We start from the raw sequence: 143,176 nt of genomic DNA, 5'->3' as shown, positions 1-143,176 counted from the left end.
TCGGATTTCAAGAGAGTCACTCTATCATTCGTCCTCCTATGTTCAACGGGATGGACTACATATATTAGAAAACTCGAATGAGAGTTTTCTTGTTTTTCATGAATTTCGATTTATGGAACATCATTGAAAATAGATTTTAAAAGTCTTTTCTTCTGATGAACGATTGGAATGATTTAGAGAAGAAGACTTTCTCTTTGAATGTCAAAGCTATGAATGTTTTGTTTTGTGCTTTGGATAAAATGAATTCAATTGAGTTTATATTTACGAAATAGCTTATGAGATTTGGCACACTCTTGAAATCACACACGAAGGCACAAATCGAGTTAAAGAGTCTAAAATGCATAATTTTGAATTGTTTCAAATGAAGTCCAACGAAACTATTGTTGACATGTATACCTATTTTACAGATATCATCAATAGTTTGAAAGCTCTTGACAAATGTTTTTTGAATTTTGAACTTGTTAACAAGATATTAAGATCTCTTCTAATGAGTTAGATCCAAAAGTAACTGTAATACAAGAAGCAAAGAACTTAAATAATTTTTCACTAGAAGAACTTATTGGTTCATTAATGACATGAAATGACGTGCAAGATATATGATAAACATGATAAACTTGAGAACAACCTTCCAAAGAATAGGAAGGACTTGGCACTTAGAACAAAAGAAGACCACTTGAGCGAAAGTTTAAGTGATGATGACATAGAACTCCTCATAAATAAATTTATAAAATTTATAAAATATGAGACTAAGAATAAAAATGAATTTAAAAAGAAGAAGAAAGTATTCAAGGTGGCTTGGGACGAATCGAGCTCATCGAAGACGAGAAGCAAACCAATAAAGACAAGATGGCGAACAATACCTTAATGGCTTTCGATGATGAGGTAACCAAAACCCCCTTAGTTTACTATAAAATTACTTGATGTATTTTATAAATTATTTTTAAATGAGTATATAAAATATAAAATAAAATAAAAGGGGGTCATGCTTTTCTTTCTAGTGTTTTTAAAAAATTAAAAAAATTGATTATGACAGTTGCATTTCTTTATGATAAAGGAATAAAATATTATATTTAAATCTAATGCTTGTACACCTAGTAATATTAATCCTATATATATTTTTAAGAAGCAATAATATGTATCTTGATGATTTCTGTATTGCTTTTTTATTTTGATTGAAGATGCTTTATGTTCAATGAAACCATACTTGATGATTTAATGATATAATAATGTAATGAAGATTTGAAGTAATGATGATTTGAAATCATGCTTAATGAGCTTATATTTTGAAATTATGTATGATGATTTTTATGATTTATGGCTTATTGATCTTTGTCGTAATGAAAGTTATATTTTGTTCCTTAATGAGCTTATATCATGGCTTATTGATCTTTGGCAAAAAAGACAAAAGCATGTTTGTATGAAATCAAATTACTTAAATTGAAACAAAAAGGGGAGAATGCATGTTTCTTAAAAATATCTCTAAAGCTTTTCTATTTTTTCAACAAGTGGTGTTTAGTGATTAATCTATTATGTTATCTCTTGAATTAAGAAAAGTGATTTTGATGATAAGTTTGGAGTTAACAAATTGAATTTGAATGAAAATTTTCCAACTAAATCATGGACTTTCTTTTGATTTCTCTACTTGAGGTATCATTTATGAGAATCAAAATATTTTCTATCTTTGATGATTCCTTCTTACCATTTACTAAAGAAGAGACTTATGCAAACAAACTATGACCTTAATAATGGTTTGAAATTATGCATGTTATACCTTGAAGACTTGAAACCATGTTTTGGTATCATGCATACCCAAGTAATGATGATTTGAAAATTTATTGATTTAGTATCAAACCCAAAGTGATAATGACGATGACTTAGCATTTCTTACAAGAAAATTTTATGGATTGAGATTTATTTTTTATCCAAATCATGATCTTGATTTCTCGATATTTGATACATAAGATTTTTCTATGAATCAAGATCTTATTTTTGAACTCCCATATTGTTTTTTGCTAACTAATAAAAGAATAATTATTTAAATAAATCATGATTTTTCTTTTGAATTCTTAGAATTATAACATGAGATTTTTTTTATGAATCAAGATCATTTACTATGATTCTTTTTTTCATTATTTGAGTCATCCAAAAAGAATCATAATTTTTCTCTTAATTTTTTGATATTCATAACTTCAAATTTGTATTCATGAAGTGTATATCTCATCACCCAATTAATTTTTCTTGATATTATTCATGTGATGATATGAAATTATACATAAAATATTTATGTTATTGTTGATGTATACAAATGAGAAGTTATGATCATGCGTGATAGGATGTAATGTAGTTTGACATTTTGAGACCATCATGATTTGAAATATTTATGATTTGGAATGATGCATGTAATACTTATGATTTTATAATGAAATGATGTGAAAGTCAATAATTATCATTTTTTGAAATGATACCTTATTTCAATATGTCATATTGAATTAAGAATGATACTTTATCTTTGTCATGATATGAAAATTGATATAAAGGGAAAAGAATCATAAAATTGTATTCTTCCCTTCTTTTTGACAATCACAAAGGGGAGATAAAATTGCTAGTTTGTATGTTCTAAAATATTATAAAATTTGTTAGCTTGCATATTCGAAAATGATGTAAAAATTGCTAAATTTGCTAGCTTGCACATTGCAAAAGTAAGAAAAACTTACTAGCTTGCTCATCTCAAAAAATACAAAATTTTTGCCAACTTTCATACGTGAAAAACTTGCTAACTTGCATGTTCTAAACTTGTTATTTACTATCTCACATTCTCTTTCAAAAACTTGATAGTTTGAACATCGTAAAGAAAAGAAAACATGCTAACTTACACATCTAGCAAAATTTACAAACTTGCAAAACTCAAAATTGTTGCTAGCTTATGTTTTGTAAAGGAAGCAAAAATTACTAGCTCGAACATTACAAAGGAAGCAAAAATTACTAGATTGCACTTCTCAAAAGAGAAGAAAGAACTCACTAGTTTGCATGTTCTAAAGTGATGAGAAATTTACTAATTGTTAAGCTTATACCTCTAAAATATTGATAGTTACATTTCTCCTTTTTGTTGATGACAAAAGTAGAGAAGGTATAATGATGATCAAGTATGGTATAATATTATAAATGATGATTTGGAATCATGCATGTAATGATAATTTTATATTTTGAAAATATACATGATGATTTGGTATTATGCATTCAATATTTCAACTTATGATAATGAAGCATTCAATGATGAAATATTTATGATTAAATTTACTTTGACTTAAATTTAATTTTAATTCAAGGTTCATCTTATTTATGTCATATTGATAGGGAGAGTTTAGTTAAACTCCGTCATCAATTGATTGTCATCATAAAAAAGGGAGAGATTATTGAATCTCGGATTTTGATGATGAAATCAATTGATAATGTTATGATCTAATCTACGTTTTGAGTAACACTAGACTAGCTTCGATCAAGAGAGACAAATTAATTAAAGCAAGGGGAATCAGATGTTGGGTCAAAGTTGAACATGTCAGGAGATTGGACGTCGAGCCGGAGGATCGGTCGATTTGTCGACAGAAGGCTTCAATCCGTGAATTCGGGCATCAGGCCAAGAAGATCGGACATTGCGCCAAGGAGATTGGATATTACGAAAAGACAATATGCTGATTGAGCAATACGTCGAAGGAGAGAATGATGCGTCGAAGGATCGGACGAAGCGTTGGAAGAACCAATGACATGCCGGACAACAAATGATTCATGCTTCAAAATAATTTGTTTAGATCGAGTTAGCTGAGGTCATAATTGGGTTGGTTTAGAATGTAATTAAGCTAACTCAATTAGGGGCCAACTGGACCCGAATTGGGACTGTTTTGGGGCAAGAGAAAAGTTCATTCAATGACCCAAAAGTTTAGTCAGGCGGTAGTACCAACGGTCTAGGCGATGGCACCGCTAGTGGCTCAGTCTCCAAGATTGTGTTAGGCAATAGTATCGTCAGACTAGGTTGTGGTAACGCCAATCTAAGCGATGGTACCACCTAGACATAGTCTCCCAAGTGACCGTTTATTTTAACATTCATCACCCCACTTTACTCTATTTAGAGATATTGGTACTTAGTTTGGTTAGATAATTATGAATATTATAAAAAATAAAGTATGAAGGTTTAGGTTGCTCTAAGCCTCTAAGGTCAAGATTCTAAGGTCAAGATAGTTGATCTAATATGATTCAAAGTTAAAAGATCTGATTGGTTTAGAATACGGAGAAATGTTGATATGGATCAATAAGGGGTAGTGATCAGAAAACAAGCAATTGAGATAAAAAAATATATATTACTAGAAGGGTATAATTTCAGTCTGAAATCATTAGCAAGAGCTTATCAAGCCTAGTTAAAACTCTAGAAGGACTACACTTCTAGAGGTGATTCATTTCCAATCACAATTGAGCTTATAGATGTACCTATGATTAGTCTCCAAGTTAAGATGAGTTTTCGATAGTATAACAATGCTAATGTAAATAGTTCTAATTGAATATAATAAATGATTGAGACAATCACGATTGTGTGCACTTCTACAGTTCTAACTTAATAGTTTCACGAGGGAAAGAAAGGATGAGTTGTATGCTATTTACTAAAAAAAAAAGAGTATTTATGGAGTCTAATATTTCTTTTCTACTTATGTATTTGGAAATAAAGGAGAGAGAAAGAGATACTCTCTTAGGAGATACTAATCTAGTCTTATGTCCTTACTTTTGAGGAAAATGAGACCATTCTATAGGTCATCATCATCTAGGAGGATGCTCTCGTGTTTTTTAGTTATTTGGTTAGTAGTCTTATAGAATCCCTATTCCACCTTATCTACTAGGAGTTGAAAATATTCATTTTTATGAAGGTTCAAGGGAGAGAGAATTTTAGATCAAGGACTCAGCAAGATATGTTTACTATGTTCTTGCAAAAATAGATTATATGTAGATGAAACTGATAAAGAGGAAATAGAGAACAAGGGAAGATGAGTTGTGTTATACATCAAGGTAGTGTTTGAGAAGGTAAATGATGTAAGGGAGTCTTTTGGTTAGAAAAATATATTATCTTTTGTAATTAAAGAGATTTAAGTGTCTAAGGATGATATTAGTTCAATCTTCATCGTAATTGATGAGAGAGCAGACTTCGGAGGCGAGACATTAGATATAACAAATACTATACTAGATGAATCGGTCAAGGGAATGATGTTGGCATATGTTAAGATTGTATAGGAATTGAAATCAACTTTACTACCTACCAACCCTTCCCTTTTCCAAGCAATGCCCCAAAATCTAGGGTGACATCATGTTCCCAACCTTTCCCTTCTCCGATGAATAGTTAGTTTAATGTGATTAGTGGTTTGGGAAGGAGCACTATACCCTTGTGTGATTTATCAAGGTTGATAAGTATTTTAAGAGTTCTAATTATATTCCAACAAGTCCTAATTATATCCAAACTCATTGGTGGTTTATGATTTAGATTATGGATTCAAGTAGGAAGAGTCTTTAAAGAATAGAATTTATTCTTATAAATATACCTTGAGTCTTGGTGATGCGGAGATATAAGATACTTTCATTACTTCTAAGAGTTAGTCTAGTAGATCTAGAAAGGATTGAAAGAATAATTTTTCATATTTGAATGAGAGGATATATAAAAAAAGTTGTGCTTGAGAGAACTCAAGGGCCTTGTAATTGATCTCATATACATGAGAGAATTTGATTTTCTCTTTGGATGTAGGTAGGGAGTTACTGAACTATGTTATATCTTGGATATTCTTTTTTTTTATCTTGATTTTCAAGTGTTTTTCTTTTCCTCCCTAACATAGTTGAATTGAGTTTTAAGGTTGAACTTAACTATGTAGATTAGGGATTGTTTAGGATTCATGATAGGGATGTGGTTAGTGTAGGTTGATTTGGTTTGGGTTGGGTCCTTCTTGGGTCTAGGTCAATGTTGGACATCCATGGGTCATACATTTGGCCTTCTATGGTAGAGAGGATGATCTATATGCTGAGAATATCGTCAGGTCGATTTTTCTGATGATTTCATAGACATACATTGAGCTATCTTATGACCCAATAGCCATAGGAGTAATTGATTTTTAGGGGATTTTCATATGCTATGGTTTGAACAAAGTTCATCTTTCCTATTTTCACCTAGATAAATTACGGAAGTGGAAGATGTTGAATCTCGGATTTTGATGATGAAGTCAATTGACAATTGTTTGACTAATCAGTGTGTTGAGATAAGTGTGCAGGATTAACTACGATGAAAGTAAGACATGCAGCAGGAGTTGCACGGGAGTCATGACAATGATCACGTTGGGAGTTCGAGAGCTCGACGGAAGTTCGGACAGTCGTCGGAGGTTCTGCGGGAACAAATCTGAGAAGTCCAGAATCTTGCCAAAGGAGCTCGTCGGAACTTGTCAAATGGATCGTCGCAGTCCACGAGTTTGCCGGAAGTCCGCAGGAGAATCACCAAGGGTTCATCGGATGATCGACGGAAGTTCGCCGGAAACTCGCCGGAAGAAGCGAGTGACGCACCAAAGCAAGCTGCAGAATATGTCTTAGGAAATAATCATAGTTAGCACTTTGATTAAATTAGAAATGGGAGGTGATCCCATTAGCTTAATCTTGGGGCAATTGGGCCCCTGAAGAACTCAAATTGGGTCGAATGGTTCAACCCATTCGGACCCAGGTTGCTGTGGGAGGTGCAACCGCCCAGGCTATGTCTCCCAGCGAGATTGGGCGGTACAACTGCCCCAGCCAAGAGGTGCAACCGCCCAGGGCTCAGTCTCCGAGCGAGACTGGGCGGTGCAACCTCCTCTGTCAGGAGGTAGCACCGCCAGAGCTCAAGTTTCGAGCTCTGTCAGGCGGTGCAACCTCCCCAGTCAGGAGGTGCAACTGCCTGAGCTAGGTCTTCGAGCTCTGGCAGAGAGGTGCAACCGCCCCTGACAGAGGTGGCACCGCCCAGAGGCTCAGTCTTCGAGCTCTGCCAGGTGGTGCAACCTCTCCAGTCAGGAGGTGCAACCGCCTGATCCCGGATTCCGGGATTTGATCGTTTTGAGCTCCAAATTTGAACTGGGTTGGGGCCTATAAATACCCCACCCATTCAGCATTGAAAAGATATAGAACTACACCGAATTCTTGATCTTTTCTGTGATTCTAAGAGCTCAAATTTGTGTTAAGTCCAAAAGTTCTCCTCTTTCTGTTCTTCAAGTCTTGAGTTGTAAAGAGAGGAGAGAAAGGTTCTGTAAGGGTTGTCTCCTGAGCCCGTCAAAAGGAGTGAAACTGTAAAAGGGCAGTTGGCCTTCGCCTATTGAAGGAAGGCCTCTAGTTGACGTCGGTGACCTCGTCGATGGAGGAAGCCAAAAGTGGAGTAGGTCAAGACTGACCGAACCACTCTAAATCTCTGGTTTGCTTTCATTTTGAGCACTTTATCATTACTGCAAACCTCCTACATAGCTACTGCTCTCTGCGCTTTTACGAACAAGTTTCTAAGTTCTATTTTTTCCGAATCTGCATTCAGACGTAAATCGGTGTTTTCGTACGATCTCTACATTGCGGTTTACACTTACATTTCGATTCTATTTATAACTGCAAACTATCTTATGCGCTTTTACGAACGAGTTTCTTTGCAGTTTACGTTTATGTCTTGATTCTGTTTATAACTGTAAACTGATTTCTGCGCTTTTACAAACGAGCTTCTCTGCAGTTTACGTTTACATTCCATTTATAACTGCAAACTGACTTCTGCGCTTTTACGAACGAGTGTCTAAGTTCAAATCTTTCCGAATCTACGTTTTGACGTAAAACTGTGTTTAGACGCAAACTGCGCTTAGACGCAATCTGCGCTTAAGATGCAAACTGCGCTTAAACGCCAACTGCGCTTAGACGCAATCTAAGCTTCGACGCAATCTGCGCTTAGACGCAAACTGCACAAACTGCCCTTAGACGCAATCTGAGCCTAAGACGCAAACTGCACTTAGATGCAAACTACGCTTAGTCGCAATCTGCATTTAGACGCAAACTGCATTTAGACACAAACTGCATTTAGACGCAAACTGCGTAAACTGCGCTTAGACGCAAACTGTGGTTAGACGTAAACTGTACTCAATCATAAGTAATCTTAAAATCGGCTTTTACATCAAAATAGTTTCTATCAAACAAACGCAGCTTTCGTTTTTAATCGCTGAAAGATTTCCGCTGCACTAATTCATGCCCCCCTCTTAGTGCTCTCGATCCTAACAGAAGAGAGAAATTAAGAAGAATATTGACCTTTGCAAATTTTGCTCATGCCCTAAAGATAGTGATGTCATCAACCCTAAGAGGGATACCTACTTTGGTAGCAATTTGGAAGATTGATTCGAGGGACAAAGGATTTTATGGGTGGGTTTGGCGTATAGATTTACATGGGGATAATGGTAATACATTCTTTGAGAGTTTAAAAATTCTCATTCCATAGGAATAAGTAGAGGTCATTACTCATGTGGATATTCATCGATTAGCCCGATGCTAAGCATGCAGTGGTCTCCTGTTCCCTCTTCCTCCTCTTGGATATCTTTGTCCCCATCGTCTCCCACTTTGTCCTCTCTTATATCCCCACCCACTATGCCTATGATGTGGTGATCCAACTCTTCCTCATCTCTACCTCATGTCTATCCTACCTTTGCCTCTCCACTTTGTTCATTGTTACGGCTTTTGTCGCTTCCTATTCTTCAATAATATTGACATAATCAAGAGAAGAAACACCACTAAAAGAAAGAGCATTATTGGAATGGGACAAAGTGGGTAAGACATCGGAGAGAAGAGAAGGATTGGGATTAGAGTTTCAAGCAAAAACTAAAGAAAATTCAACATACATCTTGGTATATGGTGGAACTTGAACTCATAGAAGCTCCAACACGTTAGAGGCATCTCATGGCCTCTACGGTAAACTCTTTGGTCCTGCTCTCCTTGATATCATTCGATCTTCTCTTTCAAAATTTTAAAAACTCTTAAAGAGTTTTTAAGTTATTAATCTTGTTATAGGTTATCTTTGCTTTCACTTCTAATCCAAATAAGATATAATAAATACCCTAGAATATGGCTCTTGATTCTCGTAAGATTGGAAGCTCTTGAGCACATCTCAACGTGGGAGTGGTTGCGTGTGTACGATGCCTTGCGTAGTAGTGGCTCAGTGCTACCGTTGGTGGTCACTTCCATGACAACACTTCCTTCGGTCATTGATGGTGGTCTCAGTTTTTTTTTTTGAACTTAAACTACATATGTCATTATATTAATGATTTATTATGAGTCAGAATAGTACGTAAACAAACTTTAATGTCTATTAACTCAAATTTGATGAGAGAGTCTTATATGCTACGTCTTTGAAAAGATAGAAGTTATTTTAAACATGAATAAGTCATAAGAGCTTAAGTGATGAATGACCAAGTCCATATGGGCTAAAATGGATTTTAATATTTTTTTAAAACTTAAATTATATATAATTATATTAATAATTTATTATAAATCATGCTAAGCATACTATAATGTTTATTAATAAAGATTTGACGGAAGGGATTTATATGCTATATTTTTTTAAAATGTATGAGTTATTTTAGACATGAGTAAACCATAAATCATAACGACTCAAATAGTTCGTGATCAAAATTTATTCTTATTTGGTTCTCCGGATTTTTGTTCTTAACTTATTTATGGAGTGACGTGATTCATATTTTTAGAAAAGATAATTATTATGCTTAGTCTCGTATGTGCGAAGGGTTGTAAGTGGAGGACTAGCATCGCTATACCTGGATGAGGGTTTTGAAGTAATATATTATCTTTTGTTGCTTGGAAAAAACAAATCTTCTAATTTGACTTACTTATCTTCTGGAGCTGGCCAAGTTGGGTCGGATGGGTTCGGGATGGATCCGACCCAAATTTGACGACAGGGCTTCTTCTTCAAGCTTCAACGTCGCCTAGCTATGAATAAAATCTCGATCTCGATTCTTCGAATCTTAAAGCTTCTATTTAGATACCAAACATAAATCTTGGGATCGACGGCTGAGGAAAACCGAAGCGACGCCCATGATGATGACAGTGGCTTCTCCACGCCCTCCCCGAATCTCCCCGTCGTCGACCTTTCCAAAACCTGCTAGCTCTTCTGAACATCCCAGCGTCCTCCCGTGCGTTTCAATCCCATTTCGCGGTTTCCAATCCAGGGTGCGCACGAGATCTTTCTTTAGGTGCTTCTGCGCCGAGAAGGATAGCGCAGATGATCTGTTCGAGGCAATGCCTATTCCATCTCCTTTTCCTGGAATCAGCTGTTTGCCTTTCCTGTCGTTCCTCCTTTACTTCAGTATCATCAGCGCCAGATTGGTTCGGTGACGTGGATAATTTGATTTAATTTTCTCCTGGAAAACAGGGGTTTTCAGTGCTTCCATCCGACGTACCATGGGAAAATAGTGACGTATGGTCCATATGTGCGGCCTATTTCTTCGTCTTGCACGTTCCTTTGAGCTTTGGAGGGCTCTCAGTCATCGCTCAAATTCTTCATGAACCTAACCTTGATCCGCTGACAATGGTGAACGAGCTATTCCAGATAGCAAATGTTGTAGAAACACGTGATTCACATACTTTAAAAAAGCTGTTCTTTGTTGATTAAACAATCACCACTTCTGTTCAATGCAGGTTGTGTCCATCACTGTGCTACAAGTTACAGAGTATGTTGGAGTTTCAACACTGTTGCATTTTAATGCAAAGCCGCAATATGATGTTTGCAGATTCTTCCATCCAAAGTGGTTTTGGGGAGGAAGAAGCTGCATCACAGCATCTATTGTGGGGATTGGTACTTTGATTGGGCTAGTGTTTCTCACATCCATAGTTGCTGACATGCTGGTTGGACCTAAGGTAAGCTAAACTGCTATGTTTAATGCCTAGAATTTCCTCTATTGACTTCGTAGCGGGATTTTAGTTTATTTTGATTGCAAAGGAGGCTTTTTTTTTTTACCTTCTAGAAGTCTAAATACTCATGTTATCAAGCTATGGCAAGTTGAACTGTTATTTGCTGAAGAAGTGTTGAATTTACATATTAAATACAACTGCGACAAAAGATTCTTAATTCCGAAAATACGATTGATGAAACAAACCTTTCAAAGAACATATTGAACATCTATGGTATCACTATTCTGGTAGGTAGGTTTTACTGGTAAGTAGATATATCCGCTATGTAATAATAAACAACTGTATTCATGGTATCACTATTCTGGTAGGTTTACTGGGACAGAAAGAAGAAAAAGTAAAACCATGTCGAGCAAGTTTTCTTCTGCTTATGTGTGGTAAACTAGTTCTTTTACATCCTAGCACTTGCTAAAGTGTATGTTATGGTGAGAATCAATTTGAATGTGGAATGAACTTGCAGGTATTTGATGTAGTGATAGTTATGAGCATTTAAACTACTTTATGCTTCTTTTCTGACTAAATTAGTTCTTCTGTGGTTGCTTGCAGGATGTGAATGATCCGATCTTGAAAAAGATTCTTTCGGATAGCCCTTTGTCTATGATGTCATGCTTTTTTCTGTATTGCCTCGTTAGTCCTTTGTTGGAGGAAACTGTTTATCGGGGGTTCCTTCTATCATCTCTATCCTCCACAATGAAATGGTGGCAAGCTGTTATTATTAGTTCATTTGTTTTCAGCATTGGCCACTTCTCTGGTGAGAATTCTCTGCAACTCTTCCTCATTGGTTGTGTTGTTGGTTCTGCATATTGTTGGACTGGCCAATTGACTCCTTGCTTTGCCATTCATTCTGTATATAACGCAATGATATTACTAATAACTATGATGTCGTAAATTCATATCAAGGATGTACACTAAGAACGCTTTCATTTAGTTTTTTTTTTTTTTTTTTTTGATTAGTGCTTTCATTTATTTGCATGTTCACTTTTCTTTTGTTTCTTAGAGAGATTTATACTCTTTGGTTGAATCATGAAATTAATCACCTTGAGTAAATCTGATTTTTTGTAGCTGAAAGAGGAAAGCAACTAATAAATCAAACGGACTATCTTGTCAAATGCATATGCTGACTAAAATGTGTTCTTCCTTTGGGTAAAGGAGAAAGATACTAAAGGTTTCCTAGGAAAGTTCAAAATTGATTGCAGGTGGCATCGCCGACTTTCTTATGGAGTATGTTACTGTTTTCATTGACATGTATTCACCAGCTGCATTCCTTTTAAGCTGAGGTTTTGCCCCTTCGATGCCAGCAAACCATTTTGTGGGTCATAATTGATCTGTCTTCATTTGAGAATATATCTTATACTCGTATGGCTAACAAAGATTAAAATGGCTACACCATTATAAACTGTTGGTGTCTTTTTTGGAACGTTGGTTGGATTAATGATGTCAAAGTTTTTATATTAAAAGTGAGTAAAAATTAAGATTAACTAATAAAGATTTGATGAATATATGAATTTAAATTTAAATATTTTGATCCATTAAATCATAATAATTAATCTATATAGAAAAAACATCAAATAACATGCAAATCGCATATAATCTTGATGAGACGAGAGGGATCTAATTTTATTGTAATAATAATAATAATAATAATAATAATAATAATAATAATATATTTGAACTTTGAGATGAAGATTCGATCCAAATTTAAAACTGAAATATAAGAGTTGGGACAAAAAGGACCTGCACCCCACCTGATCAATTTTAGGTCGGACGTATTATTGTCACCCCCACCGTTTGCGTGGATCCGCGGGATCTGTACGAAGCAATCTTGCATTCATGTGAGCGTTGCAGAGCTGGTGCCCACAACCTTGTCACAGGATGATGCAGTGACAGCCACCGAGTCCGGGGTTGTGGTCCATTCTACGTTTATGTCGCATGTTTTGCTAGGATTATAACGTGTTTCGATGGTATTTGTTTTACCTTCATCATCTCTGTCTCGTCTCTGTAAAAGAGCCTTTGCTTTACACCCTGTTCTTATCTGCAATCTTTTTCAAAAGCCCGGAAATCGTGCAAACCATGATCATCCCAACGGTGCATGGCACGTATCACGGCATATTTCAAATCCCACCACTGGATACGTATACATTACAAAAAATAAAAATAAAAAATAAAAAAAGTATGGAGAGGGAGAGAGCGATGCACACATAGATATCCCTATTAAAGAAGTGGAATCTGGGTGGGAAGGAACACAGCGTGAGAGGTCGCCATGGCCGGAGGCTTCGAGGAGCAGGTGAAGGAGCGAGCCAAGGAGTTGAAGCACCTGGTGAAGAAGGGGATGAAGGTGGTGGGGGAGACCTGCAAGAAGACCTGGCACAAGGTTCGCCACATCAGGGGTTGACTCGTGGCTGCTGACTTCTTCTTCTTCCTCCCCTCGTCCATGTAGATCTGCTGCTGCTGGCTTTGTTTCGATTAGGTTTGCTACGGTTAGATCGTATTCGTTGCTTTTGTTGCTTGCTGCTTTTGTTGGTGTTGGAGTTGGGAGTTGTTGTCGACGATGCTATCGTGTTAGCTGCGTTCTCCGAGTTGTATAACCACACTGAGATGTATATCCTTTGGTGTGTGAGATGAAATAGTTGTTCCTGTTGCTGCTGCTACTCGATCCCTTGTGCTTGTCTTTCTAATCCGAACGATTAAATTAGTTTTCGTTATTTCTTTTCTGCATCCAATGGAGGAACGGGAAGAAGAAGAAGAAGAAACAGTGGAGACTCGTCACATCATTACTTCTCGACACACTGATCAGATGTCGTTTACGTAATTTGTTTGTATTGATTTTGGTAATTTACTGACGATCGCTACCATCCAATAACTAAAACAACAATCTGTTTTTCGGTGTGTATTTATAAATAATAAATAAATGCCGATCGGCATGTACTGATATTGATATGATGACTGCTCCAACATATTTTATTAAGATTTTTCTATGCAAATCTCAAAAAAACAAAAGAAAAACCGAGATATTGATTGTGAATGAATGTTCTTTTTATGCTCCTCCTAATCTCTAATATTCACAATCTTCAACCTATGTAAATTCGATATAATATATATATATATATATGTGAAAAATACTTACTAAATCTATAAGTCTATTTTGCTTATTGCAACTTCAGTCATCCCTTGGAATGATTATGAGACTGACTATATTGCACGGCACAATCGATATGGAAGTTGAGAGTAGAAAATAAATATCCATTTAAATTCAATTTTGAAGCATCCGAAGACGGTAGCATATATCTGCCATGGATCGATCGAGTCTATTTCAAGAACATCAGTTCCGATTGCTTCTGCTTTGACCAAGTCCTTGTTAGCCGACCAAAGCCTAATTCCGAGCCACATTAAACGAATCCATGAATGAACCCTCAAAATGCTACAGCCGAAAGATACGACATTTTTTACGCTTCACGAGACAAGGAAAAGAGGGATCGAGTAAGCATCCTTTTTCCGACCCTTTTTATCTCATCTCCGTTGTAGTGAGGAAATGGATTACGAGTGGTGACTAGATTGTTTCATCTGTGCTTTTTAATTGAACGTTTGCCTGCCTGGCAATCTTTTTTGTTTTGTTTTGTTATATATGTTTCAAAACAATCTAGTCATGTTCTCTCTCGTTATGTCTGCCAAGTGAATGACATATTGTCTAGCCGAAAAGAAACTCTGTCCGATTTGGCCAATGTGTGATTATTGGGGTATTCCTATAGTCTGCACTCGACTCCCTCCCATTGTTTTCGGCATACCACCACGGACTGCTAATTCCTTGTGTTGAATTCTTTGTGGGATTAAACCAAAATAAGCCCTGGGGGTGGGGGTGGGGTTGGGGTTGTCACACCCTTTGCAAGCAAATCCGCTGTATCTCTGTCGAAGCACCACACACAAGGTGCCTAAATCCTTCTGTATTAAGTCTAAACCCAGATGGTTCCTCAGCAGATTTATACTGGGATTGAACCCTGAGATGTGTTTGCTTACACAACCAAATCATTTACGAGCTCTATTTCTCGTGAAAGAGTGCTCTTGTTAACATGGCCAATAGTTTGCAGCAACTCTAAATGTTAATGTCCCCGATCGTGGTAGTTTGCTCTGGCCATGGGCTTTCTTAATTCCTTGTAGCTCCTGCATAATGTGTAGCTAAGTTTTATTGCTCAATTCAATTGTCAACGAAGAAAATGGTAAGACCCTAGGTCTTATCATCGAAGAAAAAGGGAGAAAACGAAATGATCACTTCGAGGAGATTGGCCTCTTTGATCACTTCGAGGGGATCGATCTCTTAATGTTTTGTCAAAAGATTGAATAATAATATTTTATTATCTCCAAGAGAAATGATTATATCATTATTTATAGAATTCCACCCAAAGTTCATCGTAACTTGGACTCTAATAATAAATAAATATTAAATAAACCTTTACATGATTCTAACTGAATTAAACAGACTCAATAAACATGATTCAAAAGCTCAGGATCCTAACAAAAAATTATATAAATTACAAGGTTCCAGAATAAGTGTTTCGGCATGTATAAGCTTTGAGTTGATAGACCCATCCTATTGTATGTTAGGAGAAGTACCACTATACGAAAACTCGAGAAGCTAATGAAAATTCTACAGCAATGCTAAGTTGAACAATGATCAGTTCTTATCTTACCCTTTGTTGGGTATTAGATTACTTGTCGCGGTTATTGAACAATGGTCAGTTCTTGTCTTACCCTTTGTTGGGTATTAGATTATACTCACATCTATCAACTATGATTTTCTAAAAACAAGCCTTTGGATGTATACATTATTAATGTGTTCTTTAATTATGGGTATCTTTCTAATTTATGTCTTATGAAATTATAAGAATGTTTATATCTTGATGCATGGTCATATAGACTATGTACACAGTAGATCTCAATTCAATATATTTTATAAAATATTTATTATCATGCTTAAAAATGTTTTATTCTTAATATTATCATATATCATGAAAGTAACTTGAAGCAATTTTGGTAACCTCATCATTCGTGACTAGTAAAAATAATTTTATTTGACCAGTAACTATCATCAAGTATATATCCACATGATGGACTTCATCATGACAATAATATTATTGAAGCTACTAATAAATATATGGCTTATATTAAGTGGAGTATGGGATTCCAATAACTTATAAAAAATTTAACATTCTTCTAATTGGTCCACGTGTCATAACCTCTTAAAAATTAGCAAGGAGTGATAATATCTTTATACGATGAAGAAAATAAATCTGGTCATATATTACAACTCATACTCTTGGAAAAGGATGCAACACTTAAATCATAGAAGCTGTATTTAGTTAATATAATACTTGTATGTATTACAACATATAACACCCTCCAGATAAGTACTTTACGAGTTAATTAATTTATGAATGACTATTAGTCATTCAACATCCAACAAATTTTATCCATGCATACTACTTTATGCATACAAAAGTCGGATACTTTTTATTTATAAAAAATATTAAAGCAATATATTATATCAAATATTGCATAAACTAATAATCCTCATATGCTCCACATGACTCTTATAGTATATTGTCGATAAACCTTTGACTATGAGATCTGTAATTATTAGTTGGATGCGAGCGTAATAAATATCTACTTCATTCTTTTTTATGTGATTCTCAATAGCAGGATAGCTTATATCATCAATATGCTTAGTGAGAATTCTACTTATCGTTCGTTCACAAAAATAAAATAAAAAAATAAAAATAAAAATAAAAAATTGACGATTGAGTTGTCACAATAGAATTTTATAGGTCAAGTAACTAAATTGATAACTTTTAGCTATGAGATAAATGTTCCATAACCGCCTAAGCAGTGGCAAACTCTTCTATAGTGGGATAAAGCAACAAACAGTTTGTATGTTACTTCTCCAAAATACTACATATTCAACTGATAGAAAAAATATATTCATAGACTTTTGAATATCCACACGTCCACCAAAATCTGAATATAAATTATCTCAAGTCGATTAGATTGTCTATAAACTAATATATTATTATTATTATTATTATTATTATTATTATTATTATTATTATTATTATTATTATTATTATTATCTACTACGCATTTCTACTATAATTATTCATACATTAAGCATTCAACAATAGACACATAGGACGTATTTTTCATCTGCTCCTTTCTCAAATCATTTTATTAATATTGATTCTGACTAATTTAATCTCCTTTCGCAACATGCACTATTGAAGAAAAGAATTGTCTTGTATTCTAAATATTTTTAATTTTTTTATAATGATATTTTAGGATAATCCTAATGATATTTTATAATTATCTCTATAAATCTCTATACCAATAGCATAAGAGGCTTTACCTAGTTTCTTCATATCAAGAATTTAAGAAAGAAAATGCTTTGTTTTATGTAGCACAATAAAGTTATTACTTGCAAATAAGATATCATCAATATGTAGTACTAACAAAATTATTTTGGTACCACTAATCTTAACATACACATATTGATCTATAGTGTTTCTAGTAAAGCCAAAAGAGGTAATCTAGTATGCCACTTCATATATTAATTTCTTTAACTTATAATTTAAATAACTTTTATTAGAAAAACTCTTATCTTCCCATCCATTTGATATAATTTTAAATCAAAATGAGTTACTTGAGTGAGTCTTTCTTAGAAATAGGAATGTAGCTATGATGATAATCAATGTCTTCTTTCTAACTCAAAATTTTAACTATAAGTCAAACTTTATATTTTTATATTATCATAGATATCTCATTTTAGTCTTATTGACTCATTTATAATAGTTGTAGCCTCTCTTAGTAATTTGATAAGATCTTAAACTTCATTTTTAAACGTAGACTTTAATTCTTCTATCGTGACATCACTAAAGTTTAGAGTCAGCTTCAATTTGTGACATCAATCGATTATCATAATTAGGTCCAACATAAAAATAAAAAAAAATTATAAATATATAATAAAATCATTACGAATGATTGACCAAAATCTTCTTGATGTCATAATATTCCCTTCAGTTTATAAATTATAAGTATTAGACACCGTATATGTTGAATCTCGAATTTTGATGATGAAGTCAATTGTCATTTGTTATCTACTCTATATGTTGAGATAAGTGTACAGGATTAACTACGATGAAAATAAGATATGCAGCAGGAGTTGCGCCGGAGTTAAGACAATGATCACGTTGGGAGTTCGAGAATTCGATGGAAGTTCGGACAGTCGTCGAAGGTTCTGCGGGAACAAATCCGAGAAGTCCATGAGCTTGCCAAAGAAGCTCGTCGGAACTCACCAAGTGGATCGTCGCAAGTCCAGGAGTTTGCCGGAAGTCCGCAGGAGCATCACCGAGGGTTCATCGGATGATCGACGGAAGTTCGCCGGAAGAAGCGATTGACGCACCGGAGCAAGTTGCAGTAAATGTCTTAGGAAATATCGTAGTTAGCACAATGATTAAGTTGGAAATGGGAGGTGATCCCATTAACTTAATCTTGGGACAATTGGGCCCCTAAAAAACCCAAATTGGGCCGAATGGATCAACCCATTCGGACCTTGATTTCTGCCAGGCGGTGGCACCGCCTGGGCTCAGTCTCCGAGCGAGACTAGGCGGTGCAACCTCCCTTGACAGGAGGTGGCACCGCTTGGGCTCGGTCTCTGAGCTCTAGCTGAGCGGTGCAACCGCTAGATCCCAGAATTCCGGGAATTGGCAATTTTGAGTTCCAAATTCAAACTGGGTTAGGGCCTATAAATACCCCACTCTTTCAGGACTGAAAGGGCACCCAAAAACCACCAAAATTTTGATTTTACTTTGTGATTTTTAGAGCTCAAAAGTGTTGTATGAGTTGAAAGTTCTTCTTCCTCTTTTCTTCAAGTTCTAATCTGTTAAGAGAGGAAAGGAAATTCTGTAAGGGTTGTCTCCTAAGCCCGTCAAAAGGAGTGAAACTATAAAAGGGTGGTTGGCCTTCGCCTATCGAAGGAAGGCCTCTAGTTGACATCGATGACCTTGTCGGTGGAGGAAGCCAAAAGTGGAGTAGGTCAAGATTGACCGAACCACTCTAAATCTCAGTTTGCATTTACTTTGAGCATATTATCTTTACTGCAAACCTCCTCAAAAACTTATTGCTTTCTGCGCATATACGATTGGGTTTCAAGCTTTGCACTTTCCAAATCGACGTTTAGACGTAAATCAGTTTTATCGTACGATTATCATATTTCAATTTGCGCTTATGTTTTGATTTCTATCATAACTGCAAACTGCCTTTATATCCTTACTTTAACTGCATCTCACTTAATCAAGTGATTTACGAATCTGCATTTAGACGTAAATCAGTTTTTTCATACAAATATCATATTTCAGTTTGCGCCTACTATCTAATTTGAACCATAATTACAAACTCCATTTATATCTTTGCTGCATCTCGCTTAATCAAAAGTTAAAGTGATTTATGAATCGGCTTTCTTACTGAAATCACTTTAATCGTAGAAGGTTTTCCGCTGCACTAATTCACCCCCCCCCCTCTTAATGCTCTTGATCCTAACAATATGAACTTATTATGCTTGAAGTGATCTCATGATAAAAATTGGCTAATTAATGTTAATTAAATCAACATCACTATTTGATTACTTATGTCGAGTCTTCATTTCCTCAAATTCTATATGAGAAAAATGACTCCGATTGAATTCAAGATTCTTAAGAAATTGGGTATTCCTCGCTTTAACAATTTTAGGTATACGAGAGACATAATAAAATTTATATCTTTTAAATTTAAAAGCATAACTAATGAAAAAAATCACTTACAATTCAAAAGGGTCCAATTTCTTTATATAAGGATTATAAATTCTCACTCTAATTAGACAACCCCAAACATAAAAATGACCTAAAATTGATTTTCACTATTTCATAACTCAAAAGAAGTTTTAGGAATAATTTTAGATAAAACTCTATTTAAGATATATAAAATAGTCTTTAGTATTTTACTTCAAAGAATAAAAGCAAATTAGAATTATTTATCATACTTCTTACTATATTCATAAGTGTAATATCATTCATTTCTTAATTGTTTATGATATCCAGAATTTGTTTGATAATTTTAATGTACGACTTTTTTAATTAATGCCTTGAATTATATAATTTTATATTAAAAGCTTAATTAAATGGACTTAATTGTGAATCCTAGAATTTGATAGTGATTTCCATGTCCATAAGTGAATCCTAAAATTTGATACATATCATATTTCTTACCATGTCCATAAGTGTAATATCCTTCGTTTATTAATTATTTATGATATCGATATTTTTTATTATTTTAATATAAAAATTTATTTAATAATACCTTTAAATATATAATTTTATGTTGAAAGCTTAAAGATAGGGACTTAACTGTGAATCCTAAAATTTGATACTAATTTTAAAAAAAAAATCATAATAAATCAATCGAGAAAAAAAAGAAAAATGGCGATAATACAAGTGCCACTAGGTGACACCTCGTGCTTGTTACATGTTGATAGTCAATGCAATTTTGATGCATGATTGCCACCAAGAGAAGAAGAAGAAGACACATGGTTTAGGAATTTGGATTAATTTAAGATCTTAGAAAATTAGTTCTTTAAGATGAGTGTTTAATCTAATCCTATAGTAAATCTGATCTTTTATGAGTAAATAGTAAAGCTTTGTCCCTTTATAAGTGTAAAACTTCAATTTAGTTATCGAATTATAATTATGAAATTATGATAATCTTGACTTGTATGTCCTATTTCAACTATAATATTTTATACGAAACTCTAAATTGAAAAAAAATCTCTTTTGTTAAAAATTAAATTTTTTGATTTTTTTTTCAACACTTTATTTGAATGATTTGAAGTACAAATACCTATCCAAACACTTATTTTAATTGGCCACTTATTTCTATTAATCAGAGACAAAATGATATGATCTATCTGCATTAAATTATTTATAACTTTTTTAGACTACTTTAATTTACATAAAACTTATCTTATTAGAAATTAAACTCACATATCTTTCTAACCACGCTTTACATGAATAATTTAGAGCACAACTATCTATCTTGATAACAACTATAATTTTCCCTATAGATTCTTCCAGAATGAATTGTTCTCTAACTTATGCAACTATTGCTTCTATCCTTTACGATTTGATTTCATCCAAAAATCCTCCCATAAATGAGCCTCGTATTCCACCTCTTTTTTCTCTTACTCATTGGTTTTTTGTTATAATTGAATGAGTTATGTATATGTTTATATTAGCTTTGGTATTCCTTCATACATTCACATGTATATCTTTGTTGTTTCATTTCTTATTTCACATATGCTTCTGATACATTTATCCTTTCTTACTTGAGAGGTCTTTATTTGTATATTGATATTTGTGGGATATTTTGTTTCTTTTATCGAAAAATATATATATTATGTTATAGAGCCTATGATGCTCATGTTGGCCTATGACTTCATCTAGATATGGGTGGGGTTGAACTTCTAGACATTAGAGACATATTATATTCATAAAAAATAGATAAAAGTTATATTATGTTATGATCCCCACTATATCTATGTTGTTTTGATATGATTCCAAAGGACATGCTCATGCCTAATTATTTACTCTTTTGTTATAAATGAATTGAATGAAATGATAAATATGACTCTTAAGATCATATCTTATATTTTGATCTTCATTTGTTTATATGTTGTTCCTTACTTTTTTTTATTATGGATGAATTATATGAAACACTAAGTATGATTCTTGAATTCATATCTTGTATCTTTCTTGATCCTTATGCTATATAATTTGACCTCTCTTATATTATATTTTATATATATATATATATATATATATATATATATATATATATATATATGATAGTTATTTGCCAAACTTTTGTAGCTCACCTTATTGCTATACAGATTTTTCAGATTAGCTTATCTTTATACTCATGTTAAGTTGGGCTAGGGTGGTACTCCAGTAGTAGTGTAGTAGAAATTATTTTTCTTGTTTTGTGATTTTTCATTGTAAAGGAACATTTTGGTTGTGAGGTTGTTCAAAATCCTAAGTTGGTGTTTGTTTTTGTAAATGTTAAAAGAAATATGGGAAGTTTAGAGATTTTAAATATGATATTTTTATGCTTTGATGTGAACTTAAGATAAATTATTAGCATATGAATATGGTGTTTTATTGATCTTATGAGTTTATAAGTGATTGTTAAGAATCTGAGTTAACTTTAAATTTAATGAAATTATCAAGTGACGTTGAATAATTATAAAATATACAGATTTTATAATGTATGTGAATGAGAACCAAATACTTTTGATGTCTTCAATTCTATGTTATAGATGTTGAGATTTGATTTGGATGGTTGAAAATTTTTCTTATTTAAGATAGATTCAATCTTCTTTATCTGGTGTGATTATAAATGTGTTGTTCCTTCCTACAGAAACCTCATTTTGTTGAGGTGTGCTAAGAATTAATTATATATTGTGTCTTTTCTTTAAGAAATCTAACAAATAAATCCATCATTTGTTTTTGTTTTGTATGTACCTTTCTATAATATTCTTCATCTGATCTAAAATCTTGATTTTATTTTATTATTATTAATTTTATTTTCCGTTTGATTCTCTACATTTTGCTTGATAAGAATTAAAAGCATCAAAAGCCTTAGTTTTCTCAAATAGAAGATAGAGATGTATATATTTTATATGATCATCAAGATAAAATAGGTCTAAGCATAGGGCATATAGTAAAATATTCACATGTATGATTTTTAAAGTTTCAAAACTTACTTATCTTGTTGAATAACTTTTACCCTTTATTCAATCCACGCACTAATTTCAAAATCAGTAAAATCAAGAATTTTTATAACTATATTATTTACTAATATCATCTAATCTATTGCTTACTTATAATACGATACTTAATTCTGACATTTTGATTATGCATAGAAAAATTGTTAAAAGTTCAAATTTTGAATCTAGATTAAATTTAATTAAACCATCAACTAATTATTCAGTTCTTTTATTTTTTGTAAAATACTAAGCATAGAGCTTTCAAGATGAAAAGAAAAGAAAATTATTCTTGCACCAACTAAATTTGTATAGAATGATGAAACATAAATGATATTTTAAATATGCAAAATAAATTCACTGTCCATAAACTTTCCACATTAGGGGGGTATTTTTTGGCTATTAAAATAAAATTTTATTTATTTTATTTTAACTTTTCCTAGATTTTAAAATCTTTGTATAGTATTTATTATTCATAATATGAATTGATAAATCAAGAATGAATCCATCGAGTATGATTACAAATGTCAACAAAAAAATAACAGTGATTCACTAAGGTCTTTATACAACTCAGGTACGTGATTCCTGAGGTCTTTATACAAAGACATTTCGAAGGTTGCCCCCCCGAGGCTAACCTAACCTAACCTAACCTAACCTAGCTTGCTTCTGACACATCCACAGAGATGATAATTTACTGACTACATATGAATGTCTAGCCGTGGGTTGGTACATGGCTTTCTAGTAATTACCACCAAGTGTAATCGCATGTTGAAGAAGTAGGTAAGTAGAATCTCGTGGCTTAATAATGTCGGTATGCCAAGGAGAGGGCAAGCATGATACTGTCTTCTTTTTTCCAGCAAAGCATGTTGCATTGGACTTTGGAATCTCTTTTCCATCACCCCAAAGTTCATTGGGATGAAGTGGACATGTTATATAACTTTTGTTTTGTTGCTCGAGGCCGCATATATCACATTTTATCAATCATTTAGACTTCTTTTATTCGATTTCCACCCCCCCCCACTTGGGTCAGCAAAAGAGTCGGAAGATGTTGCTTTTTCTTTAAAGAGGTTGTTCCTGATGTACTGCAATGCATGCATGCGTGCCCATGTCATCTTAAAGATAGATAGATAGATAGATAGATAGATAGATAGATATATCCTGCTTTGCTAGACATGCTTTTCTTTTTTGACCCAACACAACACCTCACATGCATCGGAAGTTTTACTATCATATAAGCCTTATATTCATGCTAATAAATAATTAGGTTATTCTATCCGCTCACAATTTTTTACACAAGAGGATAGTTGATACAATGCTGGAGATGAAGAGAAGCGCGGAGCTGAATCAGGAATTGCTACAGAGATTGTTTTTATTGATATCCTCTCTCTCTCTCTCTCTCTCTCTCTCTCTCTCTTGACAGAATCTCGTTTTGAACTGAAATTTGCCCAAAGGTTCAAATGATTCATACAGTTGATTCACCGATCGGTGAGTGCTTTCGGGGATTTCTGCAACATGATTCTGATACTCGAGAAGCATCAGCTTCTGAATCCTCCTTACCTTTTTGATTTTGGTCAAGCATCTTGACCCTTTTGCTTTCCCGTGACAGGTGCCTCGTCATGCTCCGAAGACGCATTGGAGTCTCAGAACAAGAGGAGACACAGAATGGCGCAGCAGAAGAGGAAGACCCATATCTGATGCAGTGACCGCGCAAGCTCCACCTCCTGCCTCCTCACCCCGTTGCCGACGACGTGGTACGGGCTCGGGTGGTAGACGCTTGCCCACTCCTGGTCCCGAAACATCCACGGCAGCACCGCCACTGCCATCCCCCCCAACACCTCACCGGCAGCCGAATTTGTCACCCTTGCCGCCGCCAGCGGCGAGAACGGCGGCGCGTGATCGCCGCTAGATTCGACTACGTGGCGACGCCGCTGCTGCATCACCGGATCCTGCTCTTCGTTCAGCTGCAGCAATCGCTGCTCGATCGCCTCCCGCGGGAACGAGGGTCGGCGCGGTACGTCGAGGCTTTGCTGGGCCGATTTGGTGCTATGGCCGCGGCCGTAGAGCGGCACCAGGCTCCGCTGGAACAACGCAGCCTTGCACACCGGGCACTGCTGCGAGGACTCGCCGCCCCCGCCGTTGCCCTGCTGCAGCCACTTGTATATGCACGGCCAGCAGTAGAGGTGGCCGCAGAGGGTGACCACCGGGTCCGCGGCGAAGTCCAGGCATATGTTGCAGTCGAAGCAGCCGTTGTTCGAGGCCGTCGCCGCGGCGTCGGAGCTGCACTTCTTCGCTGGCTTCTTATCTGAATCCGACTCCACCGTCCCTTCCACCTCCATCACTGCTACAAACAAGTAGAGCAGATAAATGCTTGTTATAGAATGCAGTGCCTTTGGAGCTCATAACCACTAAAACATATACTCTTATCAGGAGACGGCCAGCATATACTTTCAAGAAAGGAGTGGAGGCATTATTGACATGCTCTCGAAAACACTCCCGTCTGTCATATACCAAATGGGATGCTCCACTCTTTCCACTTGCAACTAGTATGGCACAACCACTCCACTTATACAAGTACAGAAGACTGGGCGATGAAAGCTACAGAAAACACAGGGAAGGGATATAAAAGCATGATCGGAGCAGCCAAAAGCCGAACACGGTTGGGAGACAAGGAAAGGACAATGAAAGATCCCGGGGCCTGACGACCCTATTCCATTTCCTATGGAGGAGACATCATCCGGAGGACCTATTCCAGTTAAATATTAGAATTCTGAGTCAGCATCCTCTTCCATGTTTATCCAAAAGACTGATGAGGTAAAAAAAAAAATTAAAAGGGTCACAGAGGGCACAGGAAGAGCACCTTTGGCACTAAGACAGGAGGGAGCAGGTCAACTTTTGGCACAGACCAATTGCTTCGACTCAATCAAACTCAGCTGTTTTTATTTTTGTTTTTTAACACTATCATGGTTAGTTAACCTGAGTTTACCGAATGAATGCTAACAAGAGTTACACTATCATGGTTCGAAGGGGTACATGTGCTACTTTAATATTATGAAAAGATAATTATTATATAAAAATCCTTTATATGTTGGGAGAGCTCAAAGTAATGCCTTGCAAGTCCATAAAACAACCCTTGAGAAAAACTTGTTCCCTTCTAGGGAGAGAAACCATGAACATACTGGTAGTAGAATAAGTTCATTTGATTTTTTTACCAAGCTCACATAGTTTCTAGAAGTTAACCATAGCTTACAACTACAAGGGATTGAAGCTGTCCTAGAAACATAACACAAATATTCAGAAAAACTCCAATGCATTTATTTATATTCTGAGTTCACAAGGGAAATGAAATCAGATCTCATCATGTGGTGATTTCACAATACTATTATCTTCTCTGCTAAGTTATTATAGTAATATTTAACAACTACATCAAACAAAGAAAGCTATGAGGAAGCCCAGAACTCATTTCAATCCATTTAGATTCTTTTGGGAAGTATCCACAATTCATCAAACTGACATCACTATATACATGTACAATCAAATTATTCCTGGTAATTTGGAAAGTTTGTTTGCTAAAATCAAACAGCTGTTGTATATATCACTCCTGGTAACTAAGATGATGATAATATCTAAGCAAACCAACAGCTTGGTGATGATTTTAAGAGATATTATAATACAGACATATTATTATTTTTACCAAGCCCAAAAAACACCTACTGACCTCAAAAAAGATATATATTTTTTGATAGAAAGACAGAATGGAAATAGGAGAAAGAGGAAGTTCATTCAATCAGTCGGATCTCTTTCTTAACTTTGAGAAGGAAATCCACAATTTTAGGTTGAAAAATGCTAAATTGCTGTAGTAGAACGAAAAACAAGTCATCCAAGTAGAGGCAATGTAAAGAAAAATCAAAGATCAAGTTTTTCGACATGTTCGAGACAGTTCATATCCCCCTACCGATTACTTCTCGACGACCAAGCGTTTATTTCAGAAACACCATCATCAACAGAAGGAAGAAAAGATTGGGAATGGCATCCGGAGATTCGAGATCTGAGGGTGACTTTAACGAAAATTATTGAAGACGACGGCATCTTCAAACAAAATCGTTGACTCGGTCATACTTGATGCGCTTCGGCATCATAAGATCCATCCCGGTTCCAAATTAGAACAGAAAGAAAAAGGAAAAGATCAGCAGATAGATGATACCTATGCAAGAAACAGAAATCCATATGATAAGATGCAGAATGGCGACAAAGAGCGGAATCTAAATGAATCACATGGATCAAGAACCTCCATTTTGCAGAGATACTAGAACTGCTCCGGCGTACAAACAGAAAGCAAGCGGCAGGAGGAAGAGAACAGTGGATCCGTGAATCTTCCGATGTGACTTACCGAATCCGATCTGTTTCTCGAGTTTACCAGGATCTGAAGGCAGGGCGGGGAGACGGTGGGTTGGCGAGCTCCAATGGCGAATGGACGGAGAGAGTTCGATGAACGAGTCGATACTGAGAAGCCGAAAAGCGATCGCGTATAATAGGGGGGGAGCAACAGTAACGCTATTTTCCGCGTGACGCAGATTATATATATATATATATATATATATATATATATATATATATATATATATAACATAATAAATGAATAAATAACTTTTTAATAAAGAAATAAATAGATAAATAAAATAAAATAGCAAACAGAACGTGCGTAACTGTCGTGCGCTTCCAAAGAAGACATTTTGAGCCAACACAGTGTTTTCCGTTTCAACGAAAACAAAATTTTGTTATTAGTATTCAGCAAAGATGAGAGGGATTTGGAGTCAAATATCTATTTATTTATATTCATCGACGTGATGACAACCTAAAAGGTGGCTGATAGCAAGCTCCGCATTGCGGGTCCCACATCGCATCACGTGCGTAGCTGCGTCGGTACGCAACACAGCCACAGCCACAGCCACATAGCCAAACTTTCCTACATCTTATACTTTATTTTCTAAATTTAATTAATGTATTTTGAGGATTTTTCTGCTTGCAGCTTATACTTTATTGGCTGCACTCTCGCCGCTTATATTTGGGATAAGGTATCTTAAAAGCTATATATTTCGAATGTGGAACGAGGTCAAAAGCTGTCTGTACTTGCCTTGCTCCTTTCCTACATCTTAGGTTACCGAGATATGGGGCGAAGCCATTTAGTGTCCAGGAAGTAGATGGGAGTGCTGGCGCATTCAGTGTTGGGTAATATGTCTCAATAAGTGAACAGACACATAAATAAGCTTTAGCATCAGGAATCAAGGAGGAGGACAAGTGCTAGACCACCGAATGCTCAGCTACAGAAAGAAGAGTCTCGTGTGAGTTGCTGACGAGCCTTTGTTTCTCTGAGCAGAGCAGCAACCGGCAGACCGACGTGTGACACCCTGGAGACAGGTCATTGATTCACCAATTTGATCGTCTCATAGTTGAAAAAGAAGGTAATTATTTATTTTAAGGTGTTAAAAATCATATTTAGTTGAAGATTTAGAGAGTCAATCGTCGCTCTGAAGGATCAAAATGGTGAGGAACATCTCATTATGGGATCCGAAAAGAGTCTTGAATAATCAATCGAGGATTCGGATAAGATTGTATCTAGTTTTGAGTTAAAGACCTAAGAAAGAATCAAAACTACTTCTGACCCTCTTCTGAGTTCCATTCTGAAGCATATGTAATTCCTTGTAGTTCAACCATGTTATCTTCCAACCAGATGATGTGTCGTCCTGTGGTCATGCACTTAGCACTTGATGTTAATAATAGACATGAAGTAAAAGGTTCTTAATGCTTTGTCTTGTCACATCTCACACCCAGGATGTGTCGGTCTTCGCTGTGTTTGTGTCCATATATTTAAGTTTTGAATATGTCAGACAATTTGCCACCCACTGTCTAATCTGTGTTCGGGCTGATATGACATGATGAGGTAAAACTCTCTTCACCATCTGTTCTCAGTTTTGGGGTCCAATTGCTTATCATCTTTAGATTACTGTGAAAATGTTGGCAGTGTATTGCCCATCGTAAAAGTGGTGCATTCCACTTATACCTTTACGGTTAGTTAAGTTAGTCTACTAGATCTTCAATTTACCTGCACAAGTTTCATACTGATTGATGTACATGTCTTGGAGTTTGGGTATGACGTGAATGGATTCAGACACCCCAACATGATTACCTGAGGTTGAAAATTATTGATCATTCTATAGCAATAATCATGGTTATATTGATCCATCCATCAAGTTAGAAGAAAAACTTTTTTGCTGTAATTTATACTCTTTATCGTTAAATGAGTTAATAAATGAGCAACAGAGTTCAGACTCTTTTACTTTGAAATTTGAGGACATCGGCATACAGTTTCCCAAGTCACAAGAGTAGTCTAAACTCTCAAACATGATGCCAGCAATTTACGCCAACAGCTGAAACTATACTTGTAGTATATTCCTTATATCATCAAATAAAGCTGAAACTGCACTGTACCTTTCAGTTCTATAACTGCAACAAATCTGTCTCGGTTATGTAGTGGATTTGGACCTTGAGGCACCAATCTCTTGGAAACTCCATGAATTAAACTGAACTCGTGGTCCTCCAGCTCCTGAGAAGGGGATATCCCGGGGAAGAAAGCCATGGATGATCTTGAGGGGCTCGCTCCTCCGTTTCTCCGCCTCCTGTTGACGGTTGTTGCATAGCTGAGACCGGTGGACCAGTACCTCGGCAACCAGCGGTAGCAGTAGAAAGACACCCATGTGTAGCAGATGGGAGACTTGCAACTTGGTGGTTGCAGTTGGGTGGCGGAAGAGCAAAAAGGTGAAGACATCCATTAAAAAAGAATAAGTTTTTTTTTAATCTTGTTGACATTAAATCTGTAATACGGTATATGAAATATAAAAATATTTTTTTATATAAATCAAATAAAATTAAATATGATTTTACGATACGTATCTTTTGATACCATTTAAAAAAGAGATCTCTGTGTGATCTGCAAAAGCACCGTCTTTAGATCAAATATTGATGTAAATATGCAAAGAGAACTATACATTCCTTCTCCTCTTAATCTATCTTTTCACGTGACCATTTAGATTGATGGATTACAAAGATCGAGAGAAAAACCTTAATCTGCATCTATTTAGCCCTTTGAGGTCTTGTCTATTTATAGGCAAGAGCATAGGGTCTAGAATAAATTATTATGAGAGTTCTTGGCCAATAACCATAATCAAAATCCAATCATATCTATAATATATCTTACCTAATTAAATAGAAACATATAATCTAACATTCTCCCACTTAGCCCATTAATCGAAAAGACACAAAAAAAAAAACTTAAAATAAATAAATAAATAAATAAAATTTATTTAAAAACGATTTGACCCAATTGGATTCTAAAATTTATAAATTTTTAAAAATAAACCAATAAATCTAATAAATATAATAATACAATATTAAGTCTGACTAACAATATGAGTCATAGCGGTTGTATGTCATTAGTGTCACACTTCCTTCTATATACCACAACACTGTTAGCCTTTCCTGATGTTGTCCAAAATGACTCCTATAGTTTGTCTTGTAAAGATAATCTTCTCATCATATTCAACAATAATGTGTACATACATAATTGTGAACATGATAACAAAAACAAATAACTTTAAATACGTAAGTAAGAATATCAATTGTAGTATCCACTCAAACATGCATCACTGTATCCTTTATGAGTTGCTTACAAACCTAATCATAAGAATATTTTCTTTCAAAATACTTTAAGCTATAAGTCATAAGTGAATGGATCACCAATCAATATAGTAGAATTCAAACAATTAATTTACATTGGATGTTTCTGGACTCCTCTTCTCTAACCATCAAGTACTTTATACCATAGTGTATAGAGATACAATAATACTTGTCATTCTTAGAGAAGAAAACTTCTACAATATCACAAAATATTTTTAATGACTTAACAATTGAGTCTAACTACACCATGTCTTGAGTTAAAATTTTACAGTCAAAAAGTTTGATCGGTGGTCTCAAAGCATGCCACAAAATCAACTTCTATTATTAATAATAATAAATTACTCCTCTAATTGATATAGATATTAATCGTAAGGTGGACTTCCTATTATTGAGGTAATTTATACAATCAGCATCTGAAAAATATTTCATACATGTGAGCATATAATCATTTGTCCCTTCTAGATATCTTATTATTTTCTTTGAAATCCTTTAGTGTTTTTACTTCTGGGTAACTCCAATATATACCCAGAATTTTAATTATAAAACTGATATCTGTTCTGGCATAGGCTTGAGCATAGACTTTTAACTGTGTATATACAAAGAATATTTTCTTTATCTGATTCTTTTCAAGTTATTTTAAAGCATTTGCTATTGACTAAAATTTGGTTTTTATGATTTACTAAACAAAGTTGTATATTAAATCTTTTCAAGACTTAGTTGATATATTCTTTCTAAGATAATCTTCACAATCATTAAGGTCTATCCTTAAATTGCTCAATTTTAATAATATAAGATGTCTCATTCATATCAACCATCTTAAAACTCTTAGTGATAAATTTCTTGATTTAATATAATAAATCAAGATCACTATTGTAAGATAAAATATTATACATATATAAGACCAATATAATAAACTTGCTCCCACTAATATAAATACTGATCAATAGTATTTTTCTTCAATCTAAAAATGAAATAATGATATCAAAAACCCTTTATATATCATTATCTTGAAGCTTGTTTAAAGTGGATTCATGAATTTGTATACCAAATTTTATATTTCTTTCATTTTGTTTGTAAATCGTTTAGAGTAACCCATATAAAGCTAGATCCTTAAAAAAAAATTATTTTCATATTAATATGATATAACTCAAACTTATAATGAGTCATTAATATCATGATGATTCTTAATGAGTTCATTAAAAACTAAATATTTTGTTATGGTCGATATATTCTTTATGAGTAAAACTTTTAACCACAAGTCTGACCATTATATCGTTTGATATTGTTCGAGTCACATTTATATAATAGACGCTTTTATAATTATTAGATAATTAGATAAATTTATCCAACATCATTCTTGTTATTGATTTTAACTATTCTTTTATTATATTATATTACTTTTCAGAATCATTACTTTTCATGACTTACGAAAACAATAAAGGATTCATTCTTATTCTTATATCATAATATAATTCTGGTAAATATATCATATAATAATCGTAAATGACATGATTCCTTTCTTTTTGAGATATTCACAAGGTTATCAATTGTGGTTATTCTACAAGACCATTAATAGCGATATAATATAGGAGTTTAGTAATATTATTTTTATTGTTTACCTTTATGAAATCATATAATGATTTGAGTAACAATAATCTCTTGAATAATAAAGAAGTATCAATATGTATCTCCTCTATATCAAAATTGAATTTCGAGATTTTCACTCTCACTGATTCGCTATTTTATAGGAATCTTACATTACCATATTTAATTATCCTTGTACTATAATTAGAGCAATAAGATATGCACCTCTTTAAACTTTTCTGAATAGATAATAAAATATTTAGAAATAGTTATTAAATCTATTTTTTTATGTGAGTTGAAGATCTTTATTTTTATAGGGCAATCTCAAATATGTAAATATCTTAAGTTATGTTTCCTACCATTTCATAACAAGTCATGTAATTTACTTACTAGGAAGACTATTCAAGAAATGCATAGTTGTCTTTGGAGCTTTTTCTCACATTGATTTGGGTATAAAAGAATAATCTATTATACTTCTAACCATATCTATAAAGGTACAATTATATCTTTCAACAATCATATTCTACTATAACACATCTGGTAAATCATATTACTTATTTTTTCAAGAATCTATCAAAAGAATTAGAATTATAATTGGGTTAATCATAAATGTCATAAAATTCATCACCCTTGTCAAATATGATGATCTTGACTTTTCTATGTAATTGTCTATCGACTTCATTTATACATAATTCATGAGTGTAAACGGTTATAGAATATATATATATATATATATATATATATATATATATATATATATATATATATATATATATATATATATATATATATATCTCAATAGGTTATTTATATGGTGATAAAATGTCTCTCTTTAATGAGACGAAAGCATAGATTGACCCGACAGATATAAGCATAATCTTAAGGAGTTTATAAAATTATATTTTATTTTAATATTTAATTATAGGACAATTGTAAACTTAAGATTCATATTAATTCTGTATCAATTATTATACAAAATTCAAATGTTAATTTTTATTGAATCACAATAAGTTTACAACCACCAAAAGGGAAATAATATTTTAACAATTCTAGGTAAAGAATCCAAATTCCCAGAATTATAAGAACACAGCATCGATCCTCAAGATCTATCAAATAAATCACATTTAGATATATGTGATAAATATAAATTAATATCATTTTCACTTTAAGATGATTCCTATAATGATGAATATCTCATCCTCTTTTGGTTTTATCCCCCTTCATTCTTTTTTTTTTTTTCTTCATGTAACTTTTTTCCCTATAGAAGTAATACTTTATTGTGAAGTTATTCTTTTATGAGTTTATATAGTAATTATAAACTCAGGTGACTTACGCTTCATTCTTATTTTAGTGTTATCTACTCCCTGAGTAGTACTCAAAATATTATAAGTCTTGAACTTACAGCTTTATCATTTATATTGAGGATATAATCTTGAATTCCTCAAATACTATCATTTTAAGATGTCAACTAATGACTTATCAGAAAATTTAAATTGATCCTTCAATATTCTCATGCGCTAGTTGTAAACTATACTGAAGTCTAAGTATCATAAAATTGAGTCTTTCATACCTTTCTTGATTAGTCATCTTAATTATTTATTCTATAAAACTTTCAGAAATTAAGTTTGTGTTATATTCAATTAATCAAGGTCTCACTCACTCAATACAACTTGCATATGCTCAAGCAGTTTATTTCAAAAAGTAGAGGGTATTTATAAAAATACAATGAAGAAAATACTACTATAATAATATAACTTTAATGCTTTGAGTTTCAAAAATATGATGAACTATTGATATCATATATATTTCACCTTTGGGTTAAATATTGACATATCTATTGTTCACTCAAGATCATTTATGGAGGACCGATACCATTCTTGTGGAATAGTATTGTTACATTTGGGTATATAATCCTAAACTGCAAGGATATCTAAAACAATATATCCTACTCTATCACATAACTATTTGAAATAGATTCTCCTTTGGGATTATCTAAATCTCATAATTATATGTGTCATCGTGAATATTATTTTATTTAATATCATTTAGGATCAATTCCATAATGTATTTTGTAAATTATTGGTCCAGGTTACTTTGGTGGCTACAGGACCAATACAAAAAGATAAAATACAATCTAAAATATCGCATGAATGATAAGAGATTTATTATAATTTATATCTCATAAGCCTATCATCCCAAGCTACTTTGGTAGCTACTGGTCAGATAAAACTTAGGAAGATAAATTACAAATAATATTTACCAAAATTTTTTATCCTGATTCATGCTGCCATTGTGAATATTATTTTATTTAGTATCATTTAAGATTAATTTCATAATATATTTTATATATTATTGGTCTAGGTTGATGGTTGTAAGACCAATACAAAATTATAAAATATAGTTTAAAATATCCTATAAATGATAAAATATTTATTAAGTAGTTCTAGAATAACAATCATAATAATTATTAAATATTAATCAGAAAAAAAAACTCATATGATAATCATGATAACATATAAATTATGCCTTCATGTGAAAGATGAATATTATTTCATAATTTCAAATATATACATGTGAATAACCAAATGAATATCTAAAAATAATAATTAGATTTTATTTACGATATATAAAAATATAATCAATAATTCATATGAGAAAACTATAAAAGTAAACCATAATTTATATTTTTTTTAATCAAAAATTAAATCCAATCAAATAAGCAAAAATATAATCATGATCAAATTCAATCATAATTATAATAAATCATATTTATCAATTTTATAATTGAGGATATAAATTATAATTCTCAATTTCATAAAAGTAAAACAATAAATATGATGAAAAGACATAAATTGGAATTACAAAATTTGTAAAGGGCAAAACTATAATTTGATAAAACCCTAGCCTCGAGGGTAAAACTGTAAATATGTCAAAAGGAAACCCTACTATGCTTGTGTTGTCGTCGCCTAGGCGTGCGCGGCTACCACGTCATGGCGCTGCCTCTACCCGCGTGCGACAATCGCCTGCGCACGGTTGGTTACGGTTCCTACCCGCGCGTGGCCGCCGTGACCACCATCGATGCGTGGCCACCGCGGCTCCTACCCATGCACGACCGTCGCCTAGGTGCAACCTATGCCCGTGCACGGCTGCCGCTTGCTGCGACGGCTACTGTGGCGCATACACTACTCGACGCAACCGCAACCGCTATCGCCAACAGATTTGTTGGTCATACGCAGCGAGGTCGACGACGACCATTGTTGCTTCACGATCACTGAAAATCGCGTTTATAACAAATCTAACATTGCCAGTAAGCAGGCGACAAAACAAAATAGATAGAAATATAGTTCGATGAAATATGGATCATTCAAGCATCATAAACAAAAATAATATATGTAATATATTTGATCTCAAGAACTTAGGCTCTGATACCAATTGTTGGCATAAAATCTGTAATATGTTACATGAAATATGGAAGCAATCATTTATGTCAGGATTGAAATCAAATAAAATTAGATCTAGTTTTACGATGCGTACCTTTTGATGCCATCTGAAAAAGAGATCTCTGTGTGATCTGCAAAAGCACAATCTTTAGATCCAGTATTACTATGAATCATAAAGAGAACTACACATTCCTTTTCCCCTCTTCCTATCTTTTCACAAGATCACCATTGGATTGATGGATTAGAGAGATTGAGAAAAAAATTCTTAATCTAGAGCCCATAGAGGTCTTGTATATTTATAGATGAGAGTAGAGAGTCTAGGATAAGTTATTATGAGAGTTCCTCCCATCAAGGGCATCCCTTAAAGAATTCTACTATAATATGAACTTTCTTTTTATTGGCTAATAACCATAAATATAATCATATCTATAATATATCTTACCTAATTAAATAGGATTACGTAATCTAACACATCTTTGCAAGAGATCTTCAATTGTAAACTTGGGTTTAATGAAGTAGATAGCCTCGAGCTATTGACTATTTATTTGGCATCACTTAGTTACGAAGATATGTTTATAAAAGAATTTATTTCTTGATGTATATCATTATCCTACTCTTTTTCGGTATGCTAGAAATGATCTCGACAACTCCATCAAATAAATATGTCCATGGAAGGGAAATAAGATGATGATTATATTAAAGACCAATAATGATTTATCACCAAGTTTATAGTAAGCTCTTCACCTTACATGAAAACCATGATATGTTTGGGAGAATTTAGTCTAACTCAGATAACTCGATTGTAAGTATAAAATATGTAATATGTTATAAATTATACGAAGAAACTTTCATGTCACCATTAAAATCAAATAACATTAAATCAGATTTACGATATATATATATATTTCGATACTATCTCGAAAAAAATCTATGTATGATCTACAAAGACACCGTCCTCTAGATCCGAATATCATAGAAACGTTAGAAACGTTGAGAGAGATTTATTGATGGTTTAATTCCCTAAAAAAAAATTATCAAATTTTTTTTTATTGACTAATATCTGTGGGGTCTCTCATATACATATCCAAAGTGGGTTATCTGCTGTCTTGTCTTCCGATGATGGGTGCATCTGCAGTTGTTGGTCCATAAATTAACAGTTGATCAAGGAGGCGATATGGGGCCCAATGACTCCGGCATTCAGCTTCCGATCACTGTCGTATAAAGAGACTATTAATTAATGCCTTTGCTCTGTCACATCTACTTCCCATTTTACTGGCACCTATAGTTGATTTGAGCGTTCCAACGTAATCGAACCGCATGACCGTCTTCGGATCTCCAGTCGACGACAGGAGTCCGATCATCGGAAAGTAATTTTTCCTTAATCATTTTGGGAAAACCAACTTCAGAATAAAGTTATGAAAGAACCATCAGATTAATTGGCCATTTTATTTACGTTAGATAATCATCATAAACATATATAATGACATTTTTTTTCTTTTGCATGATATTTCACGTACATCAAACATCACATACTTTTGGAACTATCTTCTAGTTTTGGAATAATATTATTTACAAAGTTTATTTGAAAAAAAAATACCATTACATTTCTTTTTAAAGAATAAATTAAATCAAACTGATACAACATGCGAAATAAAAGTATATAATTAAATTAACCAGAGATAAAAAGAAAGAAAAAAAAGAAGCAGCATCGATGGAAGAGGGAAAAAGCCTGGAATTGTCGTCTCATCGTATTATTAGAGAACATTCACTTCAGTTTGCCGAAGCCATTGAAATCATCAAAACAATTTCTTGTCATCGTATCATAGATATTCATAATAATCTATTGAGTTTTCCAGTAATTAATATTTATAATCTTTATGTATTTCTCCTCTAATAATTTTTGTTCTGGTTCGATGTAATTACAGTAAGGTCTATAGTTTTGCTGCCCAAAAAACTCATTCTAGCTCGATCAAGATGTGCAAGTGCTCATCATTCGTGCATGTTCTGCGAGACCTCGAAGATCAAGAAAGGAATAACTTGTGCTATGCAACTTGGGATTCAGAAAGGTTCTTCAATTTTGGTTAGTCTCTGGAAGGAGCACTTCGCCTTGGAGGAGAATCATTGTTCATCTATCCAGGAAACATTCAAGGTTTTTTTCGTGAAGGGAATCAGATTGCAAACCATTTTGCTAAGTTCGCAGGGGATGACAAATTCTTGTAAATCCTCCTACCGAGTTGGATTTTTTTGGTTTGGTATGATGTTTTGTTTCACTTTAATTCCTATTTTAGTTTCTTTAATAAAAATAAGTATAAGTGCTCATCAATTGAGTTTTCTAATAATAAATATTTCATGCCTCCAAATCGTTAGATGTGACGATCCACTGATAAACATGTGCTAAATAAATCTAATTTTAATTTTAATTATATATATATATATATATATATGTATATAGTCTAATTTCAAATGAAAAGTTATACATATTATAATTAGAATAATGATAAATATTATATTTAAATATGAAGAACATTATACAAAAATGATGAAAAGATTATTCTATCAAGAAGAATTATGTAACTATTTCACATCATTTGAGGTTAAACACCTTTTTTTTTTTTTACATCAATGCTTTAAAGTGTCTTATAATTTAAAATTCTCTTTTGAGGAGGCACATGAAACACCTCCAATCCTGAATCAACAACACATGTAGTTGAGTTACCTATACAGCCTTGTAGGGAGGGGATGCACTAAAAAATGGACAGGTCTCCTTCATAGGACTAAAAAGTAAGCAACAATTTAAGATACATGCAATAAGCATTAAATATATTAACACAACTAACAACAACACATCGATAAAAGAAATAAATACATTAAATTAATATGCATAAAACTAAAAATATGTTTGTATTGAAATGTTAATGTATTTTTTTTTTTTATTGTACGTATATCATATACCATAAACTTATTTCTGTTTTTTTAGAAAATAAAATAACTAATATTCAAGCATGTATTAAGCCTAAGGAAATCAACCTTACCGTTTACATTAGGTCACCTAATGACAGATTCGATTCCAAATCAAATTGAACTAAAACCATGATGATAAAGATTTATCGATTCTAAATCAAATCAAAATTGGCCTTGGTTTTGGGAATCTAAATCGACGTCTCCATTTGAATGAATGATATTATGATTCGAACCTATGTTCCAAGATTAAAAAAAACAAAAACAAAATTTTCACACTCTCTTAAGCTCTCTAGTGCTCTCTAATCCTTCTCTTAAGGTCTCCCTCCTAATTTCGAATCTCGGATCGTAAGTGGACAAAGATAGAGAAACAAAAATAAGATATCATTCGTGAATATAACGATTACTTTTTTTTTTTTTTACCTATTAACTAAAGGAACGATTAACACTAGAAGTGATAGATAATTTTAGAATTTTGCTCTTTTTTATATCATTAGATTCATCATACATCCATTTTTCAAATCTTCAAAATAAAATAATGAATTTTATCATGTTGTAAATTATTTTTAATTAAAAAGTAAAAAAAATGATAGTTTGAACCAAAATTGATCCTATGTGATTCAATTTTAGTTCCTAAATTTTATCATCCAAATGTGTATTTCTTGCGGTTCGATAGTACATTAATCTTGATAATTATCTAATAATATACTTTCTCTTTAATTTGTCCTACAAAACTATTATTGAGTATCACTCATATTATCTCATTATTGTCTTCCTACTTATGGACTTAAACATCATCCCTTCACTTATCTGAAGATATACAAATTCTTGCAATAGGGTATAATGAATCACTGGAAACCAACTTAAAAATATAAATATATTGCATGTCAAATAATTATATAAAAAAATGGACCTTTCAAGAATGATAAATAAATTCATATATGCAATATGTATGGATGAAAAAAAAAAAAGTTTAAATAAATAACATGACATGACACAATCAATATGATAAAAGATATTAAGGTTAGGTAATTGCAAGAAAACAAATAAATGGTAACATATCATGATATTCAATCAGTCCAACAGAAAACATATGCTCATCCAATTTTTATATTTAAATAACATTTAAACTTTACCAAATAATAGAAAATATTTACCTGAGTTCTAAGCAATTAGTAAATCCACCGTAACTTTAAGTCCCAAAAAAAGTCCATTTTGTGACCTCTATATTAAATGATTTTACCTCCAAAAGATATAATGAAAATTTCTTAGGCTTCCCCATTAGATTAACGTAGTTGCTCTCTAATAACCAATACCATGGTTGGAATGTTCCAACTGGTGTAGTCAGTCATGCTGGGGGGGTTAAGTAATTGCAGGTGGGTTGGTCACCAATGCAAACCTTGTAACCATATGTAGAAGATGTCCCCTCCTTCACTTTTGCATCATCATGTAATGCGAGGACACAAATTTTCTGGAAGCCATAGTTAGGTCTACGTACCTCTCTACTACCACAAGTTCTCTCTTCTGATCATGGAAATAATAGGAGAGAGGAGAGGCTGTGAGCAATGCTGCGATGCCAAGACACAACAGCATGACGACGTACCTATGCTCCAGATCTGTTGGAATCTGCATCTATGACTTGGAGCGAGTTGCCAAGTTGACATCATCCTTGAGGAAGACCTACACACGTCGCTCAGTCTAGTCATAGAACTGAATGGTGCAAGCCATGAAAACATGAAGCGAGCAACATGAGAGGGGAGTGCATCGAGGAAACACCTCGGCTTAGTGGAGTCAACGACAGTCTTTACATGGGGGCAAAGAGAGCATGATAAGTTTATGGAGGAGGGAGGAGGGAGGAGGTGGAGGCGCAACGGGGAAAGGAGGGAGTTGTAGATATAGCATAGGAAGGGCCAATAAGAGTTTTGTATATATATATATATATATATATATATGAAATATTATAATAAAATATCAAACATCATGATCAGACAAGTATCACATTCTAATGTTGCTCTCTCTATCCATAATGTGTTCTGCCTAATAGCATAAACTTTTTAATCCCAAATAATCGGATGAGTCGAACTAAAATTAGGCTTATCTATTTCATAATAAATCTCACATGATATTAATAATTTATCATCACAAATAGATATATTTTAGTTAAATATTATTTGCAAAGGAAGCTCGAACCTAATCATTTAATAAATTATCTGAACCATTTAAATAAAAAATAATTTATTAAATTCATTGCTCAGTAATTTATCGAGTCAAGTTATAGTAGATTATATTTAAATTTCTGAGCATCACAAAATATTTGTTATGTATCATTCTTTAATTATTATTATTATTATTATTGTTTTCTCTCAAACATGTCAACCAAGTAAGGACTTAAATAGATGATCATAGCATCAAATCCCATCTTTACTGCTTCCCCCCATGCTCTTCGAAGTAAAGCAGAGCTTGTATAAGCAGCACCTCTTCTTTGTTGTCTTCTGAAATAGGTTCAAATCAATTTTGCCAAAATTACGTTTAAATCTACAGTTTCACTTCAACTCGGCCCAAAATACTCACGAAAATGGGCTCAAATTAATCACAGTTACACTCGAACTCGGCCCAAATCGCTCACGCTAGCCCGGCCGGCTTCTACGGCCAATTTCCAAGCCACGCACCCGCGAAGAGAGGGAAAGCTTCGAGGTCCGGCCGTTCCCTTTCGCAGTCCCCGTCCCTAAATCTCGCCTCCGTGACAGCATCTTAGACGAATTTGCGACCGATCGCAGGTGATTCTTTCTTCGTCATTCCTTTCTCTATTGCGCTTTTGTTTTGGCCGATGACTTGCGTAATCGCATGGACTTTTCCTTGTTTTGTTTCGTACAGTTCCCGTTTACAACATCATTTTTGGTCCCTAAATAGTTAATCGGTTGCTTTGTAATTCGATAATATGTTAAGTTGCCGTCGAGAGCATCGAAAAGGGCTTGTCGGCGTCGTACGCGGGAAGATGGGATTTTCTTGGCCTCGAAAGGTCAACAAAGATAGGTTATTTTATGCCGTGTGAGAAGCTATGCATATTTCTTGATTTTAATTTGTGGAGACTAATAGCGTTAGCGATCATGAAGTTCTTTAAGGTGCATTGTTGTGATTGGGATGATTAACCAGTCATTATGCACTTCTTTATTGCTTTCCTGAGGAATGATTTTCACACGTGTTAGGGAATGTCTTATAATCTCAGGAATCGCAAATTCTGGAGTAAATGTTCTAAAGGATGACTATATACTCATGTAAATCGTTTATTATGTGTTGTAATTGTACGAGATTCCATGGAGAGGCGTTTACCATATCGCCAAACTTTCTTACACGTATTAAGAAGTTTGTGAGTTAGAGATGACTTATGCTGCTGAGTCCATTGTTTTTAATTTGGGATTGTTTTATTGTTTGACAATTGTCATGATTAATTTGTAAGCAAAAAGTAATCAAAAGGAATTAGATGGAGCTTAGCAAAAGAGACGAAGAAGAGCTATGCCAAAGTATATCGTTTATTTTAATCGATATACTCATGTAAATCGAAGTATATCGTATACTCATGTAAATCGTTTATTTTGAGGCGTACTTGTAGAAGATTCCATGGAGAGGCGTTTACCATATCGCCAAACTTTCTTACACGTATTAAGAAGTTTGTGAGTTAGAGATGACTTATGCTGCTGAGTCCATTGTTTTTAATTTGGGATTTTTTTATTGTTTGACAATTGTCATGATTAATTTGTAAGCAAAAAGTAATAAAAAGGAATTAGATGGAGCTTAGCAAAAGAGACGAAGAAGAGCTATGCCGAAGTATATCGTTTATTTTAATCGATATACTCATGTAAATCGAAGTATATCGTATACTCATGTAAATCGTTTATTTTGAGGCGTACTTGTAGAAGATTCCATGGAGAGGCATTTACCATATCGCCAAACTTTCTTACACGTATTAAGAAGTTTGTGAGTTAGAGATGACTTATGCTGCTGAGTCCATTGTTTTTAATTTGGGATTTTTTTATTGTTTGACAATTGTCATGATTAATTTGTAAGCAAAAAGTAATCAAAAGGAATTAGATGGAGCTTAGCAAAAGAGACGAAGAAGAGCTATGCCGAAGTATATCGTTTATTTTAATCGATATACTCATGTAAATCGAAGTATATCGTATACTCATGTAAATCGTTTATTTTGAGGTGTACTTGTAGAAGATTCCATGGAGAGGCGTTTACCATATCGCCAAACTTTCTTACACGTATTAAGAAGTTTGTGAGTTAGAGATGACTTATGCTGCTGAGTCCATTGTTTTTAATTTGGGATTGTTTTATTGTTTGACAATTGTCATGATTAATTTGTAAGCAAAAAGTAATCAAAAGGAATTAGATGGAGCTTAGCAAAAGAGACGAAGAAGAGCTATGCCGAAGTATATCGTTTATTTTAATCGATATACTCATGTAAATCGAAGTATATCGTATACTCATGTAAATCGTTTATTTTGAGGCGTACTTGTAGAAGATTCCATGGAGAGGCGTTTACCATATCGCCAAACTTTCTTACACGTATTAAGAAGTTTGTGAGTTAGAGATGACTTATGCTGCTGAGTCCATTGTTTTTAATTTGGGATTGTTTTATTGTTTGACAATTGTCATGATTAATTTGTAAGCAAAAAGTAATCAAAAGGAATTAGATGGAGCTTAGCAAAAGAGACGAAGAAGAGCTATGCCGAAGTATATTGTTTATTTTAATCGATATACTCATGTAAATCGAAGTATATCGTATACTCATGTAAATCGTTTATTTTGAGGTGTACTTGTAGAAGATTCCATGGAGAGGCGTTTACCATATCGCCAAACTTTCTTACACGTATTAAGAAGTTTGTGAGTTAGAGATGACTTATGCTGCTGAGTCCATTGTTTTTAATTTGGGATTGTTTTATTGTTTGACAATTGTCATGATTAATTTGTAAGCAAAAAGTAATCAAAAGGAATTAGATGGAGCTTAGCAAAAGAGACGAAGAAGAGCTATGCCGAAGTATATCGTTTATTTTAATCGATATACTCATGTAAATCGAAGTATATCGTATACTCATGTAAATCGTTTATTTTGAGGCGTACTTATAGAAGATTCCATGGAGAGGCGTTTACCATATCGCCAAACTTTCTTACACGTATTAAGAAGTTTGTGAGTTAGAGATGACTTATGCTGCTGAGTCCATTGTTTTTAATTTGGGATTTTTTTATTGTTTGACAATTGTCATGATTAATTTGTAAGCAAAAAGTAATAAATAGGAATTAGATGGAGCTTAGTAAAAGAGACGAAGAAGAGCTATGCCGAAGTATATCGTTTATTTTAATCGATATACTCATGTAAATCGAAGTATATCGTATACTCATGTAAATCGTTTATTTTGAGGCGTACTTGTAGAAGATTCCATGGAGAGGCGTTTACCATATCGCCAAACTTTCTTACACGTATTAAGAAGTTTGTGAGTTAGAGATGACTTATGCTGTTGAGTCCATTGGTTTTAATTTGGGATTATTTTTCTGTTTGACAATTGTCATTATTAATTTGTAAGGGAAAAGTAATAAAAAGGAACTAGATGGAGCTTAGCAAAAGAGACGAAGAAGAGCTATGCCAAAGTATATCTGGAGGCCTTATCATTTATGTTTCTTTATGAGGAAATCATGCAGTTTTTAGTTTTCCCCTGCCCGATAATTCATATTTGCCGAGTGTTTCCGTCACATAAGGAACATCTACACTGGTTTCTTTTTAATTAATATAAGTTTGAGGAAGGGATCTGCAATATTAAGAACTAGTGTAGGCAAATATTTTTCCTTTTTGAAACTCCCATATGATGGCATATACAGGAGACTTGTAACTAGTAGGAAATGGTCCCTTTCCCTCCCATGGTTCAAGGAATCTTTTTGAGTCTTGTTTGATTCTTGTTTGTGATGACTCCAGTTCATTTTTACCATCTCATCCGTGAATGCAAATATTGAAATGTTTGCTCTCAATTACTGACACAATTTGCTCATGCATCTTTATTATGATTAGACACCTTATTTCTTTGTTGCTGACATTACCGAGAGAACAAATGTCAAACCAGTAAGCATCATATGAACTTCCCCTTGGTGACTCATTTCAAAAAACTCATAGGGATGTTGTCCGGTCATGCTATTGGTTTACATGAAAGAAGTGAATCTGATGAGCTTTTATTGGAAGATCCTGTGTCCGAGGTTGGTGATGAGGAAGAGCTTTCTGGAAAGGTGTTGTTTGCAGCCTCATTTGAGGAGCTTGCTAAAAACCATGTGCAGTATGATACAATTATATGGGTTCTAATTTCACTGTTGCTTGTTTTGGCCTGGGGAGTTGGTATTATCATGCTCCTATATCTGCCAGTTAGAAGATATGTGCTTCAGAAAGATATTTCTTCACGCAGACTTTACGTCACATCCGACATGATAGTTTACAAGGTACTAAAAATGTTCCTAACCACTTCTTCATATTCATTTTGTTCTGAATCCATGACATAACATTCAATGATTTTCAGGCTACTAGGCCATCTTTTTTACCATTTTTAGGCTTGACTAAAATCGAGAAGCGCATCCCCCTTCATCTAGTTATTGACATCATAATTGAGCAAGGTACATCTTTTGACCAGGTCAATTATCTTATTGTCCAGTTTCTTCATGGAGTATGTTGTTTGTTGATGTTTGTGTCATATTTATGTTTAAGTTTGCTTTCAAGGAAACTTCGCACATTTGTCCATAATCAATGTGCTACAAATTATATGCATGAAATATATGAAAGGATTTCAGACTTTACAAGCATGTCATTAGGCCATTCTAAATTTGAATCAGCATATGATAACACAATTCAGAGCTTTGTGAGAGCTTAACGTCTCTAACAACAGGAGCTGTTAAATTTCAACCGATGACTTCTCTTCTCATCTAATTGTGGCTAATATAATATATTTATATTATCCTTCCAGAGGATATTTCTATGAATTGACTTAATCTAGGTCTATACCTATATTATTGATTATAGTTGTTTGTTTCCTACTCGCTCAAATTTTGTGCAGCCCCACTTGACCTGTCAATTGTCTTAGGAATTAGGATTGTCATCATTCTTGCAATCTAATACTCAATGCAGCTCGAACTCTGTTTTTATTTTGAATTTTGTGATTTTAATCTGTGACATCTCATAAATCATGAACGAGATCTTCCATATTCTAGTTGATTGTTGCGATCAGGTTCTTTTGTGGTTTGCCTTTCTTCTCATTATTCCTTTCATAATTTTTCTTCAAATTTTTAATGCCTTGGCTGTTGGATCTGCTTTCCATGATCCGTGTTTATTTTTTAGTTATTGTTGTTACGTCATAACCTATTAATGAAAATTGATGCATCACTGAGCTTTCTGATTGCCATCAAAGCCAGTTCACCTTGCATTTTGAAGTAGCATGCATGAACTTTTAACTGGAATGCCATGAGAAAGTTGTCTAAACAACTTCTAACGAATGTGGCATGGATCCAATATGCAGAATTCTGAAATGAACTTGTAATTTCTGAGAGGGAACAATTTGGCATGCTGAGTTTTGTAATTCTTTCTAAATTGTGATTCTATAAAAGATCTCTGAGTTCCCATTTTATTTTTCTGTGATGTTTTCATTTTTGAAATGAATATGAAGTTTCTCCTAAAGCTTTTAACCTCTTAATACAGCTGTTAAGATGATATTTCACATTTTGGCTATTTAATTTATCTTCCAGTTATCAGGCCATGAAAAATTTGAGGATGTTTCTTGTCTTTCTCATTTATCATCTTTCATGTTCTTCTGTGTTGAATTTCATCAATTGTCAATTTTTTAGACCTCAGTATGCATCTAAAATTATGTGATAGCTTCTGAAAGTCATTAGCTGATGGTTTCTTTTTGTAATGCTTATAGGCTGTTTGCAATCTAATTACGGAATACATACTTTTAGGATTGAAAGTGTAGCTTATGGAAAAGCTGCACCAGTGGATGAACTACAGTTCCAAGGTGTCTCCAACCCAGGACTCCTAAGAAAGGTATTTGTTAGACTAAACAGCTTCGCCAAAATTTCCTGATAATGGGTAATTGGCCATGTCTAGGATGTTTGTTAATCTAACAAGAAATATCCATAATCTGACTCCAATTATTTTATGAGTACGATTGGAGAATAATATAATTGTTAGATGGGAAAGTAATGGTTTTATTACATGATTAAATTACGACAAGGAGTATATCAAACATAGATATATATGGGCGTATACGGATAACATGTTTTGAAGTGGCAAAAATAGACCATTTTGATGACATTGAGGATCATATGGATGCCTGTTTTATTAGTTGTGAACCACAATTATCATATACTTATAAAATGTGATTAGATTACAACTTTAAATAATTTCTGTTGTGGATTTATTTTCACCATGGAACTTACCATTTGGTATCGCCAGGAGGGCATCATATGGATAGCATATTGCAATCTCATGGTCAACTCAGTGTGGTGCTTTTTTATATACATCGGCATGGTGTTGATTGCTTCTTGCAGAACACCCATTTTTTTTCGAGAAAAGTCTGATACACCTAGTACTCAGTTCATCTGAGCTCAAAATAGCCATAAGCTGACAAGGTAATGGAAAGATCCATAAAATGTCCTTACAAAATTTAGAATGAGAAGCCAGTCAATGAGCACAATAATTAGCCTCTCTAAAAACATGATTCACTGAAAATGTGTCAGTTCAAAAAAAAAAAATTATTAACTAAGTTAGTCAAAAACCAAGTGGGCTGCTCTTTCATTTTCAGGATTTTAGCTATGCAATTCAGCATCTGTTTCAATCTGTATTCTTTGTGTTCTCTCAGCTATTGCAACCTTAACACGATCCTTGATTGCCAGTAGTTCATTCAAATATGGTCCTCCTTCAGCAATAAATTTGTCCCCAGCAAGTAGGCAATCACTTTCACTATTTCTCAATAAGAAACCAGCTCCTCCAACCTGTCCAGACACATCAAATGCTCCATCAGTGTTCAATTTTATCCAGCCCAGAGTTCTGTTTCATTTCATTAGGATTGAGTTCTATCATTTAAATTTCCTTTAGGTATTTGGGGATGTTTTTATCCGCCACCCATGCAATAGTCCTATAAATAATGGAGTTGGGGTTGCATTTCACCTCTAGATACAACTATCATTCCTAGCCTTCCATAACAACCATAGACTATAACCATAGACTATAAACTAATAGTTTCTGTTTATAGAAAGGCCATATCTTGCAGAACACCTTTACCTGCATGTTTTTGCGTTAAATTTCAGTGATAGAATTGATGTGTTGTTCAGAGCATTTATGAGCCTGGCAGTTTCTTTGTGTTTGTGAAAGTTTAGTCTTCACCATGCAGACCATTATTGGCCATGTTGGATCCTGCATTTTTGAGGGAACTTTTAAGACCGAGTTGCAGGAGTTATCCTAAAAATATTGTGTGGACTGAGATCTGGTCCCAGAGAGCAAGGTTTTTAAAGGATTGATTGGTGCTCTGATTGCTCATGATGGTTGTCAAACATTCATCATTTTTTGACATTGCCTTCTTATATTGTTCACAGTGGTGTTATGCAAGTGATAATGCATAATAACTGGTCCAAAGACCACACATCATAGATGGAAATTTGAAGATAACTGATTTGTAATTCATTGGAATGTGAGCATTTCAATTATTAGGCAGCATCATTTGTTGAGCCATGGTTTTCTAGATAGCCAACCTAAGTAATTGCATGTTGTGACAGCTCGCAGAGAGCAGCTACCTTTGATTATATGTGTTGCATAGAAAACTTTGATGTTTTAAACAAGGTTCGCAATACCGTACCGGTGTTTCGACCTGGGCTCGGTACCGGTACGGTACGGTATACCGAGCGGTACACCCAGGTGTTCCGAGTGGTATACTCAGGTGTGCCGAGTACTGTAGCACTGCTACAGTATTATAGTGCACTGCTACAATACTACAGTACACTCGTACCGGTAACAGGCAGTCCGCGTACCGGCAACCTGTCGGACCGGTATGTACCGCCCATACCGGGCGTTACAATTCGGTACTGTAGACCATGGTTTTAAATATACGGTACGGGAAAAAATCCTATTTTCAGGTTTTACATGCTTTTTGATTGCTCTCACTGCATCTCGTGTTGCTATTATATTATTGGGAGGGAGGTACTTTGCTAGACCAAGTTATGGCAGTCTGATAGTAATATAAAGTGTTATCATTCTTTTTTGTTGAGGAGTCATAGCTGAACAGATTTCACCCAACGATGTAAAATTGTGCTCTCTCATGCCTGTGGTTCATGATGTTTCTGTAGATGCTACTTTTGCTGGCTTATGGAAGTGACCTAGGATAGAAGTATATTGAGGTTGGTCTAAGCAAATAAGACTTGTTTTGTTCTGAAACTTAGTTTAACATCAACAGATAGACAACTATATATGACGCTTCTAGTCTATCCAGGTATAAACCATTTGTTCAGTTCACAATATGTTTGCAAATGCATCTTTGTAGTGCATTTCTGGATTAAGTTTTCTGGAACAGTGATTGACTATTGATTTTTCCAGTTCATTTAGTAGTTACACTCTTTGGGCCTTTTGCAATGTTCTAACTTCTGAGTCTCATGACTATAGATTTTGCCAGTTCATTAATAGTAATATGATGCATTCTTGGATATTCTTATGGGCTCAGCTTTTCCAATATATAATTGCAATTGTGTAGGTTATTATTATAGAATCTACAAAGAGTATTCGAAAAGTTGGTAATAGGAAGTCTGCCATACTGCCTGGGGAAGGAATGTCCACACCGACTAGTTTGAGATCATTGGCTGATATTCCACCTCCAACTAGATGGCAATCTCCCAGCATGAGGGTTAGTTTTCAGATTATAGCTCGTCACCACCTTTAGTAATTCAAATTGTTTTCTGTCATGCTTCTTCAACTGTGCTTTTGGTTCTTTCTCCTTATATACCTTTTTTTTAACTGAATATAGTGTGACATTGAAGGTTGACCTTGGTGTCACTATCATGTTTTTCTCCATCTGTGTCTAATCAATTTTAGATGTTCTTTTATAAAAGATGGTCTAATGCCAAAGTGGATTATTTGCTGTCTCTGTACTAAAAGCTTATAAGAGCAAACAATTTGATGTAGAGCATGACTAGCCTTTTGGAGCATAAATAACTATAGTTATTTTTCTTTCAATTTTCATTCAATATTAGATAGGGGGTTATCAGGATGAAGATGCCTAGTATTCAAGTCTCAACCGGATAATTTATTTGTTTTAAGTTGAGGATCCATACCCAAAATTGCATGTCCAATTTGGATTTTGGGATCCATTGCCACCTTGGTCATGATATTATTTCTTTATCATAGTTAAAGATCTGGATTTGTCCTATAATGTTGGAATTTCCTGTCTGGTTATTATTACATTGGCACTGTTAGGAGTGAACATTTTGTGCTTTTTATGCAATGCAAAGTTATTTTTTTTTTTTAATTTAGATCAGATAGAACAGGTATACAAGTAATGTGGATTAGAGATCTTGTGATAACGGAAATCAAGATATGATGTTTGACATTCAAGTTAATTGCACATTCTCTCGAGAAAAATCATATGTCCAGTGTTGCATGATTGTTGCGAGTCAATTCATGACCAAACGAAATTTTGGCCTCTTTGATTTCATGACTAGAGGATCCTTCACCTGTTAGTACCAACCACACCCTTTTTTTCTCTTCTAATGGCAAAGTCTGGTGGTATACTGGTAGTACATATGATTTCCACAATCCATTCCCATGCATGAAGTAATATATGTTTATTTCATTATAGAATCCCGAAAATACTATGGAATTAAAAAATTCACAGGTCAAGGCTTCACCAAGACGCCCTCTTTTCGAGGCCGGAGGCGTAGTGCCTGGTGACTTGTTGCTACATAAAATTGAAGAAGTCAAGCGATCTGTGAAAGTAAGAACTTCCTTTTTTTTCAGCTTAGTTTGTTTTTTACCCTTTCTTTAGATCGCAACATATTTAATTACATTATTTGATACCCAAACCTTTGATGCTTATATTACCTTTTCTTATTATGTACTAGCAGAAACTGGAATCTGTTATTGCGGGATCACATTCACAGGCATCACAAGATGACTGCTAATCATCAAGATCAAGGAGTTTCTTTGCCTAAAATGTTTGCCGAATGCTATTTGGGTTCCTATAATTGTAGTGCTTAAAATAAGATTTGACATAAATGTTTGAACTAATAATTACCTTTTGCTGTTCGTTGTACGATGCACACTTGGCCATTGTATTCAGTATCTCCTTGCATGCTTTGTTGCTGTCAAATTGGTAGCTTACTGCAATCCTCGACCCCATTGTAACGGACAAACTTCTAAACAAGATGTTGGATGTAATGCTTATGTCTGTCCGTTGTCTTTTGGCATGTTCATGCCTTGTACAGTAGATAGAGGGGCGACCGAAGGCTAAATAGTCCCATGTTAGTTGGGTTGATGGCTTTTTTAGGCTTGTAAATAAAGGTTGTGTCAAGTGGACATGAGCGAGAGATTTTCGGTCTGTAATGGACCATTTTACCCTTTGTTGTGCAACTATTCAGAGCTTGTAAAGTCTGTTTGTAATTTGTATTGTCTATGAAGTGTTTTTCGGACATGTTTGCTTGTGGATCCCGATTGAGGCGTTCTCTTTAACCCGTTCTCTCTTTTGTTGGTCCTAAGGGACAATGAGAGACTTCGGGGAGGCTGACCTTTGCGGACGGACGCGCGAGGGTGCCGCACGCATTAGGCAAAACCAGCTAAGGTCGTGACAATATGGTATCAGAGCCGGGACAAGCACTCATAGAAACACTTGACATGCAAATGTGGGGGACCTAGCGGGGCTGCGTTGAGGGCAGTCAGCACACGCGCGACTGTTTGAGGGAAAACGGGCATGGAGATGTAGGGAAAAGAGTCGCTCAGAGGAGCGGGCATCTAACATTGGCATTTTGAGGAATGGCTAACCCTTCGCGCAAGAGGCACCACGAGAACAGGCAAGCTTGGAAGAATGCGGAACGCACAAAGGTTGGGATGGCTGAGTTTGAGCTACGGCTCAACGTTGACAACTATACTTGATGGTGCTCTAGGCAAGCGAGGCGCTTGGCAAGAATGAGACCATCCAAGGTGGAATGAGTTGTTCAACGACCAAAAGAGTTATGCAAAGCTCACAGAGGTGAGGGGAATTGCTAACTCGAAGAATTTGGTACTCATGCATGGGCTTGTATGCGGACGATGGAATGTTCGTGGCCATCCCAAGGCGACCGAGACTCGGCGCCATGGAGCATTGAAACTTTCTCTTCGTCATGTGAAGGATACGTTCGGAGGAGGCTGAAGTGTGCAACGAGTTTTGCATGTTGCTAGGCCTTGAGGGGTGCGGTGGTGGCTGTATTGACGTGGAGGCGCAATCTAGCAAGTGCGTTTGCAAGAGGCAGAGCAATGCACAGCTTGTTCAGCAGATCAGAGTAGTCCAAGGGGATGGTGGTCTCCGAAACGAAGAGAGATGTTGCTCCAATGGGACAGTTATCTAGGAGGGATAAGTCTCGGCACTCCAGAGGGAGAATCATGTGAGACGGACTTCACATGTTGAGGAGGAGTACCTCACAAACAACAACTTCACGAAGCTCGATGGACTGAGCAAGCGGCGAGGAGTTGTCGCATGATCTCGCTCGAGAGAATGCATTGGTGGATGCATTGCGAGATCAAGTGGGGGAGCAACCTGAAGCAACTTAAATGAAGGCACACTTAGAGTCGATATGGAGATCGGACTCAAGGGAGGGCTGACCCGTGGAATGGAGGGCGCGAGGGCCACCATCGACTCAATGCAAAAACGAGGAGCGGAGCAACTTGGGTGTAACTTGGCGAAGTACCCAAGCCGCATGAAGGGAGCCAGCAGAGAAGTTGGAACATGGAGCAGAAGCACAGTGCTTTCCTTAGACAGAGGTCAAAGACATGAACTCTTGCAGAGGCAAGGGTAGGATCATGTTGTTCCATGGGTCCTTCATTCAGACGGAGCGGACTCATCTTGCATGGTGCCAAAGACGAAGGGAGCTTCTGGGCACATGCACCTTATCTCGGAGGAGCATTTGATGGAGGAACTAAGGCGACTCAATTTGCGGAGGCGAAGTTGGGTTCAGGAGGCCTTAGCACGGGGCAAGAGGACGCAGAGGCGGCTACTCTTGAAGAATATGCCACAGTGTTGCCATTCAAGTTGCCATGAAGGAAGCAGTGCACAACGGAGATTGTGCTGGTAGGGGCAGAGGCCCAGGATCCAGACAATGGTGCACAAACTATAGTGAAGTCGGTGGACTTCGGGAGCTACTAGGCGACGGACTGTCCTAGAGCGGTGCTTCATATAGGTGTGACCCAAGAGTGGGTGGATGAAGGTCGATTGCCAAAGGAGCGAACAAATTCGAAAGGGGAGGAGACCCTGCGATGTATTGGCAGAGGCCACACATGGAGGGTTCACAATTCGAGTTTATTCCACAAGGATCAGAATGCAATGGAGATGTCACCAGGAGGCGACATGGTGCAGCGGATCGTGGTGGAACAGTTTGTGGCAATGCGACGCACACGACATTGTTCCCGTGAGGGATGAGATCATATGGAGGTATGATCGGGAGCTACTGGAAGCTCCACTTCGGTGAACAACACGACGGCAAGAAGGGCTATGGATTCAAGGAGTGAAGGCCATGGTACCGCAGAGGCGGGTCTTCCGGGCGTGCATCGAATTTTGCATCGGATGAAAGCCTTGGTCATCAGCATATGGGGGCTGTGTTCCACCAAGGGAAAAGTTCGAATGCAAGTACCAGTGAGTTCCATGGGAGGGACTTAACCATACAGAGGTATGATCGAAGCAGCTGGAGAGTTGGACTGCTCCAGAGCTCATATTCGCTTAAGGGAGCCCGACAAGTCAGAGGACAAGGTCGAGTAAGCGAACGTTGCTACCAAGGAAGCTAAGGAGAACATAATCGCTGCAAACTCTACAACGTGATGGCAGAGGCCATGCATGGGAGTTGCAGTCTGTCTTTCCATCGACCAAACAGACTGCTTGGAGAACACAGTGGTGTTGAAGCAGGGGGTCGAAAGGGGCGAGGAAGCGACGACGAGTCCAGAGGGACTTAGCTACCCAAAATCAAGCATCAGTTAGAATGGAGGTGGACTCAGAGGAGTGCCACGGAGACATCTCTACTGATTGTGAAGAAAAGGGATACAGAGGCGAGGCGACGGATAGTAGGGCCATGGGCATGGCAGCTCCATGGTACCGCAGAGGCGGGACTTCCGTGCAAGTCATTGATCCCTTGCTCTCATGGGGGGAGAGCGCTTGGTCGTGAAAGGGGCCGAGGAGGTGGAGCATGCAGAGGCAATCTCCAAGTACCGAGACAAGGCTGAAGGGCAGAGGCCAAGAAACTTCGTAAGACCGGTGTCAACAAGTTTCTCATCAAGATAGCCATAAGTGAAGGACTTCGGGTCATGCAAGAGTGCACGACCAAGGAACGAAGCAAGCAGTACACGGTGTTGTACCTTTGCTACTCAGTGGAGTAGGCGGCAGGGTTGATGGAGAAGACGGTACAATCCCAGAGGCGACCTCATCTATCAGAGAATTACTCCAAGTTGGGGTGAAAACTTCCTGCATTCCAGAAGTTCAATGGCTTTGAGAAGGTGAATCACAGTAGCTAACTCAATGCAAGGAGTGCAAACACTTCAAGTGCTTCAAAAGTGTGAGCAAAGAGCAGGCGAAGGCCAGTAACCAGCTCGATGCATGAAGTACAACCTCGAGGAGGCGGGCGAAGTCAAGTAACTTTTGCCTTCTCAACTCTTAAGAGAATGGGCGAAACTGAGTACCCCAATTCTCTTATCTATCCAGCAGAGGAGCGCTGCACAAGTTCAAAGACCCTTCGAAGATAATGGAAGACAATAGTTGTCAAATCCTCACCAACGGTGATCAGTGCTACTGAGAGTAGATTGTCCGCCTCATTTCCCTACGAAATGCCAATCGAAAGCGGAAGTGATGCGAACCTACTTGGATGTGACAACTAACTGAAAGAAGAGTCAATGAGCAGATTTTGTGGAGGAATGACCCAAAACTTCGGAAGTTTGCGAGGCGATGCTCGTTAAAGCTCCAACAAGCATCCACCCAGTTCAAGCAGTATGGGGAAATTTTGAGAGACTGGCGCAGTAAGGATGGTCTTTTCCTTCATTTGGTGGATCCGCAGGAATCAACGAGGATCAATACAACTCAGCCAACCCCACACCAGAGTCAGAGTCATTGGCGAGTTGAAGCAGCATGGCGGATCAAAGGTTCGACTACTCAGAAACAGCAGCGGAGAGCAGCTGGGAGCCAGGAGGCGCATTGCAGCTGGAGCAGAAGATTGAAGACTCAGCAAAGGCGAAGAGTTGCAGTGTTCACAAAGGCTTCGACGAGGACGTCGAAGGGATTAGTGGGGGAGAATGTAACGGACAAACTTCTAAACAAGATGTTGGATGTAATGCTTATGTCTATCCGTTGTCTTTTGGCATGTTCATGCCTTGTACAGTAGATAGAGGGGCGGCCGAAGGCTAAATAGTCCCATGTTAGTTGGGTTGGTGGCCTTTTTAGGCTTGTAAATAAAGGTTGTGTCAAGTGGACACGAGCGAGAGCTTTTCGGTCTGTAATGGATCATTTTACCCTTTGTTGTGCAACTATTCAGAGCTTGTAAAGTCTGTTTGTAATTTGTATTGTCTATGAAGTGTTTTTCGGACATGTTTGCTTGTGGATCCCGATTGAGGCGTTCTCTTTAACCCGTTTTCTCTTTTGTTGGTCCTAAGGGACAATGGGAGACTTCGGGGAGGCTGACCTTTGCGGACGGACGCGCGAGGGTGCCGCACGCCTTAGGCAAAACTAGCTAAGGTTGTGACACCATGTCGAAGTGTCTCATGCAAGATGGCAGCAAACATACAAGTCTAGAAAAGTAGTACCAAAATACGTTAATGGTCTCCTTTTCGCTGTAGGTCCACTCGATGCCTACTTCCTTTCGGGCGTTTACTCCCTCTTAGGCACCACTCTCATGTCAAGCATCAGATTGCAGTGCGTGTGATGCAGTCATGGGTAAAAAAAAGAACAGCAGCAGCAACATTCACTTGGAAAGAACAAAAACAACATTGTGCTGCTTGGAGGATGAAATGAAGCAGAGGGGAAGCATCCAAAAGTAGTAGGTAGAAGACAGACAATAACGATTTCAACGATGGCCAGCGGAGAGTTGATATCGAGGAAGAACATCCCACTGCTTGCAAAGTCGATCCGAAGAAGCAGCAAATATGCATTAATCAAAATCAAGAAATAACAATAGAAATCAACGTAATACACATTATTATTTCTTAACCATGATTTCATATTTTCAATCAAGATCATTTTATTTGTTTATCATAAAATATGCAATATTATCATTTTTGAAATTACTTAGCATGGTCATAATTTTTTAAAACATGTAATTTTTAAGAAAATTAATTCTAAACTAAAAAAGAAAATACATCATGAAAGCATCAAGTAATTTCAAAATAAATTAGGGGGATTTCGATTACCTCATCATTCAAAGCGATTAAGGTGTAGTTTTCCACCTCGTCTTTCTTGATTTTCTCCTCGTCTTGGGAGGAGCTCGATTCATCCCACTTTGTGTTCTTCTTCTTTGGCCTCTTCCTTCGTTAAAGTTTATTATTTATTTTAGATTTTTGTTTAATAAACTTATTAAGATTTAGTAATCGAAGTTCAAGTTCATCATTGTCCTCATCACTTGAGTCATCACTCAAGTGGTATTCATTTGTCCGGAGTTCCAAATCCTTCCTGTTCTTTGGAAGGTGATTTTGTTCATCATGTGTATTGTGCACCATTTCATATGTCATTAATGAACCAATTAGTTCTTCAAGTAGTAAGTTGTTTAGGTTTTTAGCTTCTTGTATTGTAGTTACTTTTGAATCCCACTTCTTAGAAAGAGAACGCAAAATCTTGTTTACGAGTTCAAAATCCGAAAAACATTTTCCAAGAGCTCTTAAACTATTGACGACATCCGTGAAACGGGTGTACATGTCGCCTATAGTCTCGCTTGGTTGCATTCGAAAAAGCTCAAAATCATGTAATAAAATGTTAACTTTCGAGTCTTTGACTCTACTAGTTCCCTTGTGCATGATTTCAAGTGTTCGTCAAATGTTAAAAGCCGTTTCGTACGTAGAAATCCGATTGAACTCATTTTTGTCCAAAGCGCAAAATAAGGCATTCATAGCCTTTACGTTTAAAGAAAAATACTTCTTCTCAAAACCCGACCATTCGTTCATCGGTTTAGAGGGAAGTTGAAAACCGTTTTCAACGATATTCCATAAATCCAAATTCATAGAAATCAAGAAAACTCTCATTCGAGTTTTCCAATAAGTGTAGTCCAATCCGTTAAACAACGGTGAACGAACAATCGATAAGCCCTCTTGAAAGCCATGAAGAGCCATTTCTCTCGGGTGTAAATCTGAAATGAGAAATATTAAGCTCTGATACCAATTGTTAGGATCAAAAGCACTAAGAGGGGGGGGTGAATTAGTGCAGCGAAAAACCTTCTACGATAAAAATCGCGTTCGTTCAATAATAGTGATTTCGGTAAGAAAACCGATTCGTAAATCACTTTAACTTTTGATTAAGCGAGATGCAGTTAAAACAAGGATATAAAGGCAATTTGCAGTTATGATTGAAATCAAAACGTAAGTGCAAACTGGAATATGATGATCGTACGATAAAACTGATTTACGTCTAAACGCCGATTCAGAAAGTGCAAAGCTTGAAACCCAATCATATATGCGCAGAAAGCAATAAGCTTTTGAGGAGGTTTGCAGTAAAGATAATATGCTCAAAGTAAATGCAAACCGAGATTTAGAGTGGTTCGGTCAATCTTGACCTACTCCACTTTTGGCTTCCTCCACCGACGAGGTCACCGACGTCAACTAGAGGCCTTCCTTCAATAGGCGAAGGCCAACCACCCTTTTATAGTTTCACTCCTTTTGACGGGCTTAGGAGACAACCCATACAGAATTTTCTCTCCTCTCTTTAAGGATCAGAACTTGGAAGAAAAGAGGGAGAAGAACTTTTGGCCTTTACAACAATTTTGAGCTCTAAAAATCACAGAACAAGATCAGGATTTCGGTGTATGTTGAGTGCCCTTTCAATGCTGAATGGGTGGGGTATTTATAGGCCCCAACCCAGTTTGAATTTGGAGCTCAAAACTATTAATTCCCGGAATTCCGGGATCTAGTGATTGCATCTCCTGATTGAGGCGGTTGCATCGCCTGACAGAGCTCGAAGACTGAGCCTCTAGGCGGTGCCACCTCTGTCAGGGGCGATTGCACCTCCTGCTAGAGCTCGAAGACCGAGCTCAGGCGGTGCCACCTCTTGTTAAGGGAGGTTGCACCGCCCAGTCTCACTCGGAGACTGAGCCCAGGCGGTGCCACCTCCTGGCTAGGGCGGTTGCACCGCCCAGTCTCGCTCGGAGACTTAGCCCAAGCGATGCCACCTCCTGGCTTGGGCGGTTCAACTGCTTGGCAGAAATCAGGGCCCGATGCCCGACTCCACGGCCCGAAGCCTTCTGTCGATACGTCGACCGATCCACCGGCCCGACGTCCAATCTTCTGACATGTTCCTCCGGCACAACATGATTTTCTTGGTTTAATTGTCTCATCCTGATCAAAGCATCCTGCGTCACTCAAAACGTAGATTAAATCATAAACATATATCAAGTAGTTTCATCATCAAAATACGAGATTACTCACATGCGACTATAAATATATCACAGTACTAGAGCTTTCGCAATCAGCGTATGGAAATATGCAGCAACTTGGATTTGATCATTATTTTTATGATGCGTCACGTATAAGACAACTTCAATGATTGTTCTTAATCCTTCGGAAACATCTAAAATAAACACACACATAGCAACACTGTTTTAGTGCTCTGTCACTGCAATGTAAACTGCTGCATCAAATCACCAGTTTGATCAAGTTAAAGCTTCGGGTTGGGTTTCATGCTGAGATGAGTATCGTTAGGTTTTGCGTTGGCCAGCCTGCTGTGTAGCCTTGCCTTGACTTTGTACAGAATCTCATGGACTTCCTCAAAATGAGGACTGGTAGCAGATTTTACATTTTCGATCCATTGCAAAATCTTTGGGTGAGGCCCCAATATTCTGTGGCGATCTTTCTCATCCACTACCTGAAGCAAAGGGATGCACTATTAAATAGCTTCAGAAATTATTATGATGTATCAAAATTTGGATGACAGCTCCAAAGATTAGCATCTTGCATCCATGTGCTTCATGTTATCCCACTATATTGTATCCAGTCTAATTCATATTTGCTTATTTTTCTCTTTGCAAATTACAATTATTGAAAACCACAGATACTGTAGTAGTTTGTAAGATATGATAAGAAAATGCATGGATTTAAATAAAATTATATTTTCTTTTCCATAACTGTATGTAATAGTCATAAAACACAATGAGTATGCATCAAGTGACATACCTCCAATTGCATAATCTCACAGACAAGGCTGAGATCTACAATGGATGGCTGGAAATTTCCCAATAAGAATTTTGCATTTCCTTTTAGCCAAAGCAACTCTATCTTTGAAAGGGACGCTCTAAGAATTATTTCAGCTTCATTTGCTGCTTGTGGGTTTAATGGAAGACCAAGTGCAGGTCCCAGGGCACGGTTAAGAACAAAGGTTGCTACAAATAATAAAAAGCAATCGGGCTGTCAAGTCTCATCAAACTAGAAAATCATAAATATAATGAACTCTGATGTGATGGAAAAAAAAAAGACGAAGAAGGCCCATTGGTTTATGGTGTTAGCAAGGTTCTTAATCTCGTATCGTACCAGTGTACTGAGCTTTGCTCGATATGGTACGATACGGCGTATCGAGCAGTATACCTAAAATAAGCATAAAACTCTATGAAAATACCTAAAAAATAAAAAAAAAAGTTAGGATAGGGTTTTTAAGTTAGAAATAAATATTGTCTAGCCCCTTCCATCATGTTCTGACCGAGGGGGATTTTTCTCCTACTAGAGCCTCTTTTTCTATTGCCTCGGTGATAAAACGTAAAGGACATTGAGGATTTCTCGCCTCATCAAGTAAAGGACCCTTTTGGTTCTCTAACATTGACTCTGACATTGACTCTGAATCTTTTGTGGAAATGGAGGTCGATAGGATCAATCTTTGGTTCCTCTAGCTCCTTTGCCCAAGGTGATAACGGTCGAAATCGATGAGTACTAGCTGGTACAAGTCGATAATGATCGAAATCGATCGATACCAATTGGTATAGGTTAGTAATGATTGAAATTTCGAACGTTACCATCCGGTATAGCCCTATATCGCCCGACACGAGGCCAAATGCCTGATACCGCCCGGTAGTAGACGGTTTGTGTGCCGATCTACTGGTGGACCAATACGTACGGTATTACAAACCCTGGGTGTTAGGAATCCTTGTCTACTATATGAAATAAAACTTATAAGGAAGAGAAGAACCAATAAATGAAGGCAGCATTCTTAAAGTCTTTGCTATATTAAATGAAACCAATAAACTCAAACTGAACGTCCCTCCAACATTTCTAGGGATATGTGCCATGAAATCAACTAAAACTCATCATTTTTTCCATTGTTATTCCCAACTGTCACTAGTTTAATCTTCAGATGGTTGGTGAATCAGATGTCACAACCACAACTGTGTCTGAAGACATGAATTCAAGTTTCTCAGCAACTTAGATTCTTTAAGTTAGTGAACACATCCTTTGCCTTAAGTATTTCTTTATTTTTAATTTCTTGGATATTTTTTAACATAAATTCAACCTCTTCTCATGGATGTCTTCAGGAAAACTAGCATTATAAGAATTAATATGTCCATGTTCTTCATTCAGAAAATAGAAATGAGAGGATGGAGCTTTTTCATACCTGCACCACGGCGTAGGTTGGTGTGGTGCCAATCCAATATGGACTGAATTTTGGCTCTAGTGAAGAGATCAGCAGGATACCTTCCATATAAAACACGAGTTACAAGGTAAAACTTATCTTGAGATGGCCATGATAAAGAACACAAACAAAGTATAAGTGATATTTCTATCTAACATCGATGGTCTAATATCATAACAAAAAGGAATAGTACATCTTTCACTAATAAAGGATCAAATAGATGTCTGCTTCCAATGTATCAAGTACTCCACTTAACGTATAACCATTGTTTTCCTACAGAATATAAAGATATAACTTCAAAAGTCACTTTTCCTCCTGTTCCTATTGTTTGTTTATTAATATTATCAGAGCAAGGTAGCTTGAGCGAGCAGTTAAATGTTAGCCAGTTGAACTTTTGCCAGCATTATATGAACAAATAGGAGAGATATGATAGATAAATTATTCTTTTACTACTGAATATTTCTTTGTCTCAAATGTGAAGGAAAAATCATTTTGGAGTATCCAATAGTAACCAAGTTATGCCATTGCAACTTAAAAATGTTTTGTACCATATGCTTATTTATCTTTCTTGACAATGATTTATGGTCATTTATAACATTTAAAAAGTAGAGATAAGTACTTATGAAAATTGACCTATCAGGACCTTCACATGAAGGTTGTAGTATCTAAGTTGTTTCTGACAACATATGAGTTAAGCCTCAGAAAACTATTAGGTCATCAGACAGATGTATTAGTTGTCTATCAACAGCATAAAACTAAGGCCCCATGGAGACTATCAGGTTGTCGGAGAAAATATAGTATGAAAATAAACCCACACAATTGATCGACAGAGAAAAGGAATGTAAATGACACATTATAAATTACCAATGGTCCGGAATGCCTGGAAATGCACAGGAAAGATAGCTCAAAATGGCATGACTGGACCAAAAAATAAGTCAATTAGATACAATTTGCCAGAAAGATGGATGCAGACAAATATTTGGTATGTTTATATGTCAAAATTGAATAAATAAAATGAACTTTAACATAAAAAACTTTATCAAGATTTAGAATTAAATTTAAAATACAATGAATATTCAATTTGAGTAAGAAAGGTACAGATGTTCATGCGGCATATATGATAATACAGGTAAATTAGCATGACAGTGATCTCAGACTTGGAAATTATACCATGAAACAAACATATGAAAGTAAAACGACTGCCATAGAAAATTCTTTATTCATAAGACATCATAATGTTCCTGTTGGGTCTTGTCTTTTAATTGTTATTAGTTATTTTACCCTTAGCTTTGAGAATTTAGAGTCTATTCAAGTTGGCCTGAAACTTATATCTACTGTAGCATTTATTTGTTCAAGAACACCAGGGTTATTCTAGAGTTTCAAGTGCCTATAAAATTTAATATCTTAATAGTAAACCATCATGTCTACATAAGGGCCATTCAAAATGTAATGAATCAAGTTCAGGATGTGCGATAAATTACAAGGTACCAGAAAAGAAATCTGATACCACTTTGATGTATGACAACTTACCAGAAAGGTGCTGCAACAACAAACAAATGTAGAATGATGGGATCCGATGGGATTCAAGTTTTGTTCATAAGTCAAGGGATAGGAGCATTTGATTGATTAATTCAACCGGTTAAAGGTATCAAAAAAGTAACCCTTCATTGAAGCATTTTGGTATTGCTCCTGGATTAGAATACAATTAATGAACATAGAGTCATCTCATTATTTTTCCTTAAAAGATAAATGATGGTAGACTTACTGATCATTAAGACAGTTGACGAAAGAACCCAATGCAACAAAACTCATGTTGGGTCTTTGGAACAGCTTGTATTATTTGATAATAATCAGTTTAATCTATTTTTTCGAGAAGGTCTCTGATTTGAGTCCATATAGACCTAATCCTAACATATTTTGTTTCAGTTTAGGATACTTTTCATTTTCTCTTTAGTACCTATTTATAGACCAGCCACATGGTTGGTTCCCCAGAAATGAAAGCAACATCAAATGCTCATATAAGTGCAAAGGGAAAGAAAAACAGAAAAAAATGAAAATTTTCAACTTAACATGATTTTGAAACATGTTGTTCTCAGCATGACATGGCAACCATTGCCTGTGAGTTGAACAAAAAGAGCTGATTGTATCAATGAAACAAAACCTAATAAAAGCAGTATAATGGGCAGTCTACTATAAGGACAAATTATTCAAAGATATGTGACACTGCCCTAAATGAAGACTCAGTTACCACCATGAAAGGATTCACATGTAATCAAGGACAGGAGAAGCATTAAAAGATAATATATTTAAGCAAAAACTTAAATAATCAACATCTACCTCTCAAAGAGCGTATATCTTCCATCAACAACAGCTGGAACTTGTCCCATTGGGTTTATTTCTGAGTAAAGCATCTGAGTCGGTACATCCAGAAAAGAAAGAGGTGGAGTATACTGAAAAAGGTATGCTTAGTTCGTAAATCAGCAAAGCTGAGACAAGCTTGCACATTTAGATTGAGCAGAAGGGCAGAAACAAGATATTCACATTATGATTTCTCATGTTCAAACATTGAGATAAAGTAGTTATTTCTGTCAAATAAAACATAAGGAGTTTCATGGACAAATAAGTGTCTGTCTGGTGTCCCCACTGATGATGGTAGCTATTCTAAGAATTGTTATCTAACAAAACCATAATCTCCATTGTTCTCAATTCTTCGTTTGGCATACTTTTGCTATAAAAGATAACCATAATCAACCTTGCTCAATCCACTTTCTTCCTCCTACTGATCCGGAACATATATAGTATTGCCTAAACCCTAGATAAAAAATCTTTAGTTGATTATACATTCTGTTATCCTCTTTATAGGATACTAAAAAAATCAACAAAGCATCATTATTAGCGATCTCTTAAAATTATTTTATTTATTGCTTTTCAAGATTCTACTATCATATAACACAGATATCTTGCAATCACTACTACTATTCAACAAACCCATACTTTTTCATAGCACTAATTTACAGCTAGATTGCGAAGATGCTATTTCGTAAAATCTCACTCCATAGTATTACTATTCAATATTGATTTGTCTGTGATTCAGATATGCTGGGCATAACTATGAATTGGAGTCGCAAAAAGGGACCTTTGAATTCGGGCGAGCGATGCTGACGCTTCACGAGATCAATCCTCACCTCCTCGAAATCGATGCCGTTGACCCTGAAATCAAGAACCAAAATTTCCCACGATAAATCGTAGAGCCCAAGGGAGACGAATCTAATCCCAACATAGAAAGCGAGAGATTTGTCTTCCCAATCCAACATCTAATCGAAAAGGTTAAAGCGAAAATGTAAAGAAATTGCGTTAGGAAATATTACTTGCAGAAGATTATAATCGCCCGTGATGGTTGCGACATTCGATCGGCGTACACCTTCAGCGTCATCTCCTCTCTCTCTCTCTCTCTCTCGCTCTCTCTAGGATGAGTAGCGTTGACTGCAAATGTGGCCTTCCCTTGAGTGTAACACAAATAAATAAATAAATAAATATATATATATATCACTGAAAAGTTTAGAAATTCAGATCTCCCATCTAATATTAAAATCCTTCATATATAAAAATTATTACTATTAACATCCATTTAAAGATTCAGATTAATAACTTCTAACCAACAGTAAAATTAATTTATGTCACATCTTATATTTATAAAAAATAAATTATTATTTTATTATTCATATTTTTTAAAAAATATCTTTGAATTGAAATTTTTATGTTTACAATACTAAATATTTTTTAACTGAAAAAATAAAAGCATCTTAGTAGAGCATGAGTGATGAGAAAAGTTCATTCACCCATGTCTTAGATCTATTATAAAATAGTAAGGTAATCTGAAAATAAATATAAGATAAAAGTATATTATCTTAAAAACTTTTGAAAAGAATAAAAATAATTTTAATATTCATAATATATATATATATATATTAATAATTTAATATAAAATTATAATATATCAATTTATCATGAAACTCATGTAATAAAAAAATAATGATAATTCTTATACAGTAAATAAAATCATACATCAATAATATGCAATCAATTTTAGTGACATATATGATAGTATGATAAAAAAGACATATCATATCTGATGGTGCACTCTTTCAACGTTGGATGGAAAGATATATTTTACGAGATAGATTCTTTCCAACACCGATAGCAAAAACTTATATCGTACTCCCAACAAAAGATGAAGAAATCATTTAACCGTTATATCTAACTACTAATTCCTAAAGAGAATCAATCATAATCATTCATTATGAGAGAATATATAACTTGCTAGACTATATTTATTAGTGACTCCATACCGTGATAAACTCATAGCTCCTTTCATATATTTCCAATGTTAACTATTCAACATAGTCACATGTAATAACAATCACATCAATATCATTAATTTAATTAAAAAAATAATCATTTTCAAAAGACACATTCAGATAAAATTTTGAAGTTCACTAAAGCATAAATACATGATGCATCAATTTTTCAATAGTTCCTAATTAACTTAGACCCTAATTCGAATAGATTAATTGACTTAAACTAAACTTAATTCAATTAAGACCTAATCATATTAGTTGGGTCATGTTAGATCACATGGGCTGGGTTATACTTAGTCATATGGGTTAAATTATTATTTGTCACATGAGTTACGTCATGTTAGGATCGTTACACTAAAAGGGGGGAGAGAGAGGTTCAAAATGGAGAAACGATTCAAAAATTTGTTCGATGAAACCAGTATCGAAAATGTGTTTAACTTAGAATATAAGTAAGTGTAGTAAGCAATTAAATCAGTAAGCAATAGCAATGAATAGCATAAAAGGAAATACACATCAAATTTATAGTGGTTTAATCATTGCGACCTACATCCACACCTGATTCCTCCTCCATTTAGGTCATCGGTATTCACTATTGATCTTCTTTTCAACGGATGAAAATCAACTATCCTTGTTACAATACTTTTCTCTTTTTCACAAGCTTAGATGAGAATCTTTACAACTCTCGTTTACAAGTAATCCTCACATCTCTCTTAGAATGACTTAGAAACTTAAGAAGAAAGGAACTCAAACACTATCAAAAGAGTTTACACATTTAGAATCACAAATTTTTCGTGTTCTTTTCTTAGTATCTCAAGTTGCATAGTTCCATTGCTTCTAGAAGAGCGTCAAAACTGAAGTTTCGATAACGAACTACTGTCCTCTGTCCCTCAATCCTATGAAAAGCATGTTCCTTAATTGCTTTAAGAATTTAGTGCAAAAGAAAGAAATATAGAGGCAACTGTTGCTTTAAGATTGTCATCTTGATTGGCAGCTGCTAAGTATAGAACTCCCTAACGCTATTATAATGGCCTGAGTCAAACAGGCAAAGTCAAGTGTCTCAGCAGAGTCAACTCAAAGATGGAAATTGGACGTTAGCACTTCGCTTGTTGCTTCCTTTCGCACCCCAAGATATCAGTAATCATTGAGAGCTTCAAAGCCAGCCAAATAAAGGACAATGAATTGAACTTGCTCGAACCTATCTCTGCTCTGGTAGACTTTCTTCACATAACTTCTTAACCCATAACTGGAACTAGGTGGGACTGGGACTCCACTCTTTCGGAACCGCACTCAACTGTATTGCCTGCTAAAGATTGAATGGAATTTTGAACTGAACTGTCAACTCAAAACTCCTCTACATGCATTGTTGATTATCTCTCTCACCACCAACGAGGACGGATAGTAATATGACTTTCTTTTTCTATACGATAGACTCCTTGTCAATTTCTTTTTCCATTCTGACAATTCCATTCTTCTAAGATCACTATTTGCTGGAGGATCCGTATTCGTAAGAAGGTCGGTTTATACGAGTTGAGTTCGTCAGTGTATTTGTTCCTTAAAGCAAGAGTGAGCTGAGCAGTTAGGTGTTTGTTCCTTAAAGTAAGAGTTCAGGGAGGCGTGTTAGTTAGGGAAGAAAGTATAGATTGAGTGGAGAGTTCACCGTTTGCACTATTTTCTATTCTTTAGAGTTTCGCAGTGAGGTGTTGTTACTTGATTCTGTAAGTGGAACGCAACATTCTCCTCTCCTCTTTTGTGCACTCAATTCTTAATACAGAGGGAGTCTCTTAAAGGATGCAAAACTGTTTGTTTACGCTATTCTATATATGTATAGCTCTCTTTAATTCAATAAGCAAAGGAATAAGTCAACAACCTTTAGGGAAGAAGTAAACTGAAACTCTCATTCACTTTGCGCAACAACCTTTGAGCTAGAACAACAACATAGGGACTTCTACCTCTATCCACTTAGAGCTTCAAATCTCTTCCCTTATGTCGCTATATGAATCTTGTTTTTGAGAGCTTTAAGTTTTGTTCCACTCAGGTTTTCAGGATATTAATGGTATTATCATTAGTGTTGGGTAGTATCACCATCACCTGTCTAGATGGTGCCATCGCTTGACAGCATAGAAGATTATGTTCTGATAATACTACCGCTAGTTTTTGGGAAACATACACTCTGTACTTTCTAGCTCACAAGCGGTTCCATCACTTGATTCGGCGGTGTCATCGCTTGACCCAACTTCAAGTTACTGAATTGACATTCTAATAGACCAAATTCAATCCTAATTCAGGCTTAATGAGCCCTTAATTAAGTTGGCTTGGTTACACCAAAAACTAACTCAATTAAAATCTAAACTACTTCGATCAAAATTCTTTTGCTTCACCATTATGTAAAAACATATCGTACTCCCAACAAAGTATGGAGGAACCATTTCACCATTATGTCTAACAACTACAACTACTGATTCATGAAGGAAATTGTCTTACTTAGACTTCAAGAGAGATATATAGTCAACTATAATAATTCATTATGACCCATAAGCTCAAACTAGGTCATATTATATTTATTAGTGACTCGGGATAGACCCATAACTCTTTTTGTATGTTACACTTCGAAGGTTAATCATTCAACTTGATCACATATATTATATGATAACAATTACATCAATATTATCAATTTAATAAAAATAATAATTATTTTCAAAAGACACCTTCAGATAAAATTTTTAAGTTCATTAAATCATAAATATATAAGGCATCAATTTTTCAATAGTCCATAATTAACCAAGACCCTAATTGAAATAGGTTAATTGACTTAAACTTAACTTAATTCAATTAAAACCTAACCACATTGGTTGGGCCATGTTGGATCACATGAGTTGGGTTGTGCTTAGTCACCTAAGCTAAATCATTCTTAGCCACATGGGTTACATTATACCTGACTACATAAGTTAGATTATGTTTGACTATATGAGTTCAGTCGTACTTAACTACAAATGTTAGGTAATTCTTGGGCACATGAGATAGATCATGCTTAATCACATTAGCATAATTATATATGAACATATAGGCTAAGTCATGTTTGGCCACATAAGTTAAGTTAAACCTAGTCACATGAATTGGTTTGGCCAATCAATTTAACTTAGATTAGACCCCAATTTGATCCCCTTATTAGATTATATTTTAATAATTTTAGAAGAACTTTAAAATATTATAAAATAATAATTAATCTCGAATCTATCCTTTTTCATAAATTAACTAATTTAGATTTATGTTTCTAAATTTAAAACTAATTAAATCATAAAAATTAGTACATAATTTTTAAATATAAATATGTTTAATTAAAATAAATTATTATTATTATTAAATTAACTAATCATTATAACATCATAATTCAATGATCATGATTTATTAATCATAAATTTTTAAAATTAAAATGTTATCATGCACCATGGAAATTATAATAATTCTAATATTTAAGATTTTAAAATATCAATAAAAACTAGTAACAAAAAAAAAAAGAAAGAGGATTGTACCTCACTTTAGGAAATCCTTCACTAACTAGGCCTAGCAAGAAATGAGGGGAAAATAGCTCCTTTTATATAGAAAAACCCTTTTTATATATGTAAGTAATAATTTAATTTTTAATTTATTTTTACTCATAAAAATAAAATTTAAATTATTTACGTTCTAAAAATCATGTCACTCATTAGGAAATAAATTAATCAATAATTTAGTTGATCGATGAAATTTTTAACTTGTGCACGTGATTAAAGAAATCAATTTTAATTATTTTCTTAATCATGATATATAAACAAGAAAGTTAATAATTTAAATAAAATAATAAATTATTTATGATAATTTAATTTATGTTAAGAGAGAAAAAAATCACTAGTGATTACAATTTATATATTAAATAAGTCCATAAAATATAAGATACTCATAATAATTATTAGGATTAGTTTTTATAGGAAAATTTGGATTCTTTCTTGGTCATCGAGTAATTTTGTCTTACCTTTCTTACATTAAATAATTATGAAACATCATCATTTTCAATATTTTAAGTTTATCTTTAGTCTATGATCAATAACTTGTAACCAACAGTAAAATTAATTAATTAATTAATTAATTAATTAATTAATTAATTAAGTCCATAAAAATATAAAATACTCGTAATAACTCTTAGGATTAGTTTGCATGGGAAAATTTTGATCCGTGCTTTGATTGATCATCAGCTAATTTTGCCTTACCTTCTTGCATTCAATAATTATGAAACATCATGTCATATGTTTTATTATATCATTTTAAAGATTTTATGGTTATCTTTTTAGTGTATGAAAACCGATGATATAAAATGACAAAGTAGTACGAAATCAATAACCGTTTGATTGCGGGATAAAATTAGCAGATGACCGAGTCAAAAATGGAACAGCAAAATGAAGCAGCCTCTTGCCGTGGATGCGGCACCGAAGGAGAGGAGAGCTCCGTGGAGTTCCCTCGAGCTGCAACCCCCACCTTCGTTCCCCTCCATCAAATCCTCTCCTTCCCACATTTTTCTCCCCCTCACAAGTGCCATTTAAGTAGTCATCCCAAGGATCACTGCATCCTCCCCCCTCCCCTGTTTCTTCTTCCTCCTCTTTCCTTGCCGGTTTTCATCCTCCGTGGGCTTGCTCATCCCTCGTTGCAGAGAAAGCATGGTGAGCATGCATCTCCTTTCTTTATGTTTCGATGGCTTTGATCACCTACCTACCTACCTACCTACCTACCTAGCATCATATTTTAGGCTCCGCATGGAACCAATGATGATGAACTAGGATGCTCATAGCCATCCATACGCAAATCAACTCAATTCTTCTTTTTTCTGATATGAACAAATCAGATTTGTTGTTGTTGTTGTTGTGAATAATTAGCATTATCATCGATTGTTGCTGATAAATAATTGATGATTCGTGTCGTGAGTTTGCACAGGCGAACTCCGCATCCGGAATGGCGGTGAATGATGAGTGCAAGCTCAAGTTCCTGGAGCTGAAGGCCAAGAGGAACTTCCGGTTCATCGTGTTCAAGATCGATGAGAAGATACAGCAGGTCATGGTGGAGAAGCTGGGTCGGCCCGATGAGAGCTACGATGATTTCACTGCATGCTTTCCGCCCAACGAGTGCCGCTATGCCGTCTTCGATTTTGATTTCGTCACCGATGAGAACTGCCAAAAGAGCAAGATCTTCTTCATTGCATGGTAAGGAACTGCACCGTGTGAATTCCCGAAAGCGACACGATCATCACTCCTCCAGAAGGAGGAATTGGTTCCACAACATTTCTTGTAGAACATCGAAAAGCTCATGAAATTATAATTTTTTTCAAAAGAAGAAAACTAATCATCCTCCGTGAGTCATGATCGATCATTTTCTTTGAACAGTTTCTGTTTTCGACTGACATGAATATTGTTTGCATGAGTTATCTTAGTGATCAAAATGTTAGATCGAGAGAATTGCTTTGCTATTATGATACAAGAAACAAGATCTTCTCTTTTCTTAAGATAGATAGATAGATAGATAGATGTAATATTCATAATGAGAACAATAATTCATCATATGAAGGGTTCAGTGAACAGTTTCAATTCGATGTGCATGATTCGTAATATGGCTCAGTATCTATCAGAGTGATGATCTTAGATGAGAGGTAGACGCAGAAAATGTGAAAACTATGAATCATGAGGCAATAATGTGGATGATCAGTTTGATAGATAATAATCGTGTCACCTCATCAATAGAGAAATATGATTCTTCTACCTTCATCCAACTAATTAATTGCTGCTATCAAGATCAGCTCTGAGAAATAGGCAGTTGTCTGGTCTTCCCAAAGATGATCATAAGAAGAAGGTTGCTGAGCTTTAAGCTGCACCTCATCATAAGGTCGATGATGACTTGGACCAGTTTGTTGTTGTGCAGGTCCCCTGATTCATCAAAGGTGAGGAGCAAGATGTTGTATGCCAGTTCCAAGGACAGATTCAAGAGGGAGCTCGATGGCATACAAGTGGAGCTGCAGGCGACGGACCCTAGCGAGATGAGCATCGATATTGTGAAGGGGAGAGCTATGTAACCGAGTTCCTGTGGCTTTTCCTCCACTCTGGACCCCAAACCCAAACCCAAACCCAAATCCCAAGAATTAGCTTTTTATGGATGACGCTAAATTTTGCAAACCACATCGATGAATGTTACGTTTCGTGTTTCGTTACACGGATGGAATGAATGAATGAATGAATGAATGAATTGTTAGGCTCTCCACTGGAATGCATTCACACATCCTTGATTTCATAACCCCATCGCCACCGTATTCCTAAACGAAGTGGTGGTTGGAGCTTAATAATACTCACAAACTCATATCCAGAACAAGGATCTAGTTCTGTTTTTGTCGTATCTATTTATTGTGTTGCTGAGTGACTTGAATGGTTTTGATGCATGACCAGAAGAATCCTCTTTAAGAACCAGGGAGGATGCAGTTCTTAGACCCAAGCAGAGGTGATCTTTTAAGTTGGAGATGAAAGACAATAAATAGGCAAATGGATTCTTCATCCAAGGTATTAGAATCACGAAATCATTCAGAAGATCTCGGTTGGAGATCAGAAATATCACAATTCCAAATCTACGCTAATTATTCGCGCAAATTTAAATGTGATGAGAATGCTTACTTGTTTCCCACCACAGAATGAAGTTTCGCGACGGTTTCCACCTCCAGAGGAGAAAAGGTACCATGCTTCAGCCCTGGCCTCGGGTAATCGAGCCACCTCTTTTACTCTGCAGCTCTTTCCATTTCGTCGCAAGCCTGAGAGTAGCACAAACAAACTCGAGAGATGAATCTGCAAATGCAATTTGATTCTCCAGAATTCCCATCCGTCACTCAAAAGTAGTGCAACTTTGTAACATGATGAAAAGCTCAAGTTAGGAATCAAACTTGAGCTCCTCCTCTTCTTCTTCCTTTACCACGGAATCGCAGAGACTCACCAGCTTTGGCGGGAAGCGAGCTCCAGCTACCATGGCCATGCCTATCCATGTGGCTCTTCAGCTTTTCATCCTCTTCTCGCGACCACAAGCCCTTCCTATACGTCGCCCTTGGCTTCTCACATTTCCTGCACCCCATAGCTATGCTCGTCTTGGATCGAGGACCTCTGGCCTCTGTCATGCAAACAGGCGAACCATGTATGAGATTTAAAGCGAACAACGATTTGCCCATCAAACAAACAATAAGAAATCCAACAAGTTGACAAAGACTTGGTCGCAGCTCTCTCGTTGTCGCTCATCGTCTGGAGTTCGGATTGCTCTCTTGTCGGGGACATGCGAATCCGAGTATTGGGGTTGTGGCCGCAGAAAAGCAGTGTTAAGCCTTTTGGACTATTAGGGTAGAGAGAGCAGATGTAATCGAGGGAAAGTGGTACAAGCGTGCTTCTCAAGAATGCACACAAAAAAGTGATCTCCGGCGTCAACTCCGCCCTCATTCGTCGTTGAAGATATAGAATGATCACCATCAGTGTCTCTCAAGAATGCACACAAAAAAGTGATCTCCGGCGTCAACTCCGCTCTCATTCGTCGTTGAAGATATAGAATGATCACCATCAGTGTCGGCTGTACTTGGTTATGGGTTTCCTTCTCTCACGTGGTTGGAAGGAACTCGTTAAGATTATTTTTCGGACTTTTTTTGATTCAATGTTCAAATCATTTAATTGCCATGATGATTTTACACTATTACATGCCTTAATAACATGTTGGAAATTATGTGTTTTGGATACAAAACTTTTATGATCATGAGCATGTTTTATCTTATGATTGAACTTGAAAATCTATAGCAAAATCTTATCCGAATGCATGAAAGTGTTAATTTCATTTTTAGATTCGCTTAACAATTGGTATCATAACAATCGGATTTTCTCATACACTTATTATAAAATATTTTTCTGAAATGGATTTGAAGAAATGATTCCTGCTTATAAATTCCATCTTGAAATATGGATGATAGTATTTTTACTTGCAAAGATTTGTTTCACATACATATCTTGATCCTAACAATACAATGAGATTTCTTATGCAAAAATAAAGTGCTTTTGTGATTCTTTACTAAAGAAAATAATTATTAAAATCATGATCTTGATAATTATAACATGAAGTTCTTTATAAATCAAGATTGTTCATTATGCTCCCTACATTCATCAAAAAAGAATTCTTTAAATGAAGTGTAACTTATCTTTTGATTTCTCATAATCCAATGAAGTGTCATATTGATATCTTGATACTTGGAATATTTTAAAATGTGATCTTGATAAGAATGTTTCAAGTTGCTCTTTATGCTATATCTTTTCAAATGAATCATGAGCCTTGATATCATATATTTCATAATATAGAAATAACAAGATTTCTTTGCCTTGTACATCTTGTGTGATGATTGTATATTTTATGATTTGACATGATGCATGCAATGATAAAATATTCATGAATTTAAAATGATGCATGTAATACTTATGATGATGATGTACATGATGTATTGCATATGATATGTATCATGAATGCTTTAAATGATGAATGTTTGGTATCATGATCAACATGTTGATAAATGCTTAAAATTTTTAATGTTTTGAGTATCATGTATGATATACTCATTAATGATGATTTTTCGGTATCGTGCATGAAAAATAAGGTTTTTGAAATTGTGTATGTTTTAATTTGAATATATAATGATGCATAAATAAAATTGATACTTATCTTTGTCATAATCTGAAAATTAAAAAAAAGGGGGGGGGGGGGGGGGGTCTTCCCTTCTTTTTGACAATGACAAAGGGGGAGCAAGAATTTCTAGCGTGGACATCATGAAAAGAGGCAAACTAGCTAGCTTACACAATTCAAGATGAAAGCAAAAATTACACTCCTCTAAAGAGAAGATGCAAATGTAACACTTGCCAAATTGTTTGCTTGCCTCATGTAAAACATTATCTCTTGCTAGTTTGGCATTTTGCTAGCTTGCACTTTGCAAAGAAAGCAAAAATGACACTTCTCAAAAGAGAATAAAGAGCTTGTTATCTTGAACATCACAAGCTTGCCAAACAAAAATTGCAAAAGTGCTATCTTGCCTATCTCAAGAAGCAAAACTTGAAACTTACACATAAGCTATCTTGCATTTGCTTTCGAAGTGTTTGCTAGCTTGTATGTAGTAAAATTTGCATATCGTAAAAATTGCTATCTTGTAGTATAAAGAGAAGCAAATAGTTGCTATCTCAAGAAAATTAAACATGCTAAACTTATACCTTGCAATGGAAGCAAAATTGCGAGCTCAAACATTGCAAAGGAAGCAAAAATTTGCTAGCTTGCAACTTGCATATTTCAAGAAGCAAGAGTTGCCTTCTTGAACATCTCTAAATTGCTAGCTTGCAAGTTCTAAAATGTTGTAACATTGCTAGCTTGCATATTCTAAAAGCGCCATCTTGTATGCTGTAAAACTTGCATATCTAAAACTTGATAGCTTGAATGTTCTAAGCATGATGTAACATTTGCTGAATTTTCTGGCTTCAAAACTGCATGATGATAAAACTTGATATTATGTTTTTCATACAATAAGTTAAACTAATATTCCAAACACAAGAATAGTTGGACTTCTCCTTTTTGTTGATGACAAAGGGGGAGAAGTATGATGTTTATGCATAAGTTCATGATGACGTGTTGTAAGTATTCATGACGAATATTGCAATGACTTAAATTTAGTTTGAATTCAAGGTTCTATCGATATGGCATATTGATAGGGGGAGTTTGTTTAAACTCCGGGAGTTAAGTTTAACTCCGTCATCAAGTGGTTGTCATCATCAAAAAGGGAGAGATTGTTGAATCTCGTATTTTGATGATGAAACTACTTGATATATGTTTATGATTTAATCTGCGTTTTGAGTGATGCAGGATGCTTTGATTAGGATGAGACAATTAAAGCAGGAAAATCATGTTGTGCCGGAGGAACATGTCAGAAGATTGGATGTCGGGCCGGTGGATCGGTCGACGTATCGACAAAAGGCTTCGGGCCGTGGACTCAGGCATCGGGCCAAGAAGAGCGGGTATTGTGCTAAGGATATCGGAGTTGCGGAGTCAACTGGCCGATTGGGCAATAGGCTGCAGGAGAGGACGATGTACCGAAGAATCGGACGAAGCGTCGAGGGACCAATGACATGCCGGACAACTTGGTTAATTGCTTAGGATTAATTGTCTCGATCGAAGTTTTGTTTTATGTGTGCAGGATTAACTACGATGAAAGTAAGATATGCAGTAGGAGTTGCGCCGGAGTCAAGACAATGATCACGTTGGGAGTTCGAGAGTTCGACGGAAGTTCGGACAGTCGTCGGAGGTTCTGCGGGAACAAATCCGAGAAGTCCATGAGCTTGCCAAAGAAGCTCGTCGGAACTCGCCAAGTGGATCGTCGCAAGTTCAGGAGTTTGCCGGAAGTCCACAGGAGCATCACTGAGGGTTCGTCGAATGATCGACGGAAGTTTGCCGGAAGCTCGCCGGAAGAAGCGATTGACGCACTGGAACAAGTTTAAGTAAATATCTTAGGAAATATCGTAGTTAGCACAATGATTAAGTTGAAAATGGGAGGTGATCCCATTAACTTAATCTTGGGGCAATTGGGCCCCTGAAAAACCCAAATTGGGTCGAATGGATCAACCCATTCGGACCCTGATTTCTGCCAAGCGGTTGAACCGCCCAAGCTAGGAGGTGGCATCGCCTGGGCTAAGTCTCCGAGTGAGACTGGGCGGTGCAACCGCCCTAGCCAGGAGGTGGCACCGCCTGGGCTAAGTCTCCGAGCGAGACTGGGCAGTGCAACCTCCCCTGACAGGAGGTGGCACCGCCTGAGCTCGGTCTTTGAGCTCTGGCAGGAGGTGCAACCGCCTCAGTCAGGTGGTGGCACCGCCTGAGCTCGGTCTTCGAGCTTTGGCAGGAGGTGCAACCGCCCCTGACAGAGGTGGCACCGCCCAGAGGCTCAGTCTTCGAGCTCTGCCAGGCGGTGCAACCGCCTCAGTCAGGAGGTGCAACCGCCAGATCCCGGAATTCCGGGAATTGACAGTTTTGAGCTCCAAATTCAAACTGGGTTGGGACCTATAAATACCCCACTCATTCAGCACTGAAAGGGCACTCAACATACACAGAAATCCTGATCTTGTTCTGTGATTTTTAGAGCTCAAAATTGTTGTAAAGGCCAAAAGTTCTTCTCCCTCTTTTCTTCCAAGTTCTGATCCTTAAAGAGAGGAGAGAAAATTCTGTAAGGGTTGTCTCCTAAGCCCGTCAAAAGGAGTGAAACTGTAAAAGGGTGGTTGGCCTTCGCCTATTGAAGGAAGGCCTCTAGTTGACATCGGTGACCTCGTCGGTGGAGAAAGCCAAAAGTGGAGTAGGTCAAGATTGACTGAACCACTCTAAATCTCAGTTTGCATTTACTTTGAGCATAGTATCTTTACTGCAAACCTCCTCAAAAGCTTACTGCTTTCTGCACATATACAATTGGGTTTCAAGCTTTGCACTTTCCGAATCGGCGTTTAAACGTAAATCAGTTTTATCGTATGATCATCATATTTCAGTTTGCGCTTACGTTTTGATTTCTATCATAACTGCAAACTGTCTTTATATCCTTGCTTTAACTGCATCTCGCTTAATCAAAAGTTAAAGTGATTTACGAATCTACTTTCTTACCGAAATCACTATTATTGAACGAACGCGATTTTTATCGTAGAAGGTTTTCCGCTGCACTAATTCACCCCCCCCCTCTTAGTGCTCTTGATCCTAACAAGCCATCCTCTTCGGACCTTTCTAGAGAGGTTTATTTAAGAAGTCATTACCTAATTACCTATAATATGAAGAATTTCTTTTTCATATCACTTAAAGCAATAGACCTTTACATGTTTTCTTTTGATTATCCAAATACATAGATGTAGAGTCATTGTATTGCTTTCCTTCCACAAAAAAGGTCACCAGCTTCAGATGTAGAGAAAGAATTTGTTGGATATTTTTTATGTACCTACCAGAGTGAACATTGGTGTCTTGCTAAAGTTGTTCCTTTGAGATTTTGCAAAATTGTGGATTCAGTTTCCAAACTTTTTACATACTGCATTGTGCGATTGGAAAATTTGAATCTATTTGGTGTTATTTACTATTTGGTGACTTTTCTAAAATGACCCATACTTTTCGTATTTTCAAAAGATATCCTTCTTTTATTTTTTGCCCAAACAATACCCTTAATTTAAAAAAAATTAAAATACCTCTAAAGTTTTCATCTATTTCTTTCCTAGTTTTCAGTTGTTACAGTATTTTTATTTAACTCATGATAGTGTTTTATTGATTATTATAAATTCTTTAAAAATCATTAAAAAATATTACAAGTGATATCATATTATGACTCCTTAGTTGCTATTACTCATAGATCATTACAATATCATATTTTTATAATTAATTTAATTAAGATTTAAAATCTATTTAGATTATTTATGGTGTTCTTAAGTAGGTTTTACAGTATTTTTATTTACTATGATAACCAAAAATACTATAAATTTTTTTTTTAAGAGTAAGTTGGGTTTTCTTTTAATTAAAGATATTATTTAAAAAATAAAAATAAAAGAATCGATGGGAAAATACTCGAGATATAAATATTTTTATGGAAAATCGCCCATTATGATTTAGAGGTTAATATGTTGCAGCAACAAACTTTTCTGTTGATTAGTTAATTTAAGGCAACGATGTCGATGTAACGTCAATTCGATTGAGCCATTAAAATTTCTTTGGATTTGCTTCCCCATGAGGTCATATTTAAGTGTGAGGGTTTGCAATGTTATGATTCGTTCTTGAATGCGAATTGTCGCATCGGGAGAAAATGGATGAGAGTGCGACAAATATGTTTCGACTCGGCGGTGGTGAAGTAGATCGGAGATGAGCCCCGATTCATTGCTCGGGATGAGTTCAACTACCGATAGGGATTCGATCAACGCAAGCTTACTTGGGAAAAAGACATCTCAACATTGGATCCACGACTTTGTGTACATCTTGATTCATTGAACTGTCGAAGAGGACGACAGTAATCAAAGTTCTCCCAGCTATGTGCCAAAATTGGCACCAAAAGATCGGTTGTCAAGCTCTGTTTCCACAGTAAGAAGACGAGGAAGACGAAGAACGGAGACCGTCCAAGAACGCGAAAGAGTCCTTTGACAGTTCGATGGTGTTTGATTCAGTTAGTTGGGGAACATTGATTCAACAATAACTGTTGGTTCAATGATTCTTATTATTCGAAAAAGTTTCCTTGCTCATTTTTTTTTATCTTATAAAGAGGATTTCATACTTGCCGTCGCGGTCTTATAAAGAGTTTTTTATCTTATAAAGAGGAGGAGAGAGATGACGCTGAAGGTGTACGGTCATCGGCTGTCGCAGCCGTCGCGGGCGATTATAATCTTCTGCAAGTAATATTCCCTAACATTTTCGTCTTGGTCTTTCGCTTAGATGTCTCTTGTTTTTATGTTCGGTTTTTTTTTTGTTTCTTCTGCTTTGATCTACATGACTATCGTGAGGGATTTGGGTTCTTGTTGATGTCAGGGTCAACGGTATTGACTTCGAGGAGGTGACGATTGATTTCACGACGGGCAAGCATCGTTTGCCCGATTTCAAAGGTCCCCCCTAGTTAGCTCTCATCCTCTTTGTTCTCGTTTTCCTCATGAGTTGCAGGGCGACGGAATCAATCTTTCTTATTGTGTTGTCACAGCTTAGTAACTGAGATCTCGAACCCTCCCTCTTTTTGCAAACATGTCGTCCTGAAGGTGAATCGAGCGGTTGAAGAAAATGGAAGTCATCTTTCACAGTAATAGTACACTAAACGAGCATCTGAGAACAACGGACAATTCGGAGGCTCTGCTATCATCAACTCTTTATGTTTTATTTCACAGGAATGACTACTTCATGTGAACTCTTGAGCTTAACAAATCATGCAGAGAATAACTTGTTTCTTTCCTCCTTAATCTGAATGTGCAAGCTTTCCTAGTCTCTGCTGATTTACGAACTAAGCGTAGCTTTCTCAGTATGCTCCAATGTTTTCCTTTCTAGATGTACTAATTCAGATATTTTTCCAGAGATAAACCCAATGACAGAAGTTCCAGCAATTGTTCATGGAGATTTAAAGCTCTTTGAGAGGTAGATATTGTTTCTTTAAGTCTATGCTTAAATATAATTTCTTTATGCACTTCTCCTGTCCTTGCGAAAAAGATCGATCAAAACATAACTCCTTTGATGGTGGTAACTGAGTCACTGTATCACATTTGTCTGAACAGTTTGTCCTCATAGTAAACTGCCCATCATATAACTTATGCTTCATTTGATAGAAGTAACTCTTCTAGCTTAATTCTGAGGCAATGTCTTGCCAAATCATTTGGAGAACACTATGTTTCAAAATTTTGTTTATCATAGCCTTAACTGCATAAAATAATCAACCAGACCCAAGATTTGCAGTACGTGTTGCTCCTGTTGCTTGATCTATTAACAAAACTTGAATCCCATTGGATCCCATCTACTCATCCATCCTACAACACACTGGTGTTGTAGCTTCTCTGGTAAGTTGTCATACATCAAGATGGTTTCAAAATTCCTTTTTCTGGCACCTTACCATGTATCAGTAGTTCTTTAATTTTTTTGTGCTCTCTGAACTTTGTATATCACTTGTGGAATGACCCTTAGGTAGACATGATTGTTCTTCAAGAAGACATTAAATTTTATGGGCAATTGAAAACACCAGAGTGACTAAGGTGTCCTTGAAAGGAAAAGACAGATAAAAATAAAAACTGCTACTAGATAAAGGGTTTCTAAATTTTAAACCGACTTGAACAGGCTCTGAATCATATGCAAAATTTAACATGAAATAAATCTGAAATCCCAAAGACCAGGATGAAACAACTATAACAATCAAAAGAAAGAGCCTCACATGAACATTATGATGTCTTAATAGATTTATCTGCGAGAATGGTTTGACTTTTGTTAGTGTAAACAACTTTATGCCGTGGCCTCGGGGCCGACGCGGCTTGGTTGGGGGTCCGAATGACGGGGATCTCGCGCAGCGTCCCTCGAGATCTCTCAATGGCCGATTACGGCGGTCCGATGGGGATGTCGCGTCGGGAGGGAAGCTTTCACCGCGGCACCGAGAAGAGACGACCTCGTTCTCGCACCTGCACACAGGTCGGGTCGGAAGCTCGGCCCGACCCCTCCGACGATCAAGTCAGTGGATGCAGAGGGAATTTGTTGTATCAAGAGGTCCCCCATTCGTTTAGAACTTTGGGGTATTTATAGGTAAGTTTAGTGTTACCTGATGTGCCTGCCTGCAGGAGCAGGACCGTACCTCTGATGGCGTCTGACATTGCCGTTGGCGTTGCGTGGAGAACCGAACTGCCGTAGGGTATGGGCGAGCATTGGTCGTCGTCCTCTTCTGCCTTGGCCAACCGCGCGAGGTCAGGCAACGATGAAGTCATTGTCTGAGAACGGGTGACGTCAGCGCACATCGCGTCAGCATTATTGCCCTCCTCCTCGGGTAGAGTGTCGCCCAAGCGTGGCTAACGTCGTGGCACGTCATGTCACCATTATTACCCTCATCATATTCCCCCCCCGAAAGGAGCTATGCGTCGGTTGTTGTAAAAATGGGGGAGTCCGAGGCATGGCTTCAGCCTCCGGTACCACGGTAGTCTCAGGCGACATGAGGTCAAGCACGTCTCGGGCGGGCAAGCCGCGCTGAGGAGGTGGTCTCGGGGGGCATGGAGCTGAGGAGCATGAAGCAGGTGGGCTGGCCGCGCAGGTGTGATCTCGGGAAACATGGAGCCGAGGAACACGATGCAGGCGGGCTGACCGCGCAGGTGTGATCTCGGGGAGCATGGAGCCGAGGAGCACGACGCAGGCGGGTTGACCACGCTGGTGTGTCTCGGGGAGCATTGGGCCGAGGAGCACGATGCAGGTGGGCAGGCTGCGCAGGTGTGGTCTCGGGCATCATGCGGCCGAGGAGCACGACGCAGGCCGCGCAGGTGTGGTCTCGGGCATCATGCGACCGAGGAGCACGACGCAAGCGGGCAGGCCGCGCAGGTGTGGTCTCGGGCATCACGCGACCGAGGAGCACGACGTAGGCGGACAGGCTGCGTGAGGTGGAGTCGAGTAGTGCATGGTCGAGGGAAGTAGCTCGGGCCGAGAGACAACTCAGGCGGGCAGGCCGCGCTGAGGTGGACTCGGCAGTGTATGGCCGAGGAGCTCGGCGCAGGCAGGCTGCGGCCGAGGGACCCCGCTCAGGCGGGCAGGCCGCTCTGAGGCGAACTCGGCAGTGTATGGCCAAGAAGCTCGGCGCAGGCAGGCTACGGCCGAGGGACACCGCTCAGGCGGGCAGGCCGCTCTGAGGTGAATTCGGCAGCGTATGGCCGAGAAGCTCGGCTGCGGCCGAGGGACATCGCTTAGGCGGGCAGGCCGCTCTGAAGGGAGCTTGGCAATATATGGCCGAGGAGCTCGGCGCAGGCAGGCTGCGACCGAGGGACACGGCTCAAGCGGGCAGGCCGCTCTGAGGTGAATTCGGTAGCGTATGGCCGAGAAGCTCGATGCAGGCAGGCTGCGACCGAGGGACACCGCTCAGGCGGGCAGGCTGCTCTGAGGGGAGCTCGACAGTATATGGCCAAGGAGCTCGGCGCAGGCAAGCTGCGGCCAAGGGACACAGCTCAAGCGGGTAGGCCGCGTAAGCGTGGACTCGGCAGTGCATGGCCGAGAAGCTTGGCGCAGGCAAGTTGCGGCCGAGGGACACGGCTCAGGCGGGCAGGCCGTGCTGAGGTGGACTCGGGCAGGGACACTGCTCAAGCCGAGGGACACGGCTCAGGTGGGCAAGCCGCGTTGAGGTAGACTCAAGTAGTCTACGACCGAGCTGTGTAGAGTCAGAGGGGTTTAAGCTGGGGCCAACCGCGAGCCGAGAGGGGGTCACGTAGATACTGAACCTTCGCTCAGAAGAGACTGAGGCAGGGCTTAGATTTCTTTTCATGAGGGCTACATCGGGTAGCCACCGTGGGTGCTTGGCATCTCTTATGGAGCCCGCGGTCGGAGGTCGTCCCTTCTCCTCACGACCGCCCAGGCCTCGGCTGCGATGTACCGATTAGCCCACTAGAGCATGTTGGGAAATCATAGGGGGGGCGACATCGTATGCGCAGCGGAAGAACAAGAAAACAAAAATCCCCGATTCCCAAAAAAATGTTCATCGTCGTGCGAAGATTGGTGCGCAAAATCCGCAAAAGCACAAAACTGCGTATAGAGATTGTGTTACCTAGGGAGATCGTATATCCCTGTTTCCTTGCAGATCCTTAGGAGAGGGTGAAGGAGGTCAAGCGTCCTCCTCTCTAGCGGTGATCCACACAGCAGGGTTGCGACGACGCTCCTCAAAACTCCAGGCCTACTCTGAGGGGGAGAGGGAGAGAATAGGAAGGGCAAGCAAAGACTCTAGCCTATGAGGCTGTGAATCCCTCCTATTTATAGAGATCCCGTGTCAAAACCCTAATGGGTCCTTTCCCTAGTGGGTATTGGATCTGCATCCAATAAGACAAGGGCTCCGTCGGATATCTCATATCCGAACCTCTACTCATCGCAATGCCTACCATATGTGTGTGACCCTCTAGGCCCAATATCGAGCTGGCCGTGAGTCATACCTGTCAGAACTCCTTCTAACTCAGTGAATTATTATCTCTGTAATAATTCACTCGACTCATCGACTACGGAAGTACTAGGCCACTACGCCGTAGTCCCCAGACGATACAGGGGAATCCAATCCATTGGACCTGTCTGTCCTCAGTTACCATGTACCTATAGTCCCTCATCCATCTAATATCCCAGAGACCGTATATCGAGCATGGTGCTGTCAGACCCATACGGTTTCTACTCGAGTCTCGCTCTAATCGGATTCTCCCGGAGAACTCTTTCTCTCTCAATCCGAATGACCCTGGCCAGGGATTTGTCTGAGCAAGAACACATGGGATATTCCTCTTATGATACCGAGAGTGGATGATCCTCTATCGACACTCAATAGCCCTCGTAAGGTCGACTACCACTCCCAATGACCAGCTGTACTAGATCTGGGAACAGCCAAACCTATAAGTCTGGTATCAAAGAGTGGAGCACTCATACAGGACATCCTTGGTGTCTCAAGTCTAAGAACCAGATACACCACTAGGACTACGGAATCGTTGTCTGACAATAAGGCATCATCAACCATCCAGCATTCCGTAAGCGGATCAATCAGTGAACTCATTCTCCAATGAGCACCTGTACTGTATCCCTAGTGTCCCTACACGAGCAGCTATAAGACCAGCTGCATCCATCATATGAACGGGTATACAGCACACCAGTCTATCCGGTTATCACGATGTCCCTCTCGAGTAACCTATGACCGGGATTATTTAGGATATGTGTTTAAAGGTGAATCGATCTCATTATCGTGATCTCATCACGATCCGATTCCCATTGCACAAATCCAAGGACATCACAATATGTATGCATTTATGCAATAGTTATAAAGTGATATATGCCAAAATATAATAAGCAAAAAGATTCTGTATCAAGTCACACGTGCCATCACTCACGTGATTGGCTTGCTGGGCACCTATGACTAGCAATCTCCCACTTGACCTAAAGCCAATCACCTATGTGTCTGATCCCCATCAGACCCCTGTGACGCTCAAAGACAATCTGAGACAACGGCTTTGTCAGTGGATCTGCAATGTTATCTTCGGATGGAACTCTTTCCACTGCTACATCTCCTCGGGTTACGATCTCTCTTATAAGCTGGAACCTCCTCAGAACACTTCTGATAAGACCCGGGTTCCCTTATTTGAGTAATCACCCCATAGTTGTCGCAATATAAGGAAGTCGACTTGTCGCTATCTGTATCGACTCCCAAATCTGTGATGAACTTCTTCACCCAGACTCCCTCCTTTGCTGCATCTGATGCAGCAATGTACTCCGCCTCTGTGGTCGAGTCAGCAGTGGTATCTTGCTTGGAACTCTTCCAGCACACTACTCCTCCATTCAAGGTGTACACATACCCTAAATTCGACTTGCTATCATTGACATCAGACTGAAAACTTGAGTCAGTGTAGCCTTCAACCTTAAGGCTATTACCTCCATATACTAGTAAAAGATCCTTAGTCCTTCTCAAGTACTTAAGGATACACTTTACTGCTTTCCAGTGCTCCAAGCCTGGATCCGCCTGATACCTGCTCGTGACACTCAGAGCATGCGCTATATCAGGTCTAGTACATAGCATGGCATACATGATAGACCCTATTGCTGAGGCATAAGGTATCATATTCATGTTTGCCCTTTGGAATTTTCCATGCCAAACCTTTTGACAATGGTTTCTATGTACCTAGACTGGGACAAGCCAAGCATCCTCTTGGATCTATCTCTATAGATTCTAATCCCCAAGATATAGGATGCTTCCCCTAAGTCCTTTATGGAGAAGTGTTTAGATAACCAAGTCTTTACTGTGGATAGCATTCCTACGTCATTCCCAATGATGAGGATGTCATCCACATATAACACCAAAAAGGTGATAGCGCTCCCACTTACCTTTCTGTATACACAAGGCTCATCTTCGTTCTTAACGAAGTCATAAGATCTGATTGCCTCATCAAATCTTATGTTCCAACTTCGGGAAGCTTGCTTTAGTCCATAAATGGATCTAAGCAACCTACACACCTTATCTGGGCAGTTCTTGGACACGAATCACTCAGGTTGCATCATATACACCTCCTCCTCCAGGTTCCCATTGAGGAATGCGGTTTTCACATCCATCTGCCAGATCTCATAATCATAGTGTGCTGCAATAGCCAATAGAATTCTGATGGATTTTAGCATTGCTACGGGTGAGAAGGTTTCGTCGTAGTCAACACCTTGCCTTTGACGATACCCTTTAGCCACTTGCCTTGCTTTATAGGTCTCTACCTATCCATCTACTCCGATCTTTTTCTTAAAGATCCACTTGCAACCGATGGGTACAATACCTTCGGGTGCATCAACTAGGTTCCAAACCTTATTGGAGTACATAGAATCCATCTCAGAATTCATGGCTTCTTTCCACTTCCCGGAGTCTATACTCATAATAGCCTCATCGTAGGTCTGAGGATCAATATCCTCTACATCCTCTGCTCTAATATATCCCACATATCTCTCAGGAGGATGGGATACTCTATCAGACCTGCGTAAAGTTGAAACTTGTGTATTAGATACCTGAACAGACTCGGGCTGTAGAGTGGTGCTTGAGCTTGGTTCTCCAACCTCGCTCAATTCTATCATTCTCCCACTGTCTCCGTCAAGAATGTGTTCCTTCTCAAGGAACACTGCTCTCTTAGCTACAAAGACCTTTTGGTCCTCGAGATGATAGAAGTAATACCCACAAGTTTCCTTGGGGTATCCCACAAATTTACATCGCCCTGTCCTTGATTCTAACTTATCGGGGTTGTGTCTTTTAACATGGGCAGAGCAGCCCCAAATCTTAACTACTTTAAGATCAGGCTTCTTCCCTTTCCATATCTCATATGGTGTAGACACCACCGACTTAGTTGGAACTCTGTTCAGAAGGTAAGCTGCGGTTTCTAGGGTATATCCCCAGAATGAGATGGGTAGGTCAGCGAAACTCATCATGGACCGTACCATATCTAATATTGTACGATTTCTCCTTTCAGAGACACCATTGAGCTGAGGTGTATAAGGAGGTGTCCATTGGGATAATATCACATGGTCCTTGAGGAAGTGAGTAAACTCTGTACTTAAGTACTCACCTCCTCGATCTGATCGAAGAGTTTTGATACTCTTTCCAGTCTGGTTCTCCACCTCATTCTTATACTCTCTGAATTTCTCAAAGGCCTCGGACTTGTACTTCATTAAGTACACATATCCATACCTTGAGAAATCATCAGTAAATGTAATGAAGTAGGAGTAACCTCCAATGGCATGAGTTGACATGGGTCCACATACATCACTATGTATGAGTTCCAACAACTCAGTGGCTCTCTCTCCAATTCCACTAAATGGAGAGTTGGTCAGTTTTCCACGAATGCAAGGCTCACAAGTTGCATATGACACATAGTCGAATGGATCTAGATATCCATCATTTAGCAACTTTTGAATCCTTCTTTCATGGATGTGACCTAGCCTACAATGCCACAGGTATGCACTGTTCAACTCATCTCGTTTCCTTTTGGACACATTTATATTCATGATATGTGGAGTGGTGTCTAACATAAATAAATCATTATGCAATGTTCCTTTCGTGATGATCTTATCATCTAATAATATCGAACAACCATTGTTCTCAAAAACAAATTTATATCCACTAACTGTTAAACATGAAATGGAGATAATGTTTTTGATAATAGAAGGAACAAAATAACATGCATCTAATGCAATAAAAGCTCCACTAGGCAGATGTAGGGCGACCTCGCCAACAGCTAATACAGCAACTTTTGCTCCATTACCCATCTTGAGGTCCATCTCGCCTCTCTCTAGTCTCCTAGGCCTTGCCAGAACCTGCAACGAATTACATATATGATAAGCACTACCGGTATCTAATACCCATGTGTTATCATAAGAGTCTGACAAATGGAGACTGATCATGAATGTACCTGAAGCTTCATCAAGCTTTTGTTTCGCCCTTTCTGCAAGGTACTCTTTGCAGTTTCTCTTCCAGTGCCCATCTTTACCACAGTGGAAGCACTGGCCTTTGTCCTTTGTTGGGTCTTTCTTAGCAACCTTTGCTTTACCTTGTTTGCCCTTGCCCTTTCCCTTCTTAAGGGACCTTTCTACTTTCCTTTTCTTTCTGGTCTCACCAGTGTAGAGAACTGGCTTCTCTTTCTTACTGGTACTCTCTGCCTCCCTCAACATATTGAGAAGCTCTGGGAGAGTCACCTGAAGCTTGTTCATATTAAAGTTCATTATGAACTGTGAAAAGGAATCTGGTAGGGACTGAAGCACAATGTCCACACACAAGTTATCCTCTAGGACCATTCCTAGACCTGTGAGTTTCTCTATCCACTCAATCATCTTTAGGACATGGTTCTGAACCGGTGTCCCCTCAGTCATCCTAGCGCGGAAAAGGCTCTTGGATATCTCATATCGTTGAGTCCTTCCCTGTTCCTCAAACAATTTACGGACATGCAGGAGAATGGATCTGGCATCCATCTTTTCATGTTGTCTCTGTAACTCTGGAGTCATAGAGCCCAACATATAGCACTGAGCAAGAGTGGAGTCATCAATGTACTTCACGTAGCGAGCGATCTCATCCTCGCTTGCCCCTTCTTCGGGCGTAGGCATCACTGTATCAAGGACGTACACGATTTTCTCCGCTGTGAGAACAATTCTCAAGTTACGGAGCCAATCCGTATAATTTGGACTAGTGAGGCGGTTGACATCAAGTATGCCACGTAAGGGATTTGAAAGCGACATTTTCTGAAAATAAAGATGTAGCAAAAAATGAATAACATGCAGATTTTGCAAGAAATAAACTATCAAGATATGGACTTCTATCTTAATATGCTCCCACTATTTTACTAACGAGTCACGCGACACCCTCAGCACGTGAAACGGAAGTCTCCGGCAGACTTCTAGTGGGGATCAGGATCCAATCAGCGTCTTAGTGTAACCTCGAGGGACTCGACCAATCACACTAAGCCTAAAAGGTAGACAACTCTTGCCGATCACAACTCCTTGTGATTCCCGTCCTGTTCGGCCTCCGAATCACCATGGCCTCGAGGGACTCGACCAACCATGATGCTCGGTTAAGTCAACACCTTCGTTACAAGATGAGTCTGATTTGATGATATACCCTCGAGGGACTCGACCAAGCATATCATGCCCTCAGGTCACCGGTGACATCTCTATGTCGTAAGCAAGATAGCGAATCGCGATATAGGTGAGTCTCGAGGGACTCGACCAACTCAACCTACACCGGGATTCGGTTCCTACTCATAACGATGGAAGGCCACGTGGGTCAATCTAATTGCCTCACGTTTACCGACTTAATATTATCGAGAGATGTTTCTATGATTTGGTCTCCTAATATGACATGTCACACATATGCATATTTAATATATATCTACATCGCATGCAAATATATATACATATCTAGTATGTGTATAAGCAATCACACCAGATGATCATGGACCACAACCTAATATGATTAGGCCCGAGCCAGTAGGCCTAATCACTCACATCAAGATCTATGTGTGCAACGGTGCATCTCCATGCCTTGTGATCGTCCATCTCGTCCTCGTCGGTTCCGTCGACATCTTGATGCATCTCCATGCATCACGATCGTCCGTCTCGTGGGTCCCGCTATGGCATCCACGCTCCCGCTGCGCCTCCTCATGTGATTACAACTTAATCATAGGCACGCAGGCCCGACAATAAACGAGAAATATAATGGAGGTTCGCAGACCTCAATAATAATAATCACAAGTACACACATCACACGGTCCATGATCATCCGTCCACTCATCATACATCACATGTATAAATAATCATCATCATGTAGGACTACTAGATAATAATAAAAATAATAATCAACTAAACCTTTTAATTAATTAATATTTTCTGAAATCAGGGATATATAGGGAATTTCTCAATTCCTAAGGGTATTTTCGTAATTTGGACAAAAGACAGAAACTGGAATTTCTTAAATTCCGAGGGGTAAAACTGTCTTTTTCCCAGAAAACCCTATTGCCCTTTCCCCATTTCGCAGCTGCCGCCGCCGCCACCCTGCCGGCGGCGGCCTGTGCGGCGGGGCGAGGGCACTGCCCTCGCCTGCAGGCGGCACGCCCGCTGGCGGCGATGCCGCTGCGGGTGGGCTCCCCCGCGGGCGCCGCCGCCTCCGCGGGCGGTTCTGCCCGCGAGTCAGCGCCCGCAGGTGGTGCTGTCTCGCTGGCGGCCGCCCCTGCGGGGTTTTTGCCCGTGGGAGCAGCGGCCACAGGCGCCGCTGCCCTGCGGTGCCTCAGCCCGCGCTGCTGCCCCGCGGCGCCTCTGCCCGCGGGTTGCCAGCCCCGCCGGCAGCAAGCCTGCTGCAAGCAGGCCGCCGGCCGGCTGCTGCAGGCACAGCGCTTGCGCATGCGCCGGCGCTGTGCTGCCTGGCTGCGGCTGCGGCTGCCGCTGCAGGTGGCTGCAGGCATGCAGATCGAGGGCAGCAACTGTTGCTGCCCTTCCTCGCTTTTGCGTCAACGATTTTGACGTCAAAATTCTTCCTAAACACAATACACGCAGTTCAAAACCAATCATTCGCACGAACAACCTGACTCTGATACCACTGTTGGGAAATCATAGGGGGGGCGACATCGTATGCGCAGCGGAAGAACAAGAAAACAAAAATCCCCGATTCCCAAAAAGATGTTCATCGTCGTGCGAAGATTGGTGCGCAAAATCCGCAAAAGCACAAAACTGCGTATAGAGATTGTGTTACCTAGGGAGATCGTATATCCCTGTTTCCTTGCAGATCCTTAGGAGAGGGTGAAGGAGGTCAAGCGTCCTCCTCTCTAGCGGTGATCCACACAGCAGGGTTGCGACGACGCTCCTCAAAACTCCAGGCCTACTCTGAGGGGGAGAGGGAGAGGAGAATAGGAAGGGCAAGCAAAGACTCTAGCCTATGAGGCTGTGAATCCCTCCTATTTATAGAGATCCCGTGTCAAAACCCTAATGGGTCCTTTCCCTAGTGGGTATTGGATCTGCATCCAATAAGACAAGGGCTCCGTCGGATATCTCATATCCGAACCTCTACTCATCGCAATGCCTACCATATGTGTGTGACCCTCTAGGCCCAATATCGAGCTGGCCGTGAGTCATACCTGTCAGAACTCCTTCTAACTCAGTGAATTATTATCTCTGTAATAATTCACTCGACTCATCGACTACGGAAGTACTAGGCCACTACGCCGTAGTCCCCAGACGATACAGGGGAATCCAATCCATTGGACCTGTCTGTCCTCAGTTACCATGTACCTATAGTCCCTCATCCATCTAATATCCCAGAGACCGTATATCGAGCATGGTGCTGTCAGACCCATACGGTTTCTACTCGAGTCTCGCTCTAATCGGATTCTCCCGGAGAACTCTTTCTCTCTCAATCCGAATGACCCTGGCCAGGGATTTGTCTGAGCAAGAACACATGGGATATTCCTCTTATGATACCGAGAGTGGATGATCCTCTATCGACACTCAATAGCCCTCGTAAGGTCGACTACCACTCCCAATGACCAGCTGTACTAGATCTGGGAACAGCCAAACCTATAAGTCTGGTATCAAAGAGTGGAGCACTCATACAGGACATCCTTGGTGTCTCAAGTCTAAGAACCAGATACACCACTAGGACTACGGAATCGTTGTCTGACAATAAGGCATCATCAACCATCCAGCATTCCGTAAGCGGATCAATCAGTGAACTCATTCTCCAATGAGCACCTGTAATGTATCCCTAGTGTCCCTACACGAGCAGCTATAAGACCAGCTGCATCCATCATATGAACGGGTATACAGCACACCAGTCTATCCGGTTATCACGATGTCCCTCTCGAGTAACCTATGACCGGGATTATTTAGGATATGTGTTTAAAGGTGAATCGATCTCATTATCGTGATCTCATCACGATCCGATTCCCATTGCACAAATCCAAGGACATCACAATATGTATGCATTTATGCAATAGTTATAAAGTGATATATGCCAAAATATAATAAGCAAAAAGATTCTGTATCAAGTCACACGTGCCATCACTCACGTGATTGGCTTGCTGGGCACCTATGACTAGCAGAGCATCTCTGGCACCGTAGTGGGAGGTCGCTCCGCGAGGGACCAGAGGAATCTGGAAGGTCCCAGGCCTATCACAAACGCCTGCACTAACAGAGAGGGGTGAGTGTCCGGCAAACCCTGGATTTGCGTGGCAAAGCGATCCAAAAAATGTGAGAGGGGCTCGCCCTCCCTTTGTTTGAGTCTGAGGAGCAATGCCGCGGAGGGCTTTGGCCGTGCATAGGCTACGAAGTGGAGCTCGAAGTCATCGGTGAGCTGATCGAAGGAAGTGATGGTCCCGGTCTTCAGGCTGCTGTACCACGCGCGGGCTGGCCCCCTTAAAGTCGTCGGAAACGCCCTGCACATCAAGGCGTCAGAAGTCCCATATAGCGCCATCTGAGCGCGAAAAGCGGCCACGTGGTCCGCTGGGTCAGTGGCGCCGTCATAGGCCTCTAGCGAAGGGAGCCGGAAGTGTAGTGGGATCGCTTGATCTTGTATTTCGGGCGCGAACGGGGACCCTTGGTGTCTGTCTGCCCCGAGCTCTCCCTTTGACCCGCGAACCTCCTGGTGTACTTCGTCGAGTCGTTGACTAACAAGGCGCAACTGGGCTCGCAGGGCGTTCGTCGAGTCCGCAGATGGTGCCTCAGGCTCTGGGAGACTCGCCGTATCTTCCGCCTCTCGGTTCCCGGGCTGGGCTATTCGGTTCCGAGGCGAAGTGGGGAGCTCGGAAAGTGGTGCATGAGTCCGGGTGGGGGCCCCCTGCTGTTGCAGAGGCTGGGACATATATGGGGGCGTCGGTTGGGAGACGAGCGGGATGATAGTTTGCACCACGCCCATCAAAGCTCGAAACTTGATGAGCGAGGTCGTGAAAGGCCTCGGGCGATACTAGCGACGGGCCGGCGGGGGCACCGTCAGGTGGCGATAAACCCGGGTCGTTGAACAACCGCCAGTAGCGTTCTGACGTTGCAGCGGGGCGTTCGTCTCGGGATTCATCACACGGGGGATTTTCTCCCGGGGTGCTCATCGTGGGCAATCCACCAGTCGTGAGTTCGTCAGAGTGGATTTGCTTATCGCTCGACATTCGGATAGGCTCTCCTTCTAGCGCCAATTTGTTAGTGTAAACAACTTTATGCCATGGCCTTGGGGCCGACGCGGCTTGGTTGGGGGTCCGAATGACGGGGATCTCGCGCAGCGTCCCTCGAGATCTCTTAGTGGTCGATTACGGCGGTCCGGTCGGGATGTCGCGTCGGGAGGGAAGCTTTCACCGCGGCACCGGGAAGAGGCGACCCCGTTCTCGCACATGCACACAGGTCGGGTCGGAAGCTCGGCCCGACCCCTTCGACGATCAAGTCAGTGGATGCGGAGGGAATTTGTTGTATCAAGAGGTCCCCCATTCATTTAGAACTTTGGGGTATTTATAGGTAAGTTTAGTGTTACCTAATGTGCCTGCCTGCAGGAGCAGGACCGTACCTCTAATGGCGTCTGACATTACCGTTGGCGTTGCGTGTGTTAGGATCAAGAGCACTAAGAGGGGGGGGGGGGTGAATTAGTGCAGCGGAAAACTTTCTGCGATTAAAATGAAACTACATTCGAACGATAAAAATGATTTCTATGAGAAAGCCGATTCTAAGCAAGATGATGTTAAAGTCAATCTATGAAGGCAGTTTGCAACTATGATGAAAACCAGAATATAGGCGCAAACTGAAATACGACGTTCATACGAAGAAACTGATTTACGTCTAAATGTTGATTCGTAAATCACTTGATTAGGCAAGATGCAGTTTAAGCAAGAGTATAAAGGCAGTTTGCAGTTATGGTAAAGCTCAAAACGTAAACGCAATTTGAAATATGATGATCGTACGAAAAAGCATATTTACATCTAAACACTGATTCGGAAAGTGAAAGGCTTGAAACCCGATCATATATGCGCAGAAAGTAGTAAGCTTCAGAGGAGGTTTGCAGTAAAGATAATATGCTCAAAGTAAATGCAAACCGAGATTCAGAGTGGTTCGGTCAATCTTGACCTACTCCACTTTTGGCTTCCTCCACCGACGAGGTCACTAACGTCAACTAGAGGCATTCCTTCAATAGGCGAAGGCCAAGCACCCTTTTATAGTTTCACTCCTTTTGACGGGCTTAGGAGACAACCCTTACAGAAATTTTCTCTCCTCTCTTTACAACTCAGAACTTGGAAGAATAGAGGGAGAAGAACTTTTGGCCTTTACAACAATTTTGAGCTCTAAGAATCACAGAAAAGGATCAAGATTTTAGTGTTTAATTGCTGCCTTTCAGTGCTGAATGGGTGGGGTATTTATAGGCCCCAACCCAGTTTAAATTTGGAGCTCACAACTGTCAATTCCCGGAATTCTGGGATCAGGCGGTTGCACCTCCTGACTGGAGCGGTTGCACCGCCTGGCAGAGCTCGAAGACTGAGCTCAAGCGGTGCCACCTCCTGTCAGGGGAGGTTGCACCGCCCAGTCTCGCTCGGAGACTGAGCCCCAGGCGGTGCCACCGCCTGGCTGGGGCGGTTGCACCTCCCAGTCTCGCTTGGAGACTGAGCCCAGGCGGTGCAACCTCCTGCCTTGGGCGGTTTAACCGCTTGGTAGAAATCAGTGTCCGAATGGGTTGATCCATTCGGCCCGATTTGGGTTTTTCAGGGGCCCAATTGCCCCAAGATTAAGTTAATGGGATCACCTCCCATTTTTAACTTAATCAATGTGCTAACTATGATTTTTCCTAAGACATTTACTGCAACTTGCTCCGGTGCGTCAATTGCTTCTTCCGGCGAGCTTCCGGCGAACTTCCGTCGATCAACCGATGAACCCTCGGTGATGCTCCTACGAACTTCCGGCAAACTCCTGGACTTGCGATGATCCACTTGGCGAGTTCCGACGAGCTTCTTTGGCAAGCTCATGGACTTCTCGGATTTGGTCCCGTAGAACCTTCGACGACTGCCCGAACTTCCGTCGAACTCTCGAACTCCCAACGTGATCATTGTTTTAACTCTGGCGCAACTCCTGCTGCATATCTTATTTTCTTCGTAGTTAATCCTGCATAATTATCTCAACACACTGATTAGTCAAACAATTATCAATTGACTTCATCATCAAAATCCGAGATTCAATAATCTCCCCCTTTTTGATAATGACAATCAATTGATAATGGAGTTAACCTTAACTCCCCCTGTCTATATGCCATACTTGAGATCAGTCATTCTCGAATTCAAGACCTAAGAATTCAAGAGATATATTGATAAGTTAAATCATTTGAACTTATCAATACTCCCATCATGATTCCCATCATGATGTATCTCTCTAAAGATGATGTCAAGGCTTGACATTCATTTTCAAATTTTACATAACAATTTTGAATGATGGTAATTGTAGTAATTCATCATATTGTAAGATATCAACATGTAAAGCTGTGAAGTAAGATTTTGATATCATTACATGATGTACACATTTCAAATATTTTAGCAAGTGTTGCATTTCTTCACATGGTAAGATATCAACTCAAGGCATAATGCAAATTAATGCATGGTATCTGATTATATATCTCTTGGTGATGCAAGCATGGCATAATCATAGCATCAGTGTTTATAGCATCAATTCATATATTTCTCCCCCTTTGTCATCAACAAAAAGCATGGTAGTTGTGATACCAGGAGAACAAATAAGTAAATTATCAAGCATATAAAGAAGGGCATAATACGTAGATTGCTTTGAATACTTCTTCCTTTTTTTTTTGTTATAATCCTTTGTGCATGAAGGAGGAAATCCATTTGTGATTCCAGCTATTTGTGAGTTTACTTTGAGTCAAGATATGTGTTTGTAACAGCTTTTTGCAAGTAAAAATACTATCATCCATATTTCAAGATGGAATTCATAAGTAGGAATCATTTCATCAAATTCATTTCATAAAAAAAATATTTTTCATAGGAGTGTATGAGAAAATTCGATTTTTAGTGTTCCAATTGCTAAGCGAATCCGAAAAGTGAAATGAACTCTTTCATGCATTCGGACAAGATTATGCTACAGATTTTCAAATACAATCATGAAGACAAAATATTTCAACACATGTTATGTAATGGCAATCAAGTGATTTGATCATTCAATAAAGTCCGAAAAATAATTTTAACTAGTTTATCTATTCGGACACATCAACATTCCTAATTCTCTTCTTGTGAAATCAAATTGTTCTTCACTTAGAGGTTTTGTAAAAATGTCAGCTAGTTGATGTTTAGTGTTAATATCATGGCAATGACTTATCAACTGCATTGGTATATCACTTTTTCATACTATATTTATCATGGAAATCAAGGCACAAGGTTTTCAAAACATTTAGGTTCAATGTAAAATCCGAGATAAACAACGATAGATGTTTACAACTCTGCATATGCTCAAAATATATCAGGTAATCATATCAAGGATCAAGGCAAAGCTCATCATGGCGAGTAACATAAGGAGTTTACAATAACAACAGATGATTGTGTTCATACAAGCTCATTCATGAGGTGGAAAATTAAAGTGCCTAAACAAAGAGTCAAATTGTCGATGAATTTGCTGCAGCTCAGATAGGATTTGATCTTGTCGATGTTCAAGCCGTTCTTGTCTTTGTTCGAATCGATCCATCTGAATCCCAATATCTTCGACAAATAATGTATGAGTTTGCTCAAATGGATGTGTTTCCTCAAAGGGACAGATCGGAGGAGATTGGGTACCCCTAAAGACTGGTTTTTTCGGTTCTGGTTCAAGTTGAGGGGGATCGGTTCTTCTTGGCATTCTAACCCAGTTATCGTTTCTATAAAAACATCTTAATCGGTGAAGTAGATTTTTATTTATTATGCTAAATCTATCTACTTTTATTACTTCTTCTTCCGGTGGTATTAGAATATCGTAGGCTTTCATTATTCTAGTGATTATACCACCATATGGGAGCATCATGTCTTTCTTAGATAGTTCTAACATGTTTTGTTGGATAAGATAACCAAGACAGATGTCATGTCCTTTAATGATCAAATATATAGTTCCTAATTCTAATTGGCTTACTTCATCATGATGGTATTGTTTAGGGAGAATGATGCTAGTTAGGATATGATGAAGTACCTTAGTGTTTAGAGGCAGTAGATGTTCACAACTTTTAGGAACAAATGCTAAGTTGGGATTGGCAAAAATTATTCCTAAGGCTTCAACATATGTTGTTCCAACAGTTTCATCATCCCATGATCCTCTAAAGTAAAGTCCTCTACTTTTCATGGGAATGCTTATTATGTCGCAAATGAATTTATCCGTAATTGAGATGTGTTGTCCTAAAAGATAGGTAGACATTCTTTCTTCTTCATCTATTGGTATGTTGTTGTAAAACAATCTAACAAGTCTTGGATAGATGGGTTCATTAATTTGTAAAATAGGAAGTAGATCTTTGCAAACCATTGGATTGTCTCTAAGTCTCTTAGTTCATTTAAATCTACATATTTTCCCTTATTGACACTCCTAAGTTCAAAAGAGGAAAATTTTTCAGCATGGTATTTTGAATCGAAAAGGGTGAGATCAAAATCTTCTACTAATCTCCTCTTTCCTTTGTCCCTTGAGGATCTTCTAGATCCCATAACTACTGCTGTTTAGAAGAATAGTGATGAGCAAGAGTAAATGAATCAAAAAATAGAGTTTAAGGGCTTCTTAGAGAATACCTTAGTGAGATCTTCAAGAGAGGGAAGGATTGTTGATGTTTTGCTCCGAAATGAGGGGTATTTGGGATGCTATGAGGGGAGAAATGGGGATGGAGGAGGCTTGGAAGAGTAGAGAGGGGAAGGGAGTGAGTTGGGGTCGGTTTCACCGCCGGCCCTAGCTTGGGTTAAAAAGGGCAGAGTTGCGGGCGGTTGCACCTCTGACTGGAGCGGTGCAACCGCTTGCAACACGTGACAGCTGGAGGTGCTACCTCCAGCTGGGGCAGTGCCACCGCCTGCAGGTGGTGAGCACTTGTTCTGATCGCAGTGTAATCTGATTTGAGAGTTTTTGTCTTAAGAAGAATTTTCATTCAGAGCAATCAACTTTACTTACGTAATTACGTAAGAGTTTTCATTTTAAGACAAGAACTTTTGCACGATCAAGATAGATCTTTTAACGTGCATACTCTCAATGTCGTACACATGTTTGTGACAGTTTGTTCAAGTTGGTAAGCCTTGCAAGTTCATGACAGACTTAGTCAGTTCATGATACAGAGTTGGATTCGAAAGTTATGAACGGATGAAGTTGATGGGTTTGAAAATCCAGAGGATATGTGAATTGAGAATCATACGTTTCTAATTCTGAAAAGTCAAATAGGATTGTATCTAAATCGCATTTGTGATTTTAAATTTATAATCTCCATCTGTTATTTAGGCTAGAGAGCATTGTGAGTTCCTTTTTAGATCTTGGGTCATAAATATCGAGAATCCAAGGAGCAGAATATTATTTCTTGCTCCAGCTTTTTTTTTTTATTATATTTTTACAGGAAATGATGATTTTTAGGTACCCATTTGCTTTTGGGTGCCTCACAAATATATCTACATTGTCTATCATGTTGCATAGAATTTATCATGGTTCCTTTAGGAACCCAAATCAATTTGTTTGGACTAATTTTCTTGAATGGACAATAATACGTCTTGTGTCCAAATTTGCAACAAAAGTTGCATTTGTTTTGGTGTCGAACATGTAAGATGGGGCCTTTTACGAAGGTGGTTGGATTTTGGTGAGGACTTCTCACAAATCCAATTCCACTTCTTTTAGGAACGTGACCCTTGTTTGCAAGGATCATGTTCAATGACTTGCTACCAACCTCGAATTTCTTCAAGGTGTCCTTAAGTAGCAAGTTTTCCTTTTGGAGAGTTTCTAGATCATGGTATTTGATGCATGAACTTAAACTATCATGATATTCAGTTTTTAACTTATCAAAATTACAAGTAAGACTATCATGCTCCTTTTTTAGCAATTTATATTTTCTATTAATAATCTTGCATTCATCAAATAAGTCATGGAAGACATTTAATAATTCATCAAATGATAAATCTGCATCTATTAAATTTGTTACCGCATTTCCGATGGCCATTAAGGCGTAGTGAGCAACTTGCTCGGTGTTGGACTCCTCTTCTTCGGATGCGCTCGAGTCATCCCACGTTGCTTTGAGCGCCTTCTTCTTTGATGTTCTCTTTTTGGCTTGGGGACAATCACTCTTGTAGTGTCCCGGCTTTTTCCATTCATAGCAAATAACTTGGTCTTTCTTGGGTTCAAGTTTATTTTTTGCGTCATTCTTAAACTTGTTTCTTTTAATGAATTTTTTAAATTTTCTTGTTAGAAGTGCCAAGTCATCATCACAGTCCTCATCACTTGAGTTTTCTCTCAAGTGGCCTTCTGAAGTTTTAAGTGTCATATCCTTCCTGTTCTTTGGAAGGATGTCTTCTTGCTCTTCATGAGCTTTACAAGTCATATTGTAGGTCATTAATGACCCGATTAGTTCTTCAAGAGGGAAGTTGCTTAGATCTTTTGCCTCTTGAATAGCAATAACTTTAGGATCCCAATTCTTAGGAAGGGATCTTAGAATCTTATTTACGAGCTCAAAATCCGAGAAACATTTTCCGAGTCCTTTTAGACCGTTGACGACATTCGTGAAACGGGTAAACATGTCGCCAATGGTTTCACTCGGTTTCATCCGGAAAAGTTTGAAAGAATGTAACATAAGATTGATTTTTGACTCTTTCACTCTACTTGTGCCTTCGTGAGTCACTTCGAGTGTGTGCCAAATATCAAATGCGGTTTCACAAGTTGAAACACGATTAAACTCATTTTTATCAAGTGCACAAAATAAGGCATTCATAGCCTTTGCATTAAGAGCGAAAGCCTTATTCTCCAATTCATTCCAGTCGATCATTGGAAGAGAAGACTTCGAAAATCTGTTTTCGACAAGATTCCAAAGTTCAAAATCCATAGAAATAAGAAAGATCCTCATTCGGGTCTTCCAATAGGTGTAGTCCGTCCCACTGAACATGGGTGGACGTGTAATAGAATGGCCCTCTTGGTTTCCGGCGTATGCCATCTCTCTTAGGTTTTAATCCGTTAGAGAGTGAACCCCGCTCTGATACCAATTGTTAGGATCAAGAGCACTAAGAGGGGGGGTGAATTAGTGCAGTGGAAAACTTTCTGTGATTAAAACGAAACTGCGTTCGAACGATAAAAATGATTTCTGTGAGAAAGCCGATTCTAAGCAAGATAATGTTAAAGTCAATCTATGAAGGCAGTTTGCAGCTATGATGAAAACCAGAATATAGGTGCAAACTAAAATACGACGTTCGTACTAAGAAACTGATTTACGTCTAAATGCTGATTCGTAAATCACTTGATTAGGTAAGATGCAGTTTAAGGAAGAGTATAAAGGCAGTTTGCAGTTATGGTAGAGCTCAAAATGTAAACGCAATCTGAAATATGATGATCGTACGAAAAAGCAGATTTACGTCTAAACGCTGATTCGAAAAGTGAAAGGCTTGAAACCCGATCGTATATGCGCAGAAAGCAGTAAGCTTCAGAGGAGGTTTGCAGTAAAGATAATATGCTCAAAGTAAATGCAAACCGAGATTTAGAGTGGTTCGGTCAATCTTGACCTACTCCACTTTTGGCTTCCTCCACCGACGAGGTCACCGACGTTAACTAGAGGCCTTCCTTCAATAGGCGAAGGCCAACCACCCTTTTACAGTTTCACTCCTTTTGACGGGCTTAGGAGACAACCCTTACAAAAATTTTCTCTCCTCTCTTTACAACTCAGAACTTGGAAGAACAGAGGGAGAAGAACTTTTGGCCTTTACAACAATTTTGAGCTCTAAGAATCACAGAAAAGGATCAAGATTTCGGTGTTAAATTGCTGCCTTTTAGTGCTGAATGGGTGGGGTATTTATAGGCCCCAACCCAGTTCAAATTTGGAGCTCAAAACTGTCAATTCTCGGAATTCCAGGATCAGGCGGTTGCACCTCCTGACTGGAGCAATTGCATCGCCTGGCAGAGCTCGAAGACTGAGCCTCTGGGCGGTGCTACCTCCTATCATGGGCGGTTGCACCTCCTGATAGAGCTCGAAGACCGAGCTCAGGCGGTTGCACCTCTTGATTGAGGCGGTTGCACCGCCTGGTAGAGCTCGAAGACTGAGCTCAAGCGGTGCCACCTCCTGTCAGGGGAGGTTGCACCGCCCAGTCTCGCTCGGAGACTGAGCCCCAGGCGGTGCCACCGCCTGGCTGGGGCGGTTGCACCTCCCAGTCTCGCTCGGAGACTGAGCCCAGGCGGTGCAACCTCTTGCCTTGGGCGGTTCAACCGCCTGGCAGAAATCAGGGTCCGAATGGGTTGATCCATTCGGCCCGATTTGGGTTTTTCAGGGGCTCAATTGCCCCAAGATTAAGTTAATGGGATCACCTCCCATTTCTAACTTAATCAATGTGCTAACTACGATTTTTCCTAAGACATTTACTGTAACTTGCTCCGGTGCGTCAATCGCTTCTTCCGGCGAGCTTCCGGCGAACTTCCGTCGATCATCCGATGAACCCTCGGTGATGCTCCTGCGGACTTCCGGCAAACTCCTGGACTTGCGACGATTCACTTGGCGAGTTTCGACGAGCTTCTTTAGCAAGCTTATGGACTTCTCAGATTTGTTCCCGCAGAACCTCCGACGACTGTCCGAACTTCCGTCGAACTCTCGAACTCCCAACGTGATCATTGTCTTGACTCCGGCGCAACTCCTGTTGCATGTCTCACTTTCATCGTAGTTAATCCTGCACACTTATCTCAACATATAGATTAGATAACAAATGACAATTGACTTCATCATCAAAATCCGAGATTCAACAGCGTGGAGAACCGAACTGCCGCAGGGTATGGGCGAGCATCGGTCGTCATCCTCCTCTGCCTTAGCCAAGCGCACGGGGTCAGGCAACGATGAAGTCGTTGTCTGAGAACGGGTGACGTCGACGCACATCGCGTCGGCATTATTGCCCTCCTCCTTGGGCAGAGTATCGCCCAGGCGTGACTGACGTCGTGGCACGTCATGTAGCTATTATTACCCTCATCAACTTTCATGTATTTGTTTCCATTTTATGATTCTGAAGTCACCGTCATGCCAGTTTATATGCATATCTCATATATGATTTTCTTATATTCTCAAGTTGAATATTCTTAAATACTCTAAATTCAAATATAAATGATGAGGTGTTTATGTTGAAGTTTATTCTGTATTCAATTGTGATTTTACTCCACCATCCATCCATCCTTTCGCCAACCTTAATCTAATGACTTTTATTTGTTTGTCCAGTCATGCCATTTTGTGATATCTGTTGGGCTGATGGCCCATATTCAGCCCATGTGGGCTTTATCAGCCCACAGCCCACACCCTCTCTTAACCTAACCCTAATTAAGATTAGGGGGGTGTGGTGGCTGCGTTTTAGAGGCAGATTAAAGCTATAAAAAGGCAGCAACGAGGCAGATCTTTGGTGCCACGGGATTCCAAAGGGAAGAAGGAGATCAAGGCAGAAAAGGAAGAGAAAGAAAGGGAAGAAGACAAGGACAACGCAGAGAGACTGTTCACAATCATCTAGCAGTGTTCTCATCTCAGGTTAGATCAAATCTACAGTAGACTCTTGCTGTGATTACTTGGGGAGGTTTTAGATATTGTGGGCAGTGGCGTGATCCTTGTATCCCAGTTATTCTCTTGTGGTTGTTGCTAGGGTTTTGGGCAAGAGATTGAGATTTGTATATTCATTATTCTCATAGTGGATTATCTCTAGTTTGCCCCGTGGTTTTTACCCTTCACATTGAAGGGGTTTTCCACGTATATCTTGGTGTTCTGTTTGATTGTGTTTCCATTTTATTCCGCTGCGTATTTTGGTCTTCTAGTATTTGTTCCTATACAAAGGTTATTCCTCTTTTTATCCCCATCAACTGGTATCAGAGCGGGGTTTTGGTGATTTAATTTTTGTATTTGAACATGGAGGCCAGTAATATTTCTCGCATGATTAGTTTAAATGGAAATAATTGGATGATATGGAAACCAAGAATGGAAGATCTCTTGTATTGCAAAGATTTGTATGGACCTTTGCAGGGGGATAGTGCAAAACCTACAACTATGACAGATGATGAGTGGAAGAGGTTAGATCGAAAAACAATTGGGTTTATTAGACAGTGGCTTGATGATAGTGTCTTTCACCATGTTTCTACTGAAATTTCTGCATATTCTCTTTGGAAAAAATTGGAAAGTCTCTATGAGAGAAAAACAGCTGGCAACAAAGCTTTTTTGATCAGAAAACTTGTGAACCTAAAATATAGAGAGGGTGCTTCTATTGCTGAGCATTTGAATGAAATGCAGAGTATTATTAACCAGTTATCCTCTATGAAAATGTCTCTTGATGATGAGTTGCAGGCATTGTTACTTCTCAGTTCATTACCAGAAAGTTGGGAGACACTGGTGGTTTCCCTCAGTAATTCTGCGCCAGATGGTATTGTCACTATGAGTCAAGTAACAAGCAGTTTGTTGAATGAGGAGTTGAGAAGAAAGAGTTCAGCAACATCTCAGAATGATTCACAGTCACTTATCTCAGAGAACAGAGGAAGGTCAAAGTCCAGAAGTAGTTCACGTATGGGTAGGAGCAAGTCAAGATCAAGAAAAGATATTGTTTGCTATAACTGTGGTGAGAAAGGACATTACAAGAACCAATGTAAGCAACCTAAGAAGAACAAGAAAAAGGGAAAAGAAGTGGAGTCTACAGAATCAAAGGATAATACTACAGCTACAGTGCAGGGTGGTGATTATTTGATTTTGTCTCCTTCTGATGATATTTTTTCTTGTGTGTGTCAGGATCTTGAGTGGGTGATTGACACAGGTGCTTCTTATCATGCTACACCTCGGAGGGAGTTTTTTGCTACATACAGGTCTGGAAACTTTGGTGTTGTCAAGATAGGCAACTATGGCACAGCAGACATCATTGGCATGGGTGATATCCATTTAAAGACCAACCTTGGCTGCAAGTTGGTACTTAAGGATGTGAGACATATGGGCAACTATGGCACAGCAGACATCATTGGCATGGGTGATATCCATTTAAAGACCAACCTTGGCTGCAAGTTGGTACTTAAGGATGTGAGACATGTGGTTGACTTGAGGCTGAATTTAATTTCAGTTGGAAGACTAGATGATGAAGACTATGAAAGCAGATTTCACAGAGGGCAATGGAAACTCAGTAAGGGTTCTCTTGTTATAGCTAATGGAAAGAAATGTCATACTTTGTACAGGTTGCAGGCTAAAGCTTATGGTGAGCAGTTAAATGCTACAGAGAAAGACTTCAGTATGGAGTTGTGGCATAGGCGATTGGGACACATGAGCGAGAAGGGGCTGCAAGCGCTTTCCAAGAGAGAGGTATTACCAGATCTCAGAGGTATACATCTGAACCCTTGTATTGATTGTTTAGCTGGTAAACAACATAGAGTTTCATTTGCTAGTGCTGCTTTGTCTAGAAAAATGCATGCCTTAGACCGTGTTTATACAGATGTATGTGGTCCTTTGAGGACAAAAACTCCTGGTGGATCTGTTGATGTTCTTGGTATAAGTGGTGCACTTTATTTTGTCACTTTTATAGATGATTTTTCTAGGAAAGTTTGGGCCTATGCTTTGAAGACCAAAGATCAGGTTATTAATGTCTTTAAAGAGTTTCATGCCAGGGTTGAAAGGGAGACAGAAAGGAAATTGAAATGCATAAGATCAGATAATGGTGGTGAGTATATAGGATTGTTTAATGACTATTGCAGGTCACATGGAATCCAACATGAGATGACAGTTCCTGGTACACCTCAGCATAATGCAATTGCAGAGAGGATGAACCGCACCATCATGGAAAAGATCAGATGTATGCTTTCACAGGCCAAGCTACCCAAAAGGTTTTGGGATGAGGCTTTGAGGACTGCAGTTGATGTGATCAACTTATCACCATGTACAGCCCTAGATGGTGATGTTGCAGAGCATGTATGGTCAGGGAAAGATGTTTCCTACAGGCATTTGAAAGTGTTTGGTTGTCGTGCATTTGCACATGTTCCAGATAATGAGAGGTCCAAGCTGGATGGTAAGTCTAAAGAATGTATTTTTCTTGGTTACTCACATGATCAGTTTGGTTACAGGCTTTGGGATCCAGAAAAGCAGAAGGTGTTCAGGAGCAGAGATGTGATCTTCTTTGAGGATCAAACCTTTGAGGATTTGAAGAAGAAGGCACCAGCCAAGACTTCTGCAGAAGGATTAGCAGATTGTGACCCAGTTACTCCTCCAGTATATCAGGGTGATGGGGGAGATATGCAGGAAGATGGTGTAGAACCTGATATTGATCTACCTGTAGGACATGTTGAGCAAGAAGAAGTAGGAGAGCAAGTTCCCGCAGAACCTCAGTTGAGAAGATCTTCTAGACAACGTCAACCTTCCAGAAGATACTCTACAGATGAGTATGTGATGCTTACTGATGCAGGTGAACCAGAGAGTTACCAGGAAGCAGTTGAGAGTGAGCAGAAAGAGAAGTGGTTAGCTGCTATGCAGGAAGAGATGGATGCTCTTCAGAAGAACCACACTTATGATTTGGTGCTGCTACCAAATGGAATAAAGGCCTTGAAGAACAAGTGGGTTTTTAGGTTGAAGACTCAAGAATATTGTTCTCAACCAAAGTACAAAGCTAGATTGGTTGTGAAAGGCTTTGGTCAAAAGAAAGGTATTGACTTTGAAGAGATATTTTCTCCTGTTGTTAAAATGTCTTCTATTCGTGTTGCTCTTGGTATTGCTGCTAGCCAGGACTTGGAGGTTGAGCAGTTAGATGTGAAGACAGCTTTCCTTCATGGTGATTTGGAGGAGGAAATTTATATGGAGCAACCAGAAGGCTTCAAAGTCAAAGGTAAAGATAATTTTGTCTGCAAGTTGAAGAAGAGCTTGTATGGGCTAAAGCAAGCTCCAAGACAGTGGTACAGAAAGTTTGATTCATTTATGACAGAAAATGGATACAAAAGAACGACTTCAGATCATTGTGTGTACATCAAATGGTTTGGTGAGGATTTTATTATTCTCTTACTTTATGTTGATGACATGCTTATTCTTGGGAAAGATATGTCTAAAATTGACAGGTTGAAGAAGGAAATGAGTGAGTCTTTTGCAATGAAGGACATGGGGCCAGCAAAGCAAATACTAGGCATGCAGATTTCTCGTGACAGGAAAAACAAGAAGATTTGGTTGTCACAGGAGAAATACATCGAGAAGGTATTGGAAAGATTCAGTATGAGCAATGCTAAGCCAGTTGGTTCTCCTCTTGCAGGTCACTTCAAGTTGTGCTCAGAACAGAGTCCGTCAAGTGATGAGGAGAAGGAGAAAATGCAAAAGGTTCCTTATGCTTCAGCAGTTGGAAGTTTAATGTATGCAATGGTATGTACGAGGCCAGACATCGCATATGTAGTGGGTGTTACTAGCAGATTTCTTGCAAATCCAAGCAAAGAGCACTGGGCAGCGGTGAAGTGGATTTTTAGATATCTCAGAGGGAGCTCTAAGGTTTGTTTAAGCTTTGGAGGTGGACCACCTGTGTTGACAGGTTACACAGATGCAGATATGGCCAGAGATATAGATACGAGGAAGTCTACTTCAGGTTATGTACTTACTTTTGCAGGGGGAGCTGTGTCATGGCAATCCAGGTTACAAAGGTGTATTGCTCTCTCCACCACAGAAGCAGAATATATTGCTGCTACAGAGGTATGCAAAGAAATGTTATGGATGAAAGAATTCTTACAAGAATTGGGGCTGAAACAGGAAAATTATGTGGTGCATTGTGACAGCCAGAGTGCCATCCATTTGTGTAAGAACCCAATGTTTCATTCCAAGTCAAAGCATGTAGATGTCAGATACCACTGGATTCGAAATGTATTTGAAGAGAAGCAGTTGCAGCTTCAGAAAATTCATACAGATGACAACGGAGCAGACATGTTGACGAAGACCTTACCAAAAGAAAGACAGGAGATATGCCGACAGTTGGTCGGCATGGCTTCACATTGAGGAGTCATGGGACAGCCTCCCTTATGGGCTGAAGGGGGAGGTTGTTGGGCTGATGGCCCATATTCAGCCCATGTGGGCTTTATCAGCCCACAGCCCACACCCTCTCTTAACCTAACCCTAATTAAGATTAGGGGGGTGTGGTGGCTACGTTTTAGAGGCAGATTAAAGCTATAAAAAGGCAGCAACGAGGCAGATCTTTGGTGCCACGGGATTCCAAAGAGAAGAAGGAGATCAAGGCAGAAAAGGAAGAGAAAGAAAGGGAAGAAGACAAGGACAACGCAGAGAGACTGTTCACAATCATCTAGCAGTGTTCTCATCTCAGGTTAGATCAAATCTACAGTAGACTCTTGCTGTGATTACTTGGGGAGGTTTTAGATATTGTGGGCAGTGACGTGATCCTTGTATCCCAGTTATTCTCTTGTGGTTGTTGCTAGGGTTTTGGGCAAGAGATTGAGATTTGTATATTCATTATTCTCATAGTGGATTATCTCTAGTTTGCCCCGTGGTTTTTACCCTTCACATTGAAGGGGTTTTCCACGTATATCTTGGTGTTCTGTTTGATTGTGTTTCCATTTTATTCCGCTGCGTATTTTGGTCTTCTAGTATTTGTTCCTATACAAAGGTTATTCCTCTTTTTATCCCCATCACTATCTTGCTAGTGCATTTCCAAGAGTTCCGGACCGCTGGTAATTTATAATATGTCGTTTGCATTATTTCCTTCGTCTATCAATATGTGTATGTGTGTTCGGTTTGTTTTTTCATAAAATATTTTCTCTTGCAACCTGATAATGTTAGTGGAGGCTTAGCTTGTATTACGTTGATAAACATCTATTGCATTTCTCTGACATCTAAATAGTATTCCTTGAGGCTTTACTCATATTTTATTGAGAAGCAACTAATACTACTAATCTTCAAGTGTAGATCATGATAGGTAAAGTTTTGTAACTACCTATCTGCCCTTTTGAATGATATGAAAGACCAGGGATCGTCATAGTAAAATGAGTTGAACAATCATATGGTAACAAACCATTTTAAGTTGCAAAGTATAGCTTGGTACATTAGCGACTTTAAAATTATTTCTTTTCCTTCCTGTTTGAGGCAAAGGAATATCCAGAATAGAAAAAAGAATTTACCTATCTATCTCTCAAAATTGTGCATATAAAATAATTTATGGTGATAAAAAAATGTTACAAACTGGATGATATTTATTGCCCTCTCAAGCTACTGTCCTCTCGTGTTACGAATAAATGAGGTAGAAGGAGCAGGGAAAAGGTGACCTTTGAAGTTCTAGTTTTTATATTTGTGTAGAAAAACCATGATTGATATGTTACAGTGGACTTCTTGATTCATTAAAAGTGGACTTCTGTTCGATTTTTTATAAGTGAAAGTTGTATTCCTTTTTGTGATGGAAATTAGACCAGGGATTTCCGGTGACTTTTGTCAGTGCTACTATTGTTTGTGTTCGATATCCTAGTCATCTCAAGATACATTTTACCTTACGTTTCCTATCTTTTGTGGAAGGTATCCTGCTGATATCATCTCAAGAGCAAAATATACAGTCCATTTTGGATTGGCACCATTCCAACCTACGCCGTGGTGCATGTACGAGAAACCCCAGCATCCAATTTTTGTTCTGAATGTAGACAGTGAACATGATTTTTCTTATCATGCTAGTTCTTCTGAAGGCATCCATAAAAAGAGTTTGGATTCACGTTGTATCATACACAAGAAGTCAACAATAACAAAATATTTAAGCAAAGGATGATATCACTAACTTCATAGAAATTTGAAGTTGCTGAACTTAAATTCTTGTCTTCAGACAGTTGTGATTGTGAGCTGTGTGATCCACCAACCATCTGAAGATTAAACTAGTGACAGTTGTGTGGAATTGTGGATACTGTCGATAAGACAAGTTCTAGTCCATTTTATGATCCACATCGTGAGAAATGCAGTAGTTAGAGCCATGAGATGAATATGACCTAGTTTGAGCTTATTGGTTCAATATAGAATCGCAAAGACTTCAGAATGCTGCCTTTTCATTGTTTGCGCATTGCCGCCTAAATTTTTTGTTTTTTATTTTTATTTTTAACTTTTGTCTTAGTGGACAAGGATTATTAGAAGCAGAGGCCATTGGGATCTTCATCTTTCCTTTCCCTCATCACACCACATCACCTTCATTCATGGGATGGTCTGATAAGATTTGATGGCCCTGATGATCTATATCATGTTTTGCAGTGAACTACTGTATCAACAGTGCACTGGGACCTGTACGCAGTCTTCCATTAAATCCACAAGCAGCAATTGAAGATGAGAAAATTTTAAGTGCGTCCCTTTCAAAGTTAGAGTCTGTATGGCTTAAAGGAGATGCAAAATTTTTACTGGGAAACCTCCGGCCATCTGTTGCAGATCTCAGTCTTGCCTGTGAGATTATGCAACTTGAGGTATGTTATTCGATGCAAACTGTACATTAGTATGATACCAGATCTATTAAGTTATGTTCTTGTAGTTCAGTATTGCATCAATAAGGATAAAAAAAAGATGGGTTTGCATGCAATTCATTAGTTTGGTATTATCAACTCTGTAATCAATGTGCTGCCTACGAAACAGAGCAATGAATAGAAATTCAAAGTGCAAAAACCACTACAAATATGGCTTAACCTGATTATTTCTGTTTTCTTTAAACATGACTCAGCCTGACTACGTTCATTTTCGGTGAGTTCTTCTTTCAGTCTTTGCAGTGCAATTCGTGAGCTATTATTTAGATATTTTTTTGATTGATAGATGGAATTTTTTTTTATGAAACTCTATTACCGAAGACAAGTAGGTCATATGTTAAAGTTTTTATAGGATCCAGAATCCAAATTATTAGTGAAGGAATATCTCTGACAAAGATGCAGCAGCAATTTGTGGTCCTCAGCCGACAAAGTCTTTATTAGTTTAGAGAGGGAAGATGAGTCTCAGTTGATGAAGCTTTTTTCACTGCATATTATGCTAGACAAGATAAAGATAATGAATGACCCACCAGAAAAGCATACTAAGTAGGATCAGTAAAGATATTGTTGAGCTATGGACTGAAATCTGATGTGTCGCCATCAAAGAATGAGCAAAGTTGGAAAGCATGCAATTTAGGTGTTTACGTGAGAAATGTGCCCTCGGAATGAGAGTGGATTTTTTGGACTCGCAAGGTAACCAAGAGGACCAATTTCATCTTCGTAAGTTGAAGCATGCTAATTAAATAATCTAACACCTATGTATGAATGGTATCAAGAGAGCAATCTGCTTTCTGGAGCTCGACAGGAGTACAAGTAATAAAGTTAGTGGTATAACAGGAAGCAATAATCTTTGGAGGTGTCAGCAAAATGTTGAGACATCGTACTAAGTTCTGTAGATGTTTAATAGCAGTCCTCTTTATTAATCATCTTGTGCATCCTTTTGCTTCAGGTTGTGGATGAGAAAGATCGTGAGAGAATATTGGGGCCTCACCCGAAGATATTGGAATGGATCGACAATGTAAAGTGTGCTACCAGTCCTCATTTTGAGGAAGTCCATGAGCATCTGCAGGAAGTCAAAGGCAAGAATAGCATTATTGAAGTCAGCCTGAAATCCAACCCGAAACCTTTAATCCGATAGAACAGGTGATCTGATGCAGCAGTTTATGTGTAGTAGCTTGCAGTGATTGTAATGTAGCACTGAAATAATGTGCGCTGTGTGCGTGTTTATTTTGGATCTTTGTGGTGTATTAAGAACAGTTCTTGAAGTTTTCCTATGTATCAAACCTTCTAAATTAATGATTAAAACAACTATTGTATTTGCATCTTCTATTAAAAATATTTATGTGCATGAGATAATAAGAGATCGACTGAGAGGTTGATCGAATATAGCTAAATTTGAAAAACTCAGTTTTTATCTACTAGGTTATGAGAGTTGGAAGTATTTGGTTGAAATTTTATCCAACATATTTGAACATCTAAACATAGGTTTGATGGTGTAATCAAAATTTATCTTTGTCCCTTATCCTTTTTAAAAAATATATGATATGGTAGACTAAACACATATTTTTATTTGGTGCACTCAATTTTATTTGTTGATCTCGAAACATGCACGTCGAGTAACAAAGAAAAAATTGGTAGAAAGATCACTTAGTGTTTCTACGAAGTGTCAAGATGGTCAAAACACGAGTTTTCAGATTGGCGTCAGAGTGATATAAATATAAAATACTATATTGACAGTGATGGATATGTTGGATAGAATATTTGAAAGAGTGCATGACGAAAAAGCGGGTGAGATGTTTTTCCCTCAAAATTGATTCAAAATAATATTATTTCTTATTTTGTATTAATTTACATCAATTTTCACTATTATTCGACACGTTTAACATAAAGTATAACAAAAATTAATGTAAACACAACATTAAATATGAAAATATTTGTGTAGTGAGTTCATCTTGATAATAGAAAATAAAATTAATAATAATGATAATAATAATCATAACCATTTCTTTTAGAAATGGTTGGTTTCGCAGTGATGCCCAAACGCCTTTGGTCAAACACATGAACAGTTAAGAAGCCCAAAGAGAGTCAAACATCAATCCACATTGTATGTACTGTAGTGCTTTAAATGAAGCATTTAATCAGAAGCAGCTTCTTTAAGTTCCGCACATCATTCAGATCAAACGTCCATATCATTCATCGCCTTGGGAGTCAAAAATGTCACAAACAAAAGCATAGCGTGACATATGGTGATGATTTTAAAAGCAATAATTAATTACGACATAAATCCAAAACGAAATATCTACTCGCTGGCTCGAAGAGAGAGAGAGACTTGTTACCTATAAATGTTGTGCCGTGAGACACGAGTGAGGGTCGGTAGGTGCGACGACGCTTTCGTTGCTGCGTGGACCCAACCAAGGAATCGGCACACATCCATCCAACTCGATCCGCCACTAAATTGGACCCATCCGTCTTGTCACGTATCTAAAGGGAACCAAAAATGTGTCACCACAGGATCCCCATCGGCGAAAGGACGACGACTTGGGTGGCCGCCCAGCTGGTCAACGCATTGGCTCTCCCAAATTGCCTTACCCGAACCAACGGAGTTAATATTCCACCACTCCCGTTTGTGATCGTATTTTTGATGTTATGTATTTATCGTATTTTTGCTGATTGATTGTGCATATATATATTTTCTGATTGGCTGATTAATTTAACTTTTTTAAGATAACGATGAAGGTGGATTTTGATTTCTAAACCGTGCGATATTTATTTAATTTATTTATTCCTCAAATATTATTTAAAATACTAGTCTGATGATTGATTGATTATATATCAAATTTCTTTACAAAAGATAATATTAATGACAGGAAAGGAAAGGTTGAGGTCTTCCTAGACCGACCACCTCACGTACTTCCTATGGAAAAATGAAATAGCACAAGATAATAATATATTAAAAAAAAACATTGAAATGGTCAAATCTTTGGATCAGCAATCTTCTCTGTGGTTTGGTTTGCAGTACCAGAGTTTATCATCATCGAAAATTTGTGACGTATCCGTTCGATGCAGACCAGTTTACGTGCGTTTCGCGAGTTCTCCTCGTGTTTATTATTAGTTATCGAGTGGATGGCAAATTTGATCGTTATTTTTCGTCAACAACCTCAAATGTTAGCTATATATTTGATATATATATATATATATATATATATATTTATTTATTTGTATAAGAGTGTTCTGTGCGTAATTTAATACAACATTTATAATAGGTGATTAATTTTTTTATTACGTATGAATGTAATGACTCTCAGCGGATGAAAGAGAAGGAGGAAGGAAAGAAAGATTGAGAGGGATGTGTTTGTCGTTGCGATGGCGAAAGCAACGATTCCCCGTCATCCTATTTCCAGGCTGCACCCCCATCTCCTTCCAAGAAGCCAACCCAACCCCCTCTTCATCTCCTCTCAGAGGGCTGCGGTCGACTCGAGAACTCGAAGCTTTCAGAGGAGAGGCGTGGAGCAGTTTTGGCTCCGCTGGTGAACCCTTCTCTTTCTTTCGACTGCTTTTTCTTCTTCTGAATCCAGTCTTGCTCTTCTTGCTTTCTTTTGTTTCTTTGTTTCCTCCTGATTTGAAATTTGTTCATTTAGAGAGGCCATTCATGGAATTAACCAAACGGATTAGAAGCTTACTTCTCATGCTTAATTTCCCATCTGTTGGAAAGCGGTGCTGGATTCCAATGGAGGAGTTATATGTAAATCCAGATGGCGGTGGACTTCGTTCTGGATTAGGTTTACCTTTTTATATCTTACATATTTGTGTCTCTGGAGATCGCATATTCTACTTCCATGAATCAATACTGATGGAAGGTGACACAGAAAATGATTGAGCGTGCAAATCGTGATGAGCAGTTGAAAGATAGTCAATTTAGAGGAAATGATTGAGATGGGCAGTCGAAAGATGCAAACACCGGTGACCAAAGACTTACTTTTCTAACCTTATTAATTCCGATATAGTGAACAATTTCGACCTCCTCGGTGCTTGTCGAACACCAATTTTGTTCCGAGTTCTCTTCCTCTGGTTGGTTTAGGTTCTGGACCAAAGATTTATCTTTCCGGTGCCCCTGTGTTCCCTTGCAGCACCAACATATGGTAGAGGATGACTAGAGTAACCAGGTTGGATAAATTAGATGATACCAGTTTGGTAAGATGCTGATTGAAAAGAAATAAAAAATAATAATAATAAATAATTTGTGTGTTCTTAGTTCTGGACATTTGTGACTGCTGGAATCAAGCTGAGCTGTAAGGAAGAAAGACTTTCTGTTTTAAAAGTACTTAGCCAGGAAAACCTAACCTAAAATATCGATTATGTGGGTACATTCCATGCTGATAAGTGACCATATAGCATGAGGAGATTAGGACTCGTACAATTCCATTGTAGTATGGAGCAATTACATGATGATGGCGGCACTTCACCATCTCCATGAAGTTATGTCAAGATTTTAGGTAAGAATAAATTAGGTTTCTTTCTTAACTGAAAAGTAGACAACATCTCAAGGATGTTCTGTTCTTCTCTGACATCTAATTGCAAGAAATTGGCTGCGATTTCAGTACCGCAGTTTGAGAATTTTAGAGAGGATAAGAAGAATGATTTGAGTTACAATAACCTGTGTGGTTCTAGTCCTGAGGTTTTCATTCATTTTGTGGACTTCTGTTCTCGATTTGTTGCTGTTAGCAGGGTTTATGATGCTATCTCATTTCTTACTTCTTTTGCTTGCTTCTTCCTTCGGGAGGAACAGAGTCTGTCATATGGTACCAGTGAATCATATGAAACTGGTGGAAAATTCCAGTCTTTCAGATTCTTGTTGCTTTTCTAATTGGTCTTGTACATCATAGGAATGTATTTGGAAGACATATTTTCAGCTCATTTGCTGATCACCGTTACCACCCAAACCTTGTTGGATCCAAAATAACCTTTCAAGTCATATAGAAGGAATATGAGACACAGAGTATCCGAGTAATGTTTGTTATCGAATCTATACTAACCACATTATGCAAACTGTTTAAACCGGAATAAATCCAGTTGAATGAGGTAGTCATTTAACTAATTTCCTTTGCAATTTGATGTGTACTTTGGAATTCCATTTTTTTATGTTTAAATGAAGAATCATTCGGTACACATCGACGTACAGTTATGTTAGTTTAGTACTACAGTTTTATTGCCTAAGGGAAACTGCAACTTCATAATAAACACGTTCTAGTGCTAAATTACACATAATTAAAGATGATGGACTGTAAAATTTTCATCACACATTAGTAGCAGAATCATTATGATAAGGACTTAAAATGAGTGACTTTGTTATAAGCTTGATTTTGACATCACAAATTCATGGTTTAGTTGCTTCTATCACTTCTCTTTGTTTCTCATGCTTAGCATTCGTAGTGGGTATATCATAAATGTGAATCTTGAAACATGTTAAAGCTTCCGATGGCATCCTTAGGAAATGACACCATGTTTTATATCCGTAAGGTTGTTGTTGGTCAAATTTCTAAAACTTCTCGATGATTGCTAAATGTATGTACGAGTTTTATTATTTACAGATTAATTAAGATAATCTCTGTGTTCAAAAAGCCTCATACATTGGAGACTCATGAGCTCCTCGGATTCTCAAGTATCGACCTCCTCACCGTACCTTTTGTAACCGAGACACAACCATTGTATTGATTTTAAATAACTGGTCTATTTTAAATAACATTATCACTATGGATCAAGGCATCTGCCACAGTTTGGTTTCAGCATCAACTTGTGCACTGTCTTGACACAACCTGGTTTTGCTTCAGTTTTTCCTTTGCTACTCTGCATTCTTTTACGAAGTCTCTTAATTATTGGAATACTAGTATGTCCGTGAGAACCAAGATATCTAACTCTGCTTTTATCCAGTTTACTTAGAATGCTTTCATGCATATAAATCAAGAAAACCCAAAGCAAACAACCAAGCTTCAGACCTCGACTGTCCTAAGTAGAAATCTATGAGAATTTTGGCTCTGCATACTTTGTTCAACCACTGGTAAGGCAGAGCTTCTGCAATGAACAACTGCAGAAAGGTAGCTTTTGCACCCACGAGAGATTGAAAACACTAATCATGACTGTTTGGTTACCTTTGCACTACCAGAAGGCTTGATTGCTTGCTCAATAAGAAAAAAATATGAATTCATCCCGGTTTCTACTGAACCTTGGATTACTCTGCAATTTGAGGTGACTCCGTTGTTTGATCTTTCGGTTTAAATTCTATCAGTGCTCCTCTCTTCTGAACTGGCCTTGTGGGTGGACATTGTATATGGTTTATCTCTTTATACGGTTTTTACATGCAACATGGACTTTCTCTTCACCATTTGTTATTAGAGCCATTCTTGTACTTGTACATGAGCAGTTCACAAATTGCTTGCCTTTACCACGCAGGTTTTGGCCTCGGTAGTTGATCGGTTCTGATCCCTCATCTCCCTCCACCAACTACAGAGTCATCAACATGAGCAATCTTAAACTGGGGGTTGAAGTCCTCAGTGCTCATGACCTCATCAGCAAGGATGGTCAAGGCTCTGTCAGTCCTTATGTCGAACTCCGTTTCGATGGCCAAAAATTCCGAACCACCATCAAGGAGAAGGACGTTAACCCCGTTTGGAATGAGAGCTTCTACTTCAACGTCTCTGATCCGTCCACCCTCTCTGACTGCCCCCTCGAAGCCCACGTCTACCACTTTAACAGGGCGACCAACTCCGGGTCCTTCATCGGGAAGGTGCGGCTTGCAGGAACCTCCTTCGTCCCCTACTCCGACGCGGTGGACTTGCACTATCCGTTGGAGAAGCGTGGGATCTTCTCACGCGTTAAAGGAGAACTCGGCCTCAAGGTGTTCGTCACCGATGACCCTTCCATAAGGTCTTCCGTTCCTCAGCCAGCTTTCGATCCAATCCTTGGCAGCCCTGCTTCAAGCCATGCGCAGCAACCTCAGGCTGAGGTCACCGGTTCGAGCCTGAACCCGTTCCAGGAGAGCAGACCCGAGCCACTTCGGACCTTCCACCACCTCGCTAGAGAGCAGCAGCAGCAGCCGCCGCAGCCGTACTACTCTGCAGCAGGTCAAGCGGTCGATCAGTCGGTGAGGTACGCGACGGACGAGATGAAATCCGAGCCGCCTCGAGTCGTGAAGATGTTCTCGTCGTCGTCCTCTCAGCAGCCGGTGGACTTCCAGCTCAAAGAAACCAGCCCTTCCCTGGGCGGCGGACGGATCATCGGCGGCCGGATGATACCCGGGGAAAAGGCGGGCGCCTTCGACCTGGTGGAGAAGATGGAGTACCTCTTCGTGCGGGTGGTGAAGGCGCGTGCGCTGCCGGCCAAGGACATCACGGGGAGCCTCGACCCGTTCGTGGAGGTGAGACTTGGCAATTACAAGGGAACCACGAGGCATTTTGAGAAGAACCAGAGCCCGGAGTGGAACCAAGTGTTCGCGTTCGCCAGGGAACGAGTGCAAGCTTCGTTCATGGAGGTGGTGCTCAAGGACAAGGACCTCGTCAAGGATGACTTCGTGGGGCTCGTGCGCTTCGATCTGAACGAGGTCCCTTCGCGAGTCCCCCCCGACAGCCCGCTAGCTCCCGAGTGGTACCGGCTCGAGGACAAGAAGGGGGAGAAGATTAAAGGCGAGCTGATGCTGGCTGTGTGGTATGGAACCCAAGCTGATGAGTCCTTCGCCTACGCCACGCACTCCGACGCCGTTCCCGCTGTTGACGCCCACACCTTGAGCAACTACATACGCGCAAAGGTGTACCATGCGCCGAGGCTATGGTACGTCCGAGTCAACGTCATTGAGGCCCACGACATCTTTGTTTCCGACAAGAAAAGGTTCCCGGACGTGCTCTGCAAAGCTCGGATCGGAGGCCAGCTGATGAAGACGAAGGCGATCCAGTCCCGGACGCCCAACTTCCTGTGGAACGAAGAGTTCATGTTCGTGGCGGCAGAGCCTTTCGAGGAGGACCTGATCCTGTCCGTGGAAGATCGCGTCGCGCACAACAAAGACGAGGAGATCGGCCGCGTTCACGTACCTTTGGCCGCCGTGGAAAAGCGCGCCGATGACCGGATCATCCGCTCCAAGTGGTGGAACCTGAAGAGGCCGGTGGCGGTGGACGTGGACCAGCTGAAGGAGGACAAGTTCTCCAGCAAGATCCACGTCCGCATCTGCCTCGACGGAGGATATCATGTGCTCGACGAGTCCACCCAGTACAGCAGCGACCTGCGGCCCACGGCGAAGCAGCTGTGGAAGCCTCCGATCGGGCTGCTCGAGCTCGGCGTCCTGAACGCGACCGGTCTCCACCCCATGAAGACGAGGGACGGGAAGGGCACCTGCGACTCCTACTGCGTCGCCAAGTATGGCCACAAGTGGGTGAGAACTCGCACTATCGTCGACAACATGAGCCCGAGGTTCAATGAGCAGTACACCTGGGACGTTTACGACCACGCCACCGTCCTCACCGTCGGCGTCTTCGACAATTGCCAGCTTAGCGAGAAAGATTCCAGCACCGGCGGCAACAAGGACGTGAAGATTGGGAAGGTCAGAATCCGTCTCTCCACGCTGGAAACCGGGCGCATCTACACCAACACCTACCCGCTGCTGGTGCTCCACAACTCGGGCGTCAAGAAGATGGGCGAGCTCCACCTTGCCATTCGGTTCTCGGTGACGTCGATGGTCAACAGCATGTTCATCTACTCGAAACCGCTCCTGCCCAAGATGCACTACATCCGCCCGTTACCCATAATCCAGCAAGAGATGCTCCGCCACCAAGCTGTGCAGATCGTGGCCGCTCGGCTGAGCCGAATGGAGCCACCGCTGCGGAAGGAGGTCGTGGAGTACATGTCAGATGCGCATTCTCACCTGTGGAGCATGCGCAGAAGCAAGGCGAACTTCTTCCGGCTCATGTCCGTCTTCTCGGGCCTGTTCGCGGTGGCGAAATGGTTCGGCGATGTGTGCTCGTGGAAGAACCCTGTCACCACCATTTTGGTGCACATCCTGTTCATCATGCTCGTCTGCTTCCCTGAGCTGATACTTCCGACCATCTTCCTCTACATGTTTCTTATAGGTGTCTGGAATTACCGGTTCCGCCCCCGCTACCCACCGCACATGAACACCAAGATCTCTTCCGTGGAGGCAGTGGATCCGGATGAGCTGGACGAGGAGTTCGACACCTACCCAACCTCTCGGAACCCGGAGATCGTGAGGATGAGGTATGATCGGCTGAGGAGTGTGGCCGGGAGGATACAGACGGTGGTGGGCGACATCGCGACTCAGGGTGAGAGACTGCATTTGCTGCTAACATGGAGGGATCCCCGGGCCACGGCGATGTTCCTGGTCTTCTGCCTGTGTGCAGCGATGGTGCTGTACGTGACGCCGTTGCAAGTGGTGGCAGCTGCCGCGGGGTTCTACTTGATGAGGCATCCAAGGTTCAGACACAAGTTGCCATCTGTGCCCGTCAACTTCTTCCGTCGATTGCCGGCGAGGACGGACAGCTTGCTCTAGAGCAGGAGCAGCATCGATTCGGATGGCCTCTCCAGTGGAGTTGGTTGCTTGTCATGGTCTTCGAAGCTGTTCTTCCTTGGTGCTTTATGCGTAGGAGTATCTGTTGCTGTAGCTGGTTATCTTTTGCCTTGATCTTTGGTGGTGTTTATGTAGAGATGGCGAGGGGAGACACACCGTAAGCTTGTATTATCCATCAGGTTGTACTACTTGCAACAGATGGGAGTCATGTTTTGATCCTCATCTTGTTTGAGAATTGCAAGTTATTTTGTCTTGTATATATGCCTTTTGATCGACAGTGTTACCACTTTACTCTCTCAGGTTCTCATGGGAGACTCCAAATTTGCTCTTGCTGGCAACAAAATGGCGAATTGGATTGTCACCCACCACAACTTCACACTAGAATGTTCCAAGAAGGAAGCTTTCACATTAAACTATGGTTCATATTCTAAATGAATAAATAAAATGGTATTTCAAATATATTTATATAATATAAATTTATTTTAAAATAATTTCTTTAAAAAACCTTTAGTTTTGATAAATTTATAATCTTACATCTAAAAATTCTTGTAAATCATTTATTTTTGCATGAAAAAATCATTTTACTTTATTTCTATTAGACCCTTCATCACCTTAACTAGTTTTGGTCGTTCTAATTCTTCTCTCTTTCGTCTTGTTCGATTTGTCTTCTTCGTTTTTGTTTACGACATAGACAATCAATCAACGATGAAAACATTAAAAAAATTATGAACGAAAAAGCAAAGAATTATAGTTGTGAAGAAATGAGTATATTCGAGGGAATAAAGTAGAGGAGAGGTAGGGCAACAAGCGCTCGGGTGAGAGAGAGTGATTTCGACGAGGATTCATGGAGACAAAAGTGAGTCCGATGACGATTAACGATGCTAAGCAAAGACAACAAGGAGTAATATTTTGAATTTTAAAAAATAAAAATTAGGACGCTAGTTAAAAAAAAAAAAAAAAAAAAAAAAACTTTTTCCGGGAATTCGATCTTTATTTTACTCTCATCGTGTGAACGAGCAAAGTCGGTCATTGACTGCGGCATCTCACAACGTGGGCGTGTTCATATTTACGTGGAAGGCGTAGAAGCTCACATGGGTTCTGCTGTTGTTTGATGCTCCTTCGCCATCGTTGGCATAAATAAAACCCAACGAGCTCTCCTTCATTTACATCAATCTACCGACCCTATTCCTCCGCCTCTGCTTGATTTCTCCTCCATCGCAGCTTGTGCGACCTCGATAGATCTCAGGGTTCGCGTCTGATATGGCTTCCTCCAAGGCCACCGCATCCATCCATGACTTCACCGTCAAGGTTTGTCTACGGAAATTTCTCTTCTTCTCAGCATCATTTGCCCGCTTCCTTTTTCCTTGTGTGTTTTAGGGATGGTTCCTTTTTAAAGATCAAACTTTTTGGATCGAGTGTGTTATTTGGAGGATTTTTCGAAAACTGGGATTTTGACAACAAATTACTTGTTTATTTTGTTCGTTTTGTTTTGATCTGTCGACTGGAGTCGACAATGACGCGTAATTTTAATGTCCTACTCCTGTAGTTATGGATTTTTGGTGCTTCGGTCTTGTTTTCTCAGGGAATGTTGGTGCTTGTACGAATTTGTTGTGTGCGATTGGGTTAGGGTTCCAGGGATGGGTCATTGGTCGATTCTTGAAACACTTGTGATCTTTTTTTATGGTAAGCAACTTGTGATAGTTTTTGATGGTCGCGTAATTTGGAAACCTTATGAGAATCTTTATTCTTATTGTGAATAATTTTGTGAATAATTTTGTGAACCAGAGGAAGTGTATTTTCTTGCATCAATCTTGAATGAATCCTTTTGCTTTGTGTCAAGTTGTGGAATTCATTCTGTTTTTACTCATTAGCGCCTAGATAGGACGAGTGTCATGGTGTTGAATCTACTGATATGTTAATGTTTCGAGTTGTAACTTCTAGGAACTCTTGTTATTTGTGGAAAGAAGTTTTTGTCTCTTGGTTTTTGTGGTTATGTAATCTGAGGTAGACAATGTGTTGTATCACTTCCATTGCAGGATGCCAGGGGAAATGATGTGGATCTTGGCACTTACAAGGGGAAAGCATTGCTGATTGTCAACGTTGCATCACAATGGTATTGTAGTTCTATTTAGATTGCTTTTTGTCTTTAAGTAACAGATTAGTTGAAATATATCTTAGAAGGTCAGATTAGTTTCTTGTAATTGAGGGTTAAAATGTTTTCATACTTTTGCTGCCTCTGTTTATTATCTAAAATAAATCTGTTACTTATATTTGTGGTAGTGGGTTGACTAATTCGAACTACACTGAGCTGAGTCAGCTGTATGAGAAGTACAAGAACAATGGTATGTGCTACTTACCTTGGCTGGCAAAATTTTCCCCATCAAGACAATTAGCTGTTATCTACTATATACTTTTGGTTTACCATTGGCTTTCATTAGGTTGCTGTAAGGGTAGTGTTAGTGTAAACAACTTTATGCTGTGGCTTCGGGGCCGATGCGGCTTGGTTCGGGTTCGAATGCGCGGGGATCTTGCGCGGCGCTCCTCGGGACAGCCGGGGTGGCCGGTTACAATGGTCCGGGCGGGACGTTGCGTGGGAGTAAAGCTGTTCCGCGGCACTGGGAAGATGCAACCTCGCCCTTGTACCTGCACACAGGTCGGGTCGGAAGCTCGGCCCGACCCCTCTGACGATCAAGTTAGATGATGTGGAAGGAGTTTTTTTAGTGAAGTCTCCTCCCCCTTCGTTTAGAACTCGGGGGTATTTATAGGGCGATTTAGTGTTACCTGATGTGCCTGCCTGCGGGAGGCAGGATCGTACCTCTGATGGCGTCTGACATTACCATTGATGCTGCGTGGAGAACCGAACTGCCGCAGGGTATGGGCGTGCCTCGGTGGTCGTTCTCCTTTGCCTCGGTCGAGCGCGTTGGTCAAACAACGATGAAGTCTTCGTCTGAGAGCGGGTGACGTCAGCGCCCATCGTGTCGGCATTATTGCCTTCTTCGGGCAGAGTGTCGTCCAGTCAAGGCTGACGTCGTAGCGCGTCATGTCGCCATTATTGCCCTCATCATATTCCCCTCCTGGAAGAAGCTATGCGTCGGTCACTGCGATAGGGGGGAGTCCGAGGCATGGCTTTGTCATTTGGTGCTGCAGTAGTCTCAGGCGACATGAGGTCGAGCTCGTCTTGGGCGGGCAAGCCGCGGCGAGGGAGGTGGTCTCGGGGGACAAGGAGCCGAGGAGCACGACGCAGGCGGGCTGACCGCGCAGGTGTGTCTCGGGGAGCAGGGGGCCGAGGAGCACGACGCAGGCGGGCTGACCGCGCAGGCGTGTCTCGGGGAGTAGGGGGCCGAGGAGCACGACGAAAGCGGGTTGACCGCGCAGGTGTGTCTTGGGGAGCAGGGAGCCGAGGAGCACGATGCAGGCGGGCTGACCGCGCAGGTGTGTCTCGGGGAGCATAGGGCCGAGGAGCACGATGCAGGCGGGCTGACCGCGCAGGCGTGTCTCGGGGAGCATAGGGCCAAGGAGCACGACGCAGGCGGGCTGGCCGCGCAGGCGTGGTCGCGAGGGTCATGCGGCCGAGTAGCACGACGCAGGCGGACAGACCGCGCAGGCGTGGTCGCGAGGGTCATGCGGCCGAGTAGCGCGGCACGGTCCGGTGGCCCGAAAAGCCACTTGTGTTTCTTTCCCTCCTTGCCTACTTAGTAGTAGCGGGAGTCGAAAAGCTGCCGTATTTGATTTCCTTTCTGAGGGGACTGGTTACTTTTGCCGCACGCTTTCGAGCATTGAGATCGAGGCGCCAGGGCGTTGCCGCTTCAACGGGGCTGCCACGTCAGGCCCTCATTAAGGCGGGCCGTCTTTTGGCGTTTCTGACGTGACGGTTACGCGCGTGCGTGGGTGGGCTGCCGCCCATTCTCGGCAGGTGAAGGGGCGCTGGTTCTGGCGGGATATCCTCTTTAAATAGCGAACGCCCAGCTTCGCTTTTATATTTCGCCGCTGAGCCTCCTTCAGGCCTTGCCGTCCCCTTTCCAGTTTTCTTCCCCGCTTCCTAGGTTGTCCTCCCTTTCCTCGTAGCTCCTCCCTGTTAAGGTCAGTTGAAATGTCGTCCTCTTCTCCCTCTCCTTCTTCCCCTTCCTGTGTAGCTGAGGGGGGACGTCCTCCGACATCTCCTGTGGAATCCTCTGACGGGGAAGCGGCGCGGGCCTTGGAGGCCTTGATGTGGCCGCACGACAATGACTCCACCGTGAGTGGGTCACTGTTGGGGGGACTCCGGGAGCGTTATAGCATCCCGGAGGACCACATCCTTAGTGCCCCTGAACCAGGACAGCGGGCGTACGACCCGGTCCCGAAGGGTTTCGCGCTGACCTTAAACGCCCTGGAGGCGGGTCTGCGCTTTCCCCTCCACCCCTTCATCGTATCTTGTATCTCTTTCTGGCGAATTTCGCCGTCTCAGGTGGCGCCGAACTCCTGGCGTTACCTAGTGGTATTCCTGGGGGAATGCTACCATGCCAACATCACCCCTACCCTAAACCTATTTCTCTCCTGCTATCGCCTCTCCAAAGGTTCGGGGGGTTACTTCCTATCTGCCCGGACGGGCTTTCGAGTCGGGGGGCTCCTTCCAATAATAAAGGATGGAAGGGGAGATTTTTTTACGTTAGCTGCGCAAAGGACTGGGGTTTTGGGGTTTGGTGGTCCGCGAGGGCGGTCGACAACACCACCCCAGGCTTGAGTGAAGCAGAGCGCCAAGACCTGGGGAGGCTCAGGGAGATTCTCTCCAGCTCCCAGGCCCTCCGGAACATGACCGAGCAGTGGCTAGTCGAGGCGGGTCTCAGCCCGATGCCTCTAGGTACGTTAGTAACGTTTGGTTCGGGTGTTTGCGTGGCTTACTCCTGGTACTAATATCTTTCCTATTACTTGTAGAAATGGTGAACCTCCGATCGCTTCTGGGGGGTAATGCGCTGCAAGCTCCTCCCCCAGCACTGCCAGCCGACCTGTAGCCCGGCTCGAAGGACGCTCCGTTGGAGGTCGAGGTCGGGCGCCCTCGGAAGAAGGCAAAGGCAGCACCCTCAAAGGGGGCTGAAGCGGGCCCCTGTCGGGTCGAGGCCGGGCCTAGTCGGCGGACGGCGGGGAAGGGTCCGCGCCCTTTCTCCGTACGTGACTTATGTCGGCTGCCTGTCGGGGACAAGGAACTATTCCTGGCGTGGCTGGTGGCCGAGATCCCGATTGGGGAGGCCAACGACCCCTTGGTCGCCCGCTGGGGAGGCCTGTCCCGGAGGAGATTCCTCCGCGACCTTCCTTCGAGGTGCGCTTCATCCCGACATGTCTCGGGATTTGTACACCCTGCCCTCGGAGGCTCTGCTCAACAAGTCCGCTCAGTCCCTGACTTGGGTAAGCGCTTCTCCTTCTTCCCGTTTGGGCTTGCTTCTCGACGCTGTTCTTCCTGACCCGTCTTTTTCTTATAGGGCCTTCACTATGCAACGGCCCTGATGGATAGGGTGCGTGACGCTGGCCGGGTCATCGGGGGCCTCGTCAGTCGTAATGCCGAGCTCCGCCGTTAGGTCGAGGAGGCCCGAGCCGGGGCCAGTTCGGAGGCAGTGGCGGCTGCCGAGAAGCTCGCGGCGGACCTGGAGGCGGAGGCGGCTCGCCTTAGGTCGGAGCTCGAGGCCTCCAAGAAATCGAGCGAGGAGCTCCAGCAGATCCTAAGGGTGGAGCGGACCGAGCTCCGTCTGCTGAAGACGAAAGCGAGCGCCCTTAGCAAAAAGCTGGATGAGGCGAAGGCGGAGACGAGAGCGGCCTCGGAAACGCTGGCGGAAGAGGCATGTCTCCGACCCGTCAAGGACAGGGAGCTCATTGAGGCGTACAAGAAGTCCGAGGGGTTCGAACTCGGGCTGATGCGGACGGGGCGAGTGTCCTTTGAATACGGATACCGAATCGCCACGTCCCGCTTCCGCGCTCGTCACCCCGGCCTCGAGGTGGAGGAGGATCCCTTCACTCCCCACCCCGAGGATCTGGAGGTAGACATGCCCGAGGACGTCCCTTTTAACGACCACTTGGACGTCCCCTTTGACGACCGCCTGGACGTCCCCCTGTAATAAAGAAAGGTCCTGTATTTTTGCTTTTCTAAGGTGTTAGTCGATTTTGTAAGTCGGGGTCGAATCCTGTAAGTTGGTTTCCTCTTGAAATAAAAGAAAACTTTTTCCCCTCTTGTGTATTGCTCAGCTAGCCCTTTTTTTTTTTTTTTTTTTTTTTTGCGCAAGCGAAAAGCTTCTCCTTCCCTTGGACGGGAAACTTCCCCTTTCCCAGAGGAAAAATTTCTTTTTCCTTGGACGAAAAAACTTTTTCTTCCATTAGGCCAAAGAAAGAAACTCCTTCAAAGAAACTCCTTTCTCAAACGAAGAATTTCTTAAGGTTCTGAACGTTCCACGTTCTCGGTAGAGGAGAACCGTCCATTGTCACGAGCCGGTATGTACCTGGTCGGATTATCTCGACGACCCGATAAGGTCCCTCCCATTTGGGGGCCAGCTTTCCCCTCGCTCGGGTCGGGTCGCTGACCTCGGTCTTGCGCAGGACTAGGTCGCTTAACTTAATTGGTCGGGGTCGTACCTTCCTGTTGTAGACCCTTGCGACGGCTCTTTTATAAGAGAGGGCCTTCAAGTGTGCGTCGACGCGTCGCTCCTCGAGCACGTCAAGGCTGGCTCGAAGTCCTTCGTTCGAGACTTTCTCGTAATAACTTCTTGTCCGAAGGGTGGCAATGGCTACCTCGGGCGGTAGGACAGCTTCGGTTCCAAACGTGAGGCTGTAAGGGGACTCTCCAGTCCCGGTCTTGGGGTGGTGCGTAGCGACCATAAAATGCTCGGGAGTTCGTCCGTCCAAGTCGATTGGGCTGCGAATACTCTCCTTTTGAGCCCGTCCAGAATGGACCGATTGGTTACCTCTGCTAACCCGTTCGTCTGAGGGTAAGCCACCGAGCTGAACCTTAGCTGGATTCCGTGGTTCGCGCAGAACTCCCGGAACCTTCTACCTGCGAACTGGGGCCCGTTGTCTGTGATGATGGTTTTGGGCAAGCCAAACCGAGTCACCAGGTTCCTCCATACGAACTTTTCTATTTGCCGCTCCGTGATCGTCGCCAGTGGTTCGACCTCGACCCACTTTGTGAAATAATCCACACCCACGAAGATGTACTTTCGTTGTCCCGAGGCTGGGGGGAAAGGTCCGAGCAGGTCCAGACCCCATTGCGCGAATGGCCATGCGCAGTCGATGGGGGTGAGCGGGACCGCGGGCTTCCTGGGCGTGCGGGCGTGTTCTTGGCACGAACTACACCGTTGTACGTGGGCCTTTGCGTCCCGGCACATGGTCGGCCAGTAGTAACCTTGGCGAAGTATTTTGTGTGCCAGGGTTCGCCCGCCGATGTGTTCCCCGCAAACTCCCTCATGGACCTCAGCCAGAACCGTCTGAGCTTCGTCGGGCTCCAAGCACCGTAGGAGGGGGGTATGTGAAGGACCGCTTGTAGAGTCGTCCACTCACCTCGGTATACCATGCATGCGTGCGACGCAGGCGTCGAGCCGTAGCTTCGTCGGGCGGAAGAGTCCCGTCCCGTTTGAAGCGTAGCAGTTCTTGTACCCAGGTGGTAGGCGCGTCGCCCGAGGCTGCCGTTGCGATTTCGATGGCACGGGTAGGGAGCTCCTCGACCTCGGGCTCGGCTTCAAGGGCTGGCTTTGACGCTAGCTTAGCTAGCGTGTCGGCTCGCTCGTTTTCTCCCCTCGGGACATTAGATAATGTAAAATGAGGGAACTTAGCGGTCAGGTTCTTTACCTGTGCCAGGTACTTCGCCATGATCGGGTCCCGAGCGCCGTATCCCCCGCTGAGTTGCTCGGCTACCAACTGCGAGTCGGTGAGGACGCGGATGGCGACCACCTGCATCTCGAGGGCCAACCTGAGTCCTGCTAGGAGCGCCTCGTATTCCGCCTCGTTGTTAGTGGCCTGGAACCCGATCGGAGGGAATGCTCGAACGACCGCCCGTCGGGAGCTTGTAGCACCAGCCCCGCGCCGGTGCCTTTTGAGTTGGCCGATCCGTCGACGTGCAGGACCCAGGCTTCGGGAGGTTGTTCGAGACCCTTGTCCCCGATCTGAGTTAATTCTGCGATAAAGTCGACCACGGACTGGGCCTTGATAGTGGTCCTGGGCACGTATTGTATGTCATGCTCGCCGAGCTCCACCGCCCATTTGAGAAGACGTCCTCCTACATCAAATTTAGACAAGATCTGCCGAAGTGGTTGGTCGGTGACGACCTCCACCGGGTGAGCCTGGAAGTAGGGGCGTAGCTTCCGGGCTGACAGTACGAGCGCGAGCGCCAGTTTCTCAATCGGTGGGTATCGTTCCTCGGGCCTATTCAGGACGTGGCTGACATAGTAGACCGGAAGCTGTTCGCCGGAGTTTTCTCTGACCAGAACGGAGTTGACTGCATGCTGGGAGGCAGCCAGATAGAGGCCTAGCTTCTCCCCAGGAGAGACTGAGGCAAGTCGGGGGAGGTTGGCTAAGTGTTGCTTCATTTGTTTGAAGGCTTCCTCGCATTCCGCCGTCCACTGGAAATTTTTCGGGTTCTTCAGTGCTCTGAAGAAGGGGAGGCAGCGATCACCCGATCGGGCAAGGAAACGGGACATGGCGACGAGCCTCCCGTTAAGGCGTTGTAGGTCTTTGATCATCCGAGGTGACTGCATATTGATGATCGCCTGGACTTTCTCCGGGTTGGCGTCGATTCCTTTTTCGTGTACGATGAACCTGAGGAACTTTCCCGAGGTGACACCGAAGGCGCACTTCACGAGGTTGAGCCGCATGCCGTACTTGCGTAGCGTGGCGAATGCCTCGGTCAGATCGGCTAGGTGGGCTCCTGCCTCTTGGCTTTTCACAATCATGTCGTCGACGTAAACTTCCATGTTCTGCCCGATCTGGTGGGCGAACATCTTGTTCACTGTCCTCTGGTATGTAGCCCCGGCGTTCTTCAATCCGAAGGGCATGACCTTATAAAAGTAAACCCCTTGATCGGTGAGAAAAGCCGTATTGTCACGACCTTAGCTGGAATTGCCTAAGGTGTGAGGCACCCTTGCGGCCAAAGACTCGAAGTTAGCGTGCGTTGCCAAAGTCGCGGGTCACCCGTGCAGCAAAGACGCGAACTTAGCTTGCGTTGCCTAAGTCGCGCTTCGCCCTTGCGATCTTGCTCCGCAAGGATCAGCCACTTTGTAACCTCTCGCAGGTCCCGAAGGACCTGTAAAAGAGAAAGAAAGTTAGACCGAAAGAACGAGCAACGGACAAGTCCCGAAGTCTCGCGAAAAGGGAAGTTTTACAAGCAAATCGTCGAACACCTTGTGTGCACAAGAGAAAAGAGGGAGAGGGAGGAAAACAAGGCTTTCAAGGATGAACGAACAGCTGCAAGCCCACAAACAGCCGCTCACCTGGTCCCAGGCGCAACACCAAGTTCCCGTAAAGGTCACGTGCGAACTTGCGAAAGAGTGTTCAACGCCCGGTATATAACCGAAGCCCCATCCAGCCCGGTGCCACCTGGGGGGTTCCTGGGGTCTGAGATGGCTGACATTTTGCTTTGACGAGACAGTTCGCCGCGCGAACCCGTGGCACGCGAAAACGGGGCTGATTTGGGCTGTTTTGGGGCTGTTTTGCTCGGTTCGGTGAGCGGTCGCATTGCAGCGCTGCAGCTTGTTCGAACTTACATATTTACAAGCAAAATGACCCAAAACCATAAGAAAACCTGCTGTCAAGTAGCTGTACAAGCGGGTGTGAGCGACGAACGGATCGTTGAACGGAGTTGTTGCGGGTGCGCGACGACCGTTCGTGACATTCTCCCCCACTTAAACTGTCGACGCCCTCGTCGACGCTTGTTGGTAGTTGTTGATGACTTCTTCTTCATGTCGCAGGGCGTCTTCAGGCTCCCAACTGGCTTCAGTTCGGGGAAGCTTTCGCCACTTCACCAAGTACTCTGTCTGCTCCGTTCCGTTGGGTAGCTTTATCTTGCGATCCGCCAGAATGGTTTCCACTCACTTCTCGTAGGAGGCTGTGATGGGAGGTAGCCGAGTTGGAACACTTCGAGAAGCATCTTGCGGATCCGAATGGTAGGCCTTCAGGTTGCTGGCGTGAAGAACGTTGTGAATTTTGAACCACGCCGGCAGCTGTAGCCTGTAAGAAACATTGCCTACCCTGCTGATAATTGGGAAGGGCCCTTCATACTTACGCACCAATCCTTTGTGAACTCTGTTCCTGAAGAATTGGAGGGATGCCGGTTGGAGCTTTACCAACACCAAATCGCCAACTTTGAACTCTTGCGGTCGCCTTCCCAAGTCAGCCCACTTCTTCATCTTCTTTGCCGCCTTCTCCAAGTAAGCCCGCGCAATATCTGCATTTCGATGCCACTCCTTTGCGAAATGATAGGCTGAAGGACTACTTCCAGTATACCCAATTGCCATGGTGTGCGGAGTCGACGGTTGTTGTCCTGTGATAATTTCGAAGGGGCTCTTGTTGGATGCAGAGCTCCGCTGCAAGTTGTAGGAGAATTGGGCGATGTCCAACAGCTTCACCCAATCTCGTTGATTGGCACTCACGTAGTGCCGGAGATACTGCTCCAAGAGCGAATTTATTCTTTCAGTCTGACCATCCGTCTGGGGGTGGAGGCTTGTAGAGAAGTATAACTTTGACCCCAACAATTTGAATAGCTCGGTCCAGAATCGTCCCAGGAACCGAGCATCCCGATCACTAATGATATTGTGTGGGACTCCCCAATACTTCACTACACCCTTCATCATCAGTCTAGCCGCCTCTTCAGCTGAACAATGTAGGGGGGCAGCAATGAAAGTTGCATACTTTGAAAACCGATCGACCACCACGAGTATCGATCCAAGTCCCCCTACAGGTGGCAAACTTGATATGAAGTCTAAGGAAATGCTCTCCCATGGCCTTTCTGGTACGGGCAACGGCTCCAAAAGTCCCACCGGCTTCCGCTGCTCCGCCTTGTCTTGTTGGCAAGTATGGCATGTCCGAACATACTCCTCCACATCAATCCCCATCTTTGGCCAGTAGAAGGCCCTCTCCACGAGAGCCAACGTTCTGTGAATGCCGGGGTGTCCAGCCCAAAGGGAATCGTGACACTCTTTTAAGATTTCACGCCTCAAATTGTCCACTCGGGGAACATAAACCCTATTCCCTTTTGTGTAAACAAGTCCCTCCTGGACCCAAAATCGTCGTGCCTTGCCTTCTTTGATGAGCTGCATCAGGATAACTGCCTGGGGATCACTATACAGTCCATCTCTGATTCGGGAAAGGAAGTTGGAGTGTAACTGACTTGCTTGGCCTCTGCCCTCCAGTTGGGCAGCATTCACGCATTCCACTTTCCGACTCAGCGCATCGGCCACGACATTCGCCTTCCCGGGCTTGTATTCCATTGCCATATCAAATTCAGCCAGGAAGTCCTGCCACCGTGCTTGCTTTGGGGAGAGCTTCTTCTGAGTTTGGAAATAACTCAGGGCGATGTTGTCTGTCCTCAGCACAAATCGCGACCCGAGAAGGTAGTGTCGCCAAACTCGTAGACAGTGAATCACTGCTGTCATCTCCTTCTCATGCACTGGATACCGCCTCTCGGTCTCGTTGAGTTTGCGGCTCTCGTAGGCCACCGGATGACCTTCCTGCATGAGTACTCCTCCAATAGCGAAGTCCGAAGCATCTGTGTGGACTTCAAAGGGCTCTCCATAGTTTGGCAATTTGAGCACTGGTTCTTCTAGGACAGCAGCTTTCAGGTCTTGGAATGCTATCTCACATTTGTCCGACCACTTCCAAGGCTGCTCCTTCTTCAGCAACTCCGTCAGTGGGGTTGCCCGCTTCGAATACCCGGCAATGAAGCGTCGATAGTAGTTGACGAAACCAAGGAAGGATCTCAACTCTGGCACCTTCTTTGGAGTTCGCCATTCCGCAACTGCTTGCACCTTCGACTTGTCCATCCGAATGGAGCCATCACCGATTCGATGCCCCAAGAATAGGATCTCAGTTTGAGCAAAGTAGCATTTCTCCCTTTTTACGAACAACGTGTTCTCCCTGAGAACCTTGAAAATCGTCCGAAGGTGCTTGACATGCTCCTCGAGCGTTTGGCTGTAGACGACGATATCGTCCAAGTAGACGACCACGAACTTATCCAAATACTCCTTGAATAGCTGGTTCATGAGAGTACAGAATGTGGCCGGAGCGTTGGTTAAGCCAAAAGGCATCACCAAGAACTCAAACGCTCCGTATCTGGTCACACAAGTAGTCTTTGCTTCGTCGCCTTCAGCAATGCGCACCTGCCAATATCCCGACCGAAGGTCGAGTTTTGAGAAATACTTCGCCTTGCCCAATTGATCGAACAAGTCCGCAATGAGCGGGATGGGATACTTGTTCTTCACTGTTACTTTGTTGAGGGCTCGGTAGTCGACACATAATCGGAGGCTCCCATCTTGTTTCTTCTGGAAGAGAACTGGAGCTCCGAAAGGTGCTTTTGAGCTGCGGATGAGACCACCGCTTAGCAGTTCACCTAACTGCTTTCTGAGTTCTGCCAACTCTGGTGGGGGCATGCGGTAGGGTGGTCTCGCTGGAGGCTTCACTCCTGGCTCTAGCTCGATACTGTGATCCACGCCTCTGCGTGGTGGAAGAGTCTTCGGCAACTCGGGTGGCATAACGTCTTTGAACTCCTTCAGGACGTTCACCACTACAGCAGGTTCTTGAATGGGCTCTTCGTTGAGTGGCTCTAGCTTCATAGCAGCCACGAATGTCAGTTCGCCCTTTCGCACCCCTTTCTTCAATTGTAACGCCGAAATATGTTGGGGCTCCTTGGTTCCTCTCCGAGAGACGGGAACCACGCAGGGGTCGTCGCCTCCCATCATACATAGGGAGTTCAAGAACGACATCGGCACCAACTTCGCCGCGTGCATAAATTCCATTCCAAGAATCACTTGGAAGTCGTCCAGTGGCACGGCCATCATGTTGGTGTTTCCGCTCCAAGTCCCGATTTTGATAGGAACACCCTTCGCCAACCCGGAGATTCGCGTGGCCTCCGAGTTCACCGCTTTCATTCGGCTTGGGCTCTTCTCCAAGATCAACCCAAGTCGTTGTGCTTCACGATCGGCTATGAAGTTGTGTGTAGCGCCCGTGTCCACCATTGCACGGGTCATTTGGCCATTCAGCTTGATGTCTACGTACATCAACTCACCACTTCCTGCTTTCTGTTGCTTTGTCTTGTTGTTCTCCCCCACTTGACCCCGCATAGCGTTCAACAAACGCATTGCTCCCATTCGGGGTCCTTGCGACTCTTCATCATCGCTGCTAGATTCTGAACTGCTCGAGCTAAGAGCAACATCTTTGCCCTTGTCCGATCGGGGAGGGTGGATGGAAGCCGTCAAAGCATTGAGTGCCTGTTTCTGTGGGCACTCCCTTACCATGTGCGGTCCTCCGCACAAGAAGCATCCTCCAGGTTTTGAGGCCTTGCCTTTAGGGTTCGGCCCTTTGTGGGAGCTCTTCTTCTTTTGTTCGCCCCCGAGCTCCTTCCCTCGAGAATGTTTTGGAGGGCGATTGCTTGAAGATTGTTTCCTTCTCGCCGGGTCTTCAGAGGAAACAAAGTCGGTGAGCCTTTCTGCAGCTGCAATTGCCCCGACCACATCGGTAACATTCCTTCGATTCAGCTCTTGTTGGGCCCATGGTTTCAAACCATCAAGGAAGCTGAACAACTTGTCCTTCTCGGACATGTCCTGTATGTCCAGAATTAGTGCAGAAAATTGCTTCACGTAGTCTCGGATGGTGGTACTTTGGCGGAGTTGTCTCAACTTCCTTCTTGCGACGAACTCTGTGTTCTCCGGTAGGAACTGAGTTCTCAACTCCCGCTTCAAGTCTTCCCATGTGTCGACTCGACACCGACCTTGTTGGATCTCCTCCCAACGAGTTCGCCACCAAAGTTTTGCATCTCCGTTCAGATACATTGTTGCTATAGAAACTTTGGTATCTTCAGAATCGGGCCTCGTAGCTCGGAAGTATTGCTCCATGTCGAACAAAAAGTTCTCGAGTTCTTTGGCATCTCTAGCCCCTCCGTATCCATGGGGCTCAGGTGCCCTCAAGTTTTGTGGCGGTGCAACGCGGGTGTTGCCTCCTCCCGCATTTAGCGTCCTTGTGAGCATAGCCACCTTTGCCGTGAGTTCCGCCACAACATCCTGTAAGTGTAGCACGGAGTCCTTGGTGTCACCAGACAGTCGGTCGACTAGGGCCTCGACCTTGTCGATCCTGGACTCCGCTTCCTCTTGCGAGCTCTCTACCCCAACAAGCCTTTGTTGGCCATGGTAGAGTTCCTCCATGCTCGCTTCCAGAACATCCAGGCGGGTTTCCGCCGTCGTGAGTCTCTCTTTATGACTCTTTTTCCCCGTTAGCGCACCAGATTGCGCTTCCTCCGCTCGCGGAGAGTTGCCAACTTCTCGCTCATCCTGTTCGCTGCCGCGATCCTCGTGAGCGGCTCCAACAGCATGAGAGCGAGTGTGCACATGCAGCCCACCTGCGGCTGCTTGGGGCAAGGTTCCGGCTTGCCCCGTCTTGCTTGATTCGCCACGATGCTTTGCCATGGCGAAGTTGCGAAGTTCGTTCGCTGTTCGATCGAAGAGCTTGCCCGCTCTGATACCACAATGTCACGACCTTAGCTGGAATTTCCTAAGGCGTGAGGCACCCTTGCGGCCAAAGACTCGAAGTTAGCGTGCGTTGCCAAAGTCGTGGGTCACCCGTGCGGCAAAGACGCGAACTTAGCTTGCGTTGCCTAAGTCGCGCTTCGCCCTTGCGATCTTGCTCCGCAAGGATCAGCCACTTTGTAACCTCTCGCAGGTCCCGAAGGACCTGTAAAAGAGAAAGAAAGTTAGATCGAAAGAACGAGCAACGGACAAGTCCCGAAGTCTCGCGAAAAGGGAAGCTTTACAAGCAAATCGTCGAACACCTTGTGTGCACAAGAGAAAAGAGGGAGAGGGAGGAAAACAAGGCTTTCAAGGATGAACGAACAGCTGCAAGCCCACAAACAGCCGCTCACCTGGTCCCAGGCGCAACACCAAGTTCCCGTAAAGGTCACGTGCGAACTTGCGAAAGAGTGTTCAACGCCCGGTATATAACCGAAGCCCCATCCAGCCCGGTGCCACCTGGGGGGTTCCTGGGGTCTGAGATGGCTGACATTTTGCTTTGACGAGACAGTTCGCCGCGCGAACCCGTGGCACGCGAAAACGGGGCTGATTTGGGCTGTTTTGGGGCTGTTTTGCTCGGTTCGGTGAGCGGTCGCATTGCAGCGCTGCAGCTTGTTCGAACTTACATATTTACAAGCAAAATGACCCAAAACCATAAGAAAACCTGCTGTCAAGCAGCTGTACAAGCGGGTGTGAGCGACGAACGGATCGTTGAACGGAGTTGTTGCGGGTGCGCGACGACCGTTCGTGACAGTATGCTCTTGGTCTTCGGGTGCCATTCTGATCTGGTTGTATCTCGAGAAGGCGTCCATAAATGAGAGGCAGGCGTGTCCGGCCGTAGCGTCGACCAACTGGTCGACCTTCGGGAGGGGGTAGCAATCCTTTGGGCATGCATTGTTGAGATTGGTGTAATCAACGCACATCCTCCAGCTTCCATTAAGTTTCTTGACGAGGACTACATTGGATAGCCATCGTGGGTATCTGACTTCTTCTATGAAGTCTGCCGCTAAAAGTCGGCCCACTTCTTCTCGTATGGCGAGCTGCCGATCAGGAGCCTGCTATCTGGGTTTTTGCTTTATTGGGCGAGCGTCGGGTGAGATATTGAGGTGGTGCTGCGCGACCTCCGGGTCGACGCTAGTCATGTCAGATGGCGACCAGGCAAAGACGTCGGCATTTCCTTGTAGGAAGCCGACGAGCTGCCTTCGTTCTTGCTCGGGTAGCTCCGATCCGACCTTGATCGTCTGGTCTGGTCGACCCTCTAGCAGTGGCAAGTCGATGGTGGACCCCCTTGGCTCAGGATGGGGGGTTGGCTTCTTCGCCTCCTTGTCACGGACTTAGCTGGTTTTGCCAAAGTCGTGCGGCACCCTTGCGTGTCCGTCCGCAAAGGTCAGCCTCCCCGAAATCTCTCATTGTCCCTTAGGACCAACAAAAGAGAGAACGGGCTAGAGAGAACGCCTCAATCGGGATCCACAAGCAAACATATCTGAAAAACACTTCGTAGGCAATGCAAATTACAAACAGACTTTACAAGCTCTGAACAGTGCCACAACAAAGGGTAAAATGGTCCATTACAGACCGAAAATCTCTCGCACGTGTCCACATGACACAACCTTTATTTACAAGCCTAAAGAGGCCACCAACCCAACTAAAATGGGACTATTAAGCCTTCGGCTGCCCCTCTACATGTTGTACAAGGCATGAACATGCCAAAAGACACGGACATACATGAGCATTACATCAAACATCTTGTTTAGAAGTTTGTCCGTGACATTCTCCCCCACTTATTCCTTCGACGTCCTCGTTGAAGCCTTTGTCGACACTGCAACTCCTCGCCTTTGCTGAGTCTTCAATCTTCTACTCCAGCTACAATGCGCCTTTGGCTCTCAGCTGCTCTCCGCTGCTGTTTTTGAGTAGTCGAACCTTTGATCCGCCATGCTGCTTCAACTCACCAATGACTCTGACTCTGGTGTGGGGTTGGTTGAGTTGTGTTGATCCTTGTTGATTCCTGCGGATCCCCCAGATGAAGGAAAAGACCATCCTTACTACGTCAGTCTCTCAAATTCCACATGCTGCTTGAACTGGGTGGATGCTTATTGGAGCTTTAACGAGCATCGTCTCGCAAACTTCTGAAGTTTTGGGTCCTTCCTCCACAAAATTTGCTCATTGACTCTTCTTTCACTTAGTTGTCACATCCAAGTAGGTTCGCATCACTTCCGCTTTCGATTGGCATTTGGAAATGAAGCGGACAATCTACTCTCAGTAACACTGATCACCGTTGGTGAGGATTTGACAACTATTGTCTTCCATTATCTTTGAAGGGTCTTTGAACATATACAGAGCTCCTCTGCTGGATAGATAAGAGAATTGGGGTACTCGGTTTCGCCCATTCTCTTAAGAGTTGAGAAGGCAAAGGTTACTTGACTTCGCCCGCCTCCTCGAGGTTGTACTTCATGCATCGAGCTGGTTACTAGCCTTCGCCTGCTCTTTGCTCACACTTCTGAAGCACTTGAAGTGTTTGCACTCCTTGCGTTGAGTTAGTTACTGTCATTCACCTTCTCAATGCCATTGAACTTCTGGAATGCAGGAAGTTTTCACCCCGACTTGGAGTAATTCTCCCATAGGTTTGGTCGTCTCTGGGATTGTACCGTCTTCTCCATCAACCCTGCCGCCTACTCCACTGAGTAGCAAAGGTACAGCACCGCGTACTGCCTGCTTCGTTCCTTGGTTATGCATGCATGACCCGAAGTCCTTCACTTTCGGCTATCTTGATGAGAAGCACATTGACACCGGTCTTACGAAGTTCTTCAACCTTTGCCCTTCAACCTTGTCTCGGTACTTGGAAATTGCCTCTGCATGCTCCACCTCCTCGGCCCCTTTCACGACCAAGCGCTCTCCCTCCATGAGAGCAAGGGATCAATGACTTTCACGGAAGTCCCGCCTCTGCGGTACCATGGCGCTGCCATGCCCATGGCACTACTATCCGTTGCCTTGCATCTGTATCCCTTCTCTTCACAATAAGTATATATGCCTCTGTGGCACTCCTCCGAGTCCACCTCCATTCTAACTGATTGCTTGATTTTGGGTAGCTAAGTCCCTCTGGACTCGTCGTCGCTTCCTCGCCCCTTTCGACCCCCTGCTTCAACACCTCTGTGTTCTCCAAGCAGTCCGTTTGGTCGATGGAAAGACAGACTGCAACTCCCATGCATGGCCTCTGCCATCACGTTGTAGGGTTTGCACCGATTCTGTTCTCCTTAGCTTCCTTGGTAGCAACGTTCGCTTACTCGGCCTTGTCCTCTGACTTGCCGGGCTTCCTTAAGCGAATATGAGCTCTGGAGCAGTCCAACTCTCTAGTTGCTTCGATCATACCTCTGCATGATCAAGTTCCTCCCATAGAACTCACTGGTACTTGCATTCGAACTTTTCCCTTGGTGGAACACAGCCCCCATATGCTGATGACCACGGAAGCAAAATTCGATGCACGCACGGAAGACCCGCCTCTGCGGTACCATGGCCTTCACTCCTTGAATCCATAGCCCTTCTTGCCGTCGTGTTGTTCACCGAAGTGGAGCTCCCAGTAGCTCCCGATCATACCTCCATATGATCTAGTCCCTCCCAGGACTAGGTCGTGTGTATCGCATTGCCACGAACTGTTCCACCACGATCCGCTGCACCATGTCGCCTCCTGGTGACATCTCCATTGCATTCTGATCCTTGTGGAATAAACTCGAATTGTGAACCCTCCATGTGTGGCCTCTGCCAACACATCGCAGGGTCTCTTCCACCTTCGATTTTGTTCGCTCCTTTGGCAATCGACCTTCATCCACCCACTCTTGGGTCACACCTAGATGAAGCACCGCTCTAGGACAGTCCGTCGCCTAGTAGCTCCCGAAGTCCACCGACTTCACTGTAATTTGTGCACCATTGTTTGGATCCTGGGCCTCTGCCCCTACCAGCACAATCTCCGCTGCGCAACGCTTCCTTCATAGCAACTTGAATGACAACACTGTGGCATATTCTTCAAGAGTACCCGCCTCTGCGTCCTCTTGCCCCGTGCTAAGGCCTTCTGAACTCAACTTCGCCTCCGCAAATTGAGTCGCCTTAGTTCCTCCATCAAATGCTCCTTCGAGATAAGGTGCACGTGCCCCGAAGCTCCCTTCGTCTTTGGCACCATGCAAGATGAGTCCGCTCCGTCAGAATGAAGGACCCATGGAACAACATGATCTTACTCTTGCCTCTGCAAGAGTTTATGTCCTTGACCTCTGTCTAAGGAAAGCACTGTGCCTCTGCTCCATGTTCCAACTTCTATACTGGCTCCCTTCGAGCGGCTTGAGTACTTCGCCAAGTTACCCCCAAGTTGCTCCGCTCCTCGTTTTTGCATTGAGTTGATGGTGGCCCTCGCGCCCACCATTCCACGGGTCAGCCCTCCCTTGAGTCTGATCTCCATATCGACTCCAAGTGTGCCTTCATTTAAGTTGCTTTGGGTCGCTCCCCCACTTGATCTCGCAATGCATCCACCAATGCATTATCTCAAGCGAGATCATACGACGACTCCTCGCCGCTTGCTCAGTCCATCAAGCTTCGTGGAGTTGTTGTTTGTTGAGGTACTCCTCCTCAACATGTGCGGTCCGTCGCACATGATTCTCCCTCTGGAGAGCCGGGACTTATCCCTCCTGGATAGCTGTCCCATTGGAGCAACATCTCTCTTCGTTTCGGAGACCACCATCCCCTTGGACTACTCCGATCTGCTGAACAAACTGTGCATTGTTCTGCCTCCTGCAAACGCACTTGCTAGATTGCGACTCCACGTCAATACAGCCCCCGCTGCACCACTCAAGGCCTAGCAACATGCTGAACTCGTTGCACACTTCAGCCTCCTACGGACGTATCCTTCACATGCCGAAGAGAAAGTTTCAATGCTCTATGGCGCCGAGTTTCAGCGCCTTGGGATAGCCACGAACATTCCATCGTCCGCATACAAGCCCATGCATGAGTACCAAATTCTTCGAGTTAGCAATTCCCCTCACCTCTGTGAGCTTTGCATAACTCTTTTGGTCGTTGAGCAACTCATTCCACCTTGCCTGTTCTCGTGGTGCCTCTTGCGCGAAGGGTTGGCCATTCCTTTGAATGCCAATCTCGGATGCCCGCTCGTCTGAGCGACTCCTTTTCCCTACATCTTCATGCCCGTTTTCCCCCAAACGGTTGCGCGTGTGCTGACTACCCTCAACGCAGCCCCGCTAGGTCCCCCACGTTTGCATGCTAAGTGTTTCTATGAATGTTTGTCCCGCTCTGATACCATCTGTCACGGACTTAGCTGGTTTTGCCTAAGTCGTGTGGCACCCTTGCGTGTCCGTCCGCAAAGGTCAGCCTCCCCGAAGTCTCCCATTGTCCCTTAGGACCAACAAAAGAGAGAACGGGCTAAAGAGAACGCCTCAATCGGGATCCACAAGCAAACATCTCTGAAAAACACTTCATAGACAATGCAAATTACAAACAGACTTTACAAGCTCTGAACAGTGGCACAACAAAGGGTAAAATGATCCATTACAGACCGAAAATCTCTCGCACGTGTCCACATGACACAACCTTTATTTATAAGCCTAAAGAGGCCACCAACCCAACTAAAATGAGACTATTAAGCCTTCGGTCGCCCCTCTATATGTTGTACAAGGCATGAACATGCCAAAAGACACGGACATACATGAGCATTACATCAAACATCTTGTTTAGAAGTTTGTCCGTGACATCCCGGGGGTCCGCCAATGGTGGTTCGACCCTTGCTCTCTTGTGTAACGAGACGGCGGTCAGGTAGCAGCGCTTGGATTCTCGGGGGCTTCCCGTGACCTCTCCGGTCCCGGCATGGGTCAGGAACTTCACAGTTTGGTAGTAAGTTGAGACGACGGCTCGGGCCCGTGCCTGGGAGCTTCGGCCGAGGCAGCTCGGGCGTATGCTTTCCTTCTGGTCATGGAATCCCCGCCAGATGCGGGGCCGCCAACTATCACGTCGATGTGTCGTTCGATGGGACCCTCCGGGCGCGGCGAAAGTTCCTTGTCCGGCCGAAGGTACTAGCCGAGATGCCCTCTACGAATGAGCTCCTCGATCTGCCTTTTCGACTCCCGACACTGTTCGGTGTCATGCCCATGCTGCCGGTGAAAGCGGCAGTACTTCGATTGGTCCGTTAGCTCTCGCGGATTCCTCATCGGGTAGGGCTCTTTAAGCAGTCCCTTCTCCCTTATGTGGAGAAATATTTCCGTTCGGGACGAGTTCAAGGCGGGGAGAGGGGGCCTCGGTGCCGGCAGGTCGGATCTGTCCAACCTACGCCGAGACGCAGTGGATTGCTACTGCCGGGGCGGCTCCGGCTTGATCCTCTTGTGTTCTTCGCGCTTCCCGGCCATCCATGTCTCTGCGGCGACGAACTGGCTCGCCCGCTGGAGCATCTCGGGTACCGTCGTGGGGGGTCGCTCCACTAGAGACCAGAAGAACCTGGAAAGCCGCAGGCCTATCATGAATGCCTGCATCAATAGAGAGGGGTGAGCGTCTGAGAGCCCTCGGATCTGCGTCGTAAAACGGTTCACAAAATGGGAGAGGGGCTCGTCCTCCCTTTGGTTGAGTCCGAGGAGTAACGCCACGGACGGCTTCGGTCGGGAGTAGGCCAGGAAGTTGAGCTCAAAGTCTCTAGCGAGCTGATCGAAGGAAGTGATGGTCCCGGTCTTCAGGCCGTTGTACCATGCGCGGGCCGGCCCCCTCAAGGTCGTTGGGAACGCCCTGCACATCAAGGCGTCAGAAGTCCCATATAGCGCCATTTGGGCGCGAAACGCGGCTACGTGGTCCGCGGGGTTAGTGGCGCCGTCATAGGCGTCCAGCGAAGGGAGCCGGAAGTGTGGTGGAATCACTTGATCTTGTATTTCGGGTGCGAACGGGGACCCTTGGTATCTGTCCGCTTCGAGCTCTCCTTTTGACCTACGAACCTCCTGCTGTACTTCGTCGAGGCGTTGACTAACGAGGCGCAGCTGGGCTCGCAGGGCGTTCGTCAAGTCCGCGGATAGCGCCTCAGGCTCTGGGCGACTCGACGTGTCTTCCGCCTCTCGGTTCCCGGGCCGGGCGGTTCGGTTTCGAGGCGAAGTAGGGAGCTCGGGAGGTGGTGCATGAGTCCGGGTAGGGGGCTCCCGCTGTTGGAGAGGCTGGGTTACATGTGGGGGCGTCGGCTGGGAGACGAGCGGGATGATCGTCTGCACCACGCCCGCCAGTGCTCGGACTTGATGAGCGAGGTCGTGGAAGGCTTCGGGCGATACAGGCGACGGGGGCGTCGGGTGGCGACAAACCCGGGTCGTTGAACAGCCGCCAGTAGCGCTCCGATGTCGTGGCGGGGCATTCGTCTCGGGGTTCATCACGCAGGGGATGTTCTTCCGGGGTGCTGACCGGACACGACCCCATGGTTGCGGGTTCGCCAGAGTGGATCTGCTGATCGCTCGACATTCGGGGCCCTCCTTCTAGCGTCAAAAATGTTAGTGTAAACAACTTTATGCCGTGGCTTCGGGGCCGATGCGGCTTGGTTCGGGTCCGAATGCGCGGGGATCTTGCGCGGCGCTCCTCGGGATAGCCGGGGTGGCCGGTTACGATGGTCCGGGCGGGACGTTGCGTGGGAGTAAAGTTGTTCCGCGGCACTGGGAAGATGCAACCTCGCCCTTGTACCTGCACACAGGTCGGGTCGGAAGCTCGGCCCGACCCCTCCGACGATCAAGTTAGATGATGTGGAAGGAGTTTTTTTAGTGAAGAAGTCTCCTCCCCCTTCGTTTAGAACTCGGGGGTATTTATAGGGCGATTTAGTGTTACCTGATGTGCCTGCCTACGGGAGGCAGGATCGTACCTCTGATGGCGTCTGACATTGCCATTGATGCTGCGTGGAGAATCGAACTGCCGCAGGGTATGGGCGTGCCTCGGTGGTCGTTCTCCTCTGCCTTGGTCGAGCGCGTTGGTCAAACAACGATGAAGTCTTCGTCTGAGAGCGGGTGACGTCAGCGCCCATCGTGTCGGCATTATTGCCTTCTTCGGGCAGAGTGTCGTCCAGTCAAGGCTGACGTCGTAGCGCGTCATGTCGTCATTATTGCCCTCATCAGGTAGGATATTTGTTATATATTATGCATCAACTTGGACACTGTTATGGTATCAACTGAAACGCCATCACAAACTAATTGATCTTGCACAAAGTATTACTTTTGCCATAAAGTTTCATCTCATAAAAAAAAAGGAAGAGTTAAATATCAAACATAAGAGAAGAACTAATGAACTGATATTTATAGAGAACTAGTTTTCCTTTCTTGTTGTTACACAAACTGTTAGTTTGATGATGAAGAAACGTTTCTTTCATTAATCAGTGTCTATTAATGGATCACGGATTTTAGTGTGTGAAATTGTTTTAGGCTGATTAGTTGTACCATAATCCATGTTCTTGAACAATTTGCTGCTAACACATGATAGAACAGGCATTGAGACTGAAAATTAAGGTTATTATATGCTACTAACTGAGAATCAAGCTGATCCTAGCCTTTCATAAAATTCTGCGTCTTATGAAGTTCTTTATAAACTTAGCTTTCTGAATGTCATTTAAAATTTGTAAACTTTGAGACCACGAAAGGTCTCTACAATACATCTACATCATTTTGTAGCTATGAGATCGAGATGTCTTGTTGATTTGGTTGGGCAACCTTTTGTTTCTCATTCAAGTTTTGTTTTATGAGGCTTTTCTCGTTTAGTAGTTATTAAATCTTACATCAAGTAAATCAAAAGGGAGGCACTTAAAGTTACCTTTTGCATCAAAAAATAGACATTGCTTGATACTAAGATGCTTTAGTTAAATTTTGCATTCAGAACCAAGGTAACTGCACGCATAATTGTACAGGAGAGAAAAGCATCTGAAAGAAAATTTGAGGGGCCTAGATTATTTGGTTATATGCTCGGAACTTTCAAATATTAACATATTCGTTCAACAAGAACATCGTTGTAACGTCCTAACTATTTAGGGTTGGCAAATATTAACATATCCATGGTATGGTATCTACTGTTAGAAGTAAGAGTATCAACGATCATGCTCTCACACAATCAAGTTTCATTCTGCCTGAATTTATTTCTTTACCTTGCTTTCACGATGCAGATTTTGAGATTCTGGCATTTCCATGCAATCAGTTTGCGGGACAAGAACCAGGAAACAATGAAGAGATTGTTGAGTTTGCTTGCACTCGATTCAAAGCTGAATACCCGATATTTGATAAGGTCAGTTGTCGCATGGATTTCAATTTCTTAGTTACTTGGCTCATCCCTTTTAGAATTTTTTAGAGAGAGGTGTTTCTTAGCTAGACCATTCTTGAGCTAGTTTTTTCCTCTATGGTTGTTTTCTTTTTTCTTATTGCATTTAAGAAATAATGGCTAGGTAGCTTGACTGCTTGATGAACGTATAGCATGGATTTTGTGGTTGTAGACCCAAGATGGTAAACATCGCTGTTTGGGTTTTTCAGCCTGGATATTAAAGTTAGTTGTCCGCTTTAGGTTGATGTGAATGGTTCAAATGCTGCACCCTTGTACAAGTTCTTGAAGTCCAGCAAAGGTGGCCTTTTTGGGGATGGCATCAAGTGGAACTTCACCAAGTTCTTGGTGGACAAGGATGGGCACGTGATTGATCGCTATGCCCCAACCACATCCCCGCTTAGCATTGAGGTAGATGAACCCAACGCCGCCACACTTTATCCCGAATGTTCTTGTGAAATCATGTTCAATGTTCTTGACAATGCAGATAATGCCATCTGACATTTTATTTTGGATCCCTTTGCAGAAGGATATCAAAAAGGTTTTGGGGATTGCCTAAATTTCACATGCTTGTGAATTCGGCACCAAATAAATGATGGTATGAATAATGTGCTGCTCTATGCAAGATTCTGGTTGGATGAAGGATCTTACCAATTGCACAAGAGACTATTATATCAGGTTCATTTGGTTGACAGCTTTATCTTGGTATATTGGCAGATGTATTCATAATAAAGATAGAGATTTCTCATATAAATCCTCTGTAGGTTTTTATGACTCTTACATTTATCCTATGGATCTTTTGGTCATAATATTGCTCTTATCTGGTCACAGTGTATTTGAGGAAAGTCCTTGGTTGAGTTACAGATTCATATACTCATGAAGGTCCTTAAGAACTTGTTCCATCAGCTTAATGGGGTGACTGTATTCTCAGTTTTCTTCAAACGATATATTTATATTAGCATTTATATTCAGGTAAGATGGTAAAACAAAGAAAAAGAGAGGTAGCTTTAGCTTCATTTGTTTCGGATGAGACAGGGAAGAGGATTTGTTTTTGTTTCTTCCATTGCTCTTGTGTGACTTATCTCACTAAAATTGTGAGAAAATACAAAGACAGATGAGCCTGATCATCTCTACAAGAGACATTTGGGATTGTAGCAGAAATGAGTGTTGAACATGATAAACTCTGAAATTTTTGACATGGCCAATTTGGGATTGCTCTCTCTAAATCCGCTGGTCCATGGTGTGACTAATTATGTAAAATTTATATCTACTCATCACTCTTAATTTTGA

General features: G+C 40.8%; 9 protein-coding genes and 1 long non-coding RNA gene across 18 annotated transcripts; 7 read left to right on the top strand and 3 right to left on the bottom strand.

Moving 5' to 3' along the window:
- Window positions 1-10,057: 10,057 nt before the first annotated feature.
- Window positions 10,058-12,309, top strand: LOC135674994 (uncharacterized). Of its 3 annotated transcripts, XM_065185260.1 has the most exons (5): window positions 10,058-10,305; window positions 10,442-10,627; window positions 10,708-10,926; window positions 11,524-11,728; window positions 12,040-12,309. In XM_065185260.1, the coding sequence occupies exons 1-5, from the start codon at window positions 10,105-10,107 to the stop codon at window positions 12,096-12,098; spliced, it is 870 nt and encodes a 289-aa protein (XP_065041332.1). In that variant the 5' UTR covers window positions 10,058-10,104; the 3' UTR covers window positions 12,099-12,309. The 3 variants fall into 3 exon arrangements, with proteins under 3 accessions (XP_065041332.1, XP_065041331.1, XP_065041329.1); XM_065185259.1 differs by lacking the exon at window positions 12,040-12,309 and having other exon boundaries at window positions 10,442-10,600; window positions 11,524-11,876; XM_065185257.1 differs by lacking the exon at window positions 12,040-12,309 and having other exon boundaries at window positions 11,524-11,876.
- An 11,739-nt stretch (window positions 12,310-24,048) lies between these two features.
- LOC103973274 (E3 ubiquitin-protein ligase RMA1H1) lies at window positions 24,049-27,349 on the bottom strand. The gene is made up of 2 exons (XM_009387791.3): window positions 27,198-27,349; window positions 24,049-25,148 (listed from the first exon to the last, which is right to left on the bottom strand). Exon 2 carries the CDS (start codon window positions 25,144-25,146, stop codon window positions 24,451-24,453), a length of 696 nt encoding a protein of 231 aa, XP_009386066.2. The 5' UTR covers window positions 25,147-25,148; window positions 27,198-27,349; the 3' UTR covers window positions 24,049-24,450.
- A 13,813-nt stretch (window positions 27,350-41,162) lies between these two features.
- LOC135673841 (uncharacterized) lies at window positions 41,163-50,923 on the top strand. Of its 3 annotated transcripts, none has more exons than XM_065183196.1 (7): window positions 41,163-41,300; window positions 44,690-45,006; window positions 45,084-45,177; window positions 46,476-46,597; window positions 49,296-49,445; window positions 50,397-50,531; window positions 50,662-50,923. In XM_065183196.1, the coding sequence occupies exons 2-7, from the start codon at window positions 44,692-44,694 to the stop codon at window positions 50,716-50,718; spliced, it is 873 nt and encodes a 290-aa protein (XP_065039268.1). In that variant the 5' UTR covers window positions 41,163-41,300; window positions 44,690-44,691; the 3' UTR covers window positions 50,719-50,923. The 3 variants fall into 3 exon arrangements, with proteins under 3 accessions (XP_065039268.1, XP_065039266.1, XP_065039267.1); XM_065183194.1 differs by having other exon boundaries at window positions 41,184-41,300; window positions 44,588-45,006; XM_065183195.1 differs by having other exon boundaries at window positions 41,185-41,300; window positions 44,588-45,006; window positions 50,433-50,531.
- Window positions 50,924-58,433: 7,510 nt separating this feature from the next.
- Window positions 58,434-64,072, bottom strand: LOC135673840 (glutathione S-transferase T1-like). Of its 2 annotated transcripts, none has more exons than XM_065183192.1 (7): window positions 63,944-64,072; window positions 63,712-63,785; window positions 62,913-62,973; window positions 61,440-61,493; window positions 60,558-60,637; window positions 59,132-59,337; window positions 58,434-58,823 (listed from the first exon to the last, which is right to left on the bottom strand). In XM_065183192.1, the coding sequence occupies exons 1-7, from the start codon at window positions 64,006-64,008 to the stop codon at window positions 58,617-58,619; spliced, it is 747 nt and encodes a 248-aa protein (XP_065039264.1). In that variant the 5' UTR covers window positions 64,009-64,072; the 3' UTR covers window positions 58,434-58,616. The 2 variants fall into 2 exon arrangements, with proteins under 2 accessions (XP_065039264.1, XP_065039265.1); XM_065183193.1 differs by having other exon boundaries at window positions 62,913-63,025; window positions 63,944-64,009.
- Window positions 64,073-69,482: 5,410 nt separating this feature from the next.
- LOC135583361 (actin-depolymerizing factor) lies at window positions 69,483-71,120 on the top strand. Of its 2 annotated transcripts, XM_065185255.1 has the most exons (3): window positions 69,483-69,624; window positions 69,896-70,161; window positions 70,874-71,120. In XM_065185255.1, exons 1-3 carry the CDS (start codon window positions 69,622-69,624, stop codon window positions 71,022-71,024), a joined length of 420 nt encoding a protein of 139 aa, XP_065041327.1. In that variant the 5' UTR covers window positions 69,483-69,621; the 3' UTR covers window positions 71,025-71,120. The 2 variants fall into 2 exon arrangements, with proteins under 2 accessions (XP_065041327.1, XP_065041328.1); XM_065185256.1 differs by lacking the exon at window positions 69,483-69,624 and having other exon boundaries at window positions 69,764-70,161.
- A 95-nt stretch (window positions 71,121-71,215) lies between these two features.
- LOC135674993 (uncharacterized) lies at window positions 71,216-72,383 on the bottom strand. The gene is made up of 3 exons (XR_010513790.1): window positions 72,180-72,383; window positions 71,927-72,097; window positions 71,216-71,747 (listed from the first exon to the last, which is right to left on the bottom strand). It is a non-coding gene; the product is annotated as an uncharacterized LOC135674993 (long non-coding RNA).
- A 5,352-nt stretch (window positions 72,384-77,735) lies between these two features.
- Window positions 77,736-79,909, top strand: LOC135673839 (glutathione S-transferase T1-like). 2 transcript variants are annotated; one of them, XM_065183191.1, is made up of 4 exons: window positions 77,736-78,161; window positions 78,311-78,387; window positions 78,521-78,594; window positions 79,051-79,909. In XM_065183191.1, exons 1-4 carry the CDS (start codon window positions 78,147-78,149, stop codon window positions 79,113-79,115), a joined length of 231 nt encoding a protein of 76 aa, XP_065039263.1. In that variant the 5' UTR covers window positions 77,736-78,146; the 3' UTR covers window positions 79,116-79,909. The 2 variants fall into 2 exon arrangements, 1 of the variants encoding a protein (XP_065039263.1); XR_010513460.1 differs by lacking the exon at window positions 79,051-79,909 and adding an exon at window positions 78,687-78,964 and having other exon boundaries at window positions 77,751-78,161.
- Window positions 79,910-91,915: 12,006 nt separating this feature from the next.
- LOC135673902 (glutathione S-transferase T1-like) lies at window positions 91,916-109,622 on the top strand. The gene is made up of 5 exons (XM_065183302.1): window positions 91,916-92,092; window positions 106,435-106,498; window positions 107,334-107,414; window positions 108,048-108,253; window positions 109,254-109,622. Exons 1-5 carry the CDS (start codon window positions 91,916-91,918, stop codon window positions 109,440-109,442), a joined length of 717 nt encoding a protein of 238 aa, XP_065039374.1. The 3' UTR covers window positions 109,443-109,622.
- Window positions 109,623-111,655: 2,033 nt separating this feature from the next.
- On the top strand, window positions 111,656-118,126 carry LOC135673837 (FT-interacting protein 3-like). Of its 2 annotated transcripts, none has more exons than XM_065183188.1 (2): window positions 111,656-111,831; window positions 114,752-118,126. In XM_065183188.1, the coding sequence occupies exon 2, from the start codon at window positions 114,819-114,821 to the stop codon at window positions 117,849-117,851; it is 3,033 nt and encodes a 1,010-aa protein (XP_065039260.1). In that variant the 5' UTR covers window positions 111,656-111,831; window positions 114,752-114,818; the 3' UTR covers window positions 117,852-118,126. The 2 variants fall into 2 exon arrangements, with proteins under 2 accessions (XP_065039260.1, XP_065039261.1); XM_065183189.1 differs by lacking the exon at window positions 111,656-111,831 and adding an exon at window positions 112,647-112,797.
- Window positions 118,127-118,895: 769 nt separating this feature from the next.
- On the top strand, window positions 118,896-142,714 carry LOC135673838 (probable phospholipid hydroperoxide glutathione peroxidase 6, mitochondrial). Its single transcript, XM_065183190.1, has 6 exons — window positions 118,896-119,177; window positions 119,906-119,982; window positions 120,150-120,211; window positions 141,738-141,856; window positions 142,130-142,297; window positions 142,413-142,714. Exons 1-6 carry the CDS (start codon window positions 119,130-119,132, stop codon window positions 142,443-142,445), a joined length of 507 nt encoding a protein of 168 aa, XP_065039262.1. The 5' UTR covers window positions 118,896-119,129; the 3' UTR covers window positions 142,446-142,714.
- The last annotated feature ends 462 nt before the right edge of the window (window positions 142,715-143,176 follow it).

The sequence above is a fragment of the Musa acuminata genome, chromosome BXJ1-5 (assembly GCF_036884655.1).
Source record: "Musa acuminata AAA Group cultivar baxijiao chromosome BXJ1-5, Cavendish_Baxijiao_AAA, whole genome shotgun sequence".
Lineage (NCBI taxonomy): Eukaryota > Viridiplantae > Streptophyta > Magnoliopsida > Zingiberales > Musaceae > Musa > Musa acuminata.
The sequence above is the reverse complement of the archived record's forward strand: the minus strand, read 5'-3'. Positions and strand labels throughout refer to the sequence as shown.

Bases quoted from the DNA above. Each gene is read 5' to 3' on its own strand.
- LOC135674994 (XM_065185257.1), top strand. From the start codon at position 10,105: ATGATGATGACAGTGGCTTCTCCACGCCCTCCCCGAATCTCCCCGTCG. The intron at 10,306-10,441 runs GCAATGCCTATT...CCTGGAAAACAG, and splicing joins GCGCAGATGATCTGTTCGAG to GGGTTTTCAGTGCTTCCATC. The intron at 10,927-11,523 runs GTAAGCTAAACT...GGTTGCTTGCAG, and splicing joins ACATGCTGGTTGGACCTAAG to GATGTGAATGATCCGATCTT.
- LOC103973274 (XM_009387791.3), bottom strand. From the start codon at position 25,146: ATGGAGGTGGAAGGGACGGTGGAGTCGGATTCAGATAAGAAGCCAGCG.
- LOC135673841 (XM_065183194.1), top strand. From the start codon at position 44,650: ATGAACTTCCCCTTGGTGACTCATTTCAAAAAACTCATAGGGATGTTG. The intron at 45,178-46,475 runs GTACATCTTTTG...TAATGCTTATAG, and splicing joins TGACATCATAATTGAGCAAG to GCTGTTTGCAATCTAATTAC. The intron at 50,532-50,661 runs GTAAGAACTTCC...ATGTACTAGCAG, and splicing joins AAGTCAAGCGATCTGTGAAA to AAACTGGAATCTGTTATTGC.
- LOC135673840 (XM_065183192.1), bottom strand. From the start codon at position 64,008: ATGACGCTGAAGGTGTACGCCGATCGAATGTCGCAACCATCACGGGCG. The intron at 59,338-60,557 runs GTATGAAAAAGC...TATTATTTGTAG, and splicing joins CAACCTACGCCGTGGTGCAG to CAACCTTTGTTCTTAACCGT. The intron at 58,824-59,131 runs GTATGTCACTTG...CCTTTGCTTCAG, and splicing joins GTGAGATTATGCAATTGGAG to GTAGTGGATGAGAAAGATCG.
- LOC135583361 (XM_065185255.1), top strand. The intron at 70,162-70,873 runs GTAAGGAACTGC...GTTGTTGTGCAG, and splicing joins AAGATCTTCTTCATTGCATG to GTCCCCTGATTCATCAAAGG.
- LOC135673839 (XM_065183191.1), top strand. The intron at 78,388-78,520 runs GTAATATTCCCT...TGTTGATGTCAG, and splicing joins GCGATTATAATCTTCTGCAA to GGTCAACGGTATTGACTTCG. The intron at 78,595-79,050 runs GTCCCCCCTAGT...ATATTTTTCCAG, and splicing joins TCGTTTGCCCGATTTCAAAG to AGATAAACCCAATGACAGAA.
- LOC135673902 (XM_065183302.1), top strand. From the start codon at position 91,916: ATGACGGGGATCTCGCGCAGCGTCCCTCGAGATCTCTTAGTGGTCGAT. The intron at 92,093-106,434 runs GTCAGTGGATGC...TCCTATACAAAG, and splicing joins CCGACCCCTTCGACGATCAA to GTTATTCCTCTTTTTATCCC. The intron at 106,499-107,333 runs GTAATTTATAAT...CTTTTGTGGAAG, and splicing joins CCAAGAGTTCCGGACCGCTG to GTATCCTGCTGATATCATCT.
- LOC135673837 (XM_065183188.1), top strand. From the start codon at position 114,819: ATGAGCAATCTTAAACTGGGGGTTGAAGTCCTCAGTGCTCATGACCTC.
- LOC135673838 (XM_065183190.1), top strand. From the start codon at position 119,130: ATGGCTTCCTCCAAGGCCACCGCATCCATCCATGACTTCACCGTCAAG. The intron at 119,178-119,905 runs GTTTGTCTACGG...CTTCCATTGCAG, and splicing joins TCCATGACTTCACCGTCAAG to GATGCCAGGGGAAATGATGT. The intron at 141,857-142,129 runs GTCAGTTGTCGC...TGTCCGCTTTAG, and splicing joins AATACCCGATATTTGATAAG to GTTGATGTGAATGGTTCAAA.